The 144,179-nt window shown below is 44.0% G+C and overlaps 4 protein-coding genes across 10 annotated transcripts in view; 2 read left to right on the top strand and 2 right to left on the bottom strand.

Annotated features, from left to right (window-relative positions):
- The window catches only part of LOC103282681 (fucolectin), a 100,754-nt gene extending 65,375 nt beyond the window's left edge, over window positions 1–35,379 (bottom strand). Inside the window, exon 1 of one of the 4 annotated variants that reach the window (XM_062979866.1) lies at window positions 35,026–35,379. In XM_062979866.1, the coding sequence (XP_062835936.1) occupies window positions 35,026–35,065 (40 nt within the window). In that variant the 5' untranslated portion in view covers window positions 35,066–35,379. Of the gene's footprint in view, window positions 1–7,258; window positions 7,654–35,025 lie in introns of those variants that run through there. The other 3 variants (XM_062979865.1, XM_062979864.1, XM_062979867.1) reach the window with 3 other exon arrangements.
- A 21-nt stretch (window positions 35,380–35,400) lies between these two features.
- LOC100558189 (fucolectin) lies at window positions 35,401–56,505 on the top strand. Of its 4 annotated transcripts, XM_062979869.1 has the most exons (6): window positions 35,403–35,673; window positions 42,760–42,890; window positions 45,485–45,547; window positions 47,203–47,288; window positions 52,830–53,127; window positions 54,732–56,505. In XM_062979869.1, exons 4-6 carry the CDS (start codon window positions 47,204–47,206, stop codon window positions 54,886–54,888), a joined length of 540 nt encoding a protein of 179 aa, XP_062835939.1. In that variant the 5' UTR covers window positions 35,403–35,673; window positions 42,760–42,890; window positions 45,485–45,547; window position 47,203; the 3' UTR covers window positions 54,889–56,505. The 4 variants fall into 4 exon arrangements, with proteins under 4 accessions (XP_062835941.1, XP_062835939.1, XP_062835940.1 ...); XM_062979870.1 differs by lacking the exon at window positions 42,760–42,890; XM_062979868.1 differs by lacking the exon at window positions 45,485–45,547 and having other exon boundaries at window positions 35,404–35,673.
- A 7,608-nt stretch (window positions 56,506–64,113) lies between these two features.
- LOC103277578 (fucolectin) lies at window positions 64,114–74,853 on the bottom strand. Its single transcript, XM_062979872.1, has 3 exons — window positions 74,760–74,853; window positions 66,441–66,729; window positions 64,114–64,385 (listed from the first exon to the last, which is right to left on the bottom strand). The coding sequence occupies exons 1-3, from the start codon at window positions 74,851–74,853 to the stop codon at window positions 64,181–64,183; spliced, it is 588 nt and encodes a 195-aa protein (XP_062835942.1). The 3' UTR covers window positions 64,114–64,180.
- Window positions 74,854–88,165: 13,312 nt separating this feature from the next.
- LOC100552249 (uncharacterized) lies at window positions 88,166–133,443 on the top strand. The gene is made up of 6 exons (XM_062979323.1): window positions 88,166–89,095; window positions 103,092–103,389; window positions 107,332–107,489; window positions 126,199–126,381; window positions 131,613–131,910; window positions 133,203–133,443. Exons 1-6 carry the CDS (start codon window positions 89,005–89,007, stop codon window positions 133,354–133,356), a joined length of 1,182 nt encoding a protein of 393 aa, XP_062835393.1. The 5' UTR covers window positions 88,166–89,004; the 3' UTR covers window positions 133,357–133,443.
- Window positions 133,444–144,179: the final 10,736 nt, after the last annotated feature.

Below are 144,179 nucleotides of genomic sequence, written 5' to 3'. Positions count from 1 at the left end.
TGTATATTTGCACCCCAAGAAGCAGTCTAGAAACTACCTTGAGGGCTCGGTAAGGCTCTCGGTCCTTCCTTTTGCATATTTACTCAATGACTCAATCATAATCCCTAGCAAATCTATTGTTCTCGGTTTAGCTCGCCTCCTCGCCCCTGATTGGTAGAAACACTGAGGCGCCAGGAGCTCCCTGATTGGACGGGGGTTCGCGCCGCTGGTCCAAGGACCAATCAGTGCGCAGAGGGGCAGGGGAACGAACGGTGCGAAATTCAAGTCGCGCCTCCCATTTTCTGTGTTATAAAAGTTGTTGTTCTGTATTGCCTGTTATGGCTCCTTGACGAACAATCGCGGGTGTCATCCATTTCAGCTGAACTGAATAAACAACTCGGTGTTCTTTCTTCACGTCTGAGGGTGAGATTTTGTAGCGAAAAGCCTTGATCTTTAGCTGCTCCCCCCTTGCCAAGATTCTCGGGCCTACGGCCTGGGGCAGGAGCGGGGTTCCCTTCAGAAGCGGATCCCCCCCCCCCCAAATCCTACCTCGATATCAAGGTTGTGCATTGCCTGCATCCAGCTACAGCACCCTTTGGACTTCAGCATTGGATAAACTCACAACTCAACAACCGGTGGGTCTGTTTCCATTGGGAAAAAGAACCAGATTTGAGATCTTGTTTTGACCCTCTTGGCTTTCTCCTGTTGTAAACCAGTGTTTCCCAATCTTTAGGTCTCCAGATGTTTTGGACTTCAGCTCCCATACTGGTTAGGATTTCTGGGAGTTGAAGTCCAAAACATCTGGAGGCCCAAAGGTTTTGGAACCACTGGTGTAAACAGAGAGCACACTAATTTTAAAAATTCCATATTTATTCCAAAATAGTGTGTATACACAGTGTCCAGGTTAACATTTTCTTCATGGGGTTGTTGTTTGTTTTCCGGGCAGTATGGCCATGTTCCACGGCCTGGGAAAAAAACAACAACCCTGTGATTCTGGCCATGAAAACCTTCAACAACACATTCTCCTCATGGCTCTTTCTTTCCTCAAAGTTCTTCACATACTTCTCTTTCTGTTTCTGTTTCTGTTTGTGTTTCTCTCCTTCCTTCCTTCCTTCCTTCCTTCCTTCCTTCCTTCCTTCCTTCCTTCCTTCCCTCCCTCCCCCTCCTTCCCTTCTTCCCTTGCTTCCCATCATACACATTCCCCTCTCGTTTCTTTCTTTTCCTTCTTAATTCCTTCATCTCTTCTTTCTCTCTCTTTCCTTCCTCTACCTTTTCCTCGTTCCTTTCTCTTCCTCCTTCCTTCCCTTCTGTTTTTCTTTCTTTTTGCTACATTCCCCATTCCCTCTCTTTCTCTCTTGTTTTCTTTCTTTCCTTCTGCATTGACTTCCATCTTATTTATTTATTTATTATTAAACTTATATACCGCTACTCCCGGTTGGCTCGGAGCGGTTTACAAAAATAGATTAAAACAATACATTTGGCTTTAAAATAACAATAAAAACAATAAAAGCAACAATAAAAGCAACAATAAAAACAGACATAGCCCCGAGTCTTTCACCCATTGAATGCTTGTCGGAAGAGCAATAATAATAATAATAATAATAATAATAATAATAATAATAATAAAACTTTATTTATACCCCGCCACCATCTCCCCAACGGGGACTCGGGGCGGCTAACATGGGGCCATGCCCAGGACAATACAATATAGCAAAATATAAAAACAGCATATCATAATACAGTTAAACAATACAATAAATAGTCATATACAGTACAACACAAAATCACAAAAGCAATATAACAGGGCGGGCCGCATGAACACTCAGTTAAAACTTGGGGTGAGAAAAAGATAAGAATATAAACCACGGGGAACAGGGACATAAGATAGAAAAACAGTCTAGAGGATAGATGTTGGGGGGAGTAACAAAAGAAGTGCATAACAGTTACTCTCCGAAAGCACACCGGAAAAGCCACGTTTTTAAGTCTTTCCTAAAGGCTAAAAGAGTGGGGGCTTGCCTGATTTCAATGGGCTGCGAGTTCCATAATTGGGTTTTGCAGGCTTTCCGAAAGGCAAGTAAGTCTCGGGTGGTTCGAGTTTCCACTGGCAAGGCATTCCATAATTGAGGGGCTACAATCGAGAAGGCTCTCTGCCTAGTGGAAGACAAATGATAAGTCCGTATGTTAGGGACTTCAAGCAAATTTTGGTCTTCGGACTGAAGTAATCTCTGGGGTTGGTAGGGGGATAAGTGGGCCCTCAGGTACGCTGGCCCCAGACCATGTAAGGCCTTGAAAGTTAGTACCAGTATCTTGAAAGTAATTCGGTACTCAATCGGTAGCCAGTACAGCTGTTGAAGAATTGGGGTGATACGCCACCTCGCCGGCACCCCGGCGAGAAGATGAGCCGCCGCGTTTTGCACCAGCTTCAGTTTCCGGATCACTGACAGAGGAAGGCCAATGTAGAGGGCGTTACAGTAGTCGAGCCTTGAGATGACCGTCGCCTGGATGACCGTCGCCAGGTCGTTCCTAGATAGGTAGGGAGCCAGTCGCCTAGCCTGACGTAGATGGAAAAACGCAGATCTGCTCACAGCAGAGACCTGGACCTCCATTGTGAGCAAGGGGTCTAATAAGACACCAAGACTTTTTACCAAAGATGACGGACGTAGTGTCTCACCATCCAGGGTAGGCAGCTGGATCTTCCTCCCACCCGGACGGCCCAGCCAAAGGATCTCCGTCTTCGCTGGATTCACCCTCAACCTGCTGGCACGCAACCATCCAGTCACGGCCTCAAGGCCCTGATGGAAACTGCTGCCATCAATGAGGCAAGAAAGGAGGGAAGGAAGGAAGGAGGGAAGGAAGGAAGGAGGGAAGGAAGGAGGAGGAGGAGGAGAAAAGGGAGAGGAAGGAAGCCACAGAGGTTTCCCTTGGCTTCCCTTTCTCTCTCCCTCTTTTGCACAAAGCTCTCCAAAGCTTTGCAAATAAAACCCCGCAGCTCCCCATCTGGATTCTCCTCCTCCTCACTATCGAAGCATCTGGATCTGAATCAAGCACCAGCTTTCCCTCATTCTCCTTTGCCTTGCTCGGCTGAGGAAGAGGGAGCCGCAGCCACCAGGGATCTCAGTTAAACTGGATTATATGAGTCCCCACTGCCATATAGTCTGGGATAAGAAGAAAAGGGACGGATCTGGACCAAACTTGGCACACAGACTCAACATGGCCAGCTGTGAATCCTGGGGGAGTTTTGAGTCTGCTCACAGCAGAGACCTGGACCTCCATTGTGAGCAGGGGGTCTAATAAGACACCAAGACTTTTTACCGAAGATGACGGACGTAGTGTCTCACCATCCAGGGTAGGCAGATGGATCTCCCTCCCACCCGGACGGCCCAGCCAAAGGATCTCCATCTTCGCTGGATTCACCCTCAACCTGCTGGCACGCAACCATCCAGTCACGGCCTCAAGGCACTGATGGAAACTATCGGGTACGGAGTCCGGCTGGCCCTCCATCCTCAGAATGAGCTGAGTGTCATCCGCGTACTGGTGGCACTCGAGCCCAAAGCTCCGCACCAGTCGGGCAAGCGGTCGCATATAGACGTTAAATAATAGAGGAGAGAGAATAGCTCCCTGTGAGACCTCTCGGAAACCATCCCTCCCCTCACCACACACTGTCCCCGATTCTGGAGGAAGGAGGACACCCATTTCAGGGGTATCCCTCTAACCCCCGTCATGGCTAGGCGGTGGGTCAATAGATTGTGGTCGACCGTATCAAATGCTGCTGTGAGATCCAATCTTATACCTTCTCCTTTCTTGTTTTTTTTCCTTCACTTTCTCTACCATTCTTTTTGTGTGCCTCTCCCTCTCTTCCTCTCTTTCATCATTTTTCTGTTGCAAGTCTATCACTTCCCAAGCAGGGAGCTTTGAAATGGTTGAACAAAAGCTCTCCAATTAACAACAACAACAACAACAACAACAACAACAACAACAACAATTTATTTCTATTCAGCCCTCTCTATCTCCCCAAAGGTACTTGCATTTTCTAAATGTATGTTTATATGGATGTTGTAATTAATGTTTAATTGTTTTAATTGTAATTGTTTTAAATATGTTTTCTAGCATCTAATGATTGCTGATTGTAAGGCCACCCTGAGTCCCCCCCCCCCTTGGGGGTGAGAAGGACGGGATATAAATGTCCGAAATAATAAATGAATAAATAAATACTCAGGGCGGATTCCAACAAACAACAGCATACATTCAATGCCTTCAAAAAACAAATAAATATTGCCATAAAATCCCAGTAAGACCCCACATATGAATACAGCTTTAAAAACCTAACATCAAATTAAACCTAATATCAGTGAATTGAGTATGACAATAACCTAAACCAATATAGTCAGACAGAATCAGACAAGAATTATATAGAGACACTAGCTGTGCCCGGCCACGCGTTGCTGTGGTGTTGTCTGGTGGTGTTGGTGAGAAATTGTTGAGGTAGTGGTGGTATTGAATGTCTGTTGTATGGTTGTCTTTATGTTTAGTATGCACACTGAAGTGGATTATATGGCAGTGTGGAGTCAAGATAATCCAGTTCAAAGCAGATAATATGAGATTATAAATGGGTTATATAGCTGTGTGGAAGGGCCTTGAGTCTACACTGCCATATAATCCAGTTAAAATCTGATAATCTGTGGAAGAGGCCTAAGTGAGGCCTAACTGTGCCTGTCCCCTGGGCTGAGTAGGTTGCTAGGAGACCAAGTGGGCGGAGCTTAGCCTTCAAACTGGCAGCAATTGGATAAAAACTATTATTCCTCTCCCTGTAATTAGGACTTTATTTTTCTTTTCTTTTTGTTGGATCAACCTAGAGCCGTGGATGATGGGTTGTGTTGTCAAATTTCGAGGTTGGGGGGCCTGTAGTTTTGTTGTTTTGTCCGCTGCCCTGATGCCATCACTCTTTTATATATATATAGATAAAATCTAAATCTAAATAAACATTCACAGTAATTTACAAAAGTCAAGTAGCCTGGACCCGAGCCATTTAGGGGAAACCAAAGCTTTAGGTGCTCTTACTGCCTATTACAGGGGAAACCAGCTGATCCCTAATCGCCTTAAGAGCAGACAAGCATCTCGAGCTCTGAGGATGAACTGCAAAGGAATCTCACTGGAGCATTGCAGCACACCCAAATACCTGGGAGTCACCCTGGACCATTCTCAGACTTATAAGAAGCACTGCTTGACTATCAAGCAAAAAGTGGGTGCTAGAAATAATATCATACGAAAGCTGACTGGCACAACCTGGGGATCACAACCAGACACAGTGAAGGCCCTTGCGTTTGGCTACTCTGCTGCTGAATATGCATGCCCAGGGTGGAATACCATGTTAAAACAGTGGATGTCGCTCTGAATGAGACATGACGCATTATCACAGGATGTTGACGCCCAACATTGCTGGAGAAATTGTACTGTTTAGACGGCATTGCACCACCTGACATCTGCCAGTAAGTAGCAACCAGCAATGAAAGGACCAAGGCAGTGACATCTCCGGCCCATCCTCTGTTCGGATATCAGCCAGCATGCCAATGCCTTAAATAGTTTTCTAAGATCGACAGAGATATTCGCAGGAACACCTCAGCAAGCAAGAGTCCAAAAGTGGCAGGCTAAAACTCGAAACCTCAATCAGTGGCTGACACCACTCCTGGGCAGACAGAAGACAGGGCAGGGCGACTTGGAAGATGCTGAACAGACTGTGCTCTGGCATCATGAGACAGAACCAATATTAAGAAATGGGGCCACAAAGTGGAGTCCACGACATGCGAGTGTGGAAAAGAGCAAACCACAGACCACCTGAGCCTGCCACATGCACCATGGAGGACCTCCTTATAGTAACACCAAAGGCACTTAAAGTGGCCAGATTCTGATCAAAGGACATTTAGTATCACACCAATTTTTTAAAAACTTTGTGTTTTCAAATACATTACAACTTGTACCCTTGGTTCGCTTCTGACACGATGAGTAAAATCATTTTTCTTTCACTCCTTCCCTCCCCACCTACCTTGCCTACTTTCCTTTCCCTCCCTCTTACTTTCTTTCCATTCTTTTTCCTTCCTTCCTTCCTTCCTTCCTTCCTTCCTTCCTTCCTTCCTCCCTTCCTTCCTCCCTCTCTCCCTCCCTTCTTTTCTTCCTTCCTTCCTTCCTTCCTTCCTTCCTTCCTTCCTTCCTTCCTTCCTTTCTTGCTCCTTCCCTCCCTCCCCCCTCCCTCCCTCCCTCCCTCCCTTCTTTCCTTCCTTCCTTTATTTTTTCTTCCTTCCTTCCTTCCTTCCTTCCTTCCTTCCTTCCTTCCTTCCTTCCTTCCTTCCTTTATTTTTTCTTCCTTCCTTCCTTCCTTCCTTGCTTCCTTTCTTTTTTCCTTCCTTTTTTCCTCCCTCCCTCCCTCCCTTCTTTCCTTCCTTCCTTTCTTTTTTCCTTCCTTCCTTCCTTCCTTCCTTTATTTTTTCTTCCTTCCTTTCTTTTTTCCTTCCTTTCTTTTTTCCTTCCTTCCTTGCTTCCTTTCTTTTTTCCTTCCTTTTTCCTCCCTCCCTCCCTCCCTCCCTTCTTTCCTTCCTTCCTTCCTTCCTTTCTTTTTTCCTTCCTTCCTTCCTTCCTTCCTTCCTTCCTTCCTTCCTTCCTTCCTTCTTTCCTTTATTTTTTCTTCCTTCCTTCCTTTCTTTTTTCCTTCCTTTCTTTTTTCCTTCCTTCCTTCCTTCCTTCCTTTCTTTTTTCCTTCCTTTTTTCCTCCCTCCCTCCCTCCCTTCTTTCCTTCCTTTCTTTTTTCCTTCCTTTCTTTTTTCCTTCCTTCCTTCCTTCCTTCCTTTCTTTTTTCCTTCCTTCCTTCCTTCCTTCCTTCCTTCCTTCCTTCCTTCCTTCCTTCCTTCCTTCCTTTATTTTTTCTTCCTTCCTTCCTTTCTTTTTTCCTTCCTTCCTTCCTTCCTTCCTTCCTTCCTTCCTTCCTTCCTTCCTTCCTTTCATTTTTCCTCCCCCTCCCTCCCTCCCTCCCTCCCTCCCTTACTTCCTTTCCTCCTCCCTCCCTCCTTTCCTTCCTTCTTTCCTTTCATTTTTCCTCCCTCCCTCCCTCCCTCCCTCCCTCCCTTCCGCTTCCTTTCCTTCTTACATCTTTCTTTCTTTTGTTTTGTCTCATTCTTTATTTCTTCCATCTTTTCATTTTCTTCCTTTCCCCCTCCACTTTGTCTTTCTCTTTTGTTTCTTCATTTCCTCCCTCTTTCCCTATTTGTTCCAATGGCAGACTCAGCCTCACCTCCGAGAGCCCATGCTGGGAGCGTGTCCTCCTGCGTGGGGCAAAGAGGGGCAACTCCCCAATTAAAGGGAAGAGAAGACCGTGGGCCCCTCCCTCTCCGCCAAATTCTCCGCACTCAATTCCCTTGTGCCATTGCAATAATAATCCTGTTTTCTTCAGGAATTGTGCAATCCACGACAAGTCTTGCAACATCAGTTTTCATGAAACAGCAGCAACGTTGAAAGCGTTTTAGCTCTAGAAGCAGTTTCACTTTCCCCAAATGTCAACAGATACCTTCAGGTCATGGAATTGTAGAGTTGGAAGAAACCCCAAGGGCCAACCTCATTTTACCAGGCAGGGAGACACAATCAAAACCCTCCTGATAGACGGCCATCCAGACTCTACTAAAACACTTCCAGAGAAGGAGTTTCTGCCGGACTCCTGGAGAACATATTCTACTGTTAAACAGCTCTTACCATCAGGAAGTTCTCCCAAAAAGACCTTAACAGATTCAAGAGTTGGGACAAAACTAGTGCATAGAGATACAGTTGTCTATTACTAACTGATATATAGAATAGAAAACTGGTAACAGACAAATAATAATCCTTACAGGCGCATGAATAATGCAGAAATGAAAATTGTTTACAACATTACAACAAACGTTATATTCATGTTTGTATGTTTTTTCAATAACAAATAAGTATGTTCAGTAACTGAGTACAACACTTAGTTTCCAGTATTGTCCCACATAAATAAAAGTCTTAGAAATGCATGGTCGAAGGAATAAACAACTGATGGTTTCTTCTGTAAATTGTGGTTCACACTTTAGATCATTTCATCATTGTCCCATGCAAATAATGCGCCTTGAAAATGCGCAAAAGAATTGTAAAACAATGTAGAACAAAACTAGTGCAGCCAGAAAGAGAAATCTGCTTGTACAATTTTGCAGCTGCACGCATAACGATTGCCAGTGATTGGATAGGCGAAAAAACATTATTAAAAATTGGAATCGGGCCCCTGGTGGCACAGTGTGTTAAAGCGCTGAGCCTCTGAACTTGCAGACCACAAGGTCGAATCCAGGGAGCGGAATGAGCGCCCACTGTTAGCCCCAGCTCTTGCCAACCTACCATGTTTCCCCAAAAAGAAGACAGTGTCTTATATTAATTTTTGCTCCCAAAAATATGCAAGGTATTGTTTTCAGGGGATGTCTTATTTTTCCATGAAGAAGAATTCACATTTATTGTTGAACAAAAAAAAAATGAACATTTATTATATACTGTACATTAGATGTCATCACAAACCAGCATAACCAGACAAACTGAATCCTATCAAGAATTTCTTGCTACTACCATTATTTCCATGTACAACACTTTATGGTACGTACATTTACCGATCCTGCATGCTCTAGTGTTCTGTTCATTGGGCATGCTTCCAAACAAAAACTTTGCTAGGTCTTATTTATTTATTTATTTATTTATTTATTTACAGTATTTATATTCCGCCTTTCTTTCTCACCCCGAAGGGGACTCAGGGCGGATTACAATGAACACATATATGGCAAACATTCAATGCCAACAGACAAACAACATACAGTATAGACAGACACAGAGGCATTTTTAACATTTTTCCAGCTTCACGATTCCAGCCACAGGGGGAGCTGTTGCTTCACCGTCCAGTATTGGCTGTACTTCCTCATTCCTTTCCTCGTGTTTTGCTGGCAGTTTTTATGGTGTTGTAAATTAGCCTCCCGCATAAAGCGTCCCTAAATTTCCCTAATTGACAGGTGCAACTGTCTTTTGGGGCTGCATAGGTCAACAGCAAGCCGGGGCTATTAACGGTCGGAGACTTAACCCGACCCGGGCTTCGAAGTCATGACCTCTCGGTCAGTAGTGATTTATAGCAGCTGCTTACTAGCCAGCTGCACCACAGCCCGGCCCCAAGGCCTCTTACTTTCAGGGGAGGCCTTATATTTAGCAATTCAGCAAAACCTCTACTAGGTCTTATTTTATGGGGATGTCTTATTTTAAGGGAAACATGGTAGCAGTTTGAAGACATGCCAATGTGAGTAGATCAATAGATACAGCTCCAGCGGGAAGGTAACGGTGCTCCATGCAGTCATGCCAATGGCCACATGACCTTGGAGGTGTCTACGGACAACGCTGGCTCTTCGGCTTAGAAATTGAGATGAGCACCGACCCCCAGAGTCGGATATGACTGGACTTCATGTCAGGGGAAATCTTTACCTTTACTATTAAAAATTGGAAGGATAAATTGAGAGATTATGCACAAATGGCCAAGATTTCTAGCAATCTGAAACATGAAAGTCATGAAGTTTTTGAAAGAAATTGGAAGCTGGCCTTAGCCTATCTGACAGGGGAATCTAAGTGATAAAAACAAGGGGAATTTATGGATCCAGAAGCACAGAGGGTTAAACAAAATTATGTATAAACTCTACGTTGATCAGTGTCAGGAGTCAAGGTGGTGGGTCGCGCTGGGGGTGGGTTGAGGGGTAATTGTATTGTGGGTGGTGGGTTGTCTATGTATGTGTATATGTTTGTAATGCATATTGTGGGCTCGGGCTGTGGCGCAGGCTGGAGAGCAGCTGCAATGAATCACTCTGACCAGGAGGTCATGAGTTCGAGGCCCACTTGGAGCCTATGTTTGTTTGTCTTTGTTCTATGTTAAAAAGGCATTGAATGTTTGCCTGTATGTGTAATGTGATCCGCCCTGAGTCCCCTTCGGGGTGAGAAGGGCGGAATATAAATGCTGTAAATAAATAAATAATAAATAAATTTTACAACTTTTAAATATATATATATATATATATATATATATATATATATATATATATATATATGAGTTGGGACAAAACTAACAAAATGAATTTCAGGAAGGAGAAGTGTAGAATACTTCACTCAGGCAGAAAACATGAAATGCGAAGAGACAGAATGTGTGATGCTTGGCTCGACAACAGAGTTGCATGTGGAAAAGATCTTGGAGTCTTCAAGGACAACAAGTTGAACATGAGCCAACAGTGTGGTGCAGCAGCTAAAAAGCCAATGGGATTTTGGGATGTATCCAAAGGAATCTAATGTCTGTGAGGTTGAATTTGGACTAGGGCCGCAGTTAAGGAGGGACTGTGCCTGGTCAGCATGAGAGCAGTTGTTCTCAACCTGTGTGTCTCCAGGTGTTTTGGCCTACAACTCCCAGAAATCTCAGCCAGTTTACCAGCTGTTAGGATTTCTAGGAGTTGTAGGCTAAAACCATCTGGAAACCCCAGGCTGAGAACTACTGGCGTAGAGTGATCTTGGATGGGCAGAACTGTCCATGGTGTTGATCTAGACCAATGGTTCTCAACCTGGGGTCTCCAGATGTTTTTGGCCTACAACTCCCAAAAATCTCAGCCAATTTACCAGCTGTTAGGATTTCTGAGAGTTGAAGGCCAAAAAACACCTGGAGACCCCAGGCTGAGAACCACTGGTGTAGAATGATCTTGGATGGGCAGAACTGTCCATGGTGTTGATCTAGACCAATGGTTCTCAACCTGGGGACTCCAGATGTTTTTGGCCTACAACTCCCAGAAATCTCAGCCAGTTTACCAGCTGTTAGGATTTCTGGGAGTTGAAGGCCAAACATCTGGGGACCCACAGGTTGAGAACTACTGCACTAGAGCCTGATGTACCCAACTGAAGAACACTCATGAAGGATGAAAGCAACAACAAAGGTTTATTTGCAATCCAGCTAGAAAGGATGCATGTAAAGCTAGTGCTAAAAATACACACATGACATGAATACAGAAACATAAAGCTTTATACATATGAAAAGCTCTGTCTGAAATCTTCCCCTGTTTCACCCTTTTTAACCATGCTTACAAGTTAGAAAAGCATTCCTCTGAGCTTTGGTTCCCACATGTTTATTAGCGATTCTCACAGAACGCCTGGGACCAACTCTTAACCTTAACCTTGTGTCTTTATCTAAGGAAGACTCCTCTGCCTCGCTGCCAGAGCCATCTGGACTTTGTTGATGTTCAAAATCTTGTGAAAGGTCGCCCTTATAACTAATTTCAGTTTACCTGCTAGTCTGCGGCCTTTCTAACATTCAGAGCCTTCAACATTTCCTTGGTCAGCCTGCATTTCTGACAATTCAGAGCTTTCAACGTTTCCTTGGTCAACCTGCTGAAACCAAAAGCAGTAATCCAATTGTTAAGGCAATTTGCAGAATACAGTTCAAAGTCTCTAAAATAACATATCAGTCCTAGAGAAACAAGGTAGCATGAGCTTCAAAATACAATCCAAACACAAAATCAAGGCAGGAACCGAAGTGAGGATCTATTTCAATGAGCAGAGACAAGGCAAGAGTTAAGCTTCCAGAATCAACATTGCTCTGTCTGAAATCTTCCCCTGTTTCACCCCTTTTAACCATGCTTACAAGTTAGAAAAGCATTCCTCTGAGCTTTGGTTCCCACACGTTTATTAGTGATTCTCACAGAACGCCTAGGATCAACTCTTAACCTTAACCTTGTGTCTCTATCTAAGGAAGACTTCTCTGCCTAGCTGCCAGAGCCACCTGGACTTTGTTGATGTTCAAAATCTTGTGAAAGGTCACCCTTATCACTAATTTCAGCTTCCCTGCTAGTCTGTGGCCTTTCTAACATTCAGAGCCTTCAACATTTCCTTGGTCAGCCTGCATTTCTGACAATTCAGAGCCTTCAACATTTCCTTGGTCAACGTGCTGAACATTTCCTTGGTCAACGTCAAGCAGGGATGTGTTATTGCCCATACCTTATTTTCCATCTTCATCGCTATGATACTTCACCTTGTTGATGGGAAGCTTCCCACCGGAGTGGAAATCATCTATCGGACAGATGGCAAGCTATTTAACCTCAGCAGACTGAGAGCCAAAACCAAGGTCACCACAACATCTGTTATAGAACTCCAATATGCCGATGACAACGTAGTCTGTGCGCATTCAGAAGAAGACCTACAAGCCACTCTCAACACCTTCGCAGAAGCAGACGAGAAGCTCGGCCTCTCATTGAACATCGAGAAAACCAAAGTGCTCTTCCAACAGGCACCAGCTAATCCCTCTGCAAAGCCAGGAATACAGCTCAATGGTGTCACATTAGAAAACGTTGACCATTTCCGCTCCCTTGGCAGCCACCTCTCCACAAAAGTCAACATCGACACTGAAATACAACACCGCCTGAGCTCTGCGAGTGCAGCATTTTTCCGTATGAAGCAGAGAGTGTTTGATGACCGGGACATCCGTAGAGAGACCAAGGTGCTTGTTTACAAAGCCATTCCCCTCCCAACCCTGCTCTACGCCTGCGAAACGTGGACTGTCTACAGACGTCACACCAAACTCCTGGAGCGTTTCCATCAGCGTTGCCTCAGGAAAATCCTGCCAATCTCTTGGGAAGACAGGCGGACAAATGTCAGCGTGCTGGAAGAAGCAAAGACCACCAGCACTGAAGCGATGCTCCTACACCATCAACTCATGTTGGTGGGCAGGAAAAGAGATTGAAAGATGGGCTCAAAGCCAACCTTAAAAACTGTGGCAGAGACACTGAGAACTGGGAAGCCCTGGTCCTTGAGTGCTCTAACTGGAGGTCAGCTGTGACCAGCAGTGCTGCGGAGTTCGAAGAGGCACGAACGGAGGGCTTAAGGGAGAAACGTGCCAAGAGGAAGGAGCGTCAAGCCAACCCCGACCGGGACCGCCTTCCGTCTGGAAACCGATGTCCTCACTGCGGGAGAAGATGCGGGTCAAGAATAGGTCTCTTCAGCCACCTAAGAACCCACCCCCAATTCACCAAGGATGGAAGACAATCATCCTCGAGCTACGAGGGATCGCCTAAGTAAATAAGTAAGTAAGTAAGCAACGTGCTGAAACCAAAATTCTCCTTCATCATCATGTTGTCGACCGCACTTTAGGGGATCGGGCCCTTAAGGAGAGACCCGACCCGGTCCTGAGGGAACGGACCTTGGCGAAGCCAAAAGGAGAATATAAGCCGCAATACAACCTGAAGCCTGAAATGAAGAAGGTCCGCCAAAGATGAAGGAAAATCCGCCAAGGAGTTTTTATTGAGCAATTCAGCTGAAAAGGACGCTAATAGCGATCATTCAATCTACTAGCGTAACATATGTTTCAAATAAAGCCATATTTATACAATGTTTCGGTCTGACAGCCCTTTGAATTTCCCGCCCCGCTTCCCCGCCCATCTGATCGCGGATAGGCTGGGAGGTTGAACGAGGCGGGCTTTCGTTTCCCGCCTTGCCCTGCTGGCCCAATGGAGAGCCGTTTTTTGTCCCCACTCGGGCCAATCAGAGAGGAGGAGGCGGGAGCTATTGAAACAATGAGGTGGCAGGACAGGAAATATCAGATTAATTCTGGCCCAGCCGATTTCTAAAGGAATTAATGGCACCCATCAAGGATGTCCGGGGTCCTGTCACGTTCACAGATTTTAGATATGTCTTGGGGTGTCAGACGGGAAGTGGTGATGGGTGGTGATGAGCCGTCATTGACGGGCCCCACAGGGTGCCTTCCAGCGGCGTCCTGGCCTGGGATATGACAATGTTTGCCTTGGGGGCGAGTCACCTTTAGGAATCTGGTGCTCAAGCCCTATATTGTCCATGCGATCGGAATGAGATTGGATTAAACTGTGGCAGATTATCCTTTTGTTTTTGGGAAGGGAGGTCTGGGTCATAGGGCTAGAGTTCACGTTGGGGTCATAATATTTCCCATTTGATTTCATGATTTGACAATTATATGGGATAGAACGAAAAATAAAATAAAGTTGGAACATAAACCCTGCTGGGAAGAATACATATTTTCCGGGGATCCCAAAGAGTACAAATACATATAGGCAGGTAGATAGATTTCAAGGAAATAAAGGAGAATCCATAAAGGTGGGTGACATTGCATAAAGGGGAATCATGAATGATATAAACAATAGAAAACATTTGATACAACATCTGGGGAGAAGTGGAGTTCTGGCAGCATGATTTTACAATTCATGAAGTTGTTATCTCTTGCCTCAGAATGCAGGGATAATCCACAGTAAACTCCAGTAAAAAGTCTCAATCACCTTCTACTATAAATATATGGAATATAGAACATAAAGTCTTGATTTTTGAACTATCTTTTACAAAGTCCTGGAGGGGAGGTCACCTCGATCACAATCAGACAGAACCACAACACAGTGGCAGTGGGGTCGGGGTGGTTGCAGGGCCCTCGGAATGGCCTAGGGGATCATAATCATAAATCCTTGCTTGTTTATTTTGCTATTGCTGTTCTATTCTGTTCTGTTCTGTTCTGTTTTTTCTCATTACTTTCTAAAAAGGGGAAATGCACCTCCTTGGAAGTCAGGTTTTGCTGAGAGGGTAGTTTGAGTTTAGCATAACAAATAGAGTAAATACTTGGGTGTGTTTTTCCGAAGAAAATGTGGTGGGTCAAAGCCAAGAAGAAGAAAAAAACAATTGGCCAGAAAAGGGGAATGGTCTGCTTGCTGGAAAGTGGAGTCCGCAGGTCTTTAAAAGGCATCGCTCCCAAAGAGATAGGTATCGTTTTGGACATCCTGTGAGCCTTCCATTTCTAGCAGCGCATCTCCTATTTTCCTCTGGTAAGTATTTCATCTTTGGCATTAAGCATTGGGTCTCTCTTTATCTTTCAGTCTTGCTTGCTCTTTAAAGGTCTCTATTCTAAACTAGCATACCTGAATTGGAGGAACCTATGCATCAAGGAATGAATTTATCATCCCAACTTGAGGTGGTTGGTCAAGAAATCACTAGGAAAGGAGTTATTTATTTTGCATTTTATTGATGTATTCATCTCTTCTGTCCACCCCTAGCTTAAAGGCAAGAAGTTTGGATTCCTCATTCTCCAAGAACATCCATCAACATCTCTGTCTCAAGGTGAGTTTCCAAGTCTCTTTGATCACTTGGCCATCTGTTAGTAGGGCTTGGATTGTGTCTTCCTGCACCAAAGAAGCAAGTTGGAATGGGTGTTCTCAGAATCATAGAATCATAGAGTTGGAAGAGACCTTATGGGCCATCCAGTCCAACCCTATTCTGCCAAGAAGCAAGACATATTTTGGGATCTTTATGGGATTCCATGATTCTATGACACCCAAAACCAAGAAAACCCCTGCCTAGAAGGGGGTCCAGGAGTTCATTGGGCTTGAAAGCAATTGGACTTGCATGGCTGGGTTCAAGATTCCAGGAAATGTGCATCAGGGGAAGTTATGTTCAAGGCCTTAGGGATGTTCTAGTGTTTCTCCTCTCTAGAAAAAGGGAGTCCAGAAGTTCATTGCAAGAGTCTGGGGAAGTCATGTCCAAAGCCTTGGGGGTGTCCTGGTGTCTTTCCTCTCAAAAGGCTTGTCAAGGGGAATGATCTAAAACTGACGCTTATGGGTAGAATCTCAGTAAATAAGACGAATGTGTCTCCCAAAAGGGTTAACAGGGTTCAACTTGGGAATAATGGAGAACCGTATGCAGATGGAGAAATGCAGCACAGAATAGGTAAAAAGGAAGTACAAGACTATCTAGCTCAGGGGTCCTCAAACCTTTTAAGTGGAGGGCCGATTCATGGTCCCTCAGACTGTTGGGGAGCTGGACTAGGATGAAATAGTCCAAAATTAGGAATGTTGTTGTTGTGTGCCTTCAAGTCGTTTCAGACTTAGGTCGACCCTAAGTCTAAAGTTTAGGACAAAGGCCAGGTCAATGACCTTGGAGGACCTTAGTTTGGGGACCCCTGATCTAGACGATCGCATAAAACCATCTAGATGGTCTCATAAACAAAGGAAACAACGGATTATGAATTGGAAGAAGAAGGAAGGTCCAGAAACAGATTTCGACCAAATTTTAAAATGGAAATTAGAAAAGGAAAAAGGCCTGATGGGTTTTATTTATGAGAAATTAATTGAAAAACAATATAAATTGAAACAAACATTGGCTGAGATATGGAAAGAGGATTTGAATATTAATGACTCTGACAATGAACACTGGATCAATTCAATTAAAAAAATCAAGCAGATAAGGATTAGAGAAACCCAATGGAAAATACTGACTAAATGGTACAGAACCCCAATCCAATTAGCTTATATAAATAAAACAACCAAAAAATTGTGTTGGCACGGATGTGGGAAAACTGGTTCTTATATTCATATGTGGTGGGAATGTGATAAAGTACAAAAATTTTATAACAAGGTAAAGAAGGAAACTGAAGATTTAACAGGACATAAATTGATTTTGAAAAATAAAGAATTCTTCACCCAGAAATTAGATAAGAACAAAATCACTAAGGACTGGGGGGAAATTATAAAATACATGATAGTTGCCGCCCAAGCAACAGTTGCCTTGGGTTGGAAAGAGCAAACAAAGTGGGAAGTTAAAAAATGGTATGAATACCTGGCTGATTTTATGCTTAGGATTACATCCTTGAAAGGAGAACTAAATATATATCAGGCCGAATCAAAAAGAATTGGGATCTGAAATGGGGAAGATTGATAGATAAAGTCAAAGGACAAAGACAATATAAAGAATTGAATCATTCTCTACTTACAGTTGATCAATTAAAATAATATCTGAATGAAAGAAAGTACTGTTCCCAGAGGGTGGGGGGTGGGGGTGAAAAACTACTTGGCATAAATGGGAGATAAAAGTGGAATTAGCAAGTGTAATGTTACCGAGAATATGTGATTGGATGTGTATGTTGATGGATTTTGTTGTTGTTCCACTGGTATTTACAATAAAAACATATTTTTTTAAAAAAAAGATGGTCTCATAAGACCATAGGTGAGGAAAGGGACCCTCAAAGGCCATCTAGATGATCTCATCAGGCCATCAGAAGACCATAGATAAGGAAAGGGGCCCTCAAAGGCCATCTAGATGGTTTCATAAGACCATAAGTAAAGAAAGGGGCCCCCAAAGGCCATCTAGACAATCTCATGGTCTCACAGCACCATAGGTAAAGAAAATGACCTCCAAAAGCCATCTAGATGGTCTCATAAGGCCATAGCTAAGCAAAGAGACCCTCAAAGACCATCTAGAAAATCTCATAAAGCCATAGCTAAGCAAAGAGACCTTCAAAGATCATCTAGATGATCTCATAAGACCATAGGTAAGCAAAGAGACCTCCAAAGATCAACCCTAAGTCTAAAGTTTAGGACAGGGGCCAGGTCAATGACCTTGGAGGGACACATCTGGCCCACGGGCCTTAGTTTGGGGACCCCTGATCTAGCTAATCAAAATGAATTCAAATCTCTGGCCAAAAGTATTACATCCATCCAGAAAGAAATCTGGCAGATGTCATTTCAGAACTCATAGCAACCCAATGGTGACCATCATTGATTCCTGGAGAACAGGAGAAGTCCCAGCAGACTGCAGGGAGGCCAATGTTGCCCCCATTTTCAAAAAAAAAAGGGGGGGGGCAGCCTGACATCAGTCTCAGAAAAAAGTCTAGAGCAGAACAGTCAGCACATAGAAAGCGGCACAGCTATTTCTGAGGAGTGCTGGACACTAGTATTGGTTGTATTTTCCTCTGTGGCAAAGGATTGGACTGGGTGGTCCTTGTGGTCTCCTCTAACTATATGATTCTGTTACCAAAGATATTCTTTCCATTCATTCATTACCACTGCGATTCAATAATCACCAATGATAGTAAATGGCTTTCCATTGCCAGAATGGCATAGGGGCTTGTCACTTTTTATCTGACAAGGGAAGAGACCCAGAATTAGATTCAAGATACTACCGAGATTGAGAAAAGAAGGGTTGTGGGTCTCTCCAGTCTGATATCCATGAAGTGGGATGATCTCCTACAAAGACCATGCTGCTCTGCTTCCTGAGGCTCCTGTTGAGCTCTGTATCCCCTTCCCCTGCGCTGCCATTGGGCCCCGATCCTGACACACGCTTACGGCTACTCTGCTCCCCTTTGGCAGGATGTTTGCCACCTGGATTGGACTTCTGGGCCTGGCTCTGCTCACCGGCCATGGGGAGGGCCAAAGCTGCTTTCCAAATTGGCCATCAGAAGGTAAGAAAGCGAGAAAGGTGGGATAATGAGAAACGGGGGTGGCATTTCCATGGGTTATTTTACCCTCAATTCCAGGGTACATCTTCCACCCTCCAAAGGCATCCTTACTACCTACCAGAGAGCTGGATAACATTGAGCCAGTGTAATCCCACTCACAGAGTTGCTGGACACCTCTATTGGCTTTCAAGGGCAGACCATTTTAACAGGTTCTCCACCTGTGCAGGGGCAGGTTGTAGCTGTGTTACTATCCCTGACCAGAAAATGATCTATCCATGATAACTTGGAGCTATTGGTCACCTGGATATGTAAACTAGGATAGACTGGGGATTCTGTGAGTGTACCGTCCACCCCGCTGATCTACAGCCTTTCTGGCCAAACTCACGGAACTGTATTGTTGCAGTCACCCAAGCTTTTGTTTCTGGGTGACTTCAACATGCCACTGGAGGCCAGTTTGTCAGGTGCAGCTCTGGAATTCATGGGATCCATGACAAACATGAGTCTATCCCAATTGGTTTCTGGACTCTGCATCCAGTAGGTCACAGTCTTCGTGAAGTTTTCAGCTTGGAACATACGGATCTGTGGGCAGAGGTGATCAATAGCTCAGAGTTATCATGGACAGATCACTTTCTGGCCTGGGCTAGTAGCACAGCTACAACCCGCCCCTGCACAGATGGAGAACCTGTTAAAATGGGCTGTCCTTAAAGGCTGTCCTTAAAGGCCCAGCAACTCTGTGAGTGGGATTACACTGGCTCAGCTTCAATTGACAAGCATTGTTGATGTGGGCAAGCTACTGGGGCAAGCAAGGAAGATAACCTGCTTTCTTGTGTTGAAGTCTTTCATGACTGGGATCACAGGGTTGTTTATGTTTACCAGGCTGTCTGGCCATGTTCCAGAAGTATTCTCTGCTGACATTTCGTCCATATCTATGGCAAGTATCCTCAGAGGTTGTGAGGTATGAAGAAACTAAGCAAGGAAGGTTTATATATCTGTGGCAGTTCCTGGGTGGGGGGAAGAACTCTTGTCTGTTGGAGGCCAGTGTGAATGTTGTAATTAATCACCTTAGTTAGCATTAAATGGCCTTTCCAGGCTCACATCCTGGCCTGGGGTAATCTTTTGTTCAGAGTCGTTAGCTGCCCCTGATTGATTCCTGTCTGGAATTCTTCTGTTTTCAGAGTGCTGCTCCTTATTTACTGTTCTGATTTTGAAGTTTTTTAATACTGGTAGCCAGATTTTGTTCATGTTCATGGTTTCCTCCTTTCTGTTGAAGTTGTCCACATGCTTCTTGTGGATTTCAGTGGCTTCTCTGTCTAGTCTGACATGATCTTTGTTGGAGTGGTCCAACATTTCTGTGTTCTCAAATAATATCCTGTGTCCAGGTTGGTTCCTCAGGGGCTCTGCTCTAGCTGATTTCTCTGGTTGGGTGAGTCTACAGTGCCTGCTTTCTTGATCTCTTTCTCTCTTGGCTGGTTGTCAAGGGAGGAGATCTAGCTAGATATCAAATACAATAAATTATCAGTGCATCTCTTAGCGAAGGGAACTTTCCATCATGTTTAAAGGAAGGAGTAGTTAGACCACTGCTGAAAAAGCCCTTGGACTTTAAGAACTACTGACCCACTGGGATATCTTGGATGACATGCACTTTTGTGACCCATTTCAAACCAGTTTCCAAGCAGCATATGGAGTTGAGGCTGCTCTGGTCGCCTTCATGGATGGTTTGAGTCCTGCAACTGACAAGGAGTGTGTATCCTTGTTGGCGTAGACCAGGCCTGGGCAAACTTTGGCCCTCCAGGTGTTTTGGACTTTAACTCCCACAACTTCTAACAGCCTCAGGCCCCGTTTTATCTTTAATTTTGTCTTGAATTTCACTTATTTGATGTCTCTTTTCCAATTCACAATTTTTGGGGAAAAATGCCTCTCAGATAGATCTTCATTGTGCCCCAAATAGTTCTTAGTCACATTTCTGGAGACAGATGAGTTTTTAAAAAGTCACTAATCCTGTCTTTGCATTTTTTTTTCTACAACGTTTTCTTGTTTTCATAGATTGTCATTCAGTCTTCATGTAAATTTTCTTGGGGTTAATTTATTTCCACAGAGGTCTTTCTCTTCTCTTTTATTTTCTCTTCCTGATTTTCCTCAGGTAGACAACATATTGGACATTGTGTCTATTGATTTAAATTTGTTGCCATTTAAGTTTAGTTTGAATATTTTTTTTCTTTTGTTTTACCTTTTTTTCTGTTGTTTGTTTATTTAAACCAGTGGTTCCCAACTATTTTTTGACCAGGGACCCCTTGACCAGGGGCCCCTTTCCAACATTAAGGGTTACGAATCAGTTTTTGGTCAACTTTACATTCAGTTTGGTTATTTGGGATGTGGATTCAGAAAATGGCATTGGATAGAGCTCATCAGCTCTAGGTTCCCATACAGACCATATATATCCGTGTCAGGAGCGACTTGGAAAATGGCCTCTGGTGAGAGAGAATTGGCTGTCTGCAAGGACATTGCCCAAGAGACGTTACCCGGATGTTTTGATGTTTTTACCATCCTTGTGGGAGGCTTCTCTCATGTCTCCGCATGGAGCTGGAGCTGACAGAGGGAGCTCATCCGCGCTCTTCCCAGGTTGAATTCGAACCTGGCAGCCTTCGGGTCAGCAACCCACAAGTCACAAGGCTTTAACCCACTGCGCCACCAGGGGCTCACAGACCCTATGCCACATAGTAGTCGCCATCTGTTCACCCACAGAAAACCATATTTCATAATCTAGAGCTGAGGTGGTCGATCCAATGGAATTTTCTGTATCAGCACCCCAAATAACCCCCGGAACAGGCCTGAAAATGAAGAGACCAAGGCTTCCAGGTGCCACATGGAAGGGCTCTGCTCAGGGGGAGGGAGGGAGGAGGAGAAGCAGCAGTCAGGAGGCTTGTTGTCATGCCTTTCCTGGGTAGTCAGCCTCTCCCCTCCCAACATCCCTGTTGCCTTGGCACTATAAGAGGGTTCAGCAAGACCAGTCACTCTCATTGCAATGGTGTAGTAATGGTGAGATGATGGACCATGTTTTATTTCAAGAGGCGCCTCAACTGAGCCCCCCAGAGGATGGCGCCTTAAGCAACCGCCTAGTTCGCCTAATGGTTGAACCGCCCGTGGTGGTCCACAAACCACAGGTTGGGAACCACTGTTCTACAGTGTAGATTCATCCCTTGTGTCTCCCCAGTCCCCAACCCCAAAGACAGCGGGAGCCCTGGTGGTACGTGGATCGGAGGACGAGTACGCCGTATGGTTTGTCATCGTGAAGAGCTACAATTTGAGAACCCGTGGGATTGAGGTCCGCGTGGGAAACGCCATGGCGGCAGACAGCAAAAACAACACATCGTGATATTTTGGTGCTAAATTCATAAATACAGTAATTACTATATAGCATTACTGTGTACTGAACTACTTTTTCTGACAAATTTGTTGTCTAACATGATGTTTTGGTGCTTAATTTGTAAAATCATAACTTAATTTGATGTTTAATAGGGTTATCCTTAATTCCTCATTATCCAACATATTCGCTTATCCAACGTTCTGCCGGCCCGTTTATGTTGGATAAGTGAGACTCTACTGTACTGTATTTACAAATTTACCACTAAAATATCACAATGAATTTAAAACACTGACTACAAAAGCATTGATTATGAAAAGGCAGACTGCGTTGGATAATCCAGAACATTGTATAAGCGAATGTTGGATAAGTTAGATTTTTCTTTAATATGAAATAATTACTGGGACAGAATAATGCAGAACAATATAATCTCTAAAACCAGGACAGTAAATAAACAGGGGAATTCCAGACAGGAAACAATCAGGGCCAGCTAACACCTCCCAACAAAGTATTCCCATCATCAAAGTCTGGAAAATCCTCTGTTTTCTCAGGGCCACAGACAGTAGAAGCACATAAAATATTGCAAACAACACCACTCTGAAAACAAGGGAATTCCAGACAGGAAACAATCAGGGCCAGCTAACACCTCCCAACAAAAAATTCACTCAGGGAGGAAACAGCCAGGCTTTAAAGCATTACATCCTAATCATTTTTCCTAATTGCAGCATTCATACTTGCCTCCAACAGACAAAAGAAAAACCAATCAGAAATATTGTATATTCACAACCTTTAGGAAATAATATCCCCTGATGGCGCAGCGTGTTAAAGCACTGAGCTGCTGAACTTCTGGACTGAAAGGCGACAGGTTTGAATTGGGGGAGTGGAGAGAGCCCCCACTGTTAGCTCCAGCTTCTGCCAACCCAGAAGTTCGAAAACATGCAAATGTGAGTGCATCAATAGGTACTGCTCCGGCGGGAAGGTAACGCCGCTCCATGTAGTCATCCCACATGACCTTGGAGGAGTCTATGGACAACGCCGGCTCTTCGGCTTAGAAATGGAGATGAGCACCAACCCCCAGAGTAAGACACGACTGGACTTAATGTCTGGGGAAAACCTTGACCCTTGACCTTAACTACCACCAATTCCTCAATACTTTATTTCCCAGACCACCAGACTTCGCCACAGCAACGCGTGGCCGGGCACAGCTAGTTTATATATATAGATAAGTGGGGAAGGGTCTTTTGGGGACTGTCTCTCCCAGAATGTTTGCTGGATGTGGGATTCTGGGAGTAGCAATCCAACATGATGTCTCCCCAAATCCCAGAAGGACTGGCAAGGTATCCCAAATGTTTGGGCTCCTTTTTGGAGGACACAACTGTGAAAACTTTTTTTTGCGTCTTTTTTTTTGAAAATTCATTTTTATTGAATATAAGGAGATGATTATAGAATAAAATAGAAATATTTTCTTCTCTCTTTACAATAAAAGTGGGGGAACATATACGTTTAAGAAAAGTAGGAATAAAGAGATAGCAGGAAGATATCTAAGATAAAAAAGAAAAAGAAAAGAAAAAAGAGGAAAAAATAAAAATTCGGGGAAAATTTGTTGACCTCTCATCTCTTCCATCAAAGTTTTAAATGTCCATATACAGTAGAGTCTCACTTATCCAACACTCGCTTATCCAACATTCTGGATTATCCAGCGCATTTTTGTAGACAATGTTTTCAATACATCATGATATTTTGGTGCTAAATTCGTAAATACAGTAATTATTACATAGCATTACTGTGTATTGAACTACTTTTTCTGTCAAATTTGTTGTATAACATGATGTTTTGGTGCTTAATTTGTAAAATCATAACCTATTTTGATGTTTAATAGGCTCTTCCTTAATCCCTCCTTATTATCCAACATATTCACTTATCCAACGTTCTGCCGGCCCGTTTATGTTGGATAAGTGAGACTCTACTGTATTATGACTGTATATTCGTTTTTTAGTACTCAACCACCCGTTTGTTCATGTTCTCTTTATAATTGGGCTTCTGTTTCCAATCTTTCTTGTATCAAATATTCTTTCAAAAGTGTCCAGTCTGCTGTTTCCTTTGATATACCTTGATTTCTTGTAAGATATTGTGTTAAGTTATCCATGTTCATGATATCTACTATTTTAAGTATCCAATCTTCTATTTGGGGAGTTTCTCTCAGTTTCCAGTTTTTGGCATAGACTAATCTTGCTGCTGTCACCAAGTAATTGTGTAATATATATTTGATTAGATCCATTTCAAAGTCTGTCATTCCTAAAAGGAAATATTCTGGTTCCATTTGAATTATTATTTTTAATTTTTCTTGGATTTTTTGATGATTTTTTTCTCAATAATTGTTTGCTATTTTACAAGTCCACCACATGTGAAAAAATGACTCCTCGTGGGATTCACATTTCCAACACTTGTTCTCTAAATTTTTGTAATATCTTTCCAATTTTTGTGGGGTAATATACTGTTCATGTGGGATTTGTGTATTGATAGTGTTTAAATGCAATTTGTGCCATGCTTGTATTGCAACTGATTGCATCATCCAGAATGTACTATAGTCTGGAAAGAGTTAATTGCCAAGAAGCAATGATGACCTTGATATGTGGCTGGAACTAGGGAGTATCCAGACACAAGTGTCTGTGCAAATTGATTGCATTAGTTCAGTTCTGAGTTCAGTCAAGTTCTGTCTGCCTAGAGTTTGAGTCCTGTGGTCATCTGTCGTCTGTTTGTGTTGATTCAGTAAAACTTTGTAAATAGTTTTACCAACGTCTCTGAGTGTCTCTTCGTTCTGCGTTCCACTGATTCCATCCAACTACTACTGCGCTGCAAATACTCTGACATATACCAACTGTACATCATTTTGTACCAATTGTCTTTTATTTCATACGCATAAGTGTACTTCAGTCTCTTATTCCAATTTGTTTCCCAGTCTTCCATTCTGATCGGATGGCCTACATTGGAAGCCCATTTTATCATGCAGTCTTTTACAATTTCAGTTTCTGTTGACCAATCCAATAATGCCTTATATATTTTTGTATTTTTTTCTTTCTTTTCAGGTTGAATTATCTTGTCCCATGTAGATTCTTTTTCCATAAACCCTACTAGCTTATCTTTATTAAAGTATTCTTTAAGTTGTCTGTGTTGGAACCAGGATACACCCTTAAAGGTTTTGTTTATTTCTTCTTGGTCTTTAAGGTATAATTACCATTTAGTTTTTACAAAATCTATATATCTATATATATAAAAGGGTAATGAAATTTCGGCCTAGGACAAAACAACAAAACCACACATCCCAGAAACACTAAACTTGGCTGCACAACCCCTCATCCATGCCTCTAAATTCATACAACAAAAAGCTCCAGCTACTCCAGAAAACGGCCAGGCTTTGAGACTGCAAGGCTATTCACTGCTATTCCACCTGGCCAACAAAGGATTCCCTTAAGCCACAGCAATGCGTGGCCAGGCAAAGCTAGTATGTATATGTGTGTGTGTGTGTGTGTGTGTGTGTGTGTGTGTGTGTGTATATATATATATATATATATATATATATATATATATATAATGTAATGTTCGTTTTACTATGGAGTAAACAACAAAACCACTGAACCCAATCACACCAAATTTGGCCACAAAAGACATAGTCATCCAAAATATGACTTTCAATCAAAAAACCTAGAAAAATAGTCCAAATTACAGATGACAAGGAAGAGCCTTTCTCCCCCTAACTGCCAGTCAGAAAGGTAGGCTCTGCTGCCTTTAGCCCCCCCCCCCCAACTGCCTTTAGGCCCCGCCCCCTTCGTATCCTAGCAACTCCCTCAGTCAAGATGGCACCCAGGGCAGAGGCAGAGTGCACTGAGGCCTGATCTACACTGCCTATAAAATACAGATTATCTGATTTGAACTGGATTATATGGCAGTGTAGACTCAAGGCCCTTCCACACAGCTATATTACCCAGAATGCCAAGGCAGATACAATCCACAGTATCTGCTTTGAACTGGATTATCTGCCTTGGCATTCTGGGTAATATAGCTGTGTGGCAGGGCCTTGAGTCTACACTGCCATATAATCCAGTTCAGTGTGGGTTTTATACAGCTGTGTAGAAGGGGCCTCATATAATCCAGTTCTAAGCAGATAATATAAGATTATAAATATAATATGTAATAATTACTGTGGAATAATAATAAAAGGTAAAGGTTTTCCCCTGACGTTAAGTCCAGTCGTGTCCGACTCTGGGTGTTGGTGCTCATCTCCATTTCCAAGCCCAAGAGCCGGCGTTGTCCATAGACATCTCCAGGTCATGTGGCCACTGGCATGACTGCATGGAGCGCCGTTACCTTCCCGCCGGAGCAGTATCTATTGATCTACTGACATTTGCATGTTTTCAAACTGCTAGGTTGGCAGGAGCTGGGGCTAACAGTGGGCGCTCACTCCGCTCCCAGGATTTGAACCTGGGACCTTTTGATCCGCAAGTTCAACAGCTCAGCGGTTTAATAATTCAGAACAATATAATCTCTAAAACCAGGACAGTAAATAAAGAGCAACACTCTGAAAGCAGGGAAATTGGGAATTCCACAAAGGAAACAATCAGGGCCAGCTAACACCTCCCAACAAAGGATTCCTCCAGGCAGGACGCAGCCAGGCTTTGAAGCTGCAAGGCCATTAAATGCTAATCAAGGTGACTAATTGCAGCATTCACACCTGCCACACCGAGACTATTAATAGCTATTCAAACTGGCCAACCAAGGATCCTGCAAGGTAGAAAGCGGCCAGGCTTGCAAGCAGCAAGGCTATTCAGTGCTATTCAACCTGGCCAACCAAAATTTCCCCTAGGTGGAAAACTCCCAGGCTTTGAAGCCACGAGGCTACTCCATCCCATTCAACCTGGCCTAGCAAGGATGCCCCATGTAGAAAGCAGTCAGGCTTTGAAGCTGCAAGACTATTCAGTGCAATTCAGTCTGGCCAAACAAGGATTCCCCTACTAAGGAAGGAGCCAGGCTTCAAAGCGGCTCTTGGATTGAGGGTGCTACTCCAGCTACTCCAGAAAACAGCCAGGCTTTGAGGCTGCAAGGCTATTCACTGCTATTCCACCTGGCCAACAAAGGATTCCCATAAGCCAGAGCAATGCGTGGAAGGGCACAGCTAGGTTCTTTACAAGTTGAGCAGGATGAGTCTGACCTTCACCCTGGCTCAGCCTTACTCAACTGCCCCTGGGACCAGAGGCGGTCCATCAGCGAGGCCAATTAGGCCGTCGCCTATAGCGCATTGTTCTCTGGGGCGCCGTGGAGGCGTCCTGAAGTGGCGGCGGCGGCGGCAGCCCAAAAAGCGATCCCCACGCTGCTTTTCTGCTTTGCAGAGTGGAGATCGCCTTCCTGACGAGAAGGAAGGCGATTCCCACTTCGCCAAGCAAAGAAATGCGACTTTTCTGGTTGGCGAAGTGGAGATGGGCTCCCTTCTGGGCAGAAGGGAGCAGATCCCCACTTTGCCAGGCAGAGAAACCCCGCTTTTCTGCAGAGCCCACCCTTCTGAAGCCCACCTCGGCCCTTCGGGTGGGCTGGGCGGGCCTTCCGGAGACCGCGCTGGGCCTTCTGGAGCCCGAATCAGCCTTTCCAGTGGGCATGGTGGGCCTTTTGAAGCCCGCATTGGGCCTTTTGGTGGGCCAGGCGGGCCTTTCGGAGCCCATGTCGGGCACTTCGGAGCCCACTGCCGTCTGTTGGAAGCAAGGCAAGTGGGGTTTATTTGTTTGTGGAATAATGTCCAGGGTGGGAAAAAGAACTCTTGTCTGTTGGGAGGCAGGTGTGGATGTTGTAATTACTCACCTTGATTAGCATGTAATGGCCCTGTGGCTTCAAGGCCTGGCTTCCTCTTGCCTGGGAGAATCTTTTTTTGGGAGGTGTTAGCTCTCCCTGATTGCTTCCTGTCTGGATTTCCCCTGAGTTTTGTTCTTTATTTAGGCTTTTCCTTAATCCCTCCTTATTATCCAACATTTTCACTTATCCAACGCTTTTATTTTGGTTTATTACCGCGTTTTCCCGAAAATAAGACAGTGTCTTATATTAATTTTTGCTCCCAAAGATGTGCTAGGTCTTATTTTCAGGGGATGTCTTATTTTTCCATGAAGAAGAATTCACATTTATTGTTGAACAAAAAAAATGAACATTTATTATATACTGTACAGTAGTTGTCATCACAAACCAGCATAACCAGACAAACTGAATCCTATCAAGAATTCTTGTTACTACCACTATTTCCATGTACAATAATCTATGGTATTTACATTTACCAATCCTGCATGCTCTGGTGTTCTGTTTGGAAGGCATGCTTCCAAACAAAAACTTTGCTAGGTCTTACTTTCGGGGGAGGCCTTATATTTAGCAATTCAGCAAAATCTCGACTAGGTCTTATTTTCCGGGGATGTCTTATTTTTGGGAAAACAGGGTATTGGTTTTTTTTTGGGGGGGGGGGGGGGCGGACACCAAAATCTCTGTTCGCCTCTACTTGAAAATTACCTTGGACCTCCTCTGCCTGGGACTGACCCGTCTTTCCTCTCTCTCTCTGCAGCTGTGAGACCATGAGAGACACCAGTCCGGGGTCCTTGAATGTTGTCGACTGCCGTGAGTTCAAGGGCCGTTATGTGAATTTCCACATCCCTGGTCGGAGGCATTCCCTGAAGCTGTGTGAAGTGGAGGTCTATGGGGAGAAAGTGTAGGACATGTGCCGCTGTCCAGCAACCTCATGCTTCGGGGATTTAGAACTCACCAATAAACATCCTTTCTAGAGCAAGAGCAGTTTTTCTCTCTGGTTTATTTGCTGTCTTCCTGCAACCAAGGAGGTGTTTGTGCTTAGCGGTCTTTTGCAAGGAACAAATCCTGGTAATCCACTGCAAAGGGAAAGGGATTCCAGGGTTGTTGTGTGTTTTCTGGGCTGTCTGGCCATGTACCAGAAGTATTCTCTCCTGACGTTTCACCCACATCTATGGCAGGCATCCTCAGAGGTTGTGAGGTATGGAGAAACTAAGCAAGGAAGGTTTATATATATCTTTGGAAAGTCCGGGGTGAGAGAAGAACTCTTTGTCAGTTGGAGGCCAGTGTGAATGTAATTAATCACCTCAATTAGCATTAAATGGCCTTCCCAGCCTCACATCCTGGCCTGGGGGAATCCTTTGTTCAGAGTCATTAGCTGTCCCTGATTGACTCATGTCTGGGATTCTTCTGTTTTCAGAGTGCTGCTCCTTATTTACTGTTCTGATTTTGAGTTTTTTAATACTGGGAGCCAGATTTTGTTCATTATCATGATTTCCTCCTTTCTGTTGAAGTTGTCCACATGCGTGTGGATTTCAGCAGCTTCTCTGTGTTGCCTGACACAGTGGTTGTGAAAGTGGTTGAGCATTTTTGTGTTCTCAAATAATATGCTGTGTCCAGGTTGGTTCATCAAGGGCTCTATTATGGCTGCTTTCTCTGGTTGAGTTAGCCTGCAGTGCCTGCTTGATTAATTACAACATTCACACTGGCCTCCAGTGGATCTGTCAGATACATCATCATCATCATCATCATTTAATTACTTATTAATCGCCCTCCATCCACGATGCTCTAGGCCAGGGGTCCCCAAACTAAGGCCCGGGGGCCGGATGCGGCCCTCCGAGGTCATTTACCTGGCCCCCGCCCTCAGTTTTATAATATAATATATTGTATATACATATAATATTGATAATCTATATATATAAAAGAGTGATGGCATCAGGGCAGCGGACAAAACAACAAAACTACAGGCCCCCCAACCTCGAAATTTGACAACACAACCCATCATTCATGGCTCTAGGTTGATACAACAAAAAGAAAAGAAAAATAAAGTCCTAATTACAGGGAGAGGAATAATAGTTTTTATCCAATTGCTGCCAGTTTGAAGGCTAAGCTCTACCCACTTGGTCTCCTAGCAACCTACTCAGCCCAGGGGACAGTCACAGTTAGGCCTCACTTAGGCCTCTTCCACAGATTATCAGATTTTAACTTGATTATATGGCAGTGTGGACTCAAGGCCCTTCCACACAGCTATATAACCCATTTAGAATCTTATATTATCTGCTTTTAACTGGATTATCTTGACTCCACACTGCCATATAATCCACTTCAGTGTGCATACTAAACATAAAGACAACCATACAACAGACATTCAATACCACCACAACCTCAACAATTCCTCACCAACACCACCAGACTACGCCACAGCAACGCGTGGCCGGGCACAGCTAGTAATATTATAATGTAATACAATATAATACTAATAATAATACCGTATAATAATATTAATTATATATTCTATATTACATATAATATTACTAATAATATTACAGTATAGTGGTATAGTTCAATAATGTAATATATAATGCTAATATGGTGCTATGCTAATAATATAATATATTGTATGTACATATAATTTGTAAGCCACTCTGAGTCCCCTTTGGGGTGAGAAGGGTGTGATACAAATGTAGTAAATAAATGCAGTAAATAAATAAATACATTTTAGACTTAGGCTCGCCCAAAGTCTGAAATGACTTGAAGGCACACAACAACAACAACAACAACAACAACAACAACAACAACAACAACAACCCTAATTAACTTGACTATCTCATTGGCCAGAAGCAGGAGCACACTTCCCATTGAAATCCCAATAAATGTATGTTGGTTAAAATTATTTTTATTTTTAAATATTGTATTGTTCTTTCATTGTTGTTGTTGTTGTTGTTGTTATATTTACACTACAAATAAGACATGTGCAGTGTGCATCGGAATTTGTTTTTATTTTTTTTTCAAATGATAATCTGGCCCCTCAACAGTCTGAAGGATTGTGGACTGGCCCTCGGCTTAAAAAGTTTGAGGACTCCTGCTCTAGGCAATTTACAAGATAAAATTGTAAAGAATAAAAATACATACATACAAATATTGATAAAATTAACATAGATTAAAAGCTCTAGTACATGGGCACTGAATTGGGCGATTGTACCTCAGAGATGCCTGGATCACTCAGGACTTCACGTGCCAAATTAATGGCTTGGAGCAGTGCTTCTGCTGTGAAACCATCCATAGATCACATGGACTCCATGCAGCGATTGAGCTTGTGTTATCTCCACCCAAAGAAGTGCCTGTGGTGACACTGAATTTGGTGACAAGCAAGGAGATTCTGACCCAATAGGAGGAAGGCCCTCTTGGGTATAAGCTCTACCCATGAACATTGCAAACACTATATGAGGGAGAGGGGATTCTGGGAATGGTTGTCTAGAAACAGTGTCCCCCCCCCCCCCCCAAGCTATCTAGTAGGACACCTTTGTTTCCCAAGTGTTGCACCTCAGTGCTGGTTCACCTTACTCTTAACACACACTCCACCACAGCAGACTAAGTTTAGACAGTTTATTGATAAAGGATACCGTGTTTCCCCGAAATTAAGACCTCCCCAAAGAATAAGACCTAGCAGGGGTTTGGGGGGGGTTTGCCAAATATAAGGCCTCCCCTGAAAGTAAGACCTAGCAACTAAGGCTGCAGCAGAGTTCCATTGGGAAGCATGGTTGCAGGGCAGAAGCAGCAGCACTCATTCATACACCGGAGGGAGGGAGGGAGGGAGGGAGAGAAAGTGCTTGCTTTCTGTGCCTCCCTGCCTTGCCTTGCCTTGCCTTGCCTGTCCCCCAGCCGAGACTTGAAAAACCTTCCGTGGCTGCTGCCGTTTCTTCCTTCCTTCCGTCTCCCTCCTGGCCATGCTGCCTTCTTCCCAGAGGCTTCTGATTGGCTCCTGGAGCCAGGGCAAGGGAGGGTGGGAGGGAAGGAAGAGGGCTTTCCACTCGCCCCCAAGGCTTCTGCTCCTTAAAGGTACAGGACGCATTGGGATTCTCCTCTCATCCTTATTCTTATCCTATGCCCTGAAAAATTATTTTATACTATTATTCTATTGCCATATTATTATCATCATATTCTGTTACTATTATTATATCCCATTATTATATTATCCTATTAATATATTTTATATCATTATATTATATTTTTCTATTATTATTATTATATCATTATATTATTATGATATTATTATTCTATTATATTTTCATATTATATTATTATTCTGTTACTAGCTGTGCCCGGCCACGCGTTGCTGTGGCGAAGTATGGTGGTATGGGAAATAAAGTATTGAGGAATTGGTGGTAGTTAAGGTAAAGAGTCCCCTGGGCTGAGTGGGTTGCTAGGAGACCAAGTGAGCGGAGCTTAGCCTTCTAACTGGCAGCAATTGGATAAAAACAATTATTCCTCTCCCTCTAATTAGGACTTTATTTTTCTTTTCTTTTTGCTGTATCAACCTAGAGGCATGGATGAGGGGTTGTGATGTCAATTTTCGAGGTTGTGGGGTGTTTACTTTTGTTGTTTTGTCCACTGCCGTGATGCCATCACTCTTTTATATATATAGATTATTATATTCCATTTTATATTATCCTACTAATATATTTTATATCATTATATTCTATACTATTATTCTATTATATTATCATTTTATTATTTTATTATTATTAGCATATTCTGTTATTATTATTATATTCCATTTTATATTATCCTATTAATATATTTTATATCATTCTATTCCTTTCTATTATTCTATTATATTATCCTATTATTATTATATTATTATGCTATTCTGTTATTATATCCCATTATTATATTATCCTATTAATACCATATTATTATCATATTCTGTTATTATTATATCCTATTATTATATTATCTAATTAAAATATTGTATATCATTATATTATTATTATATTATCATATTATTATTATAGTCTATATATATATAAAAGAGTGATGGCATCACGGCAGCGGACAAAACAACAAAAGTAAACACCCCACAACCTCGAAAATTGACAGCACAACCCCTCATCCATGCCTCTAGGTTGATACAACAAAAAGAAAAGAAAAAAGTCCTAATTAGAGGGAGAGGAATAATTGTTTTTATCCAATTGCTGCCAGTTAGAAGGCTAAGCTCCGCTCACTTGGTCTCCTAGCAACCCACTCAGCCCAGGACCCTTTACCTTAACTACCACCAATTCCTCAATATTTTATTTCCCATACCACCATACTTCGCCACAGCAACGCGTGGCCGGGCACAGCTAGTATATTATATTATTCATCATTCATGACTACATTGAAACTAGAATAGAGAGAAATCAGCGTGGAAACCTTGTGAAACCTAAACTGCAAGAGGTACCATAGATTGTTGCACATGTAAATAATGGTCGTAACAAGAAGTTCTTGATAGGATTCACAGTTTGTCTGGTTATGCTGGTTTGTGATGACAACTACTGTACAGTATATAATAAATGTTCATTTTGTTGTTCAACAATAAATGTGAGCTCTTCTTCATGGAAAAATAAGACATCCCCTGAAAATAAGACCTAGTGCATCTTTGGGAGCAAAAATTAATATAAGACCCTGTCTTATTTTCGGGGAAACAGGGTAGCAGGGTTTGAATAAAAAGCAGTAAAGAAAGCAGTCCTCCAAATGCAAGGGCAGTCAGTAAAAAGCAATATTTCAAATGTCAGGAGAAAATGCTTCTGGAACATGGCTATACAGACTGGAAAACTCACAGCAGCCCAGTTTCTATACAACAAGGTTGTATAGAGGCTGTTAGGAATTGTGGGAGTTGATGTCCACCTGGAGGGCCCAAGTTTGCCCAGGCCTGGTCGAGACTCTAGTGCTAAGATTTAAAAGGGCAGGTACAAAAAATGTAGGTATGTATGTCAGTTTGTAGCACAAGGGCTTTTATAACAGCTTTGTGGATCTGGACCATAATCAGTGCACACACTCTTCATTATCCAACTTAAAATAATTGAGGAGTTTGAACTAAGAGAACCACCTCTTTTGAGCACAGAGAAGAGGGTGAAAAAGGGAGCAAAGTGCAGTGGCCGTTGCAAGGAGAGGTGGCCCTTTGTGATGTGACTGGCCAAAGACGGAATACTGACCATTTCAATATGGAAGATGCATTGCGAGAAATGGGGGCCTTAGGGCGTCCTCCCAGGTGTAAGAGACTGACCTTGTTCATCCAGCGCCGGAGGGGAAGTAAAGGAGAGAATTCCAAGAAAGCGATGAAACAAGCCTTTTATTGTTATCATAGCTATGATAAGGCAAACAAAGAATATATACCTTTGGCTTATCTAAACTTGACTAGTGGAACTAGTGGAACTAGTAGACTAGAAGGAACTAGCGGAAGTTATTTCAGAACCACTGGCAATCATCTTGGAGAGTTCTTGGAGAACGGGAGCCTTATCTAACCTTATCTCCTTTTAGCAAACAGTGAAAGGAAACACCCTAAACCTCAAATATGCCTGCTTATCTACAATGATTACTTTCATGACTTCCTCCTTGCAAATTCTTTTTCTTTTGTATGTTAACCCCTTTCCTGGTTTATTTGCATATTCAAACACTTCTGTTTCACATCCTCCCCCTCCCGTTCTCGTTCCCGTTCTTCACCTAGCAATAGGCAATCCTTCACCTAGCAACAACCAATCCAGTGACATCACGGACAAATGTCAGAGTGCTGGAAGAAGCAAAGACCACCAGCATTAAAATGATGCTCCTTCGCCATCAGCTCCGCTGGACCAAAGACCATGTTGTCCAAATGCCCCAAAATCTCCGTCTCCCAAAGAGTTCCTCTCCTCCCAACTCAAGAACGAAAAAAGGAATGTTGAAAAGAGAATTAAAGATGGGCTTAAACCTAACCTCAAAAACTGTGCCATAGACACAGAGAACTGGGAAGCCTGGAGGTCAGCTGTGACCAAGAGTGCTATGGAATCTGAAGAGGCACAAATGGAAGGTGAAAGAAGGAAGAAGGGGCTGGGCTGTGGCACAGGCTGGTGAGCAGCCTGCTGCAATAAATCACTCTGACCATGAGGTCATGAGTTCAAGGCCAGCCCGTGTCGGGGTGAGCACCCATCAATTAAAAATTTAAAAAAAGCCCCTGCTCGTTGCTGACCTAACAACCCGAAAGATAGTTGCATCTATCAAGTAGGAGATAAGGTACCACTTATAAACAAAAGTGGGGAGGCAAATTTAACTAATTTACGACATTGGAATGAGGAAATGCGGTCACAGTGGATGATGAAGCAGCTGCTCCCCCCTGTGGCCAGAATCGAACATCCCCTCAGGAGAAGGTTAAATTGCCTCTGCGTCTGTCTGTCTGTGTCTCGGTTCTATGTGTATATGGGCATTGAATGTTTGTCCTATATGTATATAATGTGATCTGCCCTGAGTCCCCTTCGGGGTGAGAAAGAAGGGCGGGATATAAATACTGTAAATAAAATAAATAAATAAGAAGGCACATCATGCCAACCTTGACCAGGACCACCTTCTGTCTGGAAACGGATGCCCTCACTGTGGAAGAACATGCAGGTCAAGGATAGGACTCCTTTGATGGGAATTCTTTGGGTCTGGAAATCGTCTTAGAAATTCAGCATATGTTGGATTCAGAACTGAAGGCAGCTTATTATATTTTCTTTCCTTCACTGAGCCAGATCTGCAGTGAAGGAGGGGTTTTTTTTCTTCTCCCGCCCCAAATGGTTCACTCTCTCTTAGTTTTTGTTTACTTCCTTGTGTTTCAAATAAAACCCTGTCCTGGATTTCGGGGAAAAACAAGAATAGGACTCCACAGTCACCTATGTACCCGTTAGTTTTGTTTGTTGCTTAGTAACCTGAAGCCAAAGCTGCATTCCAGAGTTGATGGCACAATTTTAGGGGTTTTGCATGTGATGTGGGAAATGGGAGTATACTTCCTGGAGACATACAGGAAGTGACATAGGCCTTTAGAATTTGGGGTATAAAGGGGGAGACTTTATATTGTTCTCTTCCTCTTTTTGGCTCTTTTGCCTCTTCCTGCTTCTTGATCCTGCCATGCCATGCTGATGTTACTTCTTTGTTAAGAGATATGTAGTATCCTGAACTGTATTCTTTTGGAACTAAGATGTTTTTACCTGTATGACCATCAGCATACAAGATTGTGAGTAAACATATTTTTACTATTTTACTTTTGATGTCTCTGATGCTTATTTCATGCACATGACTCTTTTAAAAGGAAAGGAAGGCTGGCTATTTTTTCTTTTTCTCACCTCTGCTCACATAAACCCCTAGACTTCTGTATTTTTGTTACTCTGCACCAATATCTAACCACATTAGTATCATAATCCTAACAGGTTGTGTCAAGAGTCAGACGCCAGTTAACAAACAAAACAGAGTTTATTCAGAAGATAAGCCAAAAGTAACATAAACACAGAGAGTATCCTTGAAACACTTCACTTATCAGTGTTTCAAGAGTAGTTCGGACAAAAATATAACTCAAAAACAAGCCAAGCTTTTTTTCCACGCTGGCATTCAATAAAAACTAAAAGACGCTTCAGCTCAGCTTTAGAGAACAAATTGAATTGACTGCTAGAAAATATGCAAAATAAACAAAGACTTGAAACCTTCCAGAAGCTGCAAAGTATAGCTGAAAGTGCAAAAGCCACTTTTGGCTCCAAACCGTTTCTGAAACAGCCAGCCGGTTCTGTGGATTTAAAGGGACAGTTCCCAAAAGAAAAACACCAAATTGGTTTGAAAACAAAACAAAGTAGAAGTGCAGTAAACTGCTTCCATGGTGCAGATAAAGCCGAGAGCTTCAAAGGGATGATGAATAGCCGTCGTCAGGAGGATCCAAGGTCAGGTCAGGAGGCAGCAGCAAATTCCGAAGGGCAAACCAGTAGTCAGAAGCCGGGAGTAGTCGTCAGTCAGAGGGCGAAGACAGAAGTCAGGTCAAATTCCAAGCCAGGGTCCGAAGAGGGTGGAGTCATCCAAACCAGGTCCACGAAAAGGCACAAAGAGCCAAGCAACGATGGTATCAGCAGCTAGAAATAGTAATCAGAGTGCAGTCCAGGGAAACCCACACATTCCATCCCTCCGCTGCAGAACAGTCCCAGATAACTTACATCCGAATCACAGTCCAAGTCCAGTCTTCACAAAAGCACAGAGATCCCAATGGCGCCTCAGCAACACCTTGCCACACGCAAAGTGCAGTGGCCAAACATTCCCATTTTATTCCCCTTCCTCCTGGGTGACCAAACACTCACACCCAAACACCAGGTGTCCCAAATCTACTCAGAGTCCGAACTCCACACAGCTAGGGCTCGTGGATCAGGAGTGCCTAACAGTTCGTCGGAGTCCCAATCATCCTGCCCACACTTAGCCCCATGAACACTTAAAGAACCATCCTCCCCTCTCCAAGCATCCCAAGTGGGATCAGCTCCTGCAGAAACCCCAGGTTCAGCAGTATCCATAGGCCCCAAATCCCCAGACATCTCTGATGGCTGTGCCCATTCAGTGCCCACTTCCCCAGCCACCACCTGTTCCTCAGCATCCATTTCTTCCCCAAACTCCCCATCTGAATCTTCCTCAGAAGATCCCCCATATAGCTCTCTAAGTCGCTTCCTGCGCAACTCCTCCAGTGAACCCTCATCACGAGGGTTTTTTCTTCCTCTTCGAATCCCACCACCATCAACCATAATCCCCGAAGGCGCAGTCACAACAGGTTATGAATATATTCCTAATAAACACAATATAGAATTTTAGAAAAAGAGGCAAGAAAAAGTTAATTTGATAAATAAAAAATAGTCGGAGGAGGAGGAGGAGGAGAATTAGGAAGCCTTCACCAAAGATAAATATGATTAGATTTGACAGAGCCAGGTATTTGTATTACTAGAGGAAGAGATGGAGGTGAGCATTTTGAGTGTACAAATAAACCTAGAAAGTGGTTGGCAATGCATATAGAGAACACTGGAGGGGCAATAAAAATAATGTAAATATGCAGAAGGTATTTCACTGATATAATGTTTCTTTACACACATACTTCCTTTGAAGGAAGTGAACAGAAACCTAATTCTCCCATAACAATAAAGAACATTTTATGATCAGAAAAACTGAAGCAGCAAATACACCTGACCAGATCTTATTACAAATGTTTGCTCACAAATGAAGGATATTATTTTGCAGTATGGCAAGGTTCCTGAGAATTTGGAAAAATGATAAAATTAGGTACCTCGACTTATATTTGGGTCGGCTTATACTCGAGTATATACGGTATATCTTTTATAATCTTGGTGGTACAAATGAAGTTTGGAGTTATTCACTTTACACTCCTTGTGTTCTATGCTTGATTCTTGTGTTGTTTCCTCTATAGCCACTCCATGGGGTTTATCACAAACATCATTGTCAACAGATTTTTTTTCTCCTTAATTTGAAACTGATCCATTTTAGTGGTAATTGATTGCAATTCGATCGACAAATTGTGCTAATTATAAAGGTTATAACCATGTACACTTGAACATCACCAGCACTCCACGTCTATAATGTTAAAAATCTCTGGAGGTTTATTAAACCAAAGCTGGATGGATGTCCAGGACTGATTTGACGATGCATTCCTGCCTGACTGAAGGGGGTTGGACTGGATGCCCTTTGGGGGTCTCTTCCAACTCTTGTAATATATAGACTGCCTGCGAATCCTGTGGAATCTCCTTCTCTTAATTTATTTTCACAATATATGATAGGGAGATGGGGAGGAAAGGTAGGATTTATTCATGTTGTTAGTCATTTCAGATTAGTTTAATGGATTTTAGCAAATCTATCCATACACTTAATAAAAGTGAAAGTGTGTGTGTGTGTGTGTGTGTTTGGGGTGCCCACCTCCACAGACCAGCTCCCACTTCCACAAAGAGCTATAGCTCCCACTACTCCAGAGACGCCATTGTCCCTCCCTCTAATGACATTACATGTAACACCCCAAGGCAGCGTGAGCACTGGAAACCAGACAGAGACCAATAATCATATAATATATTTATTAAAACAATAATAAATTCAGGAAAGAATAAGTGGAAGGGATGAATGAGCAATAGTCATTTAAGGAATGGTATGAATTAGTCCAAAGCGTTGAAGAGATATGTCCAATATTATTGTCCAAATTCCAGAAACCAAAACACGCTCAAAACTGTTGAAAAGTTCTTGAGCGGGGAAAGCAACAAGGAAGCAGGAGTAAACAACAAAGTCCAAAGTCACTGAAAAGTCTTGGATTTCAAGGCAGGCAAAAAGATGAGGCAAGGATGTGAATTCACTCTGGATTAACAACGGGAGTCACGGCTCGGCTTGGACGCCAGGAAATAGTAAACTTGGCTTGGAGAAATCAAGGAAATGGAAATGATGAAGTCGCTACGTTGACACCACAAGAAGTTCACAGTGCAAGACACTTTTATAGAAGTTAGATCTAATAACAGCAAAGGTGTGATGTCTCAGAGACCCTTGAGTCATGACCCCACAGCCATTATAGATCAGTCTGAAGAGGATATGGGGTTTTTTCCAACTCAGCAAGATTCTGCTCCCTTCCAGATGTTCCTTGTTGACAGTTCGGGTCCAAAGCTAATTACAAAAGCCCTTGAAACAGAGCCTGGTTCCCCGGAAAGTGTTCCTTTTGATAGGAAATCGTTTCTCAAAACACACCGCTCGGAGAAGGAGATTCTGAGACGAAGCGCAAGATTAGCGGAGAGAGAGGACGCTAATTAAAACGATTCCCTTGGGAGTTTTCAGGGAGGATTGCATCTGGCAAAGTTGTTGTCTTCAGTCCGTTTCCCTTGGGAAAATGTGATCAGACACCTGGTTTGGGGAAGATTTGAAGTCCCATAAAAGTTCTGGGCACAGGCTAGCCATCGCAGTGTCAACGTGTCAGTTGGAATGCTAACATCGACTCTAGTTCCTTATATTACTGGACTATATTTGACCTTTCCTAAAAGGACTATTGGACTATATACTCTGCTTATTTTTGTTTGATTCTTTTATTGCTTTAATAAAGATATTAGATTGTTTATTGGCCTCCGTGTTGGTTTCCAGTGCTCACGCAGCTTAGAGGCGTCACAGAAGGGAACCGAACTCCCCAAATGTTCCCAAAGCAATCTGCTATCCAGTATCCCCTTTAAATGCCAATCGTTGACTCCTGCGAAGCTGCTGTGTCTGGGATTTTTGTTGCTGGAAAGACTGTCTTCTGTTAAAGGATACATTCCCTGGGCAGCTTGAAACATCTGGTTCTTCCATGGGAGTGGTGTTATCAGTATCTCTCCCAATTAAGGAAGCCTCGGAGCTATCCACAGCTGGGGTCTGTAATTGGAAGGAACTTGAAGGAGAACTGGGTGAAAAGTCAGAATAAGCTTCATCCTGGTCAAAGTTCATTTCTGAACCAGGTTCAGCACCCAAAGGCGGCTGGGATATAGCGAGTTTCGTGAACATGTCCAAGATCCCTGTCAATGTCCTCCACAAACACCATGCTGCCCACCACCCAAGGGAAGGCTTTCATATGGGGACAATTTCATCCGAGATTTTCTGTGTTTCCTCCACCACAGGCATCCCAGTGTTCCTTACTCTCTCAAGTTGTGTGGAATTTGCATAACTCCACCCAATGCCTCTCCCTTAACCCTTTCCTATTCCTTTCTATGGCACACAGCAAACAGAGGAATTCATCAGCAATTAAACACACAGAATAGAGAGGTTTGGGGAGAATTCACCATGATGTATAGGAGTTGTAGGGACTGGGATGTATAGTTCACCTGCGATCCAAGAGCACTCTGAACTCCACCAATGATAGACCTGGAACTCACTTGGAACACAGAACCCCCATGACCAACAAAAAATACTGAAGGTCTTTCGAGGGATTTATGGGAGTTGTAGTTCACCTACATCCAGAGCGCACTATGAACCCAAACAATGATGAATCTGGACGTAATTTGGCATGCAGACTCGATATGCCCGAATTTGAATATAGGGAGATTTTGAGGAGAATTGGCCGGGACATTTTGGAATTGTAGGTACTGGGATGTATAGTTCACCTGCAACCAATGAGCACTCTGAACTCCACCAAAGATGGACCTGGAACTAACTTGGCACACAGAGCCCCAATGACCAGAAAAAATACAGGTGGTCTTTGGGTGAAATTCACCTTGATTTGGGGGAGTTGCAGTTCACCTACAAAATTTTCTGTTAACCATGGTCTATAGGGATTATCTTGTTGGTTCCATCTGCTTTTGGAGCTTCCTGTATTTGCCAATAGGGAGTGAGGATCTAATTTGACATCTTCTTTAGACTCCTGATATCTTCTGAGATATCTCCCAACTTCTCTGGAAGTTTTTAAACAGAGACTGGATCCTCTCTTTTCTGCAGGAGTCTACTGGATTCCACGAAGCTGTGGACAAGTCTACAGAGGGACCACCACATGCAGCAGCATTGCCCAAACAAGAGTCAAAGAACATGAAAGGCACTGCAGACTCACTCAACCAGAGAAATCAGCCAGAGCAGAGCACTTGATGAACCAGCCTGGACACAGTATATTATTTGAGAACACATAAATGCTTGACCACTCCAACAACCATCATGTCAGACGACACAGAGAAGCCATTGAAATCCACAAGCATGTGGACAATTCAACAGAAAGGAGGAAACCATGAAAATAAACAAAATCTGGCTACCAGTATTAAAAAACTTTAAAATCAAAACAGTAGATGGGAAGCAACACTCTGAGGACAGAGGAGCCCCAAGGACGGCTAATGACTGAACAAAGGATGCCTCCCAGGCAAGAGACAAACCTTTCCAATGCTAATTAGGGTGATTAACTGAAACATTAATGCTGGCTTCCAACTGACAAAGGACTCTTCTCACACCCTAGACCAGGGGTCCCCAAACTAAGGCCCGGGGGCCGGATGTGGCCCTCCAAGGTTATTGACCTGGCCCCTGTCTTAAACTTTAGACTTAGGGTTGACCTATGTCTACCTGGTCTTTGGAGGTCTCTTTGCTTACCTATGGTCTTATGAGATCATCTAGATGGTCTTTGAAGGTCTCTTTGCTTAGCTACAGCCTTATGAGACCATCTAGATGGCTTTTGGAGATCATTTTCCTTACCTATGGTCCTATGAGACCGTCCAGATGGCCTTTGAGGGTCCCTTTCCTTACCTATGACTTTATGAGATTGTCTAGATAGCCTTTGGGGGGGCCCTTTCCTTACCTATGGTCTTATGAAATCATTAGGTGGTCTTTGAGGTCCCTTTCCTTATCTATGGTCTTCTGATGTCCTGATGAGATCATCTAGATGGCCTTTGAAGGTCCCTTTCCTTACCAATGGTCTTATGAAATCATCTAGATGGTCTTTGGAGGTCTCTTTGCTTTTCTATTGCCTTATGAGATCATCTAGATGGCTTTTGATGGTCCCTTTCCTTACCAATGGTCTTATGAAATCATCTAGATGGTCTTTGGAGGTCTCTTTGCTTACCTATGGTCTTATGAGATCATCTAGATCAGGGGTCCCCAAACTAAGGCCCTCCAAGGTCATTTACCTGGCTCTGTCCTAAACTTTAGACTTAGGGCTGACCTAAGTCTGAAAGGACTTGAAGGCACACAACAACAATCCAAATTTTGGACTATTTCATCATAGTCCGGCCCCCCAACAGTCTGAGGGGCTGTGAATCGGCCCTCCACTTAAAAAGTTTGAAGACCCCTGCCCTAGACTCTCCAGAGATATATATTTTTTCCTTTCCTTGCCTAGTTTATCCATGCCTCACAACCTCTGAGGATGCCTGCCATAGATGTGGGCGAAACGTCAGGAGAGAATACTTCTGGAACATGGCCACACAGCCCGAAAGACTACAACAACCCAGAGACTGGATGGTCATCTGTTGGGAGGGATCAGATTGCATCCTCCTTCATGGCTGAAAAGTATTGGACTAGAAGCCCAACTTGAGTGAAGTATAGACAGCCTGCCGACACACTGGTGTGTCCCAACACACAGTTTGGAAAGCTCTGCAACTCCTTGGAAGTAAGATGTTGGCGTGAGGTTAGCTTGTGGTTACTTTGGCAAACAGTGTCAACATTAGGCTGTATTTTTCTGGAGAAAAACGTGGTCGGTCAAAGCAAAGGAACAAAGATGTTATCACACAATGAGAAGTGAGGTGTGCTTCCTGGAACGGGGGTGTTGAAAGCATGAGAATTGCCCTCCCTCGACTAGATTTTATAACTTTGCATTCCTTATCAGGAACTGTTTGCATCCTGCAAGGTGTGGCCCAGAGGTCTTTAAAAGTGCTGCGGAGGAGAAAGCGATAGGCATCATTCTGAGCTTCCTTCGAGCCTCCCACTTCTAAGACCACATCTTCCATTTCTTCTCCTGTGAGTATTCCGTCTTTGCATTCAGTGTCAGATCCTTCCATCGCTCTGTCTTGCTTTGGACGGAAGCCAAGATTCTGTTTTCTGTTATAATCCAGACTTTGGATCAGGGGTCCTCAAACTTTTTAAGTGGAGGGCCGATTCATGGTCCCTCAGATTGTTGAGGGGCCGAATTAACATTTGAAAATACAAATACAAACAAATTCCTATGCACACTGCTCATGTCTTATTTGTAGTGCAAAAAAAATTAGCATTATATATTAATAATAATAATAATAATAATAATAATAATAATAATAATAATAAGTTTATTTGTATCCCGCCTCCATCTCCCCCGAAGGGGACTTGGGGCGGCTTACAGCAAAATCAAAATACAAACAATGATAAAATATAAAACATCAGGACAAAAACAAGAACCAATAAAAAAATATACACAATAAGTTAAAAAAACACAACGCAGAATTAAAACATCCGATTAAAAACAATGAGGTTGCAATAGTGGATAAGCAAAGTGTACGGTGCACATTATGGGTAACAAATTCATAAATAGATAAAGTGCATTAGAATCATTTAAGGTCACATTAGGTACGGTAGGGAGGGAGGAGTCCTGAGTAATATCAATCGATCAGGAATCGGGAAGAGCGACCAGTGCAAAAGGTCAAGGAGCGTAATAATTGTGATGGGAAAAAAAAGATGATCTTAACCAAAGGCCTGAGTGAAAAGCCAAGTTTACCTTTATACCATAATATTATTAGAAATATTACATTTAATATTTAATATATAATTAATATTATTATATTATACAATATTATTATATTGTATTATTATTATTATTATTAGCCGCCCTAAGTCTGCTATTGGGTGAGAAGGGCGGGGTAGAAATACTGTAATAAATAAATAAATAAATAAATAAATAAATAAATAAATATTATATTGTACTAGCTGTGCCCGGCCACGCGTTGCTGTGGCGTTGTCTGGTGGTGTTGGTGAGAACTTGTTGAGGTAGTGATGGTATTGAATGTCTGTTGTATGGTTGTCTTTATGTTTAGTATGCATTTGGTTGTTTGTGTACTGTGATAGAGGGGGTCTATGTCCCTGTGTAGTATTGTATAGTATTTATACGTTGTCCATGTGTTGTGAATGCTTGGATTGTGTCCTGCTGCATAGTAGAAAGGGTTGGGCTGGATGGCCCTTAGGGGTCTCTCCAAACTCTTGTGCCTGTCCCCTGGGCTGAGTAGGTTGCTAGGAGACCAAGTGGGCGGAACTTAGCCTTGTAACTGGCAGCAATTGGATAAAAACAGTTATTCCTCTCCCTCTAATTAGGACTTTATTTTTCTTTTCTTTTTGTTGTATCAACCTAGAGCTGTGGATGATGGGTTGTATTGTCAGATTTCGAGGTTGGGAGGCCTGTAGTTTTGTTGTATTGTCCGCTGCCCTGATGCCATCACTCTTTTATATATATAGATTACATTATAATATTATTATCAATATTATATGTGTACACAATATATAATATTATTACCGTATTATTCATTTACAATATTAGTAAATGAAAGAACAATACAATATTTAAAAATAAAAACAATTTTAACCAACATACTGTAAACTTACCAGGATTTCAGTGGGAAGTGTGGGCCTGCTTTTGGCCAATGAGATAGTCAAGTAGGATTGTTGTTGTTGTGCCTTCAAGTCATTTCAGACTTTGGGCGAGTCTCAATTTAAAAATGAGGGCGGGGGCCAGGTCAATGGCCTTGGAGGGCTGCATCCGGCCCCCGGGCCTTAGTTTGGGGACCCTTGCTTTAGATAGTAGGTTAAGTCATCAGCAAGGAAGGAGTTCTTATTTAGGGTTGTTGTATGTCTTTCGGGGTGTGTGGCCATGTTCCAGAAGTATTCTCTCCTGATGTTTCGCCCACATCTATGGCAGGCATCCTCGGAGGTTGTGAGGCATGGATAAACTAGGCAAGGAAGGTTAATATATATCTGTGTGGAGTCCAGGGTGTGACAAGAGTCCTTTGTCAGTTGGAAGCCAGCATTAATGTTTCAGTTAATCACCCTAATTAGCATTGGAAAGGTTTGTCTCTTGCCTGGGGGGCATCCTTTGTTCAGAGTCATTAGCCGTCCTTGGGGCTCCTCTGCCCTCAGAGTGTTGGTTCCGATCTACTGTTTTGATTTTAGAGTTTTTTAATACTGGTAGCCGGATTTTGTTCATTTTCATGGCTTCCTCCTTTCTGTTGAAGTTGTGGATTTCCATGGCTTCTCTGTGTAGTCTGACATGATAGTTGTTGGAATGGTCCAGCATTTCTGTGTTCTCAAATAATATCCTGTGTCCAGGGTGGTTCATCAGGTGCCTTGCTATGGCTGATTTCTCTGGTTGAATTAGTCTGCAGTGCCTTTCATGTTCTTTGACCCGTGTTTGGGCAATGCTGCTGCGTTTGGTGGTCCCTATGTAGACTTGTCCACAGCTGCATGGTATCCGGTAGACTCCTGCAGAAGAGAGAGGATCAACCCTGTGATCCCGGCCATGAAAGCCTTCGACAACACAGTTCCTATTTATTTTGCATTTCATCGGTTTCTTGATCTCTTCTCTCCGGCTGCAGTTAAAAAGAACCAGTCCTGGTTGCCGCTTCTCCAAAAAGGACCACCAACGTTTCTGTCTCAAGGTGAGCTTCAGAGTCTCTTTCACCAGGCTGGCCATCTTTTGGGAGGACTTGTATAGGGTCTTCCCACGTAGCCAAAGCGGGCTGGGCTAGATGGCCTTTGGTGGCCCCTTCCCATTCTTGCAGACTCCGATGGCACGACGGTTTAAACTGCTGAGCTGCTGAGCTTGCTGATCTAAAGGTTGCCAGATTCGAATCCGGGGAGCGGAGTGAGCTCCTGCTATTAGCCCCAGCTTCTGCCAACCTAGCAATTCGAAAACATGCAAATGTGAGTAGTGTGTTGTCGAAGGCTTTCATGGCCGGGATCACAGGGTTGTTGTATGTCTTTCGGGCTGTGTGGCCATGTTCCAGAAGTATTCTCTCCTGATGTTTCGCCCACATCTAGGGCAGGCATCCTCAGAGGTTGTGAGGTATGGATAAACTAAGTAAGGAAAGGAAAGAATATATATCTGTATAGAGTCCAGGGTGTGGCAACAGTTCTTTGTCATTTGGAAGCCCGTGTTAATGTTGCAATTAATCACCCTAATTAGCATTGGGAAGGAATTGAATTGAATGTTTGCCATGTATTTGTGCATTGTAATCCACCCTGGATCTCCTTCGGGGTGAGAAAGAAGGGCGGAATATAAGGGTGGTGCAGGCTGGAGAGCAAGCAAGCTGCAATTAGCTGCAATGAATCACTCTGACCAGGAGGTCATGAGTTCGAGGCCCGCTCGGAGCCTATGTTTGTCTTGTCTTTGTTCTATGTTAAAAGGCATTGAATGTTTGCCTATATGTGTAATGTGATCCGCCCTGAGTCCCCTTCGGGGTGAGAAAGAAGGGCGGAATATAAAGGCTGTAAATAAATAAAATAAATAAATATAAATGCTGCAAATAAATACAGTAGAGTCTCACTTATCCAACATAAACGGGCCGGCAGAATGTTGGATAAGCGGATACGTTGGATAACAAGGAGAGATTAAGGAGAAGCCTATTAAACACCAAATTAAGTTATGATTTTACCAATTAAGCACCAAAACATTATGTTATACAACAAATTTGACAGAAAAAGTAGTTCAGCAAGCAGTAATGCTACATAGTAATTACTGTATTTACAAATTTAGCACCAAAATATCACGGTGTATTGAAAACATTGACTACAAAAATGCGTTGGATAATCCAGAACGTTGGATAAGTGAGACTCTATTGTAAATCTATATATATAAAAGAGTGATGGCATCAGGGCAGCGGACAAAACAACAAAACTACAGGCCCCTCAACCTCAAAATTTGACAACACAACCCATCATCCACGGCTCTAGGTTGATACAACAAAAAGAAAAAAAAATCAAGTCCTAATTATAGGGAGAGGAATAATTGTTTTTATCCAATTGCTGCCCGTTAGAAGACAACACCACAGCAACGTGTGGCCGGGCACAGCTAGTAATAAATAAATAAAGTGTCACAAAATGGTGCAGAACTGACAAATGTGTCACCAATACTTGGAAAACCCCATTATGGCTGGATGCAGACAATGTGCAAACCTGGAAATATCTCAAAGTCCTGCTGCTTTGGCTTCCTGGGGACCCTTCCCAGCATTTTATTTCTCTCGCATCTGCTTCTATGGGCCTTGGGCCCCAATCCTGACACACTCTGAGGTCCAACTCTGCTTCCCTTTTGCAGGATGTTTTTCATCTGGATCGGGCTCCTGGGCCTGGCTCTGCTGACTGGACGCGGAGAGGGACAGAGCTGTGGGGTGACTGGATATGGTAAGAACTGGAAGAAGGCAGGGAAAGGAGGGAGGGCAGGCAGAGGCATTTCCATGGGCTCCTCCATCCTTAAAACCATGGGTGTTTCTTCCACGCAACTAAGGCATCTGTATTCCTCTGTCCACCATGGTTCCCAAAGATTACTGAGAAATAGATATGTCCCCTACTCACAGCTTGGGAAACGTTACTGTTTCTGGACTGCAGTTACCAGAAGCCCCCAGCCAATGTGTCTACTAACCATGGTAACTGGGCAATTCTGGGATCTCCCTCCCCAGTCTTCCCTTTCCTGGCAAATTCCACCCCAATGGCTGTGCATTGTCTCCCCTACATTCCCATCCAATTTTGAGAAAGAAGGAAATAGGAACTGGCAAATTCAGCCTGTGCTGCATGACAGGTGGTTGAACTAGATTGTTTGGCGAATGGGCTTAATAACAAAAGACCCTCACCATAAAAGTATACCACAGAGTAGCTCATTTAGCAGCAGCAGCATGACCCTGAACCAGTAGCCAGTATAAGACGAAATAAAAACACACAGACGATTGTTATCTTCCTTCTGAGGCTTTTCTTGTAGAAAAATAATATGGTTGTACTATTTACAAAAACAAGGTTTTCATAACATAAACAAAGTTCTTTAAACTTCCTTGCTATATCTTTTCTTCAGCTTCTTGCCTTCACGCTGGGCTTCTCTCTCATGTAGATACAAACTTCAAACTGAAGCAGCTCTCTTCTTGGAGCATCAAACACAGCACTCTTTACATGGAGGCATTCTTCACACAGAAGGACGTCTTCACACAGGAGGAGCAACTAACTCACAGGCACACCTGCTTATATTACCCTGCTGGTTTTGCTTAGTCATTGCATCATTTTAATTCTTTTAGTGCCTGCACATCTTTTTTGTAATTAAAAATACACTGTTGATTTTCAATATTTCTGACATAGACGGCTTATATGGTCTCCTCCAACTCCAAATAGGGAAACAAGTTGTCCAGGAACACTTGGCCTCTCTAAACGAATTCAAGTCCCCAGGGCCAGATCAGCTACACCCAAGAGTACTGAAGGAACTAGCGGAAGTTATTTCAGAACCACTGGCAATTATCTTCGAGAGTTCTTGGAGAACGGGAGAAGTCCCAGCAGATTGGAGGAGGGCGAATGTGGTCCCTATCTTCAAGAAGGGAAAAAAGAACGACCCAAACAATGACCGTCCGGTCAGCCTCACATCAATACCAGGCAAAATTCTGGAAAAGATCATTAAGGAAGTGGTCTGCGAACACTTAGAAACAAATGCGGTCATTGCTAATAGTCAACACGGATTTACCAAAAACAAGTCATGCCAGACTAATCTGATCTCTTTTTTCGATAGAGTTACGAGTTGGGTCGATACAGGGAATGCTGTGGATGTAGCATATCTAGATTTCAGTAAGGCCTTCGACAAAGTCCCCCACGACCTTCTGGCAAACAAACTAGTAAAATGTGGGCTAGACAAAACTACGGTTAGGTGGATCTGCAATTGGCTAAGCGAACGAACCCAAAGGGTGCTCACCAATGCGTCGTCTTCATCATGGAAAGAAGTGACAAGTGGAGTGCCGCAGGGCTCCGTCCTGGGCCCGGTTCTGTTCAACATCTTTATTAACGACTTAGACGAAGGGTCAGAAGGCACGATCATCAAGTTTGCAGACGGGACCAAACTGGGAGGGATAGCTAACACTCCAGAAGACAGGAGCAGAATTCAAAACGATCTTGACAGACTAGAGAGATGGGCCGAAACTAACAAAATGAAGTTCAACAGGGACAAATGCAAGATACTTCACTTCGGCAGAAAAAATGGAAATCAAAGATACAGAATGGGGGACGATGCCTGGCTTGACAGCAGTGTGTGCGAAAAAGACCTTGGAGTCCTCGTGGACAACAAGTTAAACATGAGCCAACAATGTGATGCGGCTGCTAAAAAAGCCAATGGGATTTTGGCCTCATCAATAGGGGAATAGCGTCTAGATCCAGGGAAGTCCTGCTCCCCCTTATTCTATTCTGCCTTGGTCAGACCACACCTGGAATACTGTGTCCAATTTTGGGCACCACAGTTGAAGGGAGATGTTGACAAGCTGGAAAGCGTCCAGAGGAGGGCGACTAAAATGATTAAGGGTCTGGAGAACAAGCCCTATGAGGAGCGGCTTAAAGAGCTGGGCATGTTTAGCCTGCAGAAGAGAAGGCTGAGAGGAGACATGAGAGCCATGTACAAATACGTGAAGGGAAGTCAAAGGGAGGAGGGAGCAAGATTGTTTTCTGCTGCCCTGCAGACTAGGACACGGAACAATGGCTTCAAACTACAGGAAAGGAGATTCCACCTGAAGATCAGGAAGAACTTCCTCACTGTGAGAAGGGCTGTTCGACAGTGGAACTCTCTGCCCGGGGCCGTGGTGGAGGCTCCTTCCTTGGAGGCTTTTAAGCAGAGGCTGGATGGCCATCTGTCGGGGGTGCTTTGAATGCGATTTCCTGCTTCTTAGCAGGGGGTTGGACTAGATGGCCCATGTGGTCTCTTCCAACTCTACTATTCTATGATTCTATGATTCTATGATTCTATGATTCTATGAAATACCTGTCGCACCTCAGGTTAGTTTCTGTAGGGTTCTCTTCTCCCAGTTGTGCTGTGGGTCCGTCTTCCAAAGAGCAAAGCGGGATCTCAGTGCCCCCATGAAGGCATCCAAGTTGTTGAGCTCTGGGGGCCCCACGTCGTATAGCGCCAGAAGCCATTCAGAGGCTGCTCCTTCGAGGTGGTCGGCCACGTGTTGGACCTTGTCCTCTTCGTTTGAGAAAGAGCCTTCCCACTTGCTCATGAAGGCAGCCACTCTCGTCAAAAAGAAAGGCAGTTTCTCTGGGTTTCCATCAAAGGTGACTTGCATCTTCCTCTCCTCTCTGTAGTGCCGGCCGCGCTGCCCCCCTTCTCTCCCAGTCCTTTGTCTGTAGGGGGAAGGGGCTGCCGCGGAAAGGCTGGGGTGTGATGACTCATGGGCCTTGTAGTCCTGTTCCTAGTACTATTGTGGCAGACGAAGAGGAAAACATGGGATTTCTGCCGTTTCAGCCAGCGCCGGGGCCTCTCCACCTGGAGGATGTTTGCCCTCAAGAATTCAGCCAAACAGGCCTTGGGCAGAATTCCCCCCCGTTCTCCCGGAGGGAGATAGAGGAGCCAGAGAGGCTAATCGCCGGAGCCTGAGAATCGCTGCCAAACAACTAGCTGATTAGGTCTGCTTCCCTTGGGAAATTCTAAGGAGTCATGCATCTGGACAGAGTTGGGTTTCACTTCTCGTTCTCTAGGGAAAGTGTTCTGTTGGCGGGAAAACGAGACCCGATATAGGTGCTGGTCGCAAGGGGAACTTTGCAGAGTCAATTGATCAGCTTGAGAGATCATGTGTGGACTTCGTACCCCAGTTCCTTGCTTTCCGGATCAAGATTCAAGTCTGCCTTGTTTCACGTTTTGCCACGGACCTTGTTCATGCTTCATGTTTGCCTCGTTTCAAGTCTTTGTTCTAGCCAAGAATCAAGTTTATTTTCCAGCCTTGTTGTCAAGCTACATTGGACTTTAAAGACTCTGTCATTTCCCCACACTTTGCTTGGCAAAGTGTGTGTTTCGGTCAAGTGGATTAAAACTTTGAACTCTAATATCTTATATTGGACAATACATTTCTGGACTATATTTGACCTCATCTGAAAGGTCTGCTTCTGAACTATATTCTTCACTTGTTTTTATTGACTTTATATATTTCTATAATAAAGATATTAGATAGATTCTGGCCTCTGTGTAAGGTTATTGGTGACGAATTGACTCCGCAAGGATTTCTTTGTGGCCAAACACCTAAATAGGATCTTGTTTTCCCGCCAGGGAACACTTTCTCTGGGGAACAAGAAACGAAACCTAAACTGTGTCCAGATGCAAGACTCCTTAAAGTTTCCCAAGGGAAGCAGACTTAATCAGCTAATTGTCTGGCAGCTATCCTAGCGCTGCGGCGAGTCGCCTCTCGAGCGCTTCTATCTTGATTATAATAAACCCGGCGAGAAAATGGGGGAGATTTCTGCTCAAGGCTTGTTTGGCTGTCTTCTTGTGGGCAAACATCTTGCAGGTGCAAGGGCTCCAATTCTGGCAGAAACGGTGGGAAACCCAAGTTTTCCTCTTCATCTGCCTCAAACGTACTAGGAACGGGACTACATGGCCCATGAGTCATCACAGAGCTAGAGAGAGTAGGGGATTCGGTACAAATTGTAGGGTTCTCTTCTCCCAGTTGTGCTGTGGGCCCGTCTTCCAAAGAAAGCACCAAGACACACGCGGGTAGATTCCAACAAGTTTTTATTATACCGAATGCCAGAACCTTCTTTTGTGCCACATATATAGGGACTGTCACATACTAGAGGGTAATGGATGTTTTATGGCCGGCCTGCTTTATGGCTGGCATCTGTTCTTTGTCAGCTGACCAGAGATGTCAAAGATTGGAGATCCTGACAGTTTCACCTTCTATAGACACCAGGCTGCACACAGAAAGTAGTCTTTTGTAGTTTATTTAGAAAATAGGCAAAAGATAGTTCATAAAAGCTAAAGGTTCAGTTCCAAAAGATAGTTAAAAAAACAAGGCTGTAAGCAATGAGTCCATAGGAACATAGGCATGAAACAAGGTCCTTTTTAGAAAAGCCAAAAGTCCCAGCCATCAGAATATATCCAGGCTATACGATAATACAGGAAAGCAAACTTGGTTCTTGATCAAGTTAGGAAGTTGCATTGACAGAGATCTCCCTTTCAGCAGACTGTTTTAATAGCATGACATGAAGACATTCCTTTGCCCTCTGACCTCCTGTTTATTTGCTATTCGGAGGCTTCTACGCAACCCCCGAAATTCCAGGCGACTGATCGAGAGATGCGGCCTCAGAGTCAAGGCCACTGAGCTCATTATTGTTATCAGGCTGAGGCTGAGAGCTGCTCTCCCTTTCTGCTTCTTGCACCTGAAAACCATCATCAGAAACAACATCATCATTTCTTCCCAGGGGAAAAACTCTCTGCTCATCATTTCCCACAGCAGGAACACTCTGCATCTGAATCCCATAATTCCCATCATCAGAGTCATCTAGAAATTCATCTTGAATCTGAATCCCATCATTAATCATATGTTTTATATCTTTATATTGTTTTAATTGTTTTATTGGATTTTTATTGCTGTTTTAATTATGTGTAGGCATCGAATTGTTGTCAATTTTGTACGCCGCCTTGAGTCCCTTCGGGTGAGAAGGGTGGGATATAAATGTTGGAAATAAATAAATAAATAAATAAATAAATTATGCACATGCAACCCAGAATCCTCATCAGAGTCACACAAGCGCAAAGGCTGAGTCACAACAATACCCTTTGCCTGGGGCATATCTTCACTGATCCAGTGACCTCACAGGATCAGTGTCTCCACAATCAGTGGTCCTCCTCCCCTTTGTGGAAGCTTATTGAGCATTCTTCTTCTGGCCCACCATCTTGCAGTGCTTCCTCCTCATTTTGTCCTTGTGTCTCTCCAGGTCCTAACTTGGCCAGAGGTCGCCCGACGTACCAGTCCTCTATATACCTAATTCACGGGCCAGACCTCCTCTCAGGGAAAGCTGTGGATGGGATCTGCGAAGGGGACATCAATGCCTACCGCTCCTGCACCCACACCAGTGAGGATGTGGAGCCCTGGTGGTACGTGGACCTGGGAAGGCAGTTCTCCATCAATGTGGTGATCGTGAAAAACCGCGGGGACTGCTGCGACGCAAGACTCCAGGGAGCCGAGGTCCATGTGGGAGACTCCTTGGTCGGACACGGCAGATTCAACCCCCTGTGAGTCCAAGTTTTTCCACCTCACCTTATGCTCTGAAACACAGATATCATAGAGATGAGCTTGTTCCCCTTTGTAAGAGTTTTTGCATTAGCTTCAGTTGTTGACACTTCCTTCCTCTGAAATATTGTCTCCAGCATCTGAGATTCCTTGGTAGTCTTTCTGGGCTTCGGGGAGGTTCTTCTCTTTTGACTATCACTCTCAGCAAAGTTGTCTGGTGCCTTCTTTGGTATGTAATTTTCACAATCTCCTAATCTGGGAGTCACAGTCCCAAAAAAGAAAATCTGTTTCCAAGCTCAGAAAGATTGCCAAACAATCTCATGTGCTATAGGCACTTTTTCAGAGGAAGAAATCACCTCTGTGGGTTCCTGGCCTAAGAAACATGTTGCTGTATACTGGAATGAAGAAAATAATGATGGAGCACCGCTCTCAAAAAAGTCTTCGAAAATAAAGTCCAAATAAAGTCCCAAGTGATTCTGGAGGTTGAAATCACCACAAGCAGAGTCACTCCGTGTAAGCAATTAGGCACTATATATAAGTTCATTGTTGCGGAGTATACCAACTCCTGAAGAAGGGGACTCTCCCTGAAACAGGGTACAAAAATACCCGAGAACCCCTGTAGACTTGGGACTTTATTTGGACTTTACTTGCGAAGACTTTTTTGAGAACGGTGCTCCGTCATTATTTTCTTCATTCCAGTATACAGCAACATGACCAACTGTCTGTTTACTTTGTTTGGAAGATATTTTCATTGCCTTTGTATCTCTGAAGCCTATATACATTGGAACCAATATCAGACTTGGATAACTTTTGTGTTAGAGCTGTTGCTCCTTTTTATTTTGTCTGGTGCCATTTCTATCTAACATAAATGAGCCTACACTGCCATATAATCTAGTTCAAACCAGATAACCTGGATTTTATATGGCAGTGTTGATTGGGCCGTAGAGTTAAAAGAAACCACAAGGGCCCTTGTCCACTGCAACCCTCTGCCATTTGGGAACACACGATCAAAGCACTCACGAAAGATATATCAGAGTAATGCGCAGCGTAGCAGCAGATGAATGACGTCAGTTGAGCACAGAACGAAGAGACGATCAGAGACGAAGTAAAAAGTATTTACAAAGTTTTACTGAACAAAACAAACAGACTTGCAGACAATGGACATAAGACTTTCGCTCTAGACAAAACAGCACAGATCTTCTCAGCAGGCAGAAAAGAACTCATCTGATGCAATCAGCTATATACAAACACACTTGTAGTCTGGACACTCCTATCTGGCTCCAGCCACATATCCAAGGTCAATACAGCTTCTTACCAAATTAACTCTTTACACACTATAGCATTTCCTGGATGATGCAATACATGCTAGACACAAATTTCATTTAAACACTATCTATACACAAATCCCACATTAACAAGATAGAGGTTTTAAGCCTCTGCTTAAAAATCTCTAGAGACTCCATCACACTCCAAGGCAGCCAATTCCATTGCGGACCATCCCTTACTGTCAGAAAATCCTTCCTAATGTTCAGGTGGTTTCCCTTTTTCTGCAGTTTGTCTCAATTTCTCCACTGTGTCCTAGTCACCACTTTCCCTCTCTCTGCAGCTGTGAGACCATCCAAGAAACCAGCCTTGGGGGCATCAGCACCATCCGTTGCCAGGGGCTCCCGGGGCGCTATGTCAGCATCCACATCCCTGTTCGGCGTGAATTCCTGACCCTGTGCGAAGTGGAAGTCTATGAGATGAAAACAGAGTGCCACTGATCACCTCTACCACACGTGGGGAGCTAAGACAGGGGAGTGGCTGGCCCTTTTTTGGATGAACAACCTGAGATTGAGCCAGGCAGGTCGATTGAGCCATATTCCCTTACACCAAGCAGCTAGAGAACCCCCACACCCAAAATCAAATCATGTCTTCTTGCAACTTCTTTTCTTTTTCTTTTGTATTCCAACTCCTTCCAGAATGAAATATATCTTTTCGTGCCTCTTTTTCTTAAGTATTGTGTCGAAGAAAACTGCCTCACATAGAGTCTGTCAGAGTAATTCGCAGCGTAGCAGCAGTTGTATGTTGTCAATGGAGCGCAGAAACGAAGAGACGTCAGAAACGATGTTAAAAAGTATTTACAAAATTTTACTTGACAAGACAAACAGACTTGCAGACGATAGACATAGGACTTTCAATCTAGACAAACAGCACAGATCTTCTCAGCAGGCAGAACAAATCTCATCTGATGCAATCAGCTATATACAAACACACTTGTAGTCTGGACACTCCTATCTGGCTCCAGCCACACATCCAAGGTCAATACAGCTTCTTACCAAATTAACTCTTTACACACTATAGCATTTCCTGGATGATGCAATACATGCTAGACACAAATTTCATTTAAACACTATCTATACACAAATCCCACATTAACAAAGCACCCACAAAGCAGTTTTAGCTTACTGCAACTGCTGTGTGTAACTCCTCCCAATCTGTGCATTGCTTCTCTTTGACCATTCTCTCTCTGCCTCTCTCTCACACACTTTTATGCTTATTTTATGAATTGTGCAACTGTGAGAATTCAGAATCTTGCAAGACTGAGATTCATCTTTGTGGATTGAGTTTGCAGTTACAAAGTTAATGCTTCTACCTTTTCACAATATACACAAGCACTTAAAATATTAATATGTCGGGGCTCAGCACGTTGCTGGGCATTTCTTAGAGGACAGGGTGGATTATGGGTTTCCTACTGATGAGTCTGTGTGTGATCAGAGTGGATTGCAGGCCTTAGATCAGACAGAAGTGCAGACAGTTGAAGATGAGACAGAGGATGTTTTGGATTCCAATGTTTGTTCCTTAGCAACAGGGGAAAAGTCCAGTTCTCTTGGGAATTGACCTTCAGCTGATGGGGAATTTTCCCGTGATATCGGATTAGGTCTCTGCAAGGAGGGAGTGAAGGATAGATTAATTAGGCAGTCAGAGAGACTCCGTGAAGTCCTTGAAAACCAGGTGTGTGGGGCATGATCTCATGGCTTATTGGTTGGGTTTGGGTTTAAATTAAGTGATGTTTTATGGTGTCTCTCAGAGCAGACAACATTGCCAAAAGATTCACATTCCTGTTTTAGCTCTCAAATTCAAGATTCAAGTTTCCTGTGTTGGCCTATGTTCCTGAAAGAGTTTTGCCTTGGGAAAAGTTTCTGCTTTTCTGCTTATAGATTTATGCCTATGATCTTGACTTCCTGGATTTCATGTGTTTTGCCATTTTTGGACTACTTTTCTTTTGTATATAGACTACTGCTATTTTATAGCTCCTTTCCTACTCCTTTTTTTGGGGGGGATGCCCTTTTCCCCCTTTGTACCTGCTTTTCTTAATAAACTCATGTGTTGTCAAAGGCTTTCATGGCCGGAATAATTTATTTATTTATTTACAGCATTTACATTCCGCCCTTCTTTCTCACCCCGAAGGGGACTCAGGGCGGATCACATTACACGTATAGGCAAACATTCAATGCCTTTTAACATAGAACAAAGACAAGACAAACATAGGCTCTGAGTGGGCCTCGAACTCATGACCTCCTAGTCAGAGTGATTCATTGCAGCTGGTTTCAGCTGGCTTGCTCTCCAGCCTGCACCACAGCCCGGGAATAACACAATAACTGGGTTATTGTGAGTTTTCTGGGCTGTATGGCCATGTTCCAGAACAAAACTGTTGTGGTACTAAGGGACTGTGGTGTGGTGCTGGGTGAAAAGGTGCCTCAAGGCTAGAGTGCAAAATAATAAAATGTATATACATTTTTGCAACCACAAGCCTTTTCCTGTTGTGTGTACTTTTATATGCAAGGGGGAAGTGTGTTTTTGATTGGCAAGCCTTATTAAGCAATTTAGTGCCTTATCTTTTTCCCTGTTGAAATTTCTTTTGTCAGGTTTTGTTCTGGAAGAAGTGCTCAACTCTTAGCATCCACAATCTCACAAGACTGGAGTTTTGCAGCCAAATACTTCCACATTGTTCATAAGCACTGCTCCTACAAAGACTTGAAATGTTAATTAAGGAATACATATGAATATTGCAGTTACAAACCTTTTCCTCATTTGTTTATTATTTACGGGATGTGTGTAAGTTTGATAAACCCTGTTTAGGGCTGCAAGATGATGAAAGGAATGAAACATTAGCAAAGTGGGCAAAAAAACTCTTGCAAACAGTAAGAAAACACTTAATCAAGATGGGAATTCCCTATTAGTACCTGGAATAACTGCAAAAGTTTGCAGTTACTTGATTTTTTTAAAGAAGCAAGCAAACAGGGTAAAATGGAAAGTTATGGATCTGCAAAAGTAGAATTGTAAGCAGTTTGAAGATGGGGAAGTCCCCAAACGTCCTCATCCTGAACTTGCTGCAACAGCATTTTGTACTTACTGCAACACTTCGACACACTTTAGACACACTTTGGAAGTACTTCTGAAATGGCAGACAAAGGTTTGAGGCAATGAGACAAAGAGAGTTCCGGTGGCTGTAGAAAAAATGACGTCTTTATTCTCAGTGGCCAGTGAGAATACAGCAATAAAGAAAAAGACCTTCTCCTGTCATCAGGAAAGCGAAGGTACCAGAACAGAGAATCACAAGTTCTTATATACCCTTTTTCCTCCATCTACTGCGTCACACAGGTATTATCAATCACCAATTAATGTCAAAAAAGTCTTACTAGGCACTTATCTAAAAGCTATTTTTGCATTTTCCTAAAATATAGACTACTTTCAAGACTTCTAACCCTCCATTAGGTGTTATCTTTGGAATCCTCGTCTCATCCATTAGGGGTTCTCATTAATTAAGGAGAATCCCCTTATCTCAGCTGTCAGAGACCTATTAGCATTGGAATCCTCGTCCCAGCCATTAGGGGTTCTCATTAATTAAGGAGAATCCCAGTTATCTTAGCTGTCAGAGACTTAATAGCACTCCCCTCATGGCGCCAGGTCTTATCTTGACATCCCAAAAAGCCTTAATTTGTCTTTTGTCCATTAGCTTATCTATTCTTGTTGACACTCAACCCTAGCACTCAGAGTGAACTTTGGTCTGGCTTCTGCTGAGCAGAGTGTATTTTTTAAGACTAGCACACAATCTGCTGGTGATTACATATTTTCTATGGCTATTTCTTTAACATGATTACATTCAATATATGGTTTCCAATACAAGTATTATATTTTCCCAATACACCTTCATCACTTCCTGCTGCGCAAAGATGGGAGACCCACATTTATTGAAAAGGGCTTGTCCTTGTTAATGACTAGCAGGTTAAGGGACACCTGCAAGTGAGAGATCAGCACCATATCATCAGCATAAAAAGGACATCAAGAGTTAGGATACTTGGGATGTCATTAACAGATGAATTGAATAAAGTGGGGCCAAGACGCATTCCTGTCTAACTCCTTTTAGCACATTGGCTCCAATGGTATCTGTTCTTATGGAGCACCTTAAGCAGATAAAGGAGTCTTGGCTTCATGTTCAATTCTGCCAGAAGGTATCTCTGTTAATTGTATCAAACACTGCTCTGAGGTCAATAAAAGCTCTGAAGAGTTGTTCCCCTTCAGAGATAAACTTAGCTATAAGGTGATGTAAAGTAAAGCAGTTATATATCGTGGATAACTCCACCTTTTCTTCCACCAACAGGTTTTTTTATCAACAATCCAGACCTCAATTTTGCCTAATAGATGTTTATTGGGGGTTTTTTTGGTATCTATTGAAAAGGCCAGCCAAACAACTGGTTGAAAACTGGCTTCAAGTGAATTTATACCAAAGTCATGCCATCGTAAGAGTTTCAATTTATGGTTAAGGAGCTCCTAATAACTACAGGCTTTGTGCAATAATCTCCTGATTCACTTTACGCCCAAAAAATGCCAAAGCGCTTCTTGCTTATAGGAAACAAGGGAAAAACCAAATGAAGCTAGATCAGAGGGAGATTTATAACTGTGCAATCACATATGTGTGTAGCCAAGTTGCAAACTGGAATCTTAGAGGGTTTGAAGAGACCCTCATGGCCATCCAGTCCAACTCCCTTCTTTCCACTAGGCAGGAAGACACCATCTGAGCCCTCCGAACAGATGACCATCCATTCTCTGCTTAAAAGCCTCTAGAGAAGGAGACTCCACAAGATTCAAATACAGCAGGAGATTTCACAGTGAAAAATACTATCGGGAAATTCTTCCTACTCTTTAACTGCAGCTTGAATCCATGACTTCATTGCATCCTGGTCCTCAGAGCAGCAGAAAATAAACTTGCCCCTTCCTCAATTTAGGTCCTGCCATGTGAAGCTGGTCACTTATTTGCTTATATTTATTTATTTATTTATTTATTTATTTACAGTATTTATATTCCGCCCTTTCTTCTCACCCCGAAGGGGACTCAGGGCGGATTACAATGAACACATATATGGCAAACATTCAATGCCAACAGACAAACAATATACATTAGACAGACTCAGAGGCATTTTTAACATTTTTCCAGCTTCACGATTCCGGCCACAGGGGGAGCTGTTGCTTCACCATCCACTAGTGGCTGTACTTCCTCATTCCTTTCCTCGTGTTTTGCTGGCAGTTTTATGGTGTTGTAAATTAGCCTCCCGTATAAAGCGTTCCTAAATTTCCCTAATTGACAGGTGCAACTGTCTTTCGGGGCTTCATAGGTCAACAGCAAGCTGGGGCTATTAATGGTCGGAGGCTTAACCCGACCCGGGCTTTGAACTCATGACCTCTCGGTCAGTAGTGATTTATAGCAGCTGGTTACTAGCCAGCTGCGCCACAGCCCAGCCGTCTATCTATACTAGACGAGGGGTGCTGCTATGCTTTCAGTAATCAATAGGCTTGTCCGATCAATGGAAAAAATGTTTCAATTCTCGTTTCTAAAGTAGGGGGTGCCGGCTCTTCGATATATTTCTTAATTTTTCACCCAAAATTTTCGGATATTTCCGAAAATTCGTAATGTTTCTAAAATGTTTCTAAAAATGCGCAATTGCCAAAAAACAGGAAACTGGGGGGGACTTTTCTGGGGGTCTCCCGCCCTCATTTCTTGAGCTATTCTCATCAAATTTGGTACAGTGGGAGAACACATTCCACACTCTTTGCTCAACAAATTGCAGAATGTTTCCTGTCTCCTATGATTTTTGGCGAATTTTCATAACTTTTTATAATACACTATTTTTCAATATTTGAAGAAACCTGTTCCTGGTTTGAAAGTCTTATTTCCTGTTCAATTGGGTTCTTATCACTGTAGAAGTCCCTCTTCTACTTGTGTAGACTTTGGATTAGAAATGCAGCACACACCAAGCAATGCCTTGACAGGATTGGCAACGTCCTTTGGAAACTATAAATTGCTGTGGACCCTCTATTGAATCAAATCAATGTCTGACTTTGTGATTGCAGAAATAAAACTCAGCCCAAGGCTTGGGAATAGAAATGGAGCGTGAGGGAAGCAATGCCTTGGCGGGTGCCCCACGTCCTTTGGAAACTATTTCTTCCAATGTACCCTTTAGGTTTGAAAACAATGTGTGTCTTTGTGATTGCTGCAATAACACTCAGCCCGGGGGCTTGGGATTACAAACGGAGCGGGAGGGAAGCAATGCACTTGCAGGAACGCAGATGTCCTTTGGAAACTATTATTTTCAAGCCCCCCCCCCTTTCAGGATTGCAAAGAAGGGCTGATGTGGTGATTGCTAAATTCCAAAAAAGAAAACAGAAAGGCAAAAGGTCTCCCTCAGGAGTAGATGGAAAGCACCCCAAGCTCAGCACTAGCAGGGACGCAGACGTCCTTTGGGAAAAAAAAGTTCCCTAAAGCCAGCCACAGCAAGGACTCTGCCCCAAGCCCCCAGCCAATTTCCCCCCCAAAAAAACACAATATCGAACCAGCAACAACAGAAACACTCTACCCCCAGTCACTTAGCCCTCTCTCCCCCAAGCAAGCAAGCAGCTTCCCAGCGCGTGCGAAACACCCTCTCTCCTCGGTATCCTAGCCCAGAATGGCTTGGCTCAGTTGGGGAGGGGATTTTTATAGAAATCCTCCACGTGGATGCGGAGGACGCTAGCCCCCACCTTTTTCAGCCATCGTGGAAGTCTCTGATTGGCCAGGGAGCGGTAGCCATGTTAGGCTACGCTAGGCTCCCATTCATGTTAGGTTGCAGAAACAAAAAAAAAATTAATTTTTTTTAAAAAAAAAATTAAAAAAAATTTGGAAGGAAAAAATTTAACGAAAATTTTAAGAAACAATTAGAGAATATGCCAACGATGGTTCGAATTACATTGCCAGTTGCGTCCAGGGAAAACGTTTCAATACTCGTTTCAAAAAACGAGAACAATCCGAAATAATTACGAAACGAGAAACATAACGAATATTTGGACAACCCTAGTAATCAACAATGCTGATAATATCACTTGCTTGAGGCTAATAAGGTGAATTGTCATTAGCTAAGAGTGCTCATCTACCTTTAGGAAGATTTAAGAGACAATTTTCAGAATCCTAGGCACTTCCAAGTTTGTTCCCATAAGAGAAAGGTTCAGAGGGTTTAGGGGTGTTATGGCTAATAGGCCAATGGGGATAAAGCCCATAAAAGAAATACTTAATGCCTCACTTTGACAAAGGGGGTGAAAGCCTGCATATTATTTGAATTGTGCTACCTATAAACATACAGTCTAGGCCAGGGGTCCCCAAACTAAGGCCCGGGGGCCAGATGCGGCCCTCCAAGGTCATTTACCTGGTCCCCGCCCTCAGTTTTATAATATAATATTTTTAGATCAGTTTTAATAATATAATATATTGTATATACATATAATATTGATAATAATATTATGATATACAATGTAATAATAATAATACCATATAATATTAATTGTATGTTATATATTACATATTATCTAATAGTATAGTGTCTAATAGTATAGTTCAATATAGTAATATATAATGCTACTATTGTGCTATGCTAATAATATAATATATTGTATGTACATACAACTGCTCTGAGTCCCCTTCGGGGTGGGAAGGGTGGGATATAAATATAGTAAATAAATGCAGTAAATAAATAATAAATTTTAGATTTAGGCTTGGCCAAAGTCTGAAATGACTTGAAGGCACACAACAACAACAATCCTAATTAACTTCACTATCTCATTGGCCAGTAGCAGGCCTACACTTTCCATTGAAATCCTGATAGGTTTATGTTGGTTAAAACTGTTTTCATTTCTAAATATTGTATTGTTATTTCGTTGTTGTTGTTGTTGTTGCACTACAAATAAGACATGTGCAGTATGCATAGGAATTTGTTTGTATTTTTTTTCAAATGATAATTCGGCCCCTCAACAGTCTGAAGGATTATGGACCGGCCCTCTGCTTCAAATTTTGAGGACCCCTGGTCTAGGCAATACTCATCATTTCTGACAACATCTGTGATGTTGGCTATGTTCAATAAAGCTTTATAATCTCTTGTGAACTTTATTTCCTGAACTGAGTTCACCCGAGGGACCTCTAGTCTGTGACTCAAACCCGCACCCAGGTTGTCCCTACACTTCCAGGAGGAATCCTATGTCAGATAGATAATGCACTGTTAGACTGGAATGCTTTGGCTGTCATCCTATTGAGGAACACTGGTGGAAAATGCAGTTCTAATGGACATGTGGTCCCACACCTGCTCAATGATTAAGTGGGTGGTAAGTCATGACCTTGTGACCATCATGATGAGGGTAGCATCATTCACTTTTGTCCCTGGCTGATGTCAAGCAAGCAGTGGGTATAAAAAGAGGGCAGGAAGCATGTGTTCTTTCTCTTGCTGAACTCTCTTGTTGAATGTTCTTGCCACCGTGTCTTGCTGTATTGTTGCTGATATCTGATTTACCCACACCAGTGAGTATATCACCGTATATGCCATTGACTGACAGGAGATCAGGGGAACTTGGTCTCTGTGTGTATTTAGTACATAGAGCAACGAGTCAAGGTTAAAAGCCTTCTGTGAGTTTGGATGAAAGCTGGTCAGAGTTTCCCTAAATGGTGAGCAGGACAAAGTCGGATGGTGCAGTTATACTCTCAGAGCCGGTCCAACAATGAGGCGAATTAAGCGGTCGCTTTGGGTGCAAAACATACGGGGGTGCAGTCGAGTCTGCTTTTTCTGTTGATTTCTTGTAAAACATGATGTTTTGGTGCTTAATTTGTAAAATATTAATGTAATTTGATGTTTAATAGGCTTTTCCTTAATCCCTCCTTATTATCCAACATTTTCGCTTATCCAACACTTTTATTTTTCAGTGATTGGTTTGGGGGGGGGGACGCCAAAATTCTGTTCGCCTACACTTGAAAATTACCTAGGGCCGGCTCTGACTCTGCTCACAACTGATAAGCACTCTGCTGTGTGTGGGTTTGTTTTTCCCACTTGCCTTTGAGACATTCAGTTCATTGCGCAGCCACCTCAACATCCTATTCCCTCTGAAATCACTTCTCCCAGTTCTTTTAATACCCTTGGATGTCATTAATTTAGCCCCAAGGACTTGAATTTGTTTAGATTAGCCAGATATCCCTGTCCTGCCCCTTAACCTACATTGTGCTGCATTTCCCCTACTGCATCCTCTGCTCCGTCCTTTCCAAATTAAGCACAGTTGGCTTTTTCAGAGAAGACAGAGGCAAAGAAGCCATTGAGTAGTTCTGCCTTTTCTCTGTCCCCTGTCAGCATTTTCCCATTATCCTGGGTGCAGTGGCCTTGCCATTTGCTTGTTCTTTGTTTTTCTATGGACATAAATATGTGCTTTGGCTTTTCTAACTTTCTCTCCATACATGTTGGCAATTCATTTACATTCCTCCTTGGTGATTTCTCCTTTTCCTATTTCCTATAAAAGTCCGTTTTATACCTTAGCTCTAGAATGAATCAATTTCCTTCTGCAATGGATTCGCCAGGATCCGTTCCTTGCCAAAGACTGCTGGATCTGGCTCCTACTACAAAACCTCTCCTTGCTCCCACAAACAAACCAGAGAGACAAACATCTCTTATTCGAGAAAGAACCTTTATTGGCGAGATCTCATTATTGGGATTCTCAATCCCGCGCCTAATCCTAATTAAAGCCAGGCCTGAGGGCACGCTTGTACCCCTCTGCACAGCGGCACACATCCTTCACTTTCGCCCCAAAGACCTCCACTTCGCACAGCGTCAGATATTCCTTCCGACCAGGGATGTGGATGCTCACATAACGCCCGGGGGGCACATTGCACTGGATGACGCTGATGGACCCGGGGCTGGTGTCTTGGATGACCCCGCAGCTGCAAGAGAGAAAAAGTGAGTCAGCCCCAGGGAGGGAGTTGGAGGGCAGAATCATGTTGGAGTGGAGTCAAGGCATCCCTTCACCTGCTCAATACAGTTCTGGACAGAGGCCTCTCAGTCAGGTGTGTCTCTGTGCCTTCAGGTCACCCATCGACCTATGGCAACCCCATTGATTTCAGAGGGTTTTGTTAGGCAAGGTGGTTTGACCAATTCCTTCCTCTGAAATATAGCCTACAGCAGGCATGGGCAAACATGGTCCCTCAAGGAGTTTTGGACTTCAGCTCTCACAATTCCTAAGAGCTGGTAGCTCAAGTTAGCCCATGTCTATTCTAGCCTAAGACATTTGGGAGAAAGATCTCATGTATATTTGTCCTCAAGTCACCTGTGGACTCATGACAGACGTGCACAACATTTGACCCATGGGGCAGATGCGTTGAGATTAGGCAAGCCCCCACATTAGTAGCCTTCAAGAAAGACCTGAAAACATGGCTCTTCCGTTGTGCTTTTGGAGAGTAACTACAATATACTTCTTCTTCTGTTGCTCCCCTCCAATATCTATCCTCTAGATCACACCACTATCTTATGACCCTGTCCTTTGTGGTTTTTATTCTTATCTCTTTCTCACCCCGAGTTTTAACTTAGTGTTCATGTGGCCCGCCCTTCTTTTATTGTTTCCTTGATTCTGCGTTGTAATTGTATATTATTTATTGTATTGTTCAATGTGTTATGATGTGTTGTTCTTTTATATTCTGTTATATTGTATTGTTCTGGGCATGGTCCTTTGTAAGCCGCTTCGAGTCCCCGTTAGGGAGATGGTGGCAGGGTATAAATAAAGTTTTATTATTATTATTATTATTATTATTATTATTATTGACACAACGACGTTGTATGACACAGCAAACAAAATAGACATGCTGGATTTCGTATCACAAAATCACAAGTCAAACACTTCCCAAGTGTCTAGGACTGTGTGATGTATTTTCGGATGATGCGTGCAGATCCCAGTAAGGTGGCCTTTTGCAGTTGGCAGATCGTAATTTTGTCAATGTCTATTGTTTCCAAATGCCGGCTGAGATCTTTTGGCACGGCACCCAGTGTGCCCATCACCACCGGGACCACCTGCACTGGTTTCTGCCAGAGTCTTTGAAGTTCCATCTTGAGGTCCTGATAACAGTTGAGTTTTTCCTGTTGTTTTTCGTCATTATTATTATTATTAATACAAAGACATAGTATGACACAGCAAACAAGATATATATGCTGGATTTTGTATCACAAAATCACAAGTTGAACACTTCACAAGTCGAAAATCGCAGACAGACAGACTACAAACAGAGGCACAACTATGTGGCCCAAATGATTCATTGGAACTTATGCCTCAAGTACCACCTCCCAGCAGCAAAGACCTGGTGGGATCACAAACCTGCAAAAGTCTTGGAAAATGAGCACGCAAAGAGACTGTGGGACTTCCGAATCCAGACTGACAAAGTTCTGGAACACAACACACCAGACATCACAGTTGTGGAAAAGAAAAAGGTTTGGATCATTAATGTTGCCATCCCAGGTGACAGTCGCATTGACGAAAAACAACAGGAAAAACTCAGCCGCTCTTAGTAAAATAGTAAAATAATAAATATAATAATAATAAGATCAGAGTGAAATAATAAGCCGCCCTGAGTCCCTTCGGGTGAGAAGGGCAGGATATAAGTGTGAGAAATAAATAAATAAATAAATGTATTAATAATAATAGTAATAAAAATAAGTAAAATAAATGTAATAGTAGCAACAATATTAGAGAAAAATAATAAATGTAATAATACCAATAATAATAGAGAAAAATAATAAAGGTACCATATATTCTCGAGTATAAGCTGACCCAAATATAAGCCAACCAGGAGCCTCACCTGAGTATAAGCCAAGGGGGGCTTTTTCAGTCTTAAAAAAAGGGCTGAAAAACTAGGCTTATACTCGAGTATATACAGTAGATAGATAGATAGATCTATTCCTGACACCAATGGGAGCAGAGCATAAGGTGAAGTAGATAAACTGGGACTCACAGAGGGTTGGATTTGCCATTTCCATCCAAAGAGCCTCCCACGCGAATCTCGGCTTTTTGGATTCTGGAGCTGCAGCAGTCTCCCCGGTTCTTCACCACCACGGACGCGATGGAGCACGGCTCTCCCAGGTCCACGTACCACCAGGCATCCAGGTCATACTTTGTGTGGCTGCAGGAGCGGTACTTGAGCAGGTTCCCTTGGCAGTTCCCATCCACAGCCTTCCCTGCCACTAAATCTGCTCCGTAGTCAGAGGACTGTCTGGCCGGGCGGCCTTTGGCCAAATCGGAAACTGGAGAGACACAAGGACGGAAGGAAGGACAAGGCTAACACTCCAGAAGACAGGAGCAGAATTCAAAACGATCTTGACAGACTAGAGAGATGGGCCAAAACTAACAAAATGAAGTTCAACAGGGACAAATGCAAGATACTTCACTTCGGCAGAAAAAATGGAAATCAAAGATACAGAATGGGGGACGATGCCTGGCTTGACAGCAGTGTGTGTGAAAAAGACCTTGGAGTCCTCGTGGGGAGGAAGATGAACATGAGCCAACAATGTGATGCGGCTGCTAAAAAAGCCAATGGGATTCTGGCCTCATCAAGAGGGGAATAGCGTCTAGATCCAGGGAAGTCCTGCTCCCCCTCTTTCTATTCTGCCTTGGTCAGACCACACCTGGAATCACACTGGGTCCAATTTTGGGCACCGCAATTGAAGGGAGATGTTGACAAGCTGGAAAGCGTCCAGAGGAGGGCGACTAAAATGATTAAGGGTCTGGAGAACAAGCCCTATGAGGAGCGGCTTAAAGAGCTGGGCATGTTTAGCCTGCAGAAGAGAAGGCTGAGAGGAGACATGATAGCCATGTACAAATACGTGAAGGGAAGTCATAGGGAGGAGGGAGGGAGCTTGTTTTCTGCTGCCCTGCAGACTAGGACGCAAGGGAACAATGGCTTCAAACTCCAGGAAAGGAAGGAGATTCCACCTGAACATCAGGAAGAACTTCCTCACTGTGAGAAGGGCTGTTCACAAGTGGAACTCTCTGCCCTGGAGTGTGGTGAAGGCTCCTTCTTTGGAGGCTTTTAAGCAGAGGCTGGATGGCCATCTGTCGGGGGTGCTTTGAATGCGATTTCCTGCTTCTTAGCAGGGGGTTGGACTAGATGGCCCATGTGGTCTCTTCCAACTCTACTATTCTATGATTCTATGATTCTATGATTCTAAGGTGAGGAGAAATCACTGGTCACGTCACGTCAAGTTTGTAATCAGTTTTTGTGTTATCTTTTAGATGGTAAAGGTTTGCAGTATATTGTTTTGTTATTTGTATGAAGAAATCAAAATAAAATATTTTAAAAAAGAAAAATAAAGGAGTTTGTCACATGAAGCAGCCGGGCTGTGGCGCAGCTGGCTAGTAACCAGCTGCTATAAATCACTACTGACCGAGAGGTCATGAGTTCGAAGCCCGGGTCGGGTTAAGCCTCCGACCATAAAAAATATATATATATAGCCCCGGCTTGCTGTTGACCTAGCAGCCCCGAAAGACAGTTGCATCTGTCAAGTAGGGAAAATTTAGGGACGCTTTATGTGGGAGGCTAATTTAACTAATCTACAACACCATAAAACTGCTCACGAGGAAAAGAAGAGGAAGAACAGCCACCAATGGACGGTGAAGCAACAGCTCCCCCTGTGGCCAGAAATCGTGAAGCTGGAAAGATGTTAAAAATGCCTCTGTGTCTGTCTAAAACTGAATGTTGTTTGTCTGTTGGCATTGAATGTTTGCCATATATGTGTTCATTGGAAAGAGGAAAAGAAGAGGAAGAACAGCCACCAATGGACGGTGAAGCAACAGCTCCCCCTGTGGCCGGAAATCGTGAAGCTGGAAAGATGTTAAAAATGCCTCTGTGTCTGTCTAAAACTGAATGTTGTTTGTCTGTTGGCATTGAATGTTTGCCATATATGTGTTCATTGGAAAGAGGAAAAGAAGAGGAAGAACAGCCACCAATGGACGGTGAAGCAACAGCTCCCCCTGTGGCCGGAATCGTGAAGCTGGAAAGATGTTAAAAATGCCTCTGTGTCTGTCTAAAACTGAATGTTGTTTGTCTATTGGCATTGAATGTTTGCCATATATGTGTTCATTGTAATCCGCCCTGAGTCCCCTTCGGGGTGAGAAGGGCGGAATATAAATACTGTAAATAAATGTAAATAAATAAATAAATTGCAGCTTGCAAATTGCAAGCATGTTTTCCTTGAACTTAGCACATAGCCTAGTTCTGTTCCTACCACTTTCCTTGTGGGAAACAACCTGGAAAAGTATTTCTTTTACAAATATAAACAATCCAGTAATGGCCTCCTTTTGTAAAAGAAATGCCTTCCTACATTCTACCACCTGGAAGGTAATGAGAAAGGAGCAGCATCAGGTAATTGCCAAAGATGCACTGTCCTGCTGCAATTGTGATTTCCTTCTTCATGTAATAAACTATGTTTCAAGCAGTTGGCCAAAAAATTCCTGTATACAGAACAGCAAAGGGGAGTCATCTTGAACTTTTTCTGAGGGAAAAAGGTCCACGTTTTTCCATTTTGTATACAAGTATAGGAAATTATCCACATGTATTTGTTTTTTCAAATGGGGGGGGGGGGGGGAGAGAGATCTGATGTATTTCCTTTAGAACACAAAACCAGAACATTTTCTTGCAAATTCTTTATTTTTGACCTTTGCCACAGAAGAAATCAGCAACTCCAAAATATATACAGTAGAGTCTCACTTATCCAAGCCTCTGGATAATCCAAGCCATTTTTGTAGTCAATGTTTTCAATATATCGTGATATTTTGGTGCTAAATTCGTAAATACAGTAATTACAACATAACATTACTGTGTATTGAACTACTTTTTATGTCAAATTTGTGGAATAACATGAAGTTTTGGTGCTTAATTTGTAAAATCATAACCTAATTTGATGTTTAATAGGATTTTCCTTAATCCCTCCTTATTATCCAAGATATTCGCTTATCCAAGCTTCTGCCAGCCCGTTTAGCTTGGATAAGTGAGACTCTACTGTATATCCATTCAGTTTTGAGAACGAAAACATTGACTATCTTATTTTCTATTAGATTTCCAGTTCATGTAGTTTAGTATTGCTTGCAATGCTCTCCAGAATTTAAGGATGAGATTTTCCTGGACATGACAGAAATTAAACCTGGAACTTCCTACATGCAAGCAATAACCTACAGATATGCCCACAGCTGTAACTAGCTAATCATTTCATTCTCCACAAAGGACGAGAGCAGTTCAATCCTACTTAATCATTCCATAATGAAGTTTGGCACTACTACAGTATGGATGAAATTAATTAAAAGGCTTTCCTCCCCATCAAAGGTATAATCAACGCAATCTGCTTCTGAACATAATCGAGAATCTGTGTAAGGGGAGCTTACCCGTACGAAGCACTTTTTCATGTGGAAAATTAATTGAATTCTATGTCTGATTTTTCCTCCCCTCTTCTGTGAGATTCAAATAAAGTGTTATCAAAAAAAAAATCACATGGCTTCCCAAGTCATTTCTATAGGGCGAAAATAAACTGGATCCCCACTCAAATGCTGCAGGGAGTCCACATGTACTGATTCCCAGTGCAACCAGACAATCCAGGAGTCATGCAAGAGTTGGAGGAGACCCTCAGGGCCATCTAGTTCAACCTCCTTCTGCCCAAAAAGACACAATCCAAGCCCTCTCAAATGAGACCCTCAGGACCATTCAGCCTCTATTTCGAAACCTCTGGAGAAGGAGACCAAAAGAGAAGATGAACCGGAAATCTCCAGGAGATGTAAACATGTGACCATCTAAGACCAGAGATGGGGCACAGAATATGCTGTGGACCATCAAAGTCTCTTTCTGAGATTCCCCAGGTGCACACCTCAAATGCCTTCAGAAAGTCATACATTTTGGGAACTCTAAGAACAAAGACAAGATGTGTTGTCGAATACAAGTACCTATAGATACCTATCTACAGAGTGGAAATCACCTATCGGACAGATGGCAAGCTATTTAACCTCAGCAGACTGAGAGCCAAACCCAAGGTCACCATAACATCTGTTATAGAACTCCAATATGCCGATGACAAGGTAGTCTGTGCGCACTCAGAAGAAGACCTACAAGCCACTCTCAACACCTTTGCAGAAGCAGACGAGAAGTTCGATCTCTCACTGAACATCGAGAAAACCAAAGTGCTCTTCCAACAGTCCAAAGTGCTCTTCCAACCTCTCCACAAAAGTCAACATTGACACTGAAATACAACTCCATCTTAGCTCTGCAAGTGCAGCATTTTTCCGTATGAAGCAGAGAGTGTTTGATGACCGGGACATCCGTAGAGAGACCAAGGTGCTTGTTTACAAAGCCATTCCCCTCCCAACCCTGCTCTACGCCTGCAAAACGTGGACGGTCTACAGACGTCACACCAAACTCCTGGAGCGTTTCCATCAGCATTACCTCAGGAAGATCCTGCCAATCTCTTGGGAAGACAGGCGGACAAATGTCAGCATGCTTGAGGAAGCAAAGACCACCAGCATTGAAGTGATGCTCCTACGCCATCAACTCCGCTGGACTGGCCACGTTGTCCGAATGCCCAAAGATCACCGTCTCCCAAAGCAGCTCCTCTACTCCGAACTCAAGAACGGGAAATGTAATGGTGGGCAGAAAAAGAGATTGAAAGATGGGCTCAAAGCCAACCTTAAAAACTGTGGCATAGACACTGAGAACTGGGAAGCCCTGGCCCTTGAGCGCTCCAATTGGAGGTCAGCTGTGACCAGCAGTGCTGCGGAGTTCGAAGAGGCACGAACGGAGGGCTTAAGGGAGAAACGTGCCAAGAGGAAGGCCCGTCAAGCCAACCCCGACCGGGACCGCCTTCCACCCGGAAACCGATGTCCTCACTGTGGGAGAATATGCGGGTCAAGAATCGGTCTCTTCAGTCATCTAAGAACCCACCCCCAAGATGGAAGACCATCGTCCTCGAGCTACGAGGGATCGCCTAAGTAAGTAAGTAAGTAAGTAAGTAAGTAAGTAAGATACCTTCATAAAAATTCCAACCATCACACAAGTCAAAAAAGAAACACAATCAAAGCCCTGACAGAATCTGTGAACCTTGTTACGGGTTTGTTGAAAAACCCTAACTGGTCCAGACTTATCAAGTCCTTTGTTGTATCCACAATGAGCAAAAGAAAAACAAGTCAGGAAAATGGAAGAAAAATCAAAAATTTACTCTTAGGTAGCAGAGTCAAAAAATCACAATAAAACTTCCAGCAACAAAACTCGCATAAGTTCCTTGAATTAAACTCATACATCTTCATAGTAGGCTCTCAGCAAGTATTCAGTAAGTCCCCAAAAGACATTACAAGCATTTCCCAAATATATCCCATTCAGGGAGTGGTTCAAGCTTGTTAGCCTTGATTGTTCTAATTACTCAACTATGAGTTGTAATTGACCAGGTGTTTTTCCCTTAACACACACATATACAAGTAGTGATCCCACAGAAACTTAGTTAAATACATGCATATACAGTAATAAACCTCACCTCCTCCAAGGTGAACTCAACCACCTAAACTGGGCTCTCCAGGCCAATGGAGACTCCACCAAAGACATCAGAAGAGCTGCAAGGCCAAGAACAAGCCAGGAGAGTCAAGGGAAAGATCCACCCAGAGGAAAGGTGTTCTTACCAGACATCAAGGGAACCACTGACCGCATAGGCAAACTGATGAAGAAACACAACCTACAAGCCATCTACAGACCCACCAAGAAAATCCAACAAATGCTACGGTCAGCGAAGGACAAGAGGGATCCTCTCTCTTCTGCAGGAGTCTACCGGATACCATGCAGCTGTGGACACGTCTGCATAGGGACCACCAAACGCAGCATTGCCCAAACAAGAGTCAAAGAACATGAAAGACACTGCAGACTAATTCAACCAGAGAAATCAGCCAGAGCAGAGCACTTGATGAACCAGCCTGGACACAGGATATTATTTGAGAACACAGAAATGCTTGACTACTCTAACAACTATCATGTCAGACTACACAGAGAAGCCATTGAAATCCACAAGCATGTGGACAACTTCAACAGAAAGGAGGAAACCATGAAAATGAACAAAATCTGGCTACCGGTATTAAAAAACTCTAAAATCAGAACAGTAAATAAGAGCAACACTCTGAGACATGGGAACTAGGGGCAGCTAACAAAGGATGCCCCCAGGCAGAAAGTAGCCAGTAGATGTAGCCATTCAATGCAAATTAGGGTGATTAACTGCAACATTCACGCTGGCCTCCAACTGACAAGAGTTCTTCCCTCACCCTGGACTTTCCAAAGATATATATAAACCTTCCTTGCTGAGTTTCTCCACACCTCACAACCTCTGAGGATGCCTGCCATAGATGTGGGCGAAACGTCAGGAGAGAATACTTCTAGAACATGGCCACACAGCCGGGAAAACATACAACAACCCAAAGGCAAGATGCTTGGGAATGTCGCAGGATTTGTTTGTTCGTGACGTGATGTATAGTTTCCAAATTGCAACCTCCCTGAACCACTGCAAGCTAGACAACAAGTATCCCAGAAGCAAGCAAAATACAAGAGAGTCCTTTCACAGCACAAACATGCTTCAGCAGACTCCAACTGCCAGCATCTGACCTTATCTACATATTGTATAGTAAACTCACGGATTCAGGTTTTCATCCAAAGTCTCTAGAAGCTTTAATCTTCACTATTGCGATACAGTAGAGTCTCGCTTATCCAACATTAACAGGCCAGCAGAAAGTTGGATAAGCGAAAATGTCAGATAATAAGGAGGGATTAAGGAAAAGCTGTGAGTTCCTGAGAAACAGCTGTTTTTCTAGGCAGCAACGCACAGCAGGCCTCTGGATGCTTGCTGGGAAGGACGACACGCGGCCAGCACAGATTTTCCCCCCTGGCAAGCACCCAGTGCTTGGAGAGACCCACTGTTCATTGCTGCCTAGAAAAACAGTTGTTTTTTTTGAAGCAGCAAGGTGCACCGGGCTTCTCTAAGCGCCGGGTGCTTGCTGGGAGGGATCATACTTTTCCCTCTCGGCAAGCACCCGGATTGGAGAGGCCCACTGTGCCTTGCTGCCTAGAAATGTGCAGCAGGCCTCTCCAAGTGCTGGGTGCTTGCCGGGAGGGAAAAGTCTGTGCAGGTCGCACTTTGTCCCTCCTGGCAAGCATCCGGCTTGGAGAGGCCCACTGCGCCTTGCTGCCTAGAAATGTGCAGCAGGCCTCTCCAAGTGCTGGGTGCTTGCCAGGAGGGAAAAGTCTGTGCAGGCCGCACCTTGTCCCTCCCGGCAAGCACCCGGCTTGGAGAGGCCCACTGCGCCTTGCTGCCTAGAAATGTGCAGCAGGCCTCCCAAGTGCTGGGTGCTTGCCAGGAGGGAAAAGTCTGTGCAGGCCGCACCTTGTCCCTCCCGGCAAGCATCCGGCTTGGAGAGGCCCACTGCGCCTTGCTGCCTAGAAATGTGCAGCAGGCCTCCCAAGTGCTGGGTGCTTGCCAGGAGGGAAAAGTCTGTGCAGGTCGCACCTTGTCCCTCCCGGCAAGCATCCGGCTTGGAGAGGCCCACTGCGCCTTGCTGCCTAGAAATGTGCAGCAGGCCTCCCAAGTGCTGGGTGCTTGCCAGGAGGGAAAAGTCTGTGCAGGCCGCACCTTGTCCCTCCCGGCAAGCACCTGGCTTGGAGAGGCCCACTGCGCCTTGCTGCTTCCTCCCTAGGGGCATCCTTGGTTGGGAGGTGTTAGCGTGCCCTGAATGTTTCCTGTCTGGATTTCCCCTGTTTTCAGAATGTTGTTCTTTATTTAGCCTTTTCCTTAATCCTTCCTTATTATCCAACATTTTCGCTTATCCAAAGATTTTATTTTTAAGTGATTGGTTTGGGGGGAGCACCAAAATTCTGTTCACCTACACTTGAAAATTACCTTAGGCCGGCCCTGGCAAGAACAAACACAAAGGATTTCTTCAAGTAAACAGGGAAGGAGACAGTGGGAGGAGAAATACGTCTCCCATGGGATTTGAAAAGAAAGCTGAACTAAGGAAAACATGATGGGTGTAGGAAAATAATTTGTTTAATTTCCAAACTGGTTTTGGAAATTAAACAATCTCCAACATTTTACTTATTGAGTGGGATGAAATCCTGAGGCAAAGAAGGTGTTGAGCAGCACTGGCATTCCTCTGTCCCCTGTTAGCTTTGCACCATCATCTGCACACAATGGCTCTCCAAGCTCCTTGTTTCACCTGTCAGACCAACCCATTTTCCTTGCTTCCTGTCTTCCCTTCCTGATGTTCTTACCAATGCCATCCACTGCTGGTTTGCAAGCGCTGGCTTCTCCATGCCCAACAAGGATGGCCAGGGTGGCCAGCAGACCCAGCCAGAGCTGCAACATCCTGCCAAAAGGAAGCAGAGTTGTTAGTCGAAGGAGTCCATCCTAGATCTAAGGGCTTCCCCTTAACCCAGGCATGAGCAAACATTGGCCCTCCAGGTGTTTTGGACTCCAGCTCTCACTATTCCTAACAGTTAGTAGGAATATTGAGTTGTTGCGATACGTTTTTATGGGATCACTACCAAGTGTGTGTTGAGAGAAAAAGACTCACCCTGGTTAATTACAACCGACAGGCTGATTAATTGGAGTAATTAAAGTCAACAAGTTTGGGACACTCCTGAAGGGGTACAACGGGGGGGGGGGGGTTGTTGTATGTTTCAGGGCTTACTGAATGTTTACTCCTGGACTTACTCAGCATAAGCTCCTAGCTTGTAGCCTATCTGACGCTGGCAAGTTTGTTTTCCATGCTTGTCTCCATGAATCATAAATGAAAATTGTAAGAAGATATATTTTCAGATGGAAAGCATTGCATGAATGAAATGCAAGGACTATGCGTGAGTTTGAGACAGTGAATGAACTGTGACTATACTATTATTATCTAATTTGCATTGAGATTGCTGATTTTCTATGAACTCTGCTGCATAAAATTTGAGTTTTGCCTTTCTTCTACTTGTGTTGCTCATTTTTGAATATACAAAGGTCTAATCTTCAACTGGTATACACGCATCATCAACCAGTTGCCGCTGCACTTAAAGTGGAATCATTGCTCTATAAATTAATTGTGTAGAAGGGCCACTAGACATCATCTTTTGGAGCATGTTGGCAGGCTACAATTATTTTACAAAATACAGCTGGATTTTCCAATCATAGTCAAGATACGTTCAGGACTGCTGTGCAATACATGCACATTTCTCATTTCCCTTTGGATCAGATGGACAAGAAATACTTTGCTGGTCACTAAAAATCCAATCACCTAACCTAATTAAATCAGACAAAAGTATAAAAGGGTACAAGATAGATAGAGAAGAAATAAAAATTAATTTATATGCAGATGATGCAATAGTCCTAATAGGCACAATGGAGGACTTGGTTGTAATCAAAACATTTGAAAAGATCTCAGGCCTAACTATTAATACTGAAAAATCAGAAATTTTACATAAAAACATGAACTGGAAAGAGTTAAAAGAAGCCCAATCTATCCTAGGGGTGAAACTGGGGCGAAAGAAGTTAAAATACCTATGCATTTGCATACCTAAAATTTAAACAATATAATCCAGAAAATCCAATCACCTACAAAGTAAGGAAGCAATGGGCAGGTGTGTTAGTGAAAGAACTGTTGTCTAGAAAGATGGGCTGTGGGCAAAAGGCCACCTGCACGAAGCTGAAAGAACCTTGGGGTTTATGGTCTCACTGGCAACATCCACACTAAAAGTTATTTACTCCACATAGTAAAGTGTCATGGCTTCAGAAGAATGGCAGGATGGCTTTCCTGGCCTTTCAAGCAACGAGAGGAGGAGGAGGAGGAGCACAGAGGCACAATGTCCCATCTGTGGGAAGGAAGGTTTGCTCAGAATATAAAGAAAGAGAATGGCATGAAGGTCATGAGGAATTATAGAATTACTAGCCAATGGGGCTGAGCAGCTTCCCAAGTGCTGACCATCCACATAACAGGGCTAAAGTTTCCACTGAAGAAGCCCAGGTAAGATATTGCTCGTGTGTAGCCTTCCGCATGTTCACACATACTTTCCAACTAGTAGGCTGCTAGGAATTGTGAGAGTTGAAGTCCAAAACACCTGGAGGGCTGACGTTTGCCCTTGCCTGGTCTAGTCCAACTCTTTACTCCGTGGAGGATCTCAGTTCAAAGCATCCCTATACAGAATCTCTCTCTGGTCTCTGTTGGAGACATCCCAATAAGGAGACCTCAACACCTTTGGGTCCATGGCTCAACCCCTCCTATCCTCAGAAAAATCCTTTCTAATGCTGAAGCAAAATCTACTCTCCTTTGACTTCAAACCATGAGATGTGGTCAGTGCCAGGAGAAGTGGAAGGGTCAAAAGGAGGGATTTTGATTCAGCAGATGTGATGACTCATGGGCCATGTAGTCCCGTTCCTAGTGCTGTTGTGACGGATGAAGAGGAAAACTTGGGTTTTCCACCATTTCAGCCAGAAAGGGAACTTTCCCAGCCAGAATTGGAGCCCTTGCACCTGCAGGAGGTTTGTCCTCCAGAAATCTGCCAAACAAGCCCTGAGTCAAAATCTCCCCCATTTTCTCGCCGTAATTATTATCAGCAACAAAAAGGAGTTCAGCAGGCTAATCGCAGAAGCCTGAGAATCGCAGCAAAGCATTCAGATGATTAAGCCTGCTCCCATGAGAAATTTTAGGGAGTCATACATCTGGGCACAGAGATTGACTTTCGTTTCTGATTCCCCAGAGAAGTGTTCTTTGGTGGGAAAACGAGAACCTATTTAGGTTCCTTGCCCTTTAGGAATCTTGCGGAGTCAATTCGTCAGCTACTGGAGTAGTGTGTGTGGACAGCGCTACTCCCGCTTCCAAGCCTCGTTCCTGTTTCCAAGCCTCGTTCCTGTTTCCAAGCCTCCGCTCCCAGCCTTGTTTACTCCCCGGATCTTGCCTTGCTTCCCGGACCTTGCCAAGTAATTACCACGGATCTTGTTCTTGCTCCTCGTTTCTTGTTGCCTTGTTTCAAGCCTTGTGTTCCAAGAATCAAGTTACTTCCTAGCCTTGCTCAAGTTCCATGGACTAAAGGACCTTGTCATCTCCCCTCACTTTGCTTGGCAAAGTGAGTGTTTCGGTTATTGGATTACAACTTTGGACCTTAATATTTCATATTGGACATTATTTCTTTGGACTAATTTTGATCTTCTCTGAAAGGTCTACTTCTGAACTATTTCTTACACTTGCTTTTATTAACCTTATATATTCCCTTAATAAAGATATTAGATAGATTCTGGCCTCTGTGTATGGTTATTGGTGCTCTGCAGCCTGGGTCGTGACAGCAGAAAGGATATCCAGACAATGTAAAAGTTAAACCAAAACGTAAGATCCCATCATGAAATCTGAACATCTGGGTGGTGTCAAAAAGATTACTAGATGAAGAAAAGCAAGAATACAGAGACAATATTGTAGTGGCAACCTCCTGGCAGATCTACATAACGCATAGAGTACAGTTTCAAAGTTCCTTCATTTCTAGGAAGCTGGTCTCCAAATAGATCTTTTCAAGACACTTTGAGTCTCCTTTGGGAGAGATAAAGCAGGGTATAAATCAATATAATAAATATAACAATAACTATAATAATAAGGACTCTGGAAACCAGCTTTAGAGATCCAATTGCTTTCCATCCCATTAAACTTCTGGAACCCCTTTCTAGGGAGAGATTGTTTTGGATTCGGGTGTCCTAGACTCCTACTAGGAGGGGAACCCCAAAGGCCATCTAGTCCGAGCTCCTTCTGCCATGCAGGGAAGACACAAACCAAGCCCTCAAGAAAGATGTCCCTTGTGCCATGGAGAGAGGCAGGTAATAAATATTATTATTATTATTATTATTATTATTATTATTATTACACAGCAAACAAGATAGATATGCTGGATTTCATATCACAAAATCACAAGTCGAACACTTCCCAAGTGTCTAGGACTGTGTGATGTATTTTTGGATGATGCACACAGATTCCATTATTATTATCATTATTATTATTATTATCATTATTATTATTATTATTATTATTATTATGCATATAATATTATTATGCATATTATTATTATGCTGGAACTCACCTTGACACAGAAGTGTTGGTGGCTCTTCTCGATGAATTGGAAATTCTTGTTGTTAAACTATGTTGGAGAAGAGATCAAGAGATGAATAAAATGGAAAACATTTCAAAGCAACCCCCTCCCTTAATGAACCTATCATTTCAAACCTGATGCTTAAGAGCAACCAAAGCTTCCTTTGCTTGAGATGCCCTGCTTTAGAGTCATAAAGACTTTCCAAAGAAAGCAGGACAAAGAGATGGAAAGACACCCAATTATGGAATACTTACTGCAAGGAACAGGAGGATCGGAGGAAAGAAACCTCAAATGAGACTTACCACTTTCTAAGCAACGTTTTTTAAAGACCTCCGGACTCCGTTTCCAAGAATGAAAACAATTTCAGGTGAGTTATGCTGCAAGTCAAGTTCTTGGTCCATCTTCCGCATCCCGGTCGTAAAAGGAAGACATTGGTCCCGCCACCCAACATATGCCTTTGGGTCAAAAGGGCCAGACCCCCCGCTGTGTGTGCACAGCCCAAGAGCAAGTCCAGCAGGTCTCTCTTCCTTACCCATAAACCTATTTCCTTTTCATAAACAGTGGGAAGAAGCCCCATAAAACCCAATTGTGCCAGCTCATCTCTATACCATCGGGAACCAGTTTGGGACATCAGGCAGTCTGGGTTTTGTAGAAAAAGTTCATTAAAAGGACAAGATCCAGAGAAAATGGCCTCAAAGTACACATAATGGCCTCACTCTGGTTCAGGGCTCAAAGTGCCCAATGCTATGACCTGAGAGTTTGCTGTTTCCCTGGCCGGATGCCTCCATTCCAGGAACATATTTCTTCCAACAGCTGTCAAAAAATTAATGCATTCTACTTATCAATTCATCAATGCTTCACATTTACTGTCAGAAGGGATGGAGAGTTTCATCTATGCTGACAATCGTGCCATCACCGCCCAAGCAGGGAGCTTTGAAATGGTTGAACAGAAGCTCCCCGAAGCTTTAGGTGCTCTTGCTGCCTATTACAGGGAAAAACAGCTGATTTCTAATCCATCTAAAATGCAGACGTGTGCTTTTCACCTTAAGAACAGACAAGTATCTTGAGCTCTGAAGATGACCTGGGAAGGAATCTCACTGGAGCATTGCAGTACACATGAATACGTGGGAGTTACCCTGGACAGTGCCCTGACTTACAAGAAGCACTGCTTGAATATCAAGCAAAAAGTGGCAGCTAGAAATAACATCGTATGAAAGCTGACTGGCACAACCTGCGGATCACAACCAGAGACAGTGAAGACATCTCCCCTTGAGCTTTGCTAATCTTCTACTGAATTTGCAAGCCCATTGTGGAATACCTCTCACCATGTTAAAACAATGGATGTGGTCCTTAATGAGACATGCGAGTTACAGGGAGAGATCTACTCCCTTGTTTAAGGAGCTCCACTGGCTGCCGTTTATTTTCCGGGCCCAATTCAAGGTGTATACCATCACATATAAAGCCCTAAACGGTTTGGGACCCACCTACCTTCGTGACCGTATCTCCTATTATCAGCCTACCCGATCCCTTCATTCATCAAGGGAAGCTTTCCTGGCGCCACTGCCAATAACCCAGACCTGCCTTGTGGGAACAAGGGAGAGGGCCTTTTCTGCTGTGGCCCCCCGATTATGGAATTTACTGCCCTCTGAGATTAGGCAAGCCCCCACATTAGTAGCCTTCAAGAAAGATTTGAAAACATGGCTTTTCCGTGGTGCCTTTGGAGAGTAACTATTTTACATTCCTTTTCTGTTGCTCCCTCGAATATCTATCCTCTAGACTACACCACTTCCTTGACCCTGATTGCTATGGTTTTATTTTATGTTTCTCTCACCCCGAGTTTTAATTTAATGTTCATGTGGACCGCCCTTGTTCTTATTGTTTCCTTGATTTGTATTGTAATGGATATTTTATTTATTGTACTGTTCATTGTGCTCTGATGTGTTGTTTTTATATGCTGTTTATTTTGTATTGTTTTGGGCATGGCCCCATGTAAGCCGCCCTGAGTCCCCGTTGGGGAGATGGTGGCGGGGTATAAATAAAGTATTATTATTATTATTATTATTATATTATTATTATTATTATTATTGACACAACGACGTTGTATGACACAGCAAACAAGATAGACATGCTGGGTTTCGTTTCACAAAATCACAAGTCGAACACTTCCCAAGTGTCTAGGACTGTGTGATGTATTTTCGGATGATGCTGCAGATCCCAGTCGGGTGGCCTTTTGCAGTTGGCAGATCGTGATTTTGTCAATGTCTATTGTTTCCAAATGCCGGCTGAGATCTTTCGGCACGGCACCCAGTGTGCCCATCACCACTGGGACCACTTGCACTGGTTTCTGCCAGAGTCTTTGCAGTTCAATCTTGAGGTCCTGATAGCGGCTGAGTTTTTCCTGTTGTTTTTCGTCAATGCGACTGTCACCTGGGATGGCGACATCAATGGTCCAAACCTTGTTCTTTTCCACAACTGTGATGTCTGGTGTATTGTGTTCCAGAATTTTGTCAGTCTGGATTCGGAAGTCCCACAGTATCTTTGCGTGCTCATTTTCCAATACTTTTGCAGGTTTGTGATCCCACCAGTTCTTTGCTGCTGGCAGGTGGTACTTGAGGCATAAGTTCCAATGAATCATTTGGGCCACATAGTTGTGCCTCTGTTTGTAGTCTGTCTGTGCAATTTTCTTACAGCAGCTGAGGATATGATCAATGGTTTCATCTGTTTCCTTGCACAGTCTGCATTTTGGGTCATCAGCTGATTTTTCGATCTTGGCCTTAATAGCATTTGTCCTGATGTCTTGCTCCTGGGCTGCAAGGATCAGGCCTTCTGTCTCCTTCTTCAGGGTCCCATTCGTGAGCCACAGCCAGGTCTTCTCCTTATCAGCTTTTCCTTCAATTTTGTCAAGGAACTTTCCATGCAATGTTTTGTTGTGCCAGTTGTCAGCTCTATTATTATTATTATTATTATTATTATTATTATTATTATTATTACTATTATTATTATTATTACATGCCGCATTATCACAGGATCCACCGGGAAGTAGCAGCCAACAATGAAAGGACCACGGCAGTGACATCTCCGGCCCATCCACTGTTCGGATATCAGCCAGTATGGCAACACCTTAAATCAAGAAATAGCTTCCTAAGATCTACAGAGATATTCACAGGAATGCCTCAGCAAGTGAGAGTCCAAAAGTGGCCGTCTAGAGCCCGGAACCTCCATCAGTGGCTGATGCTGGATGAGAGACTCCCTCCTGGGCACAGAGAAGACAGGCCGACTTGGAAGGCGCTGAACAGACTGTGCTCTGGCACCACGAGATGCAGAGCCACAAAGTGGAATCCACAACATGCGAATGTGGAGAAGAGCAAACCACAGACCACCAACTACAATGCAGTCTGAGCCCTGCCACATGCACCATGGAGGACCTTCTCACAGCAACACCAGACGCACCCCAAGTGGCCAGCTTCTGGTCAAAGGACATTTAATATTAATGCCAAGTTTTCTTAAAACATCTTTGTGTTTTCAAATACATTACAACTTGTACCCTCAGTTCGCTTCTGACCTGATAAATAAATAAATAAATAAATAAATAAATAAATTCATCATCATCATCATCATCATCATCATAGGATATCCCTTGTGGCCGAGTGTGGTGGTCTTCCATGTGTCGGGCTTGGTGGTGGGTCCGCAGGTGACAGCACAGGCCTTTCCTTGATCCGCATGTTCTTCAGCAGTGAGGACATCGGTTTCCAGATGCAACCATTTTTAAGGTTGGCTTTAAGCCCATCTTTCAATCTCTTTCCTGCCCACCAAGAATCAGTTTTTCATTCTTGAGTTAGGAGTAGAGTAACTGCTCTGGGAGACAATGATCTCTGGGCTTTCGGACAACCTGGCATTCAGTCCTGCATATTTGATGGTGAAGGATCATGGCTTCTGTTAGGGATTCCTCTTCTTCAGAAGAGGAAGGGGAGCAGGAAAGTATTCATGAATCTGAGGGTGAGTTGGAATCTGAGGAGGAGACTTTGGAAGTACCCACATTTCAGGAGAGGCAAAAGGAAACACAGCAGAGATGTCGTTCAGCTAGAATATCTGCCAGAAATGCCACTGAGTAATTAGGAAATGCCCTGGCAGCCGTGAGGGGACTCAGGGCTACAAAGCAGAAGCAGGTGCAGCCAGCTCTTGCTGGTAACAAACTGACTCTAATGCCTTCGCTCCCTGTGCCTGCTCCAAGTCTGCATCTGGATTTATTGTTGTTTCTTTGTCTGAAGTAAGACTGCTATTTGATTTGGAAATTTATCAGAGACTAAGAACGGTGTTTGCCCTAAGACTTCCTTGCTTTCTTTTGCATTATTCCACTGAGTGTGCTGTTCTTTATGTTTTGCTGAAGTAAAGCAGTTTTCATTTACTTACTACCGTGTTTTAAGGCTGTTCTTGAAAGACAAAACAGGACAGCTTCAATGCTGGTGGTCTTTGCTTCTTCCACCACGTTGAAATGTGTCTGCCTGTCTTCCCAAGAGAGTTGCAGGATTTTTTGGAAGCAACACTGAAGGAATTGTTCCAGAAGTTGAGAGTGACGTCTGTAGATGGTCCACGTTTCGCAGGCAATGAACAGTGTTGGGAGGACAATAGCTTTATAAACAAGCACCTTGGTCTCCCTATGTATGTCCCGGTCCTACTTCATTCAGAAAAATGCTGCACTTGCAGAGCTTGGACAGGGTTTTATTTCGGTATCAATGTTAACTTTTGGTGGAATCAGGTGACAAACAGGGATGTGTTATTGCCCCAACCTTATTCTCCAACTTCATTGCTATGATACTACATCTTGTTGATGGGAAGCTTCCCACCGGAGTGGAAATCATCTATTGGACAGATGGCATTTAACCTCAGCAGACTGAAAGCCAAAACCAAGGTCACAATAACATCTGTTATAGAACAGAGCCAGGGTGCAAAAAATAAAATAAATTCATGTTTAATTCATCTCTGTTTGTTTGTGTTTAATGAAGAGTTGGGAATTTTTCAATGACAAAGTTCTCAATACTTATCAGCATTTGCACCCGGGGTTTCATATTTCCTGCTGGTCTTGTGGCATCAAGATAACCCTCCAAAAAAAAGCCACGACTGACGGTGACCGACATCTCCAAGGGCCAGAGATACGGAACTCTTTGCATCTCGAGGGAAATCCCAAATCCTCTTGAGACGGAAACACTTCAAAGAAGGAAAACAAGAAGGGGTGGATTGTAAAGTTATTCTGGCTCCAATACTGATAAAAAGGTTCATTGCCAAAAATCCAGACAAACTGGCTCCCAATTAGGAATCTGGCGTGAGTGTGTGTGTTAGGGAGAAAGAAGGACCAGACTGAAGTCCAGCCACGTTTCCTTGTCTTTCTGCATCTGCCCATTTATTTGCTTATACAGCTATGTGTGTTATTTAGCCTGGATGATGAATATTGCATTTGCTATGCTATGGATTATAATTGTGAATTATTAATACCATTTATATTTAATTCTGTTTCAATGTTTAGATATGTTTAGATTTTTAATAGTATTGGAGTGCTTTTAATGGCAGCCACTTTGAGTCTCCTTATGGAGAGAAAAAGGTGGGGAAGAAAAAGAAGAAGAAGAAGAAAAAGAAGAAGAAGAAAAAGAAGAAGAAGAAGAAGAAGAAGAAGAAGAAGAAGAAGAAGAAGAAGAAGAAGAAGAAGGCTTTCAATATGCTGAAATAACATCATTGAGTATAATTGTAGGATGAATTTTCATGGAGTCCTCCTGTTTCTGAGTGGTGTTTATTCTTTACTGTTTTGATTCTGGTGTTTTTAATACCGGTAACCAGGATTTGTTCATTTTCATAGCCATTGAAGTCCACAAGCACGTGGACAATTTCAACATAAATCTACCTACTTATCTATCTCAGTCAAAGCATGGATGTTTATTTGTCTGTTTGTACCACAAAGGGTGTTGCTAGGTGAGGTGTCCCTCTGTGATGTCCCGATATCATTAATTTGGCTCCTGCTCTCCAATCTCGAATGGCCAGCAAAGAGATCCTTGTTTAAAGAATTAGGAACTTTGTCTCTGTGACAAAAAAGAGGTCCTGATCCTGATATTTGAGGGGAGTGCAACTTGCATTGGGAGCTAAACCACAGGTAAAGGTCCAGGTTTTCCCCTGACATGAAGTCCAGTCGTGTCCGACTCTGGGGGTTGGTGCTCATCTCCATTTCTAAGCCAAAGAGCCAGCGTTGTCCGTAGACACCTCCAAGATCTCCTGGCTGGCATGACTGCACAGAGTACCATTACCTTCCTGCTGGAACGGTACCTATTGATGTAATAATAATAATAATAATAATAATAATAATAATAATAATAATAATAACAATAATAGTATTCTTATACCCTGCCCCATCTCCCCAAAGGGACTCGGGGCGGCTTACATGGGGCCAAGCCCGGACACAACAATGTAAAAGCAGAACAGAACAAGCAACGATAAAAACAGTCATAAAAAATCACATACAAAAATAAAATGATAAAATCATGGGTTGAATTCAAACGCTCTGGGCCAAAGTGCAAAATATGTCAAAGTCATCAGGGAGGGGTGGTTACCCAAGCTGTCAGAGTCAATCAAAGTGCCAATTATAATAATACTGGGGAAGGCATACACGAGGGACTAGGACTGGCTAGGCAACAGGTCCATCCTACAGAGATCAGTCGCCAAAGGCCTGTTGGAAGAGCCAAGTTTTCACATTTGCATGTTTCCAAACTGCCAGATTGGCAGAAACTGGAGCTAACAGCGGGTGCTCACTCTGCTCCCCGGATTCGAACTGCCAACCTTTCGGTCAGCACGTCCAGCAGCTCAGTGGTTTAACCCACTGCGCCACCGGGGGCTCCAGCTAAACCATGTGCCACCTTATTTGAGATCATCCTGTGTCTGTTTCTTATCGCCACAATTGAAGAAGGAGTTGGACAAGAGGGGGGAGGGAAGCTGCTCCCAGAGCCAAACCCATGGACCTCTTTGCTGAGACACAAAAACCCAAGAGAGTTGTCACAGATGGTTGTCATTCCTTTCAAGAACCAATGAGACAAGAGGTGTGTCCTTGCCCTGCCGAATGGGTGTTGTGTGCGCACCTGGTTGGCTTATTGGGAGGGGACAAAACTCTTTTAAAGGGATGGCACCGGCATTGCGAAGCCCTGAGGAGCGGTCCTTCTGCCTGGAGAGCCCTCCGTCCGTCTGTCTTGGCAGCTCAAGCAGAGACTCTCCCTTCCAGCCCTTGCCTCTCACACGGTCCTTCAGGTGAGATACATTCTGCAATCGCGCGTTGTTTAAAACTCTATGTGCCTTATGTCGTTCTGGCTTTAAACTTACATTTGGGAACAAAATGGGAATCCTACAAATGGGCGTGTTTGCTCCCTGAGCCAAGAACAGGGTCCTCGATCTCTCTCCCATTGGAGGCAGCTCCACCTGGTAGCTGATGCACTTTCCACTGAGTTCTGAGTTTGCACAAGGCTAACGTCCCGTGGATGCTGCAGCTCAAGGCAGGCAATGCAGGCACTGGTTTGCTATTCCAAATCCACATGCATTTGCTCAGGGCCGGCCCTAGGTAATCTTCAAGTGTAAGCAAGCAGTATTTTTAGCACCTCTCCCCCCCAAAGCAATCACTGAAAAATAAAAGGTAAGGAAGGGCCCTACCTTTTTGGAGGCTCACTGCTGTAACTTAGGTTTGCTCCTTTTAATGTAAGATCATGGATACCTGCTCCTACTCTCCCCCCCCCCCCCGGCTTTGGAGGGGCAGTGGGAGGGCGAGGGAGCCCGGCAGAGAGGGACGTGTGGGCAAGTGGGCCGGCTTGCAGCCAGGTGGGCTCATCGCACTCTCGGAGGGGCCTCTACTGCGCCCTCTCAAGGACGGCGCCTTCCGCAATTGCGTAGTTTGCCTATAGCAGGGGTCCCCAAACTAAGGCCTGGGGGCTGGATGCGGCCCTCCAAGGTCATTTACCTGGCCCCCGCCCTCATTTATAATATAATATTTTTATATCAGTTTTAATAATATAATATATTGTATCTATCTACACATAATATTGATAATAATATTATCATGTTATACAATATAATACCAATAATAATACCATATAATAATATTAATTATATGTTATATATTACATATAATATTACAGTATAGTGGTATAGTTCAATATAGAATCATAGAATCATAGAATAGTAGAGTTGGAAGAGACCTCATGGGCCATCCAGTCCAACCCCCTGCCAAGAAGCAGGAAATCGCATTCAAAGCACCCCTGACAGATGGCCATCCAGCCTCTGCTTAAAAGCCTCCAAAGAAGGAGCCTCCACCACAGCCCGGGGGAGAGAGTTCCACTGCCGAACAGCCCTTCTCACAGTGAGGAAGTTCTTCCTGATGTTCAGGTGGAATCTCCTTTCTTTCCTGTAGTTTGAAGCCCTTGTTCCCTTGTGTCCTAGTCTTCAGGGCAGCAGAAAACAAGCTCCCTCCCTCCTCCCTATGACTTCCCCTCACATATTTGTACATGGCTCTCATGTCTCCTCTCAGCCTTCTCTTCTGCAGGCTAAACATGCCCAGCTCTTTCAGCCGCTCCTCATAGGGCTTGTTCTCCAGACCCTTCATCATTTTAGTCTCCCTCCTCTGGATGCTTTCCAGCTTGTCAACATCTCCGATGAGATGCCACATAACACCAATCTTACGGCAGCTGCACTCGTTACCAATTGAGCACCGGATCACTTTCAAAGTGATGGTGCTTACCTTCAAGGCCTTACATGGTCCAGGGCCGATGTACCTGAGGGACCGCCTCACCCCCTACAAACCCTAGAGATCCCTCCGTTCTGAGGACCAAGACCTGCTGGAGGTCCCCAGTTTTAAGACCTTGCGTCTAACTGCAACTAGACGCAGAGCCTTTTCAGTAGTGGCACCATCTCTGTGGAACACCTTGCCACCTGAAGTTCGTGCCTTGCGGGACTTGTTGGCCTTCCGCAGGGCATGTAAGACACACCTGTTTCGACAGGCTTTTGAGTTCTGTTGTTGATGTTTTAAAAGGTGCTTTAGGATGTTTTTAAGATGTTTTTAAAGACGTTTTTAAGATGTTTTTTAAATTGTTGATTTTAGCTGGTTCTTGTAAGCCGCTCCGAGCCCTAGGGGAGTGGCGGCATATAAGTTTGAAAAATAAATAAATAAATCTCCCTTCAACTGTGGTGCCCAGAATTGGACACAGTATTCCAGGTGTGGTCTGACCAAGGCAGAATAGAGCGGGAGCATAATATATTGTATGTATATACAGCTGCTCTGAGTCCTCTTCGGGGTGAGAAGGGCAGGATATAAATGTAATGAATAAATGTAGTAAATGAATAAATAAACAATTTTAGACTTAGGCTCGCCCAAAGTCTAAAACAGGGGTCCCCAAACTAAGGCCCGGGGGCCGGATGCGGCCCTCCAAGTTCCTTTACCTGGCCCCTGTCCTAAACTTTAGACTTAGGGTTGACCTAAGTCTACCTGGTCTTTGGAGGTCTCTTTGCTTACCTATGGCCTTATGAAATTGTCTAGATGGTCTTTGAGGGTCTCTTTGCTTAGCTACGGCTTTACAAGACCATCTAGATGGCTTTTTGAGGTCACTTTCCTTACCTATGGTCCTATGAGACCGTCTAGATAGCCTTTGAGGGTCCCTTAACTTACCTATGGTTTTATGAGATTGTCTAGATGGTCTTTGAGGTCCCTTTCCTTATCTATGGTCTTCTGAAACCATCTAGATGGTCTTTGGAGGTCTCTTTGCTTACCTATGGTCTTATGAGATTATCTAGATCAGAGGTCCATGGGCCGGATACGGCCCTCCAAGGTCATTGACCTGGACTCTGTCCTAAACTTTAGACTTAGGGTTGACCTAAGTCTGAAATGACTTGAAGGCACACAAAAACAATCCTAATTTTTTACTATTTCATCCTAGTCCGGCCCCCCAACAGTCTGTGGGACAGTGAATCGGCCCTCCACTTAAAAAGTTTGAGGATCCCTGGTCTAAAATGACTTGAAGGCACACAACAACAATCCTTGACTACCTCATTGGCCAGAAGCAGGCCCACACTTCTGTGAGGTTTATGTTGGTTACAATTGTTTTCATTTTTAAATATTGTATTGTTCTTTCATTGTTGTTGTTCTTTTGCACTACAAATAAGACATGTGCAGTGTGCACTGGAATTTGTTTTTTCAAATAATAATTCGGCCCCTTCGTAGTCTGAAGGATTGTGGACCGGCCCTCTGCTTTAAAAGTTTGAGGACCCCTGGCCTATAGCTTGAGCCGCCCCTGCCTTGGCTTCCCAGCATTGCCTCCCTCTCTGCCCTGTGCTGCCACTTGGAGCCCAACCCAATGCTGGCTCCATCTCATCGTCAGTTTTGCTTTCCTTCTGCAGGATGTTCTCCATCTGGACCAGTCTCCTGGTCTTGGTTCTGCTGTTTGGACATGGAGAGGGACAGAGCTGCCGGCCGGGGATCCAAGGCGTTGGTAAGAAATGGAAAAAGAAAGGATGGGAAATTGAAAGTGGGGGGGGGGGGGCGCATTTCCATGGGTTTTGCTACCCCCTTAATCCAGGGAAACATCTCCCAGGGTTTTCTCATTCCTCTGCCCGGACTGGTTCCCCCAAGCCAGATATTTATGCATCTCAGCAACCTCAGCTTGTGGTCAAGATACCTGAAGTTATTTATTTATGTATTTATTTACAGTATTTATATTCCACCCTGCTTTCTCACCCCAAAGGAGACTCAGGGCGGATCACAATCTATATATATAAAAGAGTGATGGAATCGCGGCACCGAGCAAAGCAACTAAACTACGGGGGCCCCAACCTCGACATTGGACAACACAACCCATCATCCACGCCTTAAGGTTGAAATAACACAAAATCACTTCACGCACCTCCACATGGAGAGAACCCAGAAGGCCCCATCGGGAGCCATGCCCGGGAGGGAAAAGAGAAGCCCTGTCACGACCCAGGCAGCAGAGCACCAATAACCATACACAGAGGCCAGAATCTATCTAATATCTTTATTAAGGAAATATGTAAAGTCAATAAAAATAAATGTAGAATATAGTTCAGAAGAAGACCTTTCAGGAAAGGTCAAGTATAGTCCAGAAAAACAATGTCCAATATGAAATATTAAGGTCCAAAGTTGTAATCCAATAACCGAAACACTCACTTTGCCAGGCAAAGTGAGGGGAGATGACAAGGTCCTTTAATCCATGAAACTTAAGCAAGGCTAGGAAGTAAACTTGATTCTTGGAACACAAGGCTTGATTCAAGGCAACAAGGAACGAGGAACAAAGACAGGATCCGTGGTAAATTCGTGGCGAGATCCAGAAAGCAAGACAAGGTCCGTGGAGCAAGGCAAGGTCCTGGGAAGCAAAAGCAAGGCTGGAAACGGGAACAAGAACTTGAACGCGGGAGCAGCGTAGTCCACACACAACCTACTCCTGGAGCTGACGAATTGACTCCGCAAGATTCCTACGTGGGCAAAACACCTAAGTAGGGTCTCGTTTTCCCGCCAGAGAACAATTCTCTGGGGAACCAGAACCGAAAGCCATTCTCTGTGTCCAGATGCATGACTCCCTAAAGATTCCCATGGGAAGCAGGCTTAATCAACCATTTGTTTGGCAGCGATTCTCAGGCTTCTGCGATTAGCCTGTTGAGCTCCTTTCTGTTGTTGATAATAATCACGGCGAGAGAAAGGGGGAGATTTCGGCTCAGGGCTTGTTTGGGAAACTTCTGGGAGGCAAATCTCCTGCAGGTGCAGGGGCTCCATCTCTGGCTGTGAAAGCTCCAATTCTGGCTGAAACGGTGGGAAACCTAAGTTTTCCTCTTCATCTGTCACAACAGCGCTAGGAACGGGACTACAAGGCCCATGAGTCATTACAAGCCCTCATGGCCGCCGGCAACAGGGAAGGCAGGCAATGGGAAAAAGCTGTCCCCTGGGTCCTAGCGCCTGCCCATCATCCAAACCATTTATCTCCACTCCAACCTTCTACAATATCCAACCCATTTTAATACTCTATATTTTAAATATATGCTATGAACCATGACAATCAACACAATCTCTCTCCTAATATTTTAACAAGCTTAAAATCACAACACCAAATAAAAAACAACACTCTTAAAACACGGGAATGCCAGACACTAAACAATCAGGGCCAGCGAACACCTCCCACGATCTGCCATGCAGGACACAATCCAAGCACTCCCAACAGATAGCCGCCCAGCCTCTCAATAATAATAATAACAACAACATCATACAATCCTAATGTTTGCAGAGGCTGACTATTTCTGTGGCCCTGACATGTCACATCTCTTTTTATGTTTGGAACCTTTAGAGTGTTTGCTTATCTTTTTCACATAGAAAGAAGATAGATCTATACTCAGAGAGGCCTGACTCTACTGTACATACTAAACATAAAGACAACCATACAACAGACATTCAATACCACCACTAACTCAAATTTCTCACCAACACCACCAGACAACGCCACAGCAACGCGTGGCCAGGCACAGCTAGTGTACATATATATGGCAAACATTCGATGCCATTAAACATACAACACATAGAAACACATAGAGGCAATTTAACATTTTCCAGCTTCCAGCTTCATGAAGGTTGCTCAATTTTGGCCACCGCTTCACCGTCCACTTGGGCACCAAGTCCTTGATGGTAATACTTCCTCATTCCTTTCCACACACTGCTGGAAGTTTTTATGGTGTCGTAAATTTAGTTAAATTAGCCTCCCACATAAAGCGTACCTAAATTTCCTACTAGACAAATGCAACTGTCTTTCAGGCTGCTTAGGTAAACAGCAAGCTAGGCTATTAATGGTTGGGGGCTTGTTTTCTGTCTGGATTTTCCCTGTTTTCAGAGTTTAGTTCATTTTCAATGGGAAGCCAGGGAAGTGTGGTTTATACACCTGTGGAATCATGTCCAGTGTGGGAGAAAGAACTCTTGTCTGTTGAAGGCAAGAATTAGTTACCTTGATTAGTATTTAATGGCCTTGTAGCTTCAAAGCCTGGGGGAATCCTTTGTTGGGAAGTGTTAGCTAGCTCTGATTGTTTCGTAGAGGGTGGGATTGGGGGGTTTGCGCCATTTTGCGGTGACAATAGTGAGTGCCAGGATTTGAGAGGAGGAAGAAGGAGTGCAGGTACGAAGGAGGAGTGCGGGAGTGGTGTGTGAGAGCGGGCTACCTCGGGAGGCATGTTTGTTAAATTTTGGGGCTTTAATGACCTTTTTTCTCTGTGTGTATGATTTTTTTTCTTTGTGGTGGTCAGTCATTGGATAGTCAGGCATTTTGTTGCCAAATTTGGTGTGATTTGGACCAGTGGTTTTGTTGTTTACTCGGTCCCACAAGTGGACATTACAATATATATTTGCCCGGCCACGTTTTGCTGTGGCTTATGGGAATCATTTGTTGACCAGGTGGAATAGCAGTGAATAGCCTTGCAGTCTCAAAGCCTGGCCATTTTCTGGAGTAGCTGGAGTAGCACCCTCAATCAAAGAGCCGCTGTGAAGCCTGCTACTTCCTTTGTAGGGGAATCATTGAATTGCACTGAATAGCCTCGTGGCTTCAAAGCCTGGGGGTTTTTCACCTAGGGGAAATCTTGGTTGGCCAGGTTGAAAAGCACTGAATAGCCTTGCTGCTTGCAAGCCTGGCCGCGTTCTACCTTGCGGAATCCTTGGTTGGCCAGTTTTGAATAGCAATTAATAGTCTCGGTGTGGCAGGTATGAATGCTGTAATTAGCCATCTTGACTAGCATTTAATGGCCTTGCAGCTTCAAAGCCTGGCTGCATCCTGCCTGGGGGAATCCTTTGTTGGGAAGTGTTAGCTGGCCCTGATTGTTTCCTTTGTGGAATTCCCAATTTCCCTGCTTTCAGAGTGCTGCTCTTTATTTACTGTCCTGGTTTTAGAGATTATATTGTTCTGCATTATTATACCACAGTAATTATTTCATGTTATATTTATAATCTTATATTATCTGCTTAGAAGTGGATTATATGAGGCCCCTTCTACACAGCTGTATAAAATGCACACTGAAGTGGATTATATGGCAGTGTGGACTCAAGATAATCCAGTTCAAAGCAGATAATATAAGATTATAAATGGGTTATATAGCTGTGTGGAAGGGCCTTGAGTCTACACTGCCATATAATCCAGTTCAAATCAGATAATCTGTATTTTATAGGCAGTGTAGATCAGGCCTCAGTGCACTCTGCCTCTGCCCTGGGCGCCATCTTGGCTGAGGGAGTTGCTAGGATACGAAGGGGGCGGGGCCTAAAGGCAACAGGGGGGGCTAAAGGCAGTAGAGCCTACCTTTCTAACTGGCAGTTAGGGGGAGAAAGGCTCTTCCTCATCTGTAATTTGGACTATTTTTTAGGGTTTTTTATAGAAAGACATATGTAATAATAATAATAATAATAATAATAATAATAATAATAATAATAATAATAATAATTAAGGCCAAGATTGAAAAATCAGCTGATGACCCAAAATGCAGACTGTGCAAGGAAACCGACGAAACCATTGATCATATCCTCAGCTGCTGTAAGAAAATCGCACAGACAGACTACAAACAGAGGCACAACTATGTGGCCCAAATGATTCATTGGAACTTATGCCTCAAGTCCCACCTCCCAGCAGCAAAGAACTGGTGGGATCACAAACCTGCAAAAGTATTGGAAAATGAACATGCAAAGATACTGTGGGACTTCCGAATCCAGACTGACAAAGTTCTGGAACACAACACACCAGACATCACAGTTGTGGAAAAGAACAAGGTTTGGATCATTGATGTTGCCATCCCAGGTGACAGTCGCATAGATGAAAAACAACAGGAAAAACTCAGCCGCTATCAGGACCTCAAGATTGAACTTCAAAGACTCTGGCAGAAACCAGTACAGGTGGTCCCGGTGGTGATGGGCACACTGGGTGCTGTGCCAAAAGATCTCAGCCGGCATTTGGAAACAATAGACATTGACAAAATCACCATCTGCCTACTGCAAAAGGCCACCCTACTGGGATCTGCACGCATCATCAGAAAATACATCACACAGTCCTAGACACTTGGGAAGAGTTTGACTTGTGGTTTTGCGAAACGAAATCCAGCATATCTATCTTGTTTGCTGTGCCATACAACGTCGTTGTGTTGATAATAATAATAATAATAATAATAATAATAATTATTATTATTATTATTATTATTATTATTATTATTTTATTTTTTGTACCCTGCCACCATCTCCCCAGAGGGACTCGGGGCAGCTTACAAATATAAAACCAACATACAATAATATCAAATACAAAAACACACAAATAAATTTAAAAGGCATTAAAAAATCACAATCATTATAAAACACTTGAGAAACACAGCAATAAAAACATAAAATGAGCTGGGCAAAGTGCACTGAATGGAACTTGTAAACAAGAAGGAAGTTAAGGTGCTACAAGGTCATGGGAAGATGACTATTTTGGATGACTATGTCTTTTGTGGCCCAATTTGGTGTGATTGGGTTCAGTGGTTTTGTTGTTTACTCCATAGTAAAACGAACATTACATTTATATATACAGTAGAGTCTCACTTATCCAACACTCGCTTATCCAACGTTCTGGATTATCCAACACATTTTTGTAGTCAATGTTTTCAATACATCATGATATTTTGGTACTAAATTCGTAAATACAGTAATTACTACATAGCATTACTGCGTATTGAACTACTTTTTCTTTCAAATTTGTTGTATAACATGATGTTTTGATGCTTAATTTGTAAAATCATAACCTAATTTGATGTTTAATAGGTTTTTCCTTAATCCTTCCTTATTATCCAACATATTCGCTTATCCAACGTTCTGCTGGCCCGTTTATGTTGGATAAGTGAGACTCTACTGTATATATAGATATAGATATATAGTAGATGAGTGGGGAATGCAATGTATTATGGCAAGGTGGCTAGTGATCTCTCCTCGCCTTCCTGTCTTCCCGTCCTCGTGTCCCTCCAAAGTCTCTTATGTGATTCTGTGAGTGGGGAATGCAGTGTATTCTGACCTTGAGACCCTACAATGTGGCCAGTGATCCCTCCTCGCCTTCCTGTCTTCCCGTCCTCGTGTCCCTCCAAAGTCTCTTATGTGATTCTGTGAGTGGGGAATGCAGCGTATTCTGACCTTGAGACCCTACAATGTGGCCAGTGATCCCTCCTTGCCTTCCTGTCTTCCCATCCTCGTGTCCCTCCAAAGTCTCTTTTGTGAGTCTGTGAGTGGGGAATGCAGTGTATTCTGACCTTGAGACCCTACAATGTGGCCAGTGATCTCTCCTCGCCTTCCTGTCTTCCCGTCCTCGTGTCCCTCCAAAGTCTCTTATGTGATTCTGTGAGTGGGGAATGCAGTGTATTCTGACCTTGAGACCCTACAATGTGGCCAGTGATCCCTCCTCGCCTTCCTGTCTTCCCGTCCTCGTGTCCCTCCAAAGTCTCTTATCTGATTCTGTGAGTGGGGAATGCAGTGTATTCTGACCTTGAGACCCTACAATGTGGCCAGTGATCCCTCCTTGCCTTCCTGTCTTCCCGTCCTCGTGTCCCTCCAAAGTCTCTTATCTGATTCTGTGAGTGGGGAATGCAGTGTATTCTGACCTTGAGACCCTACAATGTGGCCAGTGATCCCTCCTCGCCTTCCTGTCTTCCCGTCCTCGTGTCCCTCCAAAGTCTCTTATCTGATTCTGTGAGTGGGGAATGCAGTGTATTCTGACCTTGAGACCCTACAATGTGGCCAGTGATCCCTCCTCGCCTTCCTGTCTTCCCGTCCTCGTGTCCCTCCAAAGTCTCTTATGTGATTCTGTGAGTGGGGAATGCAGTGTATTCTGACCTTGAGACCCTACAATGTGGCCAGTGATCCCTCCTCGCCTTCCTGTCTTCCCGTCCTCGTGTCCCTCCAAAGTCTCTTTTGTGCTTCTGTGAGTGGGGAATGCAGTGTATTCTGACCTTGAGACCCTACAATGTGGCCAATGATCCCTCCTCGCCTTCCTGTCTTCCCGTCCTCGTGTCCCTCCAAAGTCTCTTATCTGATTCTGTGAGTGGGGAATGCAGTGTATTCTGACCTTGAGATCCTACAATGTGGCCAGTGATCCCTCCTCGCCTTCCTGTCTTCCCGTCCTCGTGTCCCTCCAAAGTCTCTTTTGTGCTTCTGTGAGTGGGGAATGCAGTGTATTCTGACATTGAGACCTTACAATGTGGCCAGTGATCCCTCCTCGCCTTCCTGTCTTCCCGTCCTCGTGTCCCTCCAAAGTCTCTTATGTGATTCTGTGAGTGGGGAATGCAGTGTATTCTGACCTTGAGACCCTACAATGTGGCCAGTGATCCCTCCTCGCCTTCCTGTCTTCCCGTCCTCGTGTCCCTCCAAAGTCTCTTATGTGATTCTGTGAGTGGGGAATGCAGTGTATTCTGACCTTGAGACCCTACAATGTGGCCAGTGATCCCTCCTCGCCTTCCTGTCTTCCCGTCCTCGTGTCCCTCCAAAGTCTCTTATGTGATTCTGTGAGTGGGGAATGCAGTGTATTCTGACCTTGAGACCCTACAATGTGGCCAGTGATCCCTCCTCGCCTTCCTGTCTTCCCGTCCTCGTGTCCCTCCAAAGTCTCTTATGTGATTCTGTGAGTGGGGAATGCAGTGTATTCTGACCTTGAGACCTTACAATGTGGCCAGTGATCCCTCCTCGCCTTCCTGTCTTCCCGTCCTCGTGTCCCTCCAAAGTCTCTTTTGTGATTCTGTGAGTGGGGAATGCAGTGTATTCTGACCTTGAGACCCTACAATGTGGCCAGTGATCCCTCCTCGCCTTCCTGTCTTCCCGTCCTCGTGTCCCTCCAAAGTCTCTTTTGTGATTCTGTGAGTGGGGAATGCAGTGTATTCTGACCTTGAGACCCTACAATGTGGCCAGTGATCCCTCCTCGCCTTCCTGTCTTCCCGTCCTCGTGTCCCTCCAAAGTCTCTTTTGTGATTCTGTGAGTGGGGAATGCAGTGTATTCTGACCTTGAGACCCTACAATGTGGCCAGTGATCCCTCCTCGCCTTCCTGTCTTCCCGTCCTCGTGTCCCTCCAAAGTCTCTTATGTGATTCTGTGAGTGGGGAATGCAGTGTATTCTGACCTTGAGACCCTACAATGTGGCCAGTGATCCCTCCTCGCCTTCCTGTCTTCCCGTCCTCGTGTCCCTCCAAAGTCTCTTATGTGATTCTGTGAGTGGGGAATGCAGTGTATTCTGACCTTGAGACCCTACAATGTGGCCAGTGATCCCTCCTCGCCTTCCTGTCTTCCCGTCCTCGTGTCCCTCCAAAGTCTCTTTTGTGATTCTGTGAGTGGGGAATGCAGTGTATTCTGACCTTGAGACCCTACAACGTGGCCAGTGATCCCTCCTCGCCTTCCTGTCTTCCCGTTCTCGTGTCCCTCCAAAGTCTCTTTTGTGATTCTGTGAGTGGGGAATGCAGTGTATTCTGACCTTGAGACCCTACAATGTGGCCAGTGATCCCTCCTCGCCTTCCTGTCTTCCCGTCCTCGTGTCCCTCCAAAGTCTCTTTTGTGATTCTGTGAGTGGGGAATGCAGTGTATTCTGACCTTGAGACCCTACAATGTGGCCAGTGATCCCTCCTCGCCTTCCTGTCTTCCCGTCCTCGTGTCCCTCCAAAGTCTCTTATGTGATTCTGTGAGTGGGGAATGCAGTGTATTCTGACCTTGAGACCCTACAATGTGGCCAGTGATCCCTCCTCGCCTTCCTGTCTTCCCGTCCTCGTGTCCCTCCAAAGTCTCTTATGTGATTCTGTGAGTGGGGAATGCAGTGTATTCTGACCTTGAGACCCTACAATGTGGCCAGTGATCCCTCCTCGCCTTCCTGTCTTCCCGTCCTCGTGTCCCTCCAAAGTCTCTTATGTGATTCTGTGAGTGGGGAATGCAGTGTATTCTGACCTTGAGACCCTACAACGTGGCCAGTGATCCCTCCTCGCCTTCCTGTCTTCCCGTCCTCGTGTCCCTCCAAAGTCTCTTATGTGATTCTGTGAGTGGGGAATGCAGTGTATTCTGACCTTGAGACCCTACAATGTGGCCAATGATCCCTCCTCGCCTTCCTGTCTTCCCGTCCTCGTGTCCCTCCAAAGTCTCTTATGTGATTCTGTGAGTGGGGAATGCTGTGTATTCTGACCTTGAGACCTTACAATGTGGCCAGTGATCCCTCCTCGCCTTCCTGTCTTCCCGTCCTCGTGTCCCTCCAAAGTCTCTTATGTGATTCTGTGAGTGGGGAATGCAGTGTATTCTGACCTTGAGACCCTACAATGTGGCCAATGATCCCTCCTCGCCTTCCTGTCTTCCCGTCCTCGTGTCCCTCCAAAGTCTCTTATGTGATTCTGTGAGTGGGGAATGCAGTGTATTCTGACCTTGAGACCCTACAACGTGGCCAGTGATCCCTCCTCGCCTTCCTGTCTTCCCGTCCTCGTGTCCCTCCAAAGTCTCTTATGTGATTCTGTGAGTGGGGAATGCAGTGTATTCTGACCTTGAGACCCTACAATGTGGCCAATGATCCCTCCTCGCCTTCCTGTCTTCCCGTCCTCGTGTCCCTCCAAAGTCTCTTATGTGATTCTGTGAGTGGGGAATGCAGTGTATTCTGACCTTGAGACCTTACAATGTGGCCAGTGATCCCTCCTCGCCTTCCTGTCTTCCCGTCCTCGTGTCCCTCCAAAGTCTATTATGTGATTCTGTGAGTGGGGAATGCAGTGTATTCTGACCTTGAGACCCTACAATGTGGCCAATGATCCCTCCTCGCCTTCCTGTCTTCCCGTCCTCGTGTCCCTCCAAAGTCTCTTATGTGATTCTGTGAGTGGGGAATGCAGTGTATTCTGACCTTGAGACCTTACAATGTGGCCAGTGATCCCTCCTCGCCTTCCTGTCTTCCCGTCCTCGTGTCCCTCCAAAGTCTCTTATGTGATTCTGTGAGTGGGGAATGCAGTGTATTCTGACCTTGAGACCCTACAATGTGGCCAATGATCCCTCCTCGCCTTCCTGTCTTCCCGTCCTCGTGTCCCTCCAAAGTCTCTTATGTGATTCTGTGAGTGGGGAATGCAGTGTATTCTGACCTTGAGACCCTACAACGTGGCCAGTGATCCCTCCTCGCCTTCCTGTCTTCCCGTCCTCGTGTCCCTCCAAAGTCTCTTATGTGATTCTGTGAGTGGGGAATGCAGTGTATTCTGACCTTGAGACCCTACAATGTGGCCAATGATCCCTCCTCGCCTTCCTGTCTTCCCGTCCTCGTGTCCCTCCAAAGTCTCTTATGTGATTCTGTGAGTGGGGAATGCAGTGTATTCTGACCTTGAGACCTTACAATGTGGCCAGTGATCCCTCCTCGCCTTCCTGTCTTCCCGTCCTCGTGTCCCTCCAAAGTTTCTTATGTGATTCTGTGAGTGGGGAATGCAGTGTATTCTGACCTTGAGACCCTACAATGTGGCCAATGATCCCTCCTCGCCTTCCTGTCTTCCCGTCCTCGTGTCCCTCCAAAGTCTCTTATGTGATTCTGTGAGTGGGGAATGCAGTGTATTCTGACCTTGAGACCCTACAATGTGGCCAGTGATCCCTCCTCGCCTTCCTGTCTTCCCGTCCTCGTGTCCCTCCAAAGTCTCTTATGTGATTCTGTGAGTGGGGAATGCAGTGTATTCTGACCTTGAGACCCTACAATGTGGCCAGTGATCCCTCCTCGCCTTCCTGTCTTCCCGTCCTCGTGTCCCTCCAAAGTCTCTTATGTGATTCTGTGAGTGGGGAATGCAGTGTATTCTGACCTTGAGACCCTACAACGTGGCCAGTGATCCCTCCTCGCCTTCCTGTCTTCCCGTCCTCGTGTCCCTCCAAAGTCTCTTATGTGATTCTGTGAGTGGGGAATGCAGTGTATTCTGACCTTGAGACCCTACAATGTGGCCAATGATCCCTCCTCGCCTTCCTGTCTTCCCGTCCTCGTGTCCCTCCAAAGTCTCTTATGTGATTCTGTGAGTGGGGAATGCAGTGTATTCTGACCTTGAGACCTTACAATGTGGCCAGTGATCCCTCCTCGCCTTCCTGTCTTCCCGTCCTCGTGTCCCTCCAAAGTCTCTTATGTGATTCTGTGAGTGGGGAATGCAGTGTATTCTGACCTTGAGACCCTACAATGTGGCCAGTGATCCCTCCTCGCCTTCCTGTCTTCCCGTCCTCGTGTCCCTCCAAAGTCTCTTATGTGATTCTGTGAGTGGGGAATGCAGTGTATTCTGACCTTGAGACCCTACAATGTGGCCAGTGATCCCTCCTCGCCTTCCTGTCTTCCCGTCCTCGTGTCCCTCCAAAGTCTCTTTTGTGATTCTGTGAGTGGGGAATGCAGTGTATTCTGACCTTGAGACCCTACAACGTGGCCAGTGATCCCTCCTCGCCTTCCTGTCTTCCCGTCCTCGTGTCCCTCCAAAGTCTCTTATGTGATTCTGTGAGTGGGGAATGCAGTGTATTCTGACCTTGAGACCCTACAATGTGGCCAATGATCCCTCCTCGCCTTCCTGTCTTCCCGTCCTCGTGTCCCTCCAAAGTCTCTTATGTGATTCTGTGAGTGGGGAATGCAGTGTATTCTGACCTTGAGACCTTACAATGTGGCCAGTGATCCCTCCTCGCCTTCCTGTCTTCCCGTCCTCGTGTCCCTCCAAAGTTTCTTATGTGATTCTGTGAGTGGGGAATGCAGTGTATTCTGACCTTGAGACCCTACAATGTGGCCAATGATCCCTCCTCGCCTTCCTGTCTTCCCGTCCTCGTGTCCCTCCAAAGTCTCTTATGTGATTCTGTGAGTGGGGAATGCAGTGTATTCTGACCTTGAGACCCTACAATGTGGCCAGTGATCCCTCCTCGCCTTCCTGTCTTCCCGTCCTCGTGTCCCTCCAAAGTCTCTTATGTGATTCTGTGAGTGGGGAATGCAGTGTATTCTGACCTTGAGACCCTACAATGTGGCCAGTGATCCCTCCTCGCCTTCCTGTCTTCCCGTCCTCGTGTCCCTCCAAAGTCTCTTATGTGATTCTGTGAGTGGGGAATGCAGTGTATTCTGACCTTGAGACCCTACAACGTGGCCAGTGATCCCTCCTCGCCTTCCTGTCTTCCCGTCCTCGTGTCCCTCCAAAGTCTCTTATGTGATTCTGTGAGTGGGGAATGCAGTGTATTCTGACCTTGAGACCCTACAATGTGGCCAATGATCCCTCCTCGCCTTCCTGTCTTCCCGTCCTCGTGTCCCTCCAAAGTCTCTTATGTGATTCTGTGAGTGGGGAATGCAGTGTATTCTGACCTTGAGACCTTACAATGTGGCCAGTGATCCCTCCTCGCCTTCCTGTCTTCCCGTCCTCGTGTCCCTCCAAAGTCTCTTATGTGATTCTGTGAGTGGGGAATGCAGTGTATTCTGACCTTGAGACCCTACAATGTGGCCAGTGATCCCTCCTCGCCTTCCTGTCTTCCCGTCCTCGTGTCCCTCCAAAGTCTCTTTTGTGATTCTGTGAGTGGGGAATGCAGTGTATTCTGACCTTGAGACCCTACAATGTGGCCAGTGATCCCTCCTCGCCTTCCTGTCTTCCCGTCCTCGTGTCCCTCCAAAGTCTCTTATGTGATTCTGTGAGTGGGGAATGCAGTGTATTCTGACCTTAAGACCTTACAATGTGGCCAGTGATCCCTCCTCGCCTTCCTGTCTTCCCGTCCTCGTGTCCCTCCAAAGTCTCTTATGTGATTCTGTGAGTGGGGAATGCAGTGTATTCTGACCTTGAGACCCTACAATGTGGCCAGTGATCCCTCCTCGCCTTCCTGTCTTCCCGTCCTCGTGTCCCTCCAAAGTCTCTTATGTGATTCTGTGAGTGGGGAATGCAGTGTATTCTGACCTTGAGACCCTACAATGTGGCCAGTGATCCCTCCTCGCCTTCCTGTCTTCCCGTCCTCGTGTCCCTCCAAAGTCTCTTTTGTGATTCTGTGAGTGGGGAATGCAGTGTATTCTGACCTTGAGACCCTACAATGTGGCCAGTGATCCCTCCTCGCCTTCCTGTCTTCCCGTCCTCGTGTCCCTCCAAAGTCTCTTATGTGATTCTGTGAGTGGGGAATGCAGTGTATTCTGACCTTGAGACCCTACAATGTGGCCAGTGATCCCTCCTCGCCTTCCTGTCTTCCCGTCCTCGTGTCCCTCCAAAGTCTCTTATGTGATTCTGTGAGTGGGGAATGCAGTGTATTCTGACCTTGAGACCTTACAATGTGGCCAGTGATCCCTCCTCGCCTTCCTGTCTTCCCGTCCTCGTGTCCCTCCAAAGTCTCTTATGTGATTCTGTGAGTGGGGAATGCAGTGTATTCTGACCTTGAGACCCTACAATGTGGCCAGTGATCCCTCCTCGCCTTCCTGTCTTCCCGTCCTCGTGTCCCTCCAAAGTCTCTTATGTGATTCTGTGAGTGGGGAATGCAGTGTATTCTGACCTTGAGACCCTACAATGTGGCCAGTGATCCCTCCTCGCCTTCCTGTCTTCCCGTCCTCGTGTCCCTCCAAAGTCTCTTTTGTGATTCTGTGAGTGGGGAATGCAGTGTATTCTGACCTTGAGACCCTACAATGTGGCCAGTGATCCCTCCTCGCCTTCCTGTCTTCCCGTCCTCGTGTCCCTCCAAAGTCTCTTATGTGATTCTGTGAGTGGGGAATGCAGTGTATTCTGACCTTGAGACCCTACAATGTGGCCAGTGATCCCTCCTCGCCTTCCTGTCTTCCCGTCCTCGTGTCCCTCCAAAGTCTCTTATGTGATTCTGTGAGTGGGGAATGCAGTGTATTCTGACCTTGAGACCCTACAATGTGGCCAGTGATCCCTCCTCGCCTTCCTGTCTTCCCGTCCTCGTGTCCCTCCAAAGTCTCTTATGTGATTCTGTGAGTGGGGAATGCAGTGTATTCTGACCTTGAGACCCTACAATGTGGCCAGTGATCTCTCCTCGCCTTCCTGTCTTCCCGTCCTCGTGTCCCTCCAAAGTCTCTTATGTGATTCTGTGAGTGGGGAATGCAGTGTATTCTGACCTTGAGACCCTACAATGTGGCCAGTGATCCCTCCTCGCCTTCCTGTCTTCCCGTCCTCGTGTCCCTCCAAAGTCTCTTATCTGATTCTGTGAGTGGGGAATGCAGTGTATTCTGACCTTGAGACCCTACAATGTGGCCAGTGATCCCTCCTCGCCTTCCTGTCTTCCCGTCCTCGTGTCCCTCCAAAGTCTCTTATGTGATTCTGTGGGTGGGGAATGCAGTGTATTCTGACCTTGAGACCCTACAATGTGGCCAGTGATCCCTCCTCGCCTTCCTGTCTTCCCGTCCTCATGTCCCTCCAAAGTCTCTTATCTGATTCTGTGAGTGGGGAATGCAGTGTATTCTGACCTTGAGATCCTACAATGTGGCCAGTGATCCCTCCTCGCCTTCCTGTCTTCCCGTCCTCGTGTCCCTCCAGTTCCCAACGTGGCCAAAGGATGCTCTGCTTTCCAGTCCTCCACATACCAGCACTACTCCACATCTCTGGTAGCCGGGAAGGCTGTGGATGGGATCTGCAGTGGAAATCTGCCTAAAGACCTCTCCTGCTCCCACACGAACGCGGACTCGGAGCCCTGGTGGTACGTGGATCTGGGGAAGAATTATACTGTCTTCTCCGTCCTCCTGAAAAACCGTCAGGACTGCTGTCCAGAGAGGATCGACAAAGCCGAGGTCCGCGTGGGAAACTCCAAGGATGCAAACATCAAATTCAACCCCCTGTGAGTCTCATTTTTAATAATAATAATAATAATATAATAATAATAACTTTATTTTTATACCCCGCCCCATCTCCCCGGAGGGACTCGGAGCAGCTTACATGGGGCCTTGCCCGACACAAGCAGCAATAAAACATTGAACAAATATCCCAACAATAAAACATCAGCATCAATAAAACAGTCATAAAAATCAACATACAGCATAAAATGTTAAAAACGGGAGACTAAAACACGGATCTGGGCCAAAGTGCAGAATACAGTAGAGTCTCACTTATCCAACATAAACGCGCCGGCAGAATGTTGGATAAGCGAATATGTTGGATAATAAGGAGAGATTAAGGAAAAGCCTATTAAACATCAAATTAGGTTATGATTTTACAAATGAAGCACCAAAACATCACGTTAGACAACATATTTGGCAGAAAAAGTAGTTCAATACTCAGTAATGCTATGTAGTAATTACTGTATTTATGAAGTTAGCACCAAAATATCATGATATATTGAAAACATTGACTACAAAAATGCGTTGGATAATCCAGAACGTTGGATAAGCGAGTGTTGGATAAGTGAGACTCTACTGTATTTCAAAATGGGAGAGGTAGTTTCACAGCTAAAGTAGTCAATAAAGTGCAAGGTAAAAATGGCAAAAAATGGCACCGACTGGTGCCTTATGTGCACAGAATTTGAAACAATTTTATTTATTTATTTACAGTATTTATATTCCGCCTTTCTTTCTCACCCCGAAGGGGACTCAGGGCGGATTACAATGAACACATATATGGCAAACATTCAATGCCAACAGACAAACAACATTCAGTTTTAGACAGACACAGAGGCATTTTTAACATCTTTCCAGCTTCACGATTCCGGCCACAGGGGGAGCTGTTGCTTCACCGTCCACTGGTGGCTGTTCTTCCTTATTCTTTTCCTCGTGAGCAGTTTTATGGTGTTGTAGATTAGTTAAATTAGCCTCCCGCATAAAGCGTACCTAAATTTTCCCTACTTGACAGATGCAACTGTCTTTCGGGGCTGCTAGGTCAACAGCAAGCCGGGGCTATTTTTTTTTTAATGGTCGGAGGCTTAACCCGATCCAGGCTTCGAACTCATGACCTCTCGGTCAGTAGTGATTTATAGCAGCTGGTTACTAGCCAGCTGCGCCACAGCCCGGCCCCAAATGACACTATGTAACATGATTTTTGTTCCTGGGTTACAAATGTCATTTTTAACTGGTTCTGTCATGAAAGCATGGGAAAGGTTTTCTAAACTGCAACAACTTTGTTTCTGTGGGAGGGACATCATCCTGCAGTCGCCCTTTTTGCAATGAATATCTCATCATGTAGTCTCAAGCAACTCAACCTAACTTATTGCAGCCACAAAAACTAAGTTTATGGAATAGTACGACTACTTTTAAAGGAAGGATCACACAATTCAACAGGGAATAACACTTTCAAACCAGGAACAGAACATTTTTCAAATTTTTGTGATGTAGCGTTATCATATATTTCTTTGAAAAACTTGTTAAACCACTAGGCACATTGGGCTGTCCGGTCACATCCTTCAAAAAAAAAAAATCACCGCAGACACATTGGCTATGTAGTGACTGGGCCCATAACCTGTCAGCAAAGGTAAAAACCTTAAGTTGCAGAGTATCAAAAGAAAAATATAATAAGGCTGCAGCTGAAAACAAAGCCCCAAAGTAATGTGGTCAAATAAGAAGCTACATTGTAGCATAAAGTCATCTTACTTTATTGCTGTAACAGAAGCATCAATTTAATGATATAATGATATATAATAATATTATACTATGCTAATATTATAATACATTGTATATACATGTAATATTAATAATAATATTATGATGTAATACAATGTAATAATAATTATAATTGACTATTATAATTGTATATTTATATTACATGCAATATTACTAATAATATTGCGATATAGTTGTATAATATAATATATTGTATGTATATATACTTGTAAACCGCCCTGAGTCCCCTTCGGAGTGAGAAGGGCGGGATATAAATGTCGCAAATAAATAAATAATAAATAAATAAATAATACTTTCAACAATCCTGCAGTCGCCCTTTTTGCAATGAATAGCTCATCATGTAGTCTCAAGCAACTCAACCTAACTTATTGCAGCCACAAAAACTAAGTTTATAATAATAATAATAATAATAATAATAATAATAATAATAATTTTATTTGTATCCCGCCTCCATCTCCCCCGAAGGGGACTCGGGGCGGCTTACAGCAAAATCAAAATACAAACAATGATAAAATATAAAACATCAGGACAAAAACAAAAACCAATAAAAAATATACACAATAAGTTAAAAAACACAACGCAGAATTAAAACATCAGGTTAAAAACAATGAGGTTGCAATAGTGGATAAGCAAAGTGTACGGTGCACATTATGGGTAACAAATTCATAAATAGATAAAGTGCATTAGAATCATTTAAGGTCACATTAGGTACGGCAGGGAGGAGTCCTGAGTAATATCAATCAAGTTTATGGAGTAGTACAACTACTTTTAAAGGAAGGATCACACAATTCAACAGGGAATAACACTTGCAAACCAGGAACAGAACATTTTTCAAATTTTTGTGATGTAGCGTTATCATACATTTCTTTGAAAAACTTGTTAAACCGCTAGGCACATTGGGCTGTCCGGCCATGTTCTGGCAGCATTCTCTCCTGACATTTCACCTGCATCTGTGGCTAAATGGTATCTTCAGAGATTCGTTGGCAGTGAAGCAAGTGGGGTGTATATAATATACCCGTGGAATAATGTCCAGGGTGGGAGGAAGAACCCTTGTCTGTTTGAAGCAAGTGTGAGTGTTGCACTTCGCAAGCTGGAATAGCCTTGAGAAACCATCTACAGACCCACAAAGGAAATTCCACTCATGCAGCTTCATGGCCACTCAATGCTATTCAAGCTTGCAAAGTGCAACAAGCGCAACAAGGGTTCTATCTCCTATCCTGGACATTGTTCCATAGACATGTATTTGCACTCCACTTGCTCACCTCCAACAGACTATGTTTGTGTATCACAACTTTAGAAAAGCACTAATAAAGACATTTTAAAAAAGTTTTCATGGCTGGAGTCACTAGGGTGCTGTGAGTTTTTCGGACTGGACAGCCAATGTGTTCCAGCAGGATTTGCTCCTGACGTTTCGCCTGCATCTGTGGCTGGATGGCACCTTCAGAGGTCTATGTGTTGTCGAAGGCTTTCATGGTTGGGATCACAGGGTTGCTGTGTGTTTTCCGGGCTGTCTGGCCATGTTCCAGAAGTATTCTCTTCCGATGTTTTGCCCACATCTATGGCAGGCATCCTCAGAAGATATGAGGATCTCTGAGGATTACATTATCTGTAATCTGAGTCTACATTGTACACATTGAGTGGGGTTAAACTGCATTCTGGGACTGTGTTGTATGGCAGTGTAGATGGAACCTCAGGCCCATATAAAATCCAGATTATTTATTTATTTATTTACAGCCTTTATATTCCGCCCTTCTTTCTCACCCCAAAGGGGACTCAGGGCGGATCACATTACACATATAAGGCAAACATTCAATGCCTTTTAACATAGAACAAGGACAAGAAAAGCATAGGCTCCGAGCTGGCCTCGAACTCATGACCTCTTGGTCAGAGTGATTTGTTGCAGCTGGCTGCAGCTGGCTGGCTGCTCACCAGCCTGCGCCACAGGCCGGGCCTGCTTTGAACTGAATTATATGGCAATGTAGACTGATATGATCCTCCAACAATGGCAGAGCTTGGAGGCGCGGAGACATCCTCCAACCAAGCACCTTTTGGTCTTTGAGCCCGTGCTCCTGTCCAGAACTGTCATGGGCAAGTTGATGGGTCTCTTCATGTTATTTCAGCCTGGTTCCCACCCCACTAACTCCCATTTTTCCCCTTTCCTCTCTTTGCAGCTGTGGGACCATCCAGACCAGTGGCCCGGACTCCACCAGCACCATCCAGTGCAACGGGCTCGTGGGGCAGTACGTGAGCGTCAACTTGCCTCGGAGTGACTACCTGACGCTGTGCGAAGTGGAGGTCTATGCCTTGAAAGTGGAGTCCGTGTGCCCCTGACCGTCACCCTGGCACTTGCGGGGCTCAGACAAGGGTGGTGGGAGCGGGCGAACGAGGCCTTGCCAATAAATATCCTTCCCGGAATAAGAGTCCTTTCATGTGTTTCCGTGCAGGCTTCCTGGAAGGAGGGCTGTTGGGCTAAGATCCAGGTCCAACGATTTTTTGCAAATTATGTCACCAAAAGCAGCTCGTTCTTATTCAAAGAAGGGAAACTGAATAAACTGTAACTTAAGAATCTTGGCTTGAAAGAATAACCAAAGATACCAGATCTGTGTCGCACCTGTAAACCGTCCTTAAAATATGGAGGGAAAATATGTCTGGAGGGAGTATATATATATCAGGAGGATTTGGAGGATAAGGAAGGATAACAGAACTGAGGAATTTATATGAGTAAATATGGTAACTTATATAAGAAGGTACGGTAACTGCCACCAACGTGAGGTAATGTCTTTTAACATAAATGGTAAATGGTAAATGGTAATGGCTTTTCCCCAGGCGCAGAGTGAGGCAAGGAGACTGATCTTTATGAACAACAACGAAGTTCAAGTTTATTTGTACATAAGCTTGTGGTTGCAATATATAAACGTTTCAGGATCTTGAGTTACAGTGCAGTCTTATTTGTATGAATACTTCTTAAACAACTTCTCTTCAAAGAACAGTGATCTAACTATCACTTTAACAATCAAGCCGTGGATTGATTTTCTTTTCTTTCTTTTTTTTAAACCGACTCCCTCTAGACTAAACTCCCGGTCAGCTTATATCCTCAGCCTTTCCCTGAATGACAATAAGCTGCCGTCTGCTTGTGTGAACAAGCCTCAATTTCCCAGCTTTTCTAAGCTGTCAAAGAGCAACCTCTCTTCAGCTGATTCAAACAGCCCCTAACTTCCTCAAAAGTCAAACAGCAACTACTTCCTTTTAAAAGGGTTTAAGCTTTAACTGCCAACTAAGCCATGCCCCCTTCTCCTCCAAAGAGAGGCTATGTTGCTATGGCAACCTGTTGTATACTGTTTCCAGCTGGCTTCTATGCGAGGCCTGCCTTCGTTAATATATAACTCCTTCTTTTTTTTTTTAACAAACAAATAAAATCAAATTAATAATTTCTGTTAACTCATAACATCCTCACACACCTCAGGTTATTATTATTTATTATTTACAGTATTTATATTCTGCCCTTCTTTCTCACCCCGAAGGGGACTCAGGGTGGATCACATTATACACACATAGGGCAAACATTCAATGCCCATGTACACATAGAACCAAGACGGAGACAGACACAGAGGCAATTTAACCTTCTCCTGAGGGGATGTTCGATTCTGGCCACAGGGGGAGCAGCTGTTTCATCATCCACTCTGACGGCACTTCCTCATTCCAAGTCATAAATTAGTTAAACTTGCCTCCCCACTTTTTTATAAGTGGTACCTTATTTCCTACTTGATAGATGCAACTATCTTTCGGGTTGCTAGGTTAGCAACGAGCAGGGGCTATTTTTTATTTTTAATTGATGGGTGCTCACCCTGCCACGGGCTGGCCTCGAACTCATGACCTCATGGTCAGAGTGATTTATTGCAGCAGGCTGCTCAACAGCCTGCGCCACAGCCCGGCCCCACCTTAGCTTCACCTTGCTAAATTCACCAGGCTGCACACAGATTAAAGTCTTTTGTAGTTTATTAGGAAATAGGAAATAAATAGTTCTTAAAAAGCAAAAGTAAAGTTCCAAAAGATTGTTGCAAAACCAAGGCTATAAAGAATAATCCAAGAAATCCTTAGGCATAAAACAAGGTTCCATTAATGCATGACAGAGTCCCATGAACGTGAATACACAAAGTTGCAGGATAATCCAGGAAAGCAAGAGCTACTTCTTGCCTCAAATGAGACGTTGCTTTTGACAAAGATTTCTCTCTCAGTGCACCCTTTTAATATTCTCTGCATAGCATGAACACATTTCTTTGGCCTCTGACCTCTTTCTCTTTCTTGTTTGCTATTCTAACACTCCTGCACCAAAATTCCAAACGGCCACCTCGATCCAGAGATGCTGTTTCGTCAAGGCCAGAGAGCTCTTTAGCAGCAGCCTCTGTCTGCATGCTAACTGGGAGCTATCCTCCCTTTGCACCTGGCTAGCTTCGGTATCAACTCCAGTATCATCGACACCATTCCCTGCCGTGGGAATGCCTCCCTGCTCCTCATCTCTCACAGCAGGGACACTCTGAACCTAAATCCCATAATTCCCATCAGAATAATCTTGAACCTGAATCCCATCGTCTTGAACATCAGGAACCTAAATCCCACAATCCCCATGAGAGTCACTCTGAGACTCCAGCTGAGTCACAACAAACAATGACACATCCCCTTCCCAGGAAATCAGATCAGTGATCCCATCAAAACTCTCAGATTGCTGCATATCGAACAATGGACTGGCGCTGGGTAGCCAGAGACTCTCAGGAGACTTGCATATTCAAATGTCATATCCATAACCAGGACAGGACCGGAGGGCTAACAAAGCAATTGTCCTGATCCACTTGACAAATACGGCCCAAAAGGGGCCACTCACTAATCCCATCATCCATCCAAAACCCTATTGTTGTATCCAAGTGTTGTATCCTTCCTCACCATTAGCTTGTCAGGGGTTAATCGCCACCCTGACTTATTTATGAGTCAGGTGTCTCACCATCTTCTCACCCATCAGACCACTTAGGCATCCGGTGAAAGTGGCACCGACAAAATGACACTTCAGTCGTAAATTATCTGCTGATCCCAGTGGTTCAATACTTTATTTACAAGCTATATACAACTCTAAACACCACCACTGTCAGGACTCATGTTCCCCGGCAAAAGCAAAGCATGGTGCGTCCTCTCAGCAAGCTGGGTCTGTTATCAGTGCAAGCAGGCACCTCCCAACATTCCACAGTCCATGACGAATGTTCCATCCATGCAGTTGAAACAGAAGTCTTGACCCATTGGCCCTGCAGGCAATCAATCAGGGCTGGCATTTAATTAACTCCTGTGCTGCTGGAAAGCTCGCCGGAACACATAGACACAATCCAACAGCAACAATTTGATTTAACATTTCACACTCTAACAACAAAAAACATCGACATAGCTGAGCAGCAGAAACATGGCTAAGGCGCTCAAGCCCCCATTGAGAGGTCAGGAAACTCCCTGACCAATCACAGTGAAGCTGGCTATGGGGGTGGGCATGGGAAGTTAAAAACTGGGAAAACTGTATCTAAGCCGTACTCTGGTATAGCTTGGTATTCTAGTCCAGCTGTAATAGAATAAAAACTTCAGTGGTCTTCCTTCAACCTTGTGAGACTTTATTTGGGAAAAAGGGAAATTTTTATTGGCTTCAATAGCTCACCAGGCATATGCAGATCCTCAGGATGACCCCTGGCAAGGGCAGCCATCTCTGGCTTTGCCACATTCTGACTTCCGCCAGTCCCTGCTTGCTGCAGGAACCCCAAATTCTTTCTCTGCAACACTATGAACCAACCTGGACACAGTATATTATCTGAGAACACACAATGCTGGACCAGTCCAACAACCACCATGTCAGACGACACAGAGAAGTCACTGAAATCCACAAGAAGAACGTGGACAACTTCAACAGAAAGGAGGAAACCATGAAAACGAACAAAATCTGGCTCCCAGTATTAAAAAAAACTTTAACATCAGGACAGTAGTTAAAGAACAACACTCTGAAAACAGAGGGATGAATCAATCAGGGCCAGCTAACACCTCCCAACATGAATCAATCAGTGCCATCTAATGCCTCCCAACAAAGGATTCCCCAGGCAGGAAGCAGCCATTAAATGCCAATCAAGGTACTTAATTACAACATTCACACTGGCTTCCAACAGACAAGAGTTCTTCCTCCCACCCTCGACCTTCCACAAATATATGACTGTGAGCCGCCCTGAGTCCCTTCGGGTGAGAAGGGCGGGATGGAAATGATGGAAATAAATAAACAAACAACAACAAAACTTCATTTGTATACCACTCTATCTCCCCGGAAGGGACTCAGGCCGGTTTCCAACACAGAAAGGATTCAATATCAATCCAAAGGAACACACAACAACGACATAGTAAAAAACATAAGCATAACTCATTAAAATTAAAACCAGTTCAAACCATTCCATTGGATGTATTCAGTTACCAATGGTCAGAATACCAGGGTGGGCCTAGACCAGGGGTCCTCAAACTAAGGCCTGTGGGCCATATGTGGCCCTCCAAGGTCATTTCCCTGGCCCCTGTCCGAAACTTTAGACTTAGGGTTGACCTAAACCTGAAACGACTTGAAGGCACATAACAACAACAATCCTAATTTTGGAGTATTTCATCATAGTCTGGCTCCCCAACAGTCTGGACAGTAAATAAAGAACAACAGGGGAATTCCAGGGGAATTCCAGACATGAATCAATCAGGGCCAGCTAACGCCTCCCAACAAAGGATTCCCCCAGGCAGGAAGAAGGCATTAAATGCCAACCAAGGTGCTTAATTACAACCTATAAAGACCTATAAATAAAAGGCTCAACCACTTTGAAATCCCATGAGGAAATTAAACAAAGATTTACAAATATTTCTCGGCTTCACTATCTGCAGATTAAAGAATTTTATAACGAAGATAGAACAACTGGTTTCAATCAGTCTGAACAATTCTGGGATAAAATTTTAGAAAGCGAAAACAAGACAATGACAAAAGTTTATAATAGAAGGGGAAACAGTAAAAAAAAACTGCATGATTAAATGGGCAGAAAATTTGAGAAGAACAATAACTCTCTCAGAGGAATTACGAAATCCCTTAAGGGACATCATTAACAGCTCCTTGGAACAAGGAATCTTCCCAGAGTGTCTTAAAGAAGCAGTGGTTCACCCTCTTCTGAAAAAACCAAGTCTAGACGCCGCCATACCTAGTAACTACCGCCCAGTTTCAAACCTTCCGTTTTTGAGCAAGGTGGTTGAACGGAGAGTGGCGGGACAGCGACAGCCATTCTTAGGTGAGACTGCGGGCTTAGACCCCTGTCAATCAGGCTTTCGTTCAGGTCATGGGACAGAGACTGTCTTGGTAGCTATTACAGCTTGGGTTTTAATAATGCTGTACTTACTTGGTTTTATCTTGTTTTTAATTATGTTGGTGCTAATCCATGACATATGTAGTATTTGAAGGGCATATCCTGACATTGATAGTTGCAGCATTTTAATGTTTTAATCTATATATATAAAAGAGTGATGGCATCAGGGCAGCGGACAAAACAACAAAACTACAGGCCCCCCAACCTCGAAATTTGACAATACAACCCATCATCCACGGCTCTAGGTTGATACAACAAAAAGAAAAGAAAAATAAAGTCCTAATTACAGGGAGAGGAATAATTGTTTTTATCCAATTGCTGCCAGTTTGAAGGCTAAGCTCCGCCCACTTGGTCTCCTAGCAACCTACTCAGCCCAGGGGACAGGCACAGTTAGGCCTCACTTAGGCCTCTTCCACAGATTATCAGATTTTAACTGGATTATATGGCAGTGTAGACTCAAGGCCCTTCCACACAGCTATATAACCCATTTAGAATCTTATATTATCTGCTTTGAACTGGATTATCTTGACTCCACACTGCCATATAATCCACTTCAGTGTGCATACTAAACATAAAGACAACCATACAACAGGCATTCAATACCACCACAACCTCAACAATTCCTCACCAACACCACCAGACAACGCCACAGCAACGCGTGGCCGGGCACAGCTAGTGATTTATATAGGGTTTTAATGGCATGTTTTATATTGTATTTGATGATCTGGCTTTTGTGTATTTGTTCGTTCGTCTTGCACGCGAAAGACCTATGGTCTAAGCATTAAATAAATTTGGAATTTGGATTTGGATTTGGTAGCTATTACTGACGAAATTCGTCGTCAGTTAGACCGGGGCGGATCAGCGCTATTGGTACTCTTGGACCTTACAGCTGCATTCGACACCGTGGACCAGGGGTCCCCAAACTAAGGCCCGGGGGCCGGATGCGGCCCTCCGAGGTCATTTACCTGGCCCCCACCCTCAGTTTTATAATATAATATATTGTATATACATATAATATTGATAATAATATTATAATGTAATACAATATAACACTAATAATAATATCATATAATAATATTAATTATATATTCTATATCTATATATAAAAGAGTGTTGGAATCCTGGCGACCGACAAAACAACAAAACTAAACACCCCACAACCTTGAAAATTGACAGCACAACCCCTCATCCACGCCTCTAGGTTGATACAACAAAAAGAAAAGAAAAATAAAGTCCTAATTGGAGGGAGAGCAATAATTGTTTTTATCCAATTGCTGCCAGTTAGAAGGCTAAGCTCTGCCCACTTGGTCTCCTAGCAACCCACTCAGCCCAGGGGACAGGCAAAGTTAGGCCTCACTTAGGCCTCTTCCACACTGCCTATAAAATACAGACTCCACCAGACAACGCCACGGCAACGCGTGGCTGGGCACAGCTAGTTACATATAATATTACTAATAATATTACAGTATAGTGGTATAGTTCAATATAGTAATATATAATGCTAATATTGTGCTATGCTAATAATATAATATATTGTATGTACATATAATTTGTAAGCCACTCTGAGTCCCCTTTGGGGTGAGAAGGGTGTGATACAAATGTAGTAAATAAATGCAGTAAATAAATAATAAATAAATTTTAGACTTAGGCTCACCCAAAGTCTGAAATGACTTGAAGGCACACAACAAGAACAACAACAACAACAACCCTAATTAACTTGACTATCTCATTGGCCAGAAGCAGGAGCACAATTCCCATTGAAATCCTGATAAATGTATGTTGGTTAAAATTGTTTTTATTTTTAAATATTGTATTGTTCTTTCATTGTTCTTCTTGTTGTTTTTGCACTACAAATAAGACATGTGCAGTGTGCATCGGAATTTGTTTGTATTTTTTTTCAAATGATAATCCGGCCCTCAACAGTCTGAAGGATTGTGGACCGGCCCTCGGCTTAAAAAGTTTGGGGACCCCTGCCGTGGACCATGACTTGCTGATCCATCGATTGGCTATGTCTGGTGTACAAGGTTTAGCTCTCAAATGGTTCAATTCGTTTCTCCGGGACCGGAGACAGAGGGTGGAGTGGCCAGGCCAAAGCTCTGAGAGCTCCTGCCTTAGCTGTGGAGTTCCCCAGGGAGCTCTCCTTTCGCCCCTGTTATTTCACATCTACGTCCGACCACTTGCTGGACTAGTGCGGATGGAGCTTTGGCATAGAGTGCGACCAGTATGCAGATGATACCCTGCTACTCTTGCGTCTCGAACCTGGGACAACCACGATTCCTGAGAACTTTAAGCTGTGTTTGGAAGCAGTGATGAGTTGGCTGCGAGCGAGTAGACTAAAAGTGAATCCCGCAAAAACTGAGATACTCTGGCCCAGCCAGCCACCAGAGTTAACCCAGTCACTGCCTGATTTCGATGGGGAAGTTCTGGTTCCGTCTGCGATTGTTACAAGCCTTGGAGTTGTGTTGGACTCATCGCTGAAGATGGAGGCCCAGATCACTGCCATAAGGAAGCAGACCTTTTTTCATCTTCGCCAGGCAAGGAAATTGGCATCCTACCTCTCGTCCATGCAACAGTCACCACTAGGCTGGATTATTGTAACGCCTTATACGCCGGGGCCTTCCGAAGACAAAAACCCAGAAGATCCAAATGGTCCAAAATGCGGCGGCCAGGCTACTAGCGGGATCATCTATAACAGGGGTCCCCAAACTAAGGCCCGGGGGCCACATGCGGCCCATCAAAGCCATTTATCTGGCCCCCGCCTCCTCCCTCGCCCGGTGTGTGCCTTCCAAGAGTTTGCTTGTTTATAATGGTATTTTAAGTATTATTTAATTAATAATTAATTATCAAGGGGGTGCTTTGCTGGTGCTTTTTGTGCACAAAGGCAGAAGGGGGGTGGACTAAATGGCCCAAGTGGTCTCTTCCAATCCTCTTTATTATTATTATTATTATTATTATTATTGACACAAAGACACAGTATAACACAGCAAACAAGATATATATTGTATATACTCGAGTATAAGCCTAGTTTTTCAGCCCTTTTTTTAAGATTGAATAAGCCCCCCTCGGCTTATACTCGGGTGAGGGTCCTGGTTGGCTTATATTTGGGTCAGCTTATACTCGAGAATATATGGTACATTTATTATTTTTCTCTATTATTATTGGTATTATTACATTTATTATTTTTCTCTGTTATTTTTGCTACTATTACATTTATTTTACTCTATTTTTATTATTATTATTAATACATTTATTATTTCACTCTGATCTTCTTCTTATTGCATTTATTATTTTACTCTATTATTACATGCATTATTTTCCTGTATTTATTATTATTATTATTACATGTATTATTTTACTCTATTATTATTAAAAGGATACATAAGCACATTTACATTGAAGAAGATGAGAATAATGATTTGATCAGAGCTAGACAGTCTTATCTTAAATTTGAGCTTTATGTAAATATTCAAAAACATTTAACCTACCAATGCCTCAATTAATGTAATTTTATTGGTATCTGTTTTTATTTTTGAAATTTACCACCCTCGGCTTATACTGGAGTCAATGTTTTCCCAGTTGTTTTGTGCTAAAATTTGGTGTATCGGCTTATATTTGGGTCGGCTTATACTCAAGTATATACGGTATGCTGGATTTCGTATCACAAAATCACAAGTTCCCAAGCATTTAGGGCTGTGTGATGCATCCAACCCTTTTTAATTTTTTTTATTATGATTATGATTAACATTGAGGCTGTATTTGATCCTGTTTGGGTTATTTTTTACTTCAAAATAAAAGATGTGCAGTGTGCATAGGAATTTATTTATAGATGTTTTTCAGCTATAGTCCTGCCCTCCAAGGGTCTGAGGAACCGTGAACTTGGCCCTCTGTTTAAAAAGTTTGGGGACCCCTGATCTATAAGATCCCATATTACACCGATTCTGAAACAACTGCATTGGCTACCAATAGAACATCAGATTTATTTATTTACAGTATTTATATTCCGCCCTTCTTTCTCACCCCGAAGGGGACTCAGGGCGGATTACAATGAACACATATATGGCAAACATTCAATGCCAACAGACAAACAACATTCAGTTTTAGACAGACACAGAGGCATTTTTAACATCTTTCCAGCTTCACAATTCCGGCCACAGGGGGAGCTGTTGCTTCACCGTCCATTGGTGGCTGTTCTTCCTCATTTTTTTCCTCGTGAGCAGTTTTATGGTGTTGTAGATTAGTTAAATTAGCCTCCCGCATAAAGCGTACCTAAATCTCTTACAAGATACTGATCCTGACATTTAGAGCTCGAAATGGCCAAGGACCATTCTATCTTAGGGACCGCCTCATTCCTTTTTTCCATCAGTGGTCACCTCGATCCTCCCAGGAAAATCTCCTACACGTACCGGGCCCTAGGGAGGTACACCTGGAAGCTACAAGGCGTAGAGCCTTTTCGACCGATGCTCCAATTCTGTGGAACTCATTGCCTCCATATCTTAGAGCAATGTCGGAGTTGCGACCTTTTGGAAAAGCGCTCAAGACTTGGCTGTTTGGTTGTGCATTTAAGTAAATCAGATCTAATTTGCCAAATGGTCACTGTTGAATGTTTTTAGGTTGAATGTTTTTATGTTGAATGTTTTTATGATGAATGTTTTCTATTGTGGAATGATATTTTAAATTGTAAGTCGCTCAGAGCACTCTGATGGAGAGCGACTAATTAAGAAATAAAGTGAAGTGAAGTGAAGAATGGGAGACAATTTGGAATAAAAAACTAAAATACATATATGCAATGGACTTGAAGGAGAATTGGTTAAAAATGTTCCACTGCTGGTACATTACACTGAGGAAACTATGTTTAATGTACAAAAATACACAGAAAATTGTTGGAAGTGTAAGGAACAAGAGGGTAGTTTCTTCCACATGTGGTAGACTTGTAAAGAAGCCAAAATGTTCTGGGAGAAAATTTACGAAGAATGCCAGCATATTCTCAAGTTAAAATTCCCCATGAAACCAGAATACTATCTGTTAGGCATAACAGATTCGGACATTCAGCTAGATTTAAATGATGACACTTTGTTTACATACATGACCACTGCTGCCAGAATCAGTTATGCAAAAGATTGGAAGCAGAAAGAAACACCAAATATAGACGAATGGAGACAGAAACTGAGAGAGACCAAAGACAGGGACAAATCAACTTTTTTACTAAAGAAAAATTAGGGAAATCTGATTAAGTATACAGACTGGTCCAAAATAGAGGATTACGAAAAAAAAAAGGGAAAATAAAAAAACACTATACTGGAAATTTTTCTTTTCTCAAATTAAGAAATACGAAGAGCCATTTCACCCTTGTTTTTAGGTTTTTTTGAAAAATTTTAACCCTCAAAATAGATTTTACATATAGAGATAAAGACAAAGTTGCATAAGACTAGAAGGAAGTCACTACTAGGGGTTTTTTTTTCTTCCTCCTCTCTCTTTCTTTTTCACGTTTTTATAGATTTCTAACTTTTTTATCACAATATTGTTCTCCCACTTTATTTGTACAAGGGGAAAAAAATCTTTCCCCCCCTCCTGTCCTACTTCCTTCTCTTTTATATTCCCTCAATAAAATATAATCAGAAAAAGGGTGATTAATTACAACATTCACACTGGCTTCCAACAGACTTTCTCCCACCCTGGACCTTCTACAGATATATAAACAACAACAACAACTAAAACAACAACAACAACAATAAAACCTTATTTGTATATCGCTCTATCTCCCTGGAAGGGACTCAGGGCAGTTTCCAAGACAGCAAGCATTCTATACAAATACAAAAGAACATACAACAACGACATAGTAAAAAACATAAGCATAATTCATTAAAATTAAAACCAGTTCAAACCATTCCATTGGGGGAATTCAGCTACCAATGGTCAGAATACCAGGGTGGGCCTAGATCAGGGGTCCCCAAACTAAGGTCCATGGGCCAAATGAGGCCTTCCAAGGTCATTGACCTGGCCTCTGTCCTAAACATTAGACTTAGGGTTGACCTAAGTCTGAAACGACTTGAAGGCACACAACAACAACAATCCTAATTTTGGACTATTTCGTCATAGTCCAGCTCCTGAAGGAACAGCAATAAATCCTTAGGAGCAGTTTCCCAGATGCAGACTTGAAGCAGGCACAAGGGGAGCGAAGGCTTAGGCCAGGGGTCCCCAAACCTTTTTAAACAGGGGGCCAGTTCACGATCCTTCCGACCGTTGGAAGGCCGGACTATAGTTGGCCACCGAGCAATAATAATAACAACATCAATAACAACAACAACAAAAGGTTTGGCCATTGAGTCCAACCCCCTTCTGCCTTTGTGCACCGAGAGCACAAGCAAAGCACCCCTGACAGATGGCCACCCAGCCTCAATGTTAATAATAATAATAATGTGATTTTGTGATACGAAATCCAGCATATCTATCTTGTTTGCTGTGTCATACAATATAATAATAATAATAATAATAATAATAATAATAATAATAATAATAATAATAATGGTTGTAAGAGAAGAAGAGACCCCTTGGGTCATTTAGTCCAACCCCCTTCTGCCCTTGTGCCGTGGGGGCCGGATAAATAGATTCGATGGGCCGCATCCGGCCCCCGGGCCTTAGTTTGGGGACCCCTGGCTTAGGCATTAGAGTCAGTTTGTTACCAGCAAGAGTTGGCTGCACCTGCTTCTGCTTTACAGCCCTGAGTCTCCTCACAGCTGCTAGGGCAGTTCCCAATTACTCAGATGCATTTCTGGCAGCTAATCTAGCTGAACGGCATCTCCGCTGTTTCCTTTCGCCTCTCCTGAAATGTGGGTACTTGCAAAATCTCCTCCTCAGATTCCAACTCACCCTCAGATTCATGAACACTTTCCTGCTCCCCTTCTTCTTCTGAGGAAGAGGAATACCTAGCAGTAAAGTGCAAGGTGAGGCCTTGTCTGAGGGCCAGAGCAGGGTCTGGGATTCATCATTTTGTTGCACCCCAAGGCAGCGTAAGCACTGGAAACCAAACAGAGACCAATAATCATATAATATCTTTATGAAAACAATAATAAATTCAGGAAAGGGTAAGTGGAAAGGATGAGTGAGCAATAGTCCTTTAAGAAATGGTATGAATTAGTCCCAAGAGTTGAAGAGATATGTCCAATATTATTGTCCAAAGTCCAGAAACCAAAACACGCTCAAAAATGTTGGGAAGTTCTTGAGCGGGGAAACAACAAGAAAGCAGGAGTGAATAACAAGGTCCAAAGTCACTAGGAAGTCTTGGATATCAAGGCAGGCAGAGGACGAAGCTACGAATTGTTCACAGTGCAAGACACTTTTATAGAACTTAGATCTAATCACAGCGAAGGGAAACCAACTCCCCAAAGGTTCCCAAGGAAATCTCCTATCCATTATCCCCTCTAGATGCCAAACGTTGACTCCTTCGAAGCTCCTGTTTCTGTGATCTCTGTTGATGCAAAAACTCCCTTCTGTTAAAGGATACATTCCCTGGGGAATTCGGGACATCTGGTTCTACCACGGGAGTCATGTTTTCAGCATCTCTCCCAATTAAGGAAGCCTCGGAGCTATCCACAGCTGGGGTCTGTAATTGGAAGGAGCTCGGAGGAGAACTGGATAAAAAGTCAGAATAAGCTTCAACCTGGTCAAAGTTCATTTCTGAACCAGGGTCAGAACCCAAAGGTGGTTGGGGTATAACACATTTTCAAAGGCCTGCTGGAACCTGCAGAAGGAGGGTAGTGATGGGACTTATCTCTTTGGGAAGGGCGTTCCAAAAGCGGGGGGCCACCACCGAGAAGGCCTCTCCCTTGTCCCCACCAACCGCATTTGGGACGGTAGTGGGAGCGAGAGGAGGGCCGGTACATAAGAGAAGATGTGATCACGGAAACAGGCGGGTCCCAAACCGTTTAGGGCTTTATAGGTCATAAACCTGCACCTTGAATTGGGCCTGGCAACTTATTGACAACCAGTGGAGCTGCTTTAATAGGGGCGTTGTAAGTGCCCTATAATTGTTGGGAATCATCCTGGACTACCCAAGTATAAATGTAGTCAGATAGATGATAGAGTTAGATTGAGGCTTTACTGTGTTTCACTCTATCCTGTGTACGTCACATCCTTTACATTGAAGTTAGTAGAAATGTGAATCTCCAGGGACACTAACTTCTCATTGGTCAGAATGTCTTTTATGGCCCCAATAAACTGGACCATGGGGTCGGAACCATTTTGGTTCTCTCTTCTCCCTTTGTTCTTCTAGCTAACAAGCAGCATCCTGCCATCCCTCCTGGCAAGATGTAACTATTTAGATGTTTGTTATTTTTCCTTTCTTATTTTTCCTTAGAAACCAGTCTAGAGTAGACTAGACAGCTCCCAAGCCTTTCTATCTACAATGGAGTTCTTTTTACCTGAATAAATACCTTTTGAACTTTTATTAAGACTCTGCAGTCCATTGCAATCCTAAATGGTCAAAGGCTTCTCTTTGCTCACCCCGTGTAAGTAACTGCTGCATTTGAAAGCTTTGCTTTTTCTACTCTGCTGATTTTTTGGTGGAATCTTCCCCAGAGAGAGTTAAATTGAGTCTAACTGCTCAGAGATTACCACAACAATAATCAGCCCCAGTTAGAAGCCTGGCTGTGGACCTTTGTGCCAGTTGGAATTTCCTGGCCGTCTTCAAAGGCAGCCCCACGTAGAGAGCATTGCAGTAATCCAGTCTAGATGTCACCAAGGTGTGGACCACCATGACCAAGTCTTGGCTACCTCCCTTGCTTAGTTTCCAATATATCTCACAACCTCTGAGGATGCCTGCCATGGATGTGGGCAAAATGTCAGGAGATAAAGCTTCTGGAACATGGCCAGACAGCCCAGAAAACTCACAGCAACCCAAAATAAATTCCTGTTTAATGAAGAGCGGGGGGATTTCTCAATGACAAAGTTCTCAATACTTATCAGCATTTGCACCCGGGTTTCGTTTTTCCTGCTGGTCTTGTGGCATCAAGATGACCCTCTGCTCTCATCAACCATGACTGATGGTGACCGACATCTCCAAGGGCCAGAGATACGGATCCCTTTGCATCTCGAGGGAAATCCCAAATCCTCTTGAGACGGAAACACTTCAAAGAAGGAAAACAAGAACGGGTGGATTGTAAAGTTATTCCTGCTCAGAAACTAATAAAAAGGTTCATTGCCAAAAATCCAGACAAACGGGCTCCCGATTAGGAATCTGGTGTGTGTGTGTGTGTGTGTGTGTGTGTGTGTTAGGGAGAAAGAAGGACCAGACTGAAGTCCAGCCACGTTTCCTTAAGGCACGCTATATTGTATTTCTGCATCTGCCCATTTATTTGGTTATACAGCTATGTGTGTTATTTAGCCTGGATGATTGATATTGCATTTGCTATGCTATGGATTATAATTGTGAATTCTTAATACCATTTATATTTAATTCTGTTTCAATATAATAATTCAATAATTCTGTTTATATATGTTTAGATTTTAAATAGTATCGGAGTGCTTTTAATGGCAGCCGCTTTGAGTCTCCTTGTGGAGAGAAAAAGGTGGGTAATAATAATAATAATAATATGTAAAGCAAAGTGAAGAACCTGCTTTGATCAAAAAAGTCAAAAATCAGAAACTCCTCAAAGCACAGCAGACAAAAAAACAGTACAAGAAAACTGCACTACAAACTAGAGCTGACAGCTGGCACAACAAAGCATTGCATGGAAAGTTCCTTGACAAAATTGAAGGAAAAGCTGACAAGGAGAAGACCTGGCTCTGGCTCATGAATGGGACCCTGAAGAAGGAGACAGAAGGCCTGATCCTTGCAGCCCAGGAGCAAGACATCAGGACAAAGGCCATTAATAATAATAATAATAATAATAATAATAATAATAATAGAAGACCTGGCTCTGGCTCACAAATGGGACCCTGAAGAAGGAGACAGAAGGCCTGATCCTTGCAGCCCAGGAGCAAGACATCAGGACAAATGCAATTCAGGCCAAGATCGAAAAATCAGCTGATGACCCAAAATGCAGACTCTGCAAGGAAACCGACGAAAACATGGATCATATCCTCAGATGCTGTAAGAAAATTGCACAGACAGACTACAAACAGAGGCACAACTATGTGGCCCAAAGGATTCATTGGAACTTATGCCTCAAGTACCACCTCCCAGCAGCAAAGAACTGGTGGGATCACAAACCTGCAAAGATCGTGGAAAATGAGCAAGCAAAGATACGGTGGGACTTCCGAATCCAGACTGATAAAGTTCTGGAACACAACACACCAGACATCACAGTTGTGGAAAAGAAAAAGGTTTGGATCATTGATGTCGCCATCCCAGGTGACAGTCGCATTGACAAAAAACAAGAGGAAAAACTCAGCCGCTATCAGGACCTCAAGATTGAACTGCAAAGACTCTGTATGAAACCAGTACAGGTGGTCCCGGTGGTGATGGGCACACTGGGTGCCGTGCCAAAAGATCTCAGCCGGCATTTGGAAACAATAGACATTGACAACATTACGATCTGCCAACTGCAAAAGGCCACCTTACTGGGATCTGCACGCATCATCCGAAAATACATCACACAGTCCTAGACACTTGGGAAGTGTTCGACTTGGGATTTTGTGATACGAAATACAGCATGTCTATCTTGTTTGCTGTGTCTTAATAATAATAATAATAATAATAATAATAATAATAATAATAATAATAATAATAATAATACATCACACAGTCCTAGACACTTGGGAAGTGTTCGACTTGTGATTTTGTGATACGAAATCCAGCATATCTTTCTTGTTTGCTGTGTCATAATAATAATAATAATAATAATAATAATAATAATAATAATAATAATAATAATAATAATGCTTTCAATATGCTGATATAACATCATTAAGTATAATTGTGGGATGAATTTTCATGGAGTCCTCCTGTTCCTGAGTGGTGTTCATTATTTACTGTCTTGATTCTGGTGTTTTTAATTCTGGTTAAACAGGTTTTGTTCATTTTTGTAGCCACTGAAATCCACAAACACGTGGACAATTTTGACATGAATCAATCTATCTATCTATCTACTTACCTACCTACCTATCTATCTCAGTCAAAGCATGGATGTTTATTTGTTTATTTGCATCATAAAGGCTGTTGCTAGGTGAAGTGTCCCTCTGTGATGTCCCGAAATCGTTAGTTTGGCTCCTGCTCTCCAATCTCGAATGGCCAGAAAAGAGATCCTTCTTTAAAGAATTGGGAACTTTGTCTCTTTGGCAAAAAAGAGGTTCTGATCCTGACATTTCAGGGGAGTGGAACTTGCATTGGGAGCTAAATCACAGGTAAAAGGAAAAGTTTTCCCTTGACATGAAGTCCAGTCGTGACTGACTCTGGGGGTTGGTGCTCATCTCCATTTCTACGCCTAAGAGCCGGCGTTGTCCATAGACACCTCCTAGGTCACGTGGCCAAAGGCATGAATGCATGGAGCACCATTACCTTACCACCGGAGCAGTATCTATTGATCTACTCACATTGGCATGTCCGTAGACACTTCCAAGGTCATGTGGCCATTAGCATGAACGCATGGAGTGCCGTTACCTTCCCGCCGTAGCAGTACCTATTGATCTACTCACATTTGCATGTCCGTAGACACCTGCAAGGTCATGTGGCCAAAGGCCTGAACGCATGGAGAGCCATTACCTTCCCGCTGGAACAGTACCTATTGATCTACTCACATTGGCATGTCCGTAGACACTTCCAAGGTCATGTGGCCATTAGCATGAATGCATGGAGTGCTGTTACCTTCCCGCCGGAGCAGTACCTATTGATCTACTCACATTGGCATGTCCGTAGACACTTCCAAGGTCATGTGGCCATTAGCATGAATGCATGGAGTGCTGTTACCTTCCCGCCGGAGCAGTACCTATTGATCTACTCACATTGGCATGTCCGTAGACACTTCCAAGGTCATGTGGCCATTAGCATGAATGCATGGAGTGCTGTTACCTTCCCGCCGGAGCAGTACCTATTGATCTACTCACATTGGCATGTCCGTAGACACTTCCAAGGTCATGTGGCCATTAGCATGAATGCATGGAGTGCCGTTACCTTCCCGCCGGAGCAGTACCTATTGATCTACTCACATTTGCATGTCCGTAGACACCTCCAAGGTCATGTGGCCAAAGGCCTGAACACATGGAGTACCATTACCTTCCCGCCGGAGCAGTACCTATTGATCTACTCACATTTGCATGTCCGTAGACACCTCCAAGGTCATGTGGCCAAAGGCCTGAACGCATGGAGTACCATTACCTTCCCGCCGGAGCAGTACCTATTGATCTACTCACATTTGCATGTCCGTAGACACCTCCAAGGTCATGTGGCCAAAGGCCTGAACGCATGGAGAGCCATTACCTTCCCGCTGGAGCAGTACCTATTGATCTACTCACATTGGCATGTCCGTAGACACTTCCAAGGTCATGTGGCCATTAGCATGAATGCATGGAGTGCTGTTACCTTCCCGCCGGAGCAGTACCTATTGATCTACTCACATTGGCATGTCCGTAGACACTTCCAAGGTCATGTGGCCATTAGCATGAATGCATGGAGTGCTGTTACCTTCCCGCTGGAGCAGTACCTATTGATCTACTCACATTGGCATGTCTGTAGACACTTCCAAGGTCATGTGGCCATTAGCATGAATGCATGGAGTGCTGTTACCTTCCCGCTGGAGAAGTACCTATTGATCTACTCACATTGGCATGTCCGTAGACACTTCCAAGGTCATGTGGCCATTAGCATGAATGCATGGAGTGCTGTTACCTTCCCGCCGGAGCGGTACCTATTGATCTACTCACATCGGCAATTTCCGAACTGCCAGGTTGGCAGAAGTTGGAGCTAACAGCGGGAGGTCACTCCGCTCCCCGGATTCGAACTGCTGACCTTTCGGTCAGCAAGTTCAGCAGCTCAGCGGTTTAACCCACTGCGCCACCGGGGGCTCCAGCCAAACCATGGACCACCTTATTTGAGACAATCCTGTGTCCGCTTCTTATCACCACAATTCAAGGAGTTGGACAAGATGCAGGAAGTGAAGCTGCTCCCAGAGCCAAACCCATGGACCTCTTTGTTGAGACACCAGAACCCAAGAGAGTTGTCACAGATGGTTGTCATTCCTTTCGAGAGCCAATGAGACAAGAGGTGTGTCATTGCCATGCCGAATGGGTGTTGTGTGCGCACCTGGTTGGCTCAGAGGGAGGGACAGAACCCTTTTTAAAGGATGGCACCGGCATTGCGAAGGAAGCCCTGAGGAGCAGTCTTTCCGCCTTTGCAGCTCAAGCAGAGACTCCCTTCCAGCCTTTGCCTCTCACACTGCCTTTGAGGTGAGTAACATTCTGCAATTGTGCGTTGTTTAAAACTCTATGTGCCTTGCGTTGTTCTGGCTTTACACTTACATTTGGGAACAAAATTGGAATCCTACAAATGGGTGTGTTTGCTCTCTAAGCCAAGAGCAGGGTCCTGGATCTCGCTCCCATTGGAGACACCTCCACCAGGTAGTTGATGCACCTTTCCACTGAGTTCTGAGTTCGCACATGGATGCTACAAGGCAGAAACCGTGCATGAAACCACGTGCCTTTGCTTCCCAGCATTGCACCCCTCTCTCCCCCCTTTGCTCCCCTTTGGAGCCCAACCCAACCTTGGCTCAACCTCATCCCCAATTTTGCTTTCCTTCTGCAGGATGTTCTCCGTCTGGACCGCTCTCCTGGGCTTGGCCCTGCTCTTTGGACATGCGGAGGGACAGAGCTGCCGGCCGGAGGTCCAAGACATTAGTAAGCAATGGGAGAAGGAAGGGAGATGGGGATTGGGGGCATTTCCATGGGTCTTCCCACCCCCTTTGTAAGACAATGACCTTCAATGGGTCCTGGCTCAGAAGGTTAAATTGCCTCTGCGTCTGTCTCTGTCTCATTTCTATGTGTATATGGACATTGAATGTTTGCCCTATATCAATGATGGGCAAGCTTTTGCGCTTGGTGTGTCAAAATTCACCAAAAAAACCTAGCATGAATTGGGTGGTGTGTCACTTCCAGAGAGAAAAACACCATAATTTCACAATATATATAGTTTAAATAACAAAAATATATAATTTTGATATATAACTCTATTTAATAAATCAAAAACTATTTACTAACTTTATTTCCATGTTCAACAATCTAAGGCACCTCTTGCAATTTCCATGCTTATTTCTCTCTATTGTAGTTTCAATGTAGTCATGAATAATGAATAATATAATAGTAATAATATAATAATATACTACAATAATAATAGAATACAGTAGAGTCTCACTTATCCAAGCTAAACGGGCCAGCAGAAGCTTGGATAAGCGAGTATATTGGATAATAAGGAGGGATTAAGGAAAAGCCTATTAAACATCAAAGTAGGTTATGATTTTACAAATTAAGCACCAAAACATCATGTTTTACAACAAATTTGACAGAAAAAGTAGTTCAATACGCAGTAATGTTATGTTGTAATTACTGTATTTATGACTTTAGCACCAAAATATCATGATGTATTGAAAACATTGTCTACAAAAATGGCTTGGATAATCCAGAAACTTGGATAAGCGAGGCTTGGATAAGTGAGACTCTACTGTTTATATGTATGTAATGTGCCTAATTCCCATGGAGTAAACAACAAAACCACTGGACCAAATCACACCAAATTTGGCCACAAAAGATATTAGTCATCCAATCGACCTGCATGCGGCAGCGTGTCAGCAAAAATGGCTAGGCGTGTCAGTGCTGACATGCGTGTCATGGGTTGGCCGTCACTGCCCTATATGTATATAATGTGATCCGCCCTGAGTCCCCTTCGGGGTGAGAAGGGCGGAATATAAATACTGTAAATAAATAAATGAGAAATAGTCAGGAAGTTCTTCCTAATGTTCAATGGGATCCCCTTTCCTGTCATTTGAACGGCTGTTAAGAATTGCGGGAGTTAAAGTCTCTTTTGTGCTTCTGTGAGTGGCGAATGCAGCGTATTCTGACCTTGAGACCCTACAATGTGGCCAGTGATCCCTCCTCGCCTTCCTGTCTTCCCGTCCTCGTGTCCCTCCAAAGTCTCTTTTGTGATTCTGTGAGTGGGGAATGCAGTGTATTCTGACCTTGAGACCCTACAATGTGGCCAGTGATCCCTCCTCACCTTCCTGTCTTCCCGTCCTCGTGTCCCTCCAAAGTCTCTTTTGTGATTCTGTGAGTGGGGAATGCAGCGTATTCTGACCTTGAGACCCTACAATGTGGCCAGTGATCCCTCCTCACCTTCCTGTCTTCCCGTCCTCGTGTCCCTCCAAAGTCTCTTTTGTGAGTCTGTGAGTGGGGAATGCAGCGTATTCTGACCTTGAGACCCTACAATGTGGCCAGTGATCCCTCCTCACCTTCCTGTCTTCCCATCCTCGTGTCCCTCCAAAGTCTCTTTTGTGATTCTGTGAGTGGGGAATGCAGTGTATTCTGACCTTGAGACCCTACAATGTGGCCAGTGATCCCTCCTCACCTTCCTGTCTTCCCGTCCTCGTGTCCCTCCAAAGTCTCTTTTGTGCTTCTGTGAGTGGGGAATGCAGCGTATTCTGACCTTGAGACCCTACAATGTGGCCAGTGATCCCTCCTCACCTTCCTGTCTTCCCGTCCTCGTGTCCCTCCAAAGTCTCTTATCTGATTCTGTGAGTGGGGAATGCAGTGTATTCTGACCTTGAGACCCTACAATGTGGCCAGTGATCCCTCCTCACCTTCCTGTCTTCCCGTCCTCTTTCCCTCCAAAGTCTCTTATCTGATTCTGTGAGTGGGGAATGCAGCGTATTCTGACCTTGAGACCCTACAATGTGGCCAGTGATCCCTCCTCACCTTCCTGTCTTCCCGTCCTCGTGTCCCTCCAAAGTCTCTTTTGTGATTCTGTGAGTGGGGAATGCAGTGTATTCTGACCTTGAGACCCTACAATGTGGCCAGTGATCCCTCCTCACCTTCCTGTCTTCCTGTCCTCGTGTCCCTCCAAAGTCTCTTTTGTGCTTCTGTGAGTGGCGAATGCAGCGTATTCTGACCTTGAGACCCTACAATGTGGCCAGTGATCCCTCCTCGCCTTCCTGTCTTCCCGTCCTCGTGTCCCTCCAAAGTCTCTTATCTGATTCTGTGAGTGGGGAATGCAGTGTATTCTGACCTTGAGACCCTACAATGTGGCCAGTGATCCCTCCTCACCTTCCTGTCTTCCCGTCCTCGTGTCCCTCCAAAGTCTCTTTTGTGATTCTGTGAGTGGGGAATGCAGTGTATTCTGACCTTGAGACCCTATAATGTGGCCAGTGATCCCTCCTCGCCTTCCTGTCTTCCCGTCCTCGTGTCCCTCCAAAGTCTCTTTTGTGATTCTGTGAGTGGGGAATGCAGTGTATTCTGACCTTGAGACCCTACAATGTGGCCAGTGATCCCTCCTCGCCTTCCTGTCTTCCCATCCTCGTGTCCCTCCAAAGTCTCTTTTGTGATTCTGTGAGTGGGGAATGCAGCGTATTCTGACCTTGAGACCCTACAATGTGGCCAGTGATCCCTCCTCGCCTTCCTGTCTTCCCGTCCTCGTGTCCCTCCAAAGTCTCTTATCTGATTCTGTGAGTGGGGAATGCAGTGTATTCTGACCTTGAGACCCTACAATGTGGCCAGTGATCCCTCCTCACCTTCTTGTCTTCCCGTCCTCGTGTCCCTCCAAAGTCTCTTTTGTGATTCTGTGAGTGGGGAATGCAGTGTATTCTGACCTTGAGACCCTACAATGTGGCCAGTGATCCCTCCTCGCCTTCCTGTCTTCCCGTCCTCGTGTCCCTCCAAAGTCTCTTTTGTGATTCTGTGAGTGGGGAATGCAGTGTATTCTGACCTTGAGACCCTACAATGTGGCCAGTGATCCCTCCTCGCCTTCCTGTCTTCCCGTCCTCGTGTCCCTCCAAAGTCTCTTTTGTGATTCTGTGAGTGGGGAATGCAGTGTATTCTGACCTTGAGACCCTACAATGTGGCCAGTGATCCCTCCTCGCCTTCCTGTCTTCCCGTCCTCGTGTCCCTCCAAAGTCTCCTTTGTGATTCTGTGAGTGGCGAATGCAGCGTATTCTGACCTTGAGACCCTACAATGTGGCCAGTGATCCCTCCTCGCCTTCCTGTCTTCCCGTCCTCGTGTCCCTCCAAAGTCTCTTTTGTGATTCTGTGAGTGGCGAATGCAGCGTATTCTGACCTTGAGACCCTACAATGTGGCCAGTGATCCCTCCTTGCCTTCCTGTCTTCCCATCCTCGTGTCCCTCCAAAGTCTCTTTTGTGATTCTGTGAGTGGCGAATGCAGTGTATTCTGACCTTGAGACCCTACAATGTGGCCAGTGATCCCTCCTCGCCTTCCTGTCTTCCCATCCGCGTGTCCCTCCAGAGTCTCTTATGTGATTCTGTGAGTGGCGAATGCAGTGTATTCTGACCTTGAGACCCTACAATGTGGGCAGTGATCCCTCCTTGCCTTCCTGTCTTCCTGTCCTCTTGTCCCTCCAAAGTCTCTTATGTTATTCTGTGAGTGGGGAATGCATTGTATTCTGACCTTGAGACCCTACAATGTGGCCAGTGATCCCTCCTCGCCTTCCTGTCTTCCCGTCCTCGTGTCCCTCCAAAGTCTCTTTTGTGATTCTGTGAGTGGCGAATGCAGCGTATTCTGACCTTGAGACCCTACAATGTGGCCAGTGATCCCTCCTTGCCTTCCTGTCTTCCCATCCTCGTGTCCCTCCAAAGTCTCTTTTGTGATTCTGTGAGTGGCGAATACAGTGTATTCTGACCTTGAGACCCTACAATGTGGCCAGTGATCCCTCCTCGCCTTCCTGTCTTCCCATCCGCGTGTCCCTCCAGAGTCTCTTATGTGATTCTGTGAGTGGCGAATGCAGTGTATTCTGACCTTGAGACCCTACAATGTGGGCAGTGATCCCTCCTTGCCTTCCTGTCTTCCCGTCCTCGTGTCCCTCCAAAGTCTCTTTTGTGATTCTGTGAGTGGCGAATGCAGCGTATTCTGACCTTGAGACCCTACAATGTGGCCAGTGATCCCTCCTCGCCTTCCTGTCTTCCCGTCCTCGTGTCCCTCCAAAGTCTCTTTTGTGATTCTGTGAGTGGCGAATGCAGCGTATTCTGACCTTGAGACCCTACAATGTGGCCAGTGATCCCTCCTTGCCTTCCTGTCTTCCCATCCTCGTGTCCCTCCAAAGTCTCTTTTGTGATTCTGTGAGTGGCGAATGCAGTGTATTCTGACCTTGAGACCCTACAATGTGGCCAGTGATCCCTCCTCGCCTTCCTGTCTTCCCATCCGCGTGTCCCTCCAGAGTCTCTTATGTGATTCTGTGAGTGGCGAATGCAGTGTATTCTGACCTTGAGACCCTACAATGTGGGCAGTGATCCCTCCTCGCCTTCCTGTCTTCCTGTCCTCTTGTCCCTCCAAAGTCTCTTATGTTATTCTGTGAGTGGGGAATGCATTGTATTCTGACCTTGAGACCCTACAATGTGGCCAGTGATCCCTCCTCGCCTTCCTGTCTTCCCGTCCTCGTGTCCCTCCAAAGTCTCTTTTGTGATTCTGTGAGTGGGGAATGCAGCGTATTCTGACCTTGAGACCCTACAATGTGGCCAGTGATCCCTCCTTGCCTTCCTGTCTTCCCATCCTCGTGTCCCTCCAAAGTCTCTTTTGTGATTCTGTGAGTGGCGAATACAGTGTATTCTGACCTTGAGACCCTACAATGTGGCCAGTGATCCCTCCTCGCCTTCCTGTCTTCCCATCCGCGTGTCCCTCCAGAGTCTCTTATGTGATTCTGTGAGTGGCGAATGCAGTGTATTCTGACCTTGAGACCCTACAATGTGGGCAGTGATCCCTCCTCGCCTTCCTGTCTTCCCGTCCTCGTGTCCCTCCAAAGTCTCTTTTGTGAGTCTGTGAGTGGCGAATGCAGTGTATTCTGACCTTGAGACCATACAATGTGGCCAGTGATCCCTCCTCGCCTTCCTGTCTTCCCGTCCTCTTGTCCCTCCAGTTCGCAACGTGGCCAAAGGATGCTCTGCTTTCCAATCCTCCACATACCACCACTACTCCGGATATCTGGTAGCCGGGAAGGCCGTGGATGGGATCTGCAGTGGGGATCTGAATCAAGACAACTCCTGCTCCCACACGAACGCCGACCCGGAGCCCTGGTGGTACGTGGATCTGGAGGAGGAGCACACCGTCTCCGCCATCGTCGTGAGAAACCGCCAGGACTGCTGCCCGGAGAGGCTCCGGGATGCCCAGGTCCGCGTGGGAAACTACATCGGTGCAAACAGCAAAAAAAACCACCTGTGAGTCCCATTTTTCTGATTGGTGCCTTGTGTGCACAGAATTTGAAACAAAGGGCACGATGTAACACCATTCTTGTTCCTGGGTTGCAAATGTCATTTCTTAATTGGTTCTATCACGAAAGCATGGGAAAGGTTTACTAAATTGCAAAAACCTTATTTCTGCGAGAGGGACTTCATCCTGCAGTCGCCCATTTTGCAATGAGTATCTCCTCGTCTCAAGCAATTCCACCTACTTTGTGGCAGCCACAAAAACGAAGTTTGTGGAGTAGTACAACTCCTTTTAAAGGAAGGATCACACAATTCAACAAGAAATAACACTTTCAAATTTTTGTCACATAGCGTTATCATATATTTCTTTGCAAAACTGTTTAAACCACTAGGCACATTGTGCTGCTGTGAGTTTTCTGGGCTGCCTGACCATGTCCCAGTAGCATTTTCTCCTGATGTTTTGCCTGCATCTGTGGCTAATGGCATCTTCAGAAATTTGTTGGCAGTGAAACGTGTGGAGTCTATATATTCCTGTGGAATAATGTCCAGGGTTGGAGGAAGAACTCTTGTCTGTTTGAAGCAAGTGTGAATGTCGCAATTTGCAAACTTGAATAGCCTTGAGTAGCCATCTACAGACCCACAAAGAAAATTGAACTAATGCAGCTTCATGGCTACTCAATGCTATTAGTCACACTTGCTTTAAACAGACAAGGGTTCTATCTCCTATCCTGGACATTGTTCCATGGATATATATAAATGCACTCCACTTGCTCACCTCCAACAGAGCTCTGAAGATGCCATCCAGCCACAGATGCAGGTGAAACGTCAGGAGAGAATGCTGCTGGAACACATTGGCTGCACAGCCTGAAAAACTCACAGCACCCCAGTGACTCCAGCCATGAAAGCTTTTGACTGCACTCTAGGCACATTTTCCTATTAAAGACAGCCCTGAGTCCTATCTCTTCCATTCTAAAGCCATATAATGCAGCTTCATAATGCATTCAACCACATACATTATAGGAGTCTACACTATATGCACTCAGTGGGGTTAAACTGGGCTGGGCAGTGGCACAGCTGGTTAGTAGACAGCTGCAGTAAATCACTACTGACCAAAAGGTCATGAGTTCGAAACCAGCCCGGGTCGGATTGAGCGTCCGGCCATTAAATAGCCTAGCTCGTTGTTGACCTAAGCAACCCGAAAGACAGTTGCATCTGTCAAGTAGGATGAAGGATCTCTCCACCTTATTTGAGCCTTGCTCCCATCCCAGTAACTCCCATTTCCCCCCTTTCCTCTCTCTCTGCAGCTGTGGGACCATCCAGGACATCAGCCCGGGCTCCACCAGCACCATCCAGTGCAACGGGCTCGTGGGGCAGTACGTGAGCATCAACTTGCCTCGGAGCGACTTCCTGACGGTGTGCGAATTGGAGGTCTATGCCATGAAAGTGGTGTGCGCCTGACCCTCCCCTTGGCACGTGCGGGGCTCAGAGAAGGGTGGTGGGAGCGGGTGAACGAGGCCTCGCCAATAAATATCCATCCTGGAATAAGAGTCCTTCCGTGTGTTTCCTTACCGGCTTCAAGGAAGGAGGGCTGTTGGGCTAAGATCCAGGTCCAACGGTCTTGTGCAAATCATGTCACCAAAAGCAGCTCGTTCTTACTCAGAGAAGAAGGGAAACACAATAATCTGCAACTTAAGAATCTCAGCCTGAAAGAATATCAAAGGATGCCAGATCTAGGTGTAAACACATTTGTTTGCTTGTTTGTTTATTTACCATATTTATATCCCGCCTTTCTCAACCCCAGGGGAGATTCAAGGCGGCTTATAAATGGCACTACATAGTTTTAGACAGACACAGAGGCATTTTTAACATCTTTCCAGCTTCACAATTCCGGCCACAGGGGGAGCTGTTGCTTCACCGTCCATTGGTGGCTGTTCTTCCTCATTCTTTTCCTCGTGCTTTGCTGGCAGTTTTATGGTGTTGTAGATTAGTTAAATTAGCCTCCCGCATAAAGCGTACCTAAATCTCTTACAAGATTACAAGGCGGCTTATAAATGGCACTACATAGTGCCCACTGTCAGGGACTGGAGCAAGGGAGAGATGAGATACGATCTTCGCCCTGACTTGTTGATGAGTCTCACCTTCCACTCATCAGTCAGACCACATGTGCTTCTGCACAGTAGTACTGACAAAACCACACCACAGCCATAGATTATCTATACAGTAGAGTCTCACTAATCCAAGCCTCGCTTGTCCAAACCTCTGGATAATCCAAGCCATTTTTGTAGTCAATGTTTCCAATATATCATGATATTTTGGTGCTAAATTCGTAAATACAGTAATTACAACATAACATTACTGCGTATTGAACTACTATTTCTGTCAAATTTGCTGTATAACATGAAGTTTTGGTGCTTAATTTGTAAAATCATAACCTAATTTGATGTTTAATAGGCTTTTCCTTGATCAGTCCTTATAATCCAAGATATTCGCTTATCCAAGCTTCTGCCGGCCCGTTTAGCTTGGATTAGTGAGACTCTACTGTATATATAAAAGAGTGATGGCATCAGGGCAACGGACAAAACAACAAAACTACAGGCCCCCCAACCTCGAAATTTGACAACACAACCCATCATCCACGGCTCTAGGTTGATACAACAAAAAGAAAGGAAAAATAAAGTCCTAATTAGAGGGAAAGGAATAATTGTTTTTATCCAATTGCTGCCAGTTGGAAGGCTAAGCTCTGCCCACTTGGTCTCCTAGCAACCGACTCAGCCCAGGGGACAGGCAGATTTAGGCCTCACTGAGGCTTCTTCCACAGATTATCTAATTTGCACTGGATTATATGGCAGTGTAGACTCAAGGCCCTTCCACACAGCTATATTACCCATTTAGAATCTTATATTATCTGCTTTGAACTGGATTATCTTGAGTCCACACTGCCATATAATCCACCTCAGTGTGCATTTTATACAGCTGTGAAGAAGGGGCCTCATATAATCCAGTTCTAAGCAGATAATATAACATTATCAATATACAGCAGAGTCTCACTTATCCAACATAAACAGGCCGGCAGAACGTTGGATAAGTGAATATGTTGGATAATAAAAAGGGATTCAGAAAAAGCCGACTAAACATCAAATTAGGTAATCATTATACAAATTAAGCACCAAAACATCATGTTATACAACAAATTTGACAGAAAAAGTAGTTCCATGCGCAGTAATGCTATGTAGTAATTACTGTATTTACAAATTTACCACCAAAATATCACAATGAATTTAAAATACTGACTACAAAAACATTGACTACTAAAAGGCAGACTGCATTGGATAATCCAGAACATTAGATAAGCGAATGTTGGATAAGCGAGATTCTACTGTAATATGAAATAATTACTGTGATAGACTAATACAGAACAATATAATCTCTAAAACCAGGACAGTAAATAAACAGCAACAATCTGAAAGCAGGGAAATTGGGAATTCCACAAAGGAAACAATCAGGGCCAGCTAATATCTCCCAAGAAAGGATTCTTCCAGAAAGGAAGCTGAGAAGGGAGTGAAGCAGTGTCAATTACCAAAGTCGTCATTATTATTATTATTATTATTATTATTATTATTATTATTATTATTATTATTATGTTGCTATGAACTGTGAAAATGAATACAATCCGGCTCCTAGTATTCAAAAACACTAAAATCAGAATATATACAAATTACTGTGGTATAATAAAACAGAACAATACAATCTCTAAAATCAGAACACTAAATAAAGAACAACACTCTGAAAACAGGGGAATTCCACACAGGAAACAATCAGGGCCAGCTAACACCTCCCAACAAAGTATTCCCATCATCAAAGTCTGGCAAATCCTCTGTTTTCTCAGGGCCACAGATAGTAGAAGCACATAAAATATCTCAAACAACACCACTCTGAAAACAAGGTAATTCCAGACAGGAAACAATCTGGGCCAGCTAACACCTCCCAACAAAAAATTCACTCAGGGAGGAAACAGCCAAGCTTTAAAGCTACAAGGTCATTACATGCTAATCATTTTCCCTAATTGCAGCATTCATACTTGCCTCCAACAGACAAAAAAAATCAGAAATATTGTATATTCACAACCTTTCGGAAATAATATCCCCTGATGGCGCAGAGTCTTAAAGTGCTGAGCTGCTGAACTTCTGGACTGAAAGGCCGCAGGTTTGAATTGGGGGAGCGGAGAGAGCCCCCACTGTTAGCCCCAGCTTCTGCCAACCCAGAAGTTCGAAAACATGCAAATGAGAGTAGATGAATAGGTACTGCTCCGGTGGGAAGGTAACGGTGCTCCATGCAGTCATGCCATTGGCCACATGACCTTGGAGGAGTCTACAGACAACGCCGGCTCTTCGGCTTAGAAATGGAGATGAGCACCAGTCCCCAGAGTCAAACACGACTGGACTTCATGTCAGGGGAAAACCTTTACCCTTGACCTTAACTACCACCAATTCCTCAATATTTTATTTCCCAGACCACCAGACTTCGCCACAGCAACGCGTGGCTGGGCACAGCTAGTAACTCATTAAAATTAAACCCAGTTCAAACCATTCCATTGGATGAATTCAGCTACCAATGGTCAGAATACCAGGGTGGGCCTAGACCAGAGGTCCTCAAACTAAGGCCTGTAGGCCAGATGTGCCCCCCCCCCAAGGTCATTTCCCTGGCCCCTGTCCTACACTTTAGACTTAGGGTTGACCCAAGTCTGAAACGACTTGAGGAAATACAACAACAACAATCCTAATTTTGGACTATTTCATCATAGTCTGGCCCCCCAACAGTCTGAGGGACCATGAACCAGACCTCCACTTAAAAAGTTTGAGGACCCCTATCCTAGACAGTCATCAGGGGCTGGGCCAGGGCTAATGCAAGAAGGTAGCATAGTGCCAAGGGATAAGTAAAGTGTAACCTGGGCCTGGGTTACTAGATCTCAAGGCCTGCTAAGCAGCTATAGGTGACAAGGATAGTGTAATGAGTTATCATAAGGCCAGGGAAGTGGGCAAATGTCCTGTTTTGTCTTTCAAGAACAGCCTTAAAACACGGTGGTAAGTAAATGAAAACTGATTTACTTCAGCAAAACATAAAGAACAGCACACTCAGTGGAATAATGCAAAAGAAAGCCAGGAAGTCTTAGGGCAAACACAGTTCTTAGTATCTGATATATTCCTAAATCAAATAGCAGACAAAGAAATAGCAATAAATCCTTAGGAAGTTTTCCAGATGGAGACTCGAAGCAGGCACAAGGGGAGCAAAGGCTTATGCATTAGAGTCGGTTTGTTACCAACAAGAGCTGGCTGCACCTGCTTCTGCTTTATAGCCCCGAGTCCCCTCACAGCTGCCAGGGCAGTTCCCAATTACTCAGCTGCATTTCTGGCCGCTATTCTAGCTGAACGACGTCTCTGCTCTGTTTCCTTTCGCCTCTCCTGAAATGTGGGTACTTGCAAAATCTCCTCCTCAGATTCCAACTCACCCGCAGATTCATGAACACTTTCCTGCTCCCCTTCTTCTTCTGAAGAAGAGGAATCCCTAACAGTAAAGTGCAAGGTGGGGCCTTGTCTGAAGGCCAGAGTGGGGTCTGGGATTCATCATTTTCAAAGACCAGCTGGAACCACCAGGTTTTCAGGTCCTTGCGGAAGAAGGGTAGTGACGAGGCTTGTCTTATCTCTCCGGGGAGGGTGTTCCAAAGGCGGGGGGGGGGCACCACCGAGAAGGCCCTCTCCCTCTTCCCCACCACTTTGGGACGGTCGTGGGAGCGAGAGGAGGGCTGGTATATGATGCAGACTTGAAGCAGGCACAAGGGGAACAAAGAGTCAGTTTGTTACCAGCAAGAGCTGGCTGCACCTGCTTCTGCTTTATAGCCTTGAGTCCCCTAACAGCTGCTAGGACAGCTCCAATTAGAAGCCTGGCTGTGGACCTTTGTACCAGTTGGAATTTCCAGGCCGTTTTCAAAGGCAGCCCCACGTAGAGCACGTTTTTACAATCCAATCTAGATGTCACCAAGGTGTGGACCACCATGGCCACATCTTGGTTACCTCCCTTGCTTAATTTTTCTTTTTTAAAAAAAGTAAATTTTATTAAAGTTTCAGATAACATTTACAACTAAAATATGAGAACGGAAGGGGGAAAGGTTGGGGGAAGTGGATGGAAATAGAGAGAAGAAAGAGGGACAAAAGAATACGAAAATTAGAAGGAGGGGACAAACAACTCAAAGAAGAAGAAAAAAAGAACAATATATATATATGTGTGTGTGTGTGTATACAACAAATCAAAACTACAAATCAAACAAATAATAAAATTGACTTCCATCTCTTACACAGATTCTTTACATCTTCTTACATTTGATCTATTTCCACTATATATTCATTTAAATTAACATTGTCATTTGCTTTTCTCTTAGAAAGTTCTTTATCAAGTCCCAATTTGTTTGCCTTTTTGATATGCCATTATTATTTTTTAGTAGATACGTCAATTTGTCCATATTCATAATTTCCAACACCTTGTTTAACCAGCAGCTTAGCTCAGGGATTTCTTTATTTTTCCAGTGTTTGGCATATGTCATTCTTGCTGCCGTTGTGAGATAATTAAACAGTATTTCTTTATTTTTATCTTTTTCAATATTGAGCATCCCCAAAAGAAAATACTTTGGGTCCAGTTCTACCTTAATCTGCAACATCTCTTGTATTTTTGGTGGATTTCCTTCCAATATTTCTTTGCCTTTTTGTACGTCCACCAACAGTGGAAAAATGTTCCCACCTGGTCGTCACATTTCCAGCATCTGTTTGAGGCTCCTTTATAATAATTTGATAATTTTTGAGGAGTCAAATACCAGCAGTAAAACATTTTAATCCAATTTTCTTTCAATTCTATAGCATATGTAGTTTTTAGTCTGGAGTTCCAGGCTTTTTCCCATTCTTCTAGATAGATTTTTTCCCCTAGATTTTTAGCCCATTTGGTCATATTTTCTTTTATTGCTACCTTATCTGTCTCCCATTCAATTAATTTTGCATAGATTATAGATATTTGTTTTTTTTCCAATTTCATTACTTTATCCCAAAAGCTCTCTTTTTCTTCAAATCCCAGATTATTATCTTTATTATAATACTCTTTCAATTGCATATATTGGAACCATCCAACATTATGAAATTTTTGATTGATTTCTTCCTGACTTTTCAACAAATATTTTCCATTTTCTTTGGTTAAGATATCTTTATATCTTTATATCGCTCCCTTGCTTAATTTTTCAATATACCTCACAACCTCTGAGGATGCTTTTCATAGATGTGGGCAAAATGTCAGGAGAGAATGCTTCTGGAACATGGCCATATAGCCTGGAAAAAACACAACAACCCAGTTTCCTGTAAAATACAGATAGTTTGATGGCCCAAACTGGTTCTAGATGGTATATAGATGAGTTGGGCAAACTGTTTGGGGTTATCATATAGATAAGCAGGCATAAGAGATTATTTGTCCAAGCTATTTAGGTTGTATAGATAAGCAGGCGTAACTGGGCTTTAGGGATTTCTTCTCACTGTTTAAGAAAAGGAAATAAGGTTAAGGTTAAGAGAGATAAACCTGTCAGACTCGCTCTAGGATTCTGCAATGAGACCCTTTTGACCAAAAGACCTGTTTTGAGTGGCTGGGTATCTTCCTCTGATGACCAGGTCCACGGACCGTAGAAAGTGGAGAAAAGTTGAGTGACAGTGTGCACAACTCAATTATTTTCATTCTTGAAAGTGGAGCCAGAAAGTGATAAGTCTCACTGAGGACCCTCCTGTTTCTAGCAGCACATCTTCTCTTTGAACTTTGGAAGTTCAGACAGAAGAGCCACCAACATTTCTATCTCAAGGTGAGTTTCAACGACTCTTCCACTATGTTGGCATGTGTCACAAGGGCTTGGGATGATCTTCCTGCCTGGACTAGATGACTTTGGTCGTTCTCTTTGGGGATTCCAATATCCTGTGCTTCACAAATCCAAGAATATCTCCTCCCAAGAAAGAGATCCAGAAGCCCAATGGTCTTCAAAGCAACTGAACTTCCAAAACTGACTTTGAGAGTCCAGGGAAATATATCTACTTGGAGAAGAGCTTCGTGTCTGTTACGAAACTTTGAAACTGGTGTCCACATGTAATGCAGACCTGCCAGGAGGTCCAGCTGGTCCCAAATGTGCTTCCATGTATCTCAAAACCTCCAGTCCCTTCATTATGAGGTGCCATCAGACCATTTCCAACTTTTGGTGACGTCAAAGTGAATCTAATGCAGGTATGGGTAAACTTGGGCCCTCCAGGTGTTTTGGACTTCAACTCCCACCATTCCTAACAGCCGGTAGGCTGTTAGGAATGGTGGGAGTTGAAGTCCAAAACATCTGGAGGGCCCAAGTTCAGCAGCTCAGCAAGTTCAGCAGCACAGCAGTTTAATCCGCTGCACCACCGAGGGCCTCATACTCAACTTACCTTGTGTATATTCTCCTGAAATTGAGGGAAAATTTCTTTGGGTTGCTGTATGTATTCCGGGCTGTATGACCATGTTCCAGAAGTATTCTCTCCTGATGTTTCGCCCACATCTATGGCAGGCATCCTCAGAGGTTGGGAGGCATGGAGAAACTAGGCAAGGAAGGTTAATATATATCTGTGGAGTCCAGAGTGTGACAAGAGTCCTTTGTCAGTTGGAAGCCAGCGTGAATGTTGCAGTTAATCACCTTAATTAGCATTGGAAAGGTTCGTCTCTTGCCTGGGGGGCATCCTTTGTTCAGAGTCATTAGCCGTCCCTGGAGCTCCTCTGCCCTCAGAGTGTTGCTTCCCTAACAAAATCACCAGAAAAACTAACACTCTGATCAAGAACTCCTCCATTAACTTTGACATACGCCAACAGCCATGCAAATCAGAAGCCCTCCCACCCAGGCTTTACGGACTCCCAAAAACCCACAAGGACTCCGCCCCACTCAGACCCATTGTAAGTGCCATTGGATCACCGGCTTACAACCTGGCAAAATTTCTGGCTACACAGCTACAAACCCACATTGGGCTCACTGCGCACAATATCAAGGACTCAACACACTTCATAGAAAAGATCAGCAACCTCAAGCTAAGACATCCTGATCAGCTTCGATGTGGTGTCCCTATTTACCAAGGTCCCAGTAGCTGACACCCTCACACTAATCAAACAAAACTTCCCAGAAGACATCACAGCCCTGTTTCACCATTGCCTCACCACTAGCTACTTTCAGTGGGACAATGGATTCTATGAACAGAAGGAGTGGCCATGGGGAGCCCTCTCAGCCTGGTCATAGCAAATCTCTACATGGAACAAGCCCTAGAAACAGCACCAAAAAAGACAATTGTATGGTTCAGATATGTTGATGACACCTTCACAATTTGGAGCCATGGAGAGGAAGAACTCAGCAAGTTCCTGGACCATCTTAACAGCATCCACCCAAACATCCAATTCACCATGGAAAAAGAAAAGGAAGGAAAACTGCCATTTCTAGATGTTCTGGTCATCCGCAAACCCTATCAACAATTGGGCCACACAGTTTACAGAAAACCTACACACACAGATAGATACCTTCATAAAAACTCCAACCATCACCCAAGTCAAAAAAGGAGCACAATCCAAGCCCTGACAGACCGTGCACAAAGAATCTGCGAACCTCCTCCAAGGGGAACTAAACCACCTAAACTGGGCTCTCCAGGCCAATGGAGACTCCACCACAGACATCAGAAGAGCTGCAAGGCCAAGAACAAGCCATGAGAGTCAAGACAAAGATCCACCCAGAGGAAAGGTGTTCTTACCAGACATCAAGGGAACCACTGACCACATAGGCAAACTCATGAAGAAGCACAACCTACAAACTATCTACAGACCCACAAAGAAAATCCAATAAATGCTATGGTCAGCAAAGGACAAGAGGGATCTTCTCATGTCTACAGGAGTCTACCGTATACCATGCAGCTGTGGACAAGTCTACAGAGGGACCACCAAACGCAGCGGCCAAACAAGAGTCAAAGAACATGAAAGGCACTGCAGACTTATTCAACCAGAGAAATCAGCCAGAGCAGAGCACCTGATGAACCAACCTGGACACAGCATATTAGTTGAGAACACAGAAATGCTTGACCACTCCAACAACTATCATGTCAGACGACACAGAGAAGCCATTGAAATCCACAAGCATGTGGACAACATCAACAGAAAGGAGGAAACCATGAAAATGAACAAAATCTGGCTACCAGTATTAAAAAACACTAAAATCAAAACAGTAGATGGGAAGAAATGACTGAACAAAGGATGCCACTCAGGCAAGAGACAAACCTTTCCAATGCTAATTAGGGTGATTAACTGAAACATTAACGCTGGCTTCCAACTGACAAAAGACTCTTGTCACACCCTGGACTCTCCACAGATATATTTTTTTTTCCTTTCCTTGCCTAGTTTATCTATGCCTCACAACCTCTGGGGATGCCTGCCATAGATGTGGGCGAAACGTCAGGAGAGAATACTTCTGGAACATGGCCACACAGCCTGGACTACATACAACAACCCTGTGATCCCGGCCATGAAAGCCTTGGACAACACAGCACATTTCTTTCATTGGCCTCTGTAATCAAAGGTAACACTATCAGCCCACTCGGATTTGTGACCTATGCTCTCGCTGTCAGATTGTCCAAATAGTAAACCTTTCATCATCTCAGCAATGATAATCTTACTGCTTTCAGCTCTCAAGTTTTTTTGTTCGGCTTGTCCAATGTGGTCCATCCTTCTTGAGCCGTCACATTTCTGCCATGCGCTCCTCAACCCGAAAGGCTTCCATCTCTTGCACCGATGACACCGTGAACCCTTATTGCAACTCTTGTACTCGCATTTCTGTACACAGGTCACCATTCTAGCAACATTCTCAATTCTATAGGAAAAATAATTGAATATTTCTTTTTTCGCTATTGACATCTGATGTGCTGGCAAATGCCTGTGAAGTTCGCTTCCTAGGGTCACTAATTGGTTTCTGGGCACTAGCAGGCCCATCTCCATGGCTAATTCCAGTTATTCGAAAATGAGTGTCAAACGAAACTTTCAGAAATGTATCACAAATCCTTAAAATTGCAGGGTTTGTAATGTCTTCCCTAAATGCATCAGTACTCACTTTTTGAATCCACTTTCAATCCAGTATCATCCGAATAAGGATAAAGTTTGCACTCCTCCCAACCAAAGGTAATAATCACCCCCGGGGCCGACCAAAAGGAAGTGCTCAGGGCTAGTAGCTGGTTACTAGCCGGGCTGTGGCGCAGCTGGCTAGTAACCAGCTGCAATAAATCACTACTGACCGAGAGGTCATGAGTTCGAAGCACGGGTCGGGTTAAGCCCTAGACCATTAAATAGCCTGGCTTGCTGTTGACCTATGCAGCCCCAAAAGACAGTTGCATCTGTCAATAGGGAAATTTAGGTAAGGTTTTTAACTAATTTACAACACCATAAACAGCAAAACACGATCAAAGGAATGAGGAAGTACAGCCACTAGTGGACAGTGAAGCAACAGCTCCCCCTGTGGCCGGAATCGTGAAGCTGGAAAAAAATGTTAAATGCCTCTGTGTCTGTCTATATATTGAATGTTTGCCATATATGTGTTCATTGTAATCCACCCTGAGTCCCCTTCGGGGTGAGAAGAAAGAGCGGAATATAAAAATACTGTAAATAAATAAATAAATAGTAATGTTTGCTTGTTATGAAATGTATTTAAAAAGTTTCCGCACTTTTATATTTTTGTTGGAAACAATGAGGGTGAGAGGAGAGGTCATTGATTACGCCCAAGAGTGGCATCTCAGCGAAGATGGCAGCGAAACTTATCCATTGCACCAAAGAGGAACATCTGGAGCCCCAGTGGCGTAATGGGTTAAACCCTTGTGCTGAACTGCTGACCTGAAGGTTGGCAGTTCAAATCCGCCGGACAGGGTGAGCTCCCGCTGTTAGCCCTAGCTCCTGCCAACCTGCGGACCTGAAGGTTGGCAGTTCGAATCCACAGGACGGAGGGCACTCCCACTGATAGCCCCAGCTCCTGCCAACCTAGCAGCTCAAAAACATGCAAATGTGAGTAGATAAATAGGTGCTGCTCCGGTAGGAAAAGGCAAAAAGGAACTCCAAGGAGTCATGCCAGCCACACAACCAGGTGGTGTCTTATGAACAACGCAGGCTCCTCGGCTTAGAAATGGAAAAGAGCACCAGCCCAGAGGCAGAGATGAGCATTGCCTCCGGAGCCG

The sequence above is a fragment of the Anolis carolinensis genome, chromosome 4 (assembly GCF_035594765.1).
Source record: "Anolis carolinensis isolate JA03-04 chromosome 4, rAnoCar3.1.pri, whole genome shotgun sequence".
NCBI classification, from domain to species: domain Eukaryota; kingdom Metazoa; phylum Chordata; class Lepidosauria; order Squamata; family Dactyloidae; genus Anolis; species Anolis carolinensis.
This window is presented reverse-complemented; position numbering and strand designations above follow the sequence as displayed.

Excerpts from the sequence above, each read along its gene's own strand:
- LOC100558189 (XM_062979871.1), top strand. The coding sequence starts at position 47,204 with ATGTTTTTCATCTGGATCGGGCTCCTGGGCCTGGCTCTGCTGACTGGA. Across the intron at positions 47,289-52,829 it reads CTGTGGGGTGACTGGATATG|GTCCTAACTTGGCCAGAGGT; the intron begins GTAAGAACTGGA and ends GTGTCTCTCCAG. Across the intron at positions 53,128-54,731 it reads CACGGCAGATTCAACCCCCT|CTGTGAGACCATCCAAGAAA; the intron begins GTGAGTCCAAGT and ends CTCTCTCTGCAG.
- LOC103277578 (XM_062979872.1), bottom strand. The coding sequence starts at position 74,853 with ATGTTGCAGCTCTGGCTGGGTCTGCTGGCCACCCTGGCCATCCTTGTT. Across the intron at positions 66,730-74,759 it reads ACCAGCAGTGGATGGCATTG|TTTCCGATTTGGCCAAAGGC; the intron begins GTAAGAACATCA and ends GTGTCTCTCCAG. Across the intron at positions 64,386-66,440 it reads AATGGCAAATCCAACCCTCT|CTGCGGGGTCATCCAAGACA; the intron begins GTGAGTCCCAGT and ends TCTCTCTTGCAG.
- LOC100552249 (XM_062979323.1), top strand. The coding sequence starts at position 89,005 with ATGTTCTCCATCTGGACCAGTCTCCTGGTCTTGGTTCTGCTGTTTGGA. Across the intron at positions 107,490-126,198 it reads AGTGGAGTCCGTGTGCCCCT|CATTGCACCCCTCTCTCCCC; the intron begins GACCGTCACCCT and ends TTTGCTTCCCAG. Across the intron at positions 126,382-131,612 it reads GCCGGAGGTCCAAGACATTA|TTCGCAACGTGGCCAAAGGA; the intron begins GTAAGCAATGGG and ends TTGTCCCTCCAG.